Consider the following 116,582-nt stretch of genomic DNA (forward strand, 5'->3'; position numbering starts at 1 on the left):
TAAATTTTAAATGAGTTGACATGTCACAACTTAAATTGATTCAATAATGAATGAGTTGTGTTGTATCAAAACATAACTTGTTTGATCTGAAACGACATATTTTGATTTAAAACGACATAATTTATATATATTTTTCACTATACATGACCTAAATCGACTTAATTAGGTCTATTTTGAAATGATAAAATATGAATACAATATAATACTTATAAACGAGTTGTTTTTGGATTAAAAAGAATCAATCTAAATACTATGTGATTCACAAACGGATTGACCCAATCGCAATTTAAATTAAAATTTGTAAAAAATAAGTCAATTTAACCTTTTTTTTTTTTTTTTTAAGGTATGGTAATCTATCAAACTAAAAAATATTAGGCATATACATGAAGGGTAAATTAACTATTACTCAAATATAAAATGGGTAAAGGATAATATAAATGGAAAATATAAACAAGAAAGAGGCTTTTCATAATTTTCATGTCATACATAATATAATCGCTAAAATAATTTAATATTTGTCAAATTTGTAGTTGTTAGTTTGGTGTTATGAATATGTTAATTAGCATTAACAACACTTGAGGTACGAAATACCACTTTTATTTTAATTTATTTAAGTAACTTAATTTTATTTCTTTAATTAAAGAAGTCGAGTTTTCAAATTTTTTTATTAAAAATTAAAATTAAAATTATTTTATTAAAATATCAAAATTTTATTATTTTTTATTGAAAGTATCAAATAAATATAAATATAATTATTTGTTTTAAAAATAAAGTGATTAATTCGATATTTTCAATCGAGAATAGTAAAAGTTTAATCCCTTCTTGAATAACGAATCTAAAAGTTTGATATTTTGATTAAAAAGTATACAAGTTTCGTTTTTTAATTAAAAAATTTTAAAGTTTGGCAACTTTAATTAGGGTTAGACTTGAACTGAGTAAGTTTGGTCTTGAAAGTTAGTTCAGTTTGATAAAGTTTAACTTAAATCATATATGTTACATTTGAGTTGAGGTTTTTAGCTCAATTAGAAATAACACTAAACTTGAGTAAAAAAAAGTTCGATTTGGTCTAACTCATGAATAAACTATTCTACTCAACTTAATTCAAACGTGGTTGTAGCTTAATTCAAAATGAGCTAAACAATTGACAAAACGAAATTATTTTGATTAGTATAAAAATGATGTCATTTTAGTTAAATGTCAAGTTGTTATTCAAATTAAGAAAATGACATTGTTTTAAACTGATCAATGAATTTGAGTCTTGAACTTCAACCACAAACTCAAATCAAGCTGTGAGTTTTAACTTTCCCTTGAGTCGAACTCAAACTTTTCTTAAGATCAATTTGATGAACTCGAATCAAATTTAAATTATTTCTTTACTCATTTAAGTTGAACCTGTGTAACCCATGTTCAAGCTCAGTTTAACTCATATCTAGACCTACTTTTAATAAGAAAAATTACAAGTCCAGTCTCCTTAATGAAAAACAGATCTACTTTTAATAGAAAAAATTATAAGTTTAATCCCTTCAATGAAAAAGAACAAATTTGGGTATTTTCAATAGAGAAAAATTAATAGCTATTATCCCTTACTAATTCAATATGTCATGAAGTTACTTAGATCTTAATATGATATAACAAGATTAGGAGATATCAAACTTTTTTTTTTTTTAAATTAAGAGACTAAACATTGTTTTTTCAATTGAAGAGATTAATTTTTCAGAGTTTTTTAATTAAAGTGACCAAACTTATATTTTGTCACAAAAAAATTGGTCTAACCTCTAACGTTATTGCCTATCATATCGTGTAGAAAAAAAATTAATTTTTTATATAGTTTATCGTGTATCATATGATACGTTTTAAAAAAAAAAAAATTTTAGTTATCACATCTTCTCCTTAAAAAATATTACAAACGTCTTTTAAAAAATTAAAATTTTTATATACACCCATACTTTTTCATTATTCTCTTAAAAAATATATATTGATCTTTGTCGTATGATATGTATTTTATCATGTAATGTATCTACCATGCCACACGATACATTTAATGTATTTTGTTAATTTAATATATATTATAATATATATCATTTTTCATACATATTGATGGTAGGATATGTACATGTTATATTCTTGCTAATTAGGGGTATTTAGGGAAAAATTGGAAGGAAGTGGACTTTGAAAATAATTTAAGATGGCTTACAGCATCAAGCGTGTCCAAATCATCCGGCGGTACAAAGAAATAAACTGGGATTTACGTAAGATATCCTATTTAAAGGGTGCGTCGGTTGATCCTATGGCTAAAATTTATTTAAGAACTGGTTGTCATCAACTTGTTTTCATTATTTTAAGGCCAAGAAACTTGTTCCCGCCCATGGTTCAGTGAAATGTCAAAGTGCTACTTTAACTTTTAAAAGCTTAAATATCTATTTATGAATCAATTTTTATTAAAAATCTCAATTAAAGGTAGAAATAAAATTATCATTTATTAAAATAATTTTAAAAGTTAAAATTTTATCTTAATTTCCTCCGTAAGTTTAAAAATCTTATATTTTTTTCATTAAAAATTTAAAAAATGATAAATTTTTTTTATCAATTATTGACTATTCTTCTTCTCGTCTTGTCTCTTCCTTCTCTTTTTGATTGTCTTTGATCAAGACAAAGACAACAGTCTTGGTTTGAGAGGAAGACAAACAGTCTTCATGTGTGACGAAGACTCATTGTCATCATCTGAGAGACAATAACAATACGTCTTCATCTAAAAGATGACGATGATGCATTTTCATCTTAGACGATTATCGTTCGTTTTTGTCTTAGTCAAAGACGGTCAGAAAGAGAAATGAGGGAGATCAAGAGGGACAGATAAGGTGAGAGAGAGGATAGCTGATGGTCAGTGACGACAAATTATTGTTGGAGAGAAGAAGAAAAAACTCTAGAAAAAAAATTGTCATTTTTCAAATTTTGAATAGAGAGAAATTGTGAGATTTTTAAACATGAGAAGAAAAATATGATAGCACTTTAATTTTAATAAATAACAGTTTTACTCCTAACTTTAACTAAGGTTTTTAACAGAAATTGACTCTTGGTGGGTATTTAGATTTTTAAAAGTTGTAGGGTGGGATTTAAGCTTCCACTATACCTTGGGATGGAACAGTCTTTTGGCCTCATTTTAAATTGTTACTGTACATATCAGATTTTTGTAGATCAAACGGTTGATATTGGAAGTACAGCCCGTACAGCAAACACACGGGAGAGTAACCCAAGTTCTTCACTAACTAGTATAAATCTGTTGCAGTGAGCGTTTGATAACAAAGATCACACCACACAGATTAGCGATACCACCATATTCAGCAACAATGGAGATGTTCTATTTCCTTGTGTTCGGTGGATTGGGTGCAGTGGTTGCTGCAGTGGAGCTTAGCAAAACTAACAAAGATAGAATCAATACCACTACCGCTTTCAATTCTTTCAAGAACAATTACCTCGTCGTCTACTCTCTTATGATGGGTGCCTTTTCTTTTTCTCCTTAGATCTGATTATTTTCTTGTTAGATCTGACTTTTATTTCATACCCACGTTTTAGATTTCTGTTTTCCATTTGATTTACTTGTTTTGAAGCAGTTTTATGTTAATTAAGCTTAAATTTGTTTGCATTGCCATTTGTGTGAAGGGCTGAAGGACCTTGGCTAAGCATTTAGCCTTGATCCAAATGCTGGCAATCCCCCCAGTAACATTACTAGGGGATTAATATGGGATAAATGGAAAAAAAAAAAAAAAAAGAATGATATGGGATCTTGATTGCATCTGATTGCTTTTAGTGTAGGATGATTCACAGTCACATTTCTTTTGTTGGTGTAGATCATCTTAATGTTTTACTTTTTTATATGTAGACGTGATTGGTAACTAGAGATCTGAACTTCTAAAACAAATTGTCTAAACATTTGAATGCATATTTGAAGCTTCTTTCATGAATTTTTAGTTTAAGAAAAATGATAAATTAACTTATTTAAAGATTACCAATTTGTCCGAACTCACTATAAGCAAGTTCAGATTTCTTCAAAAAGCCAGCTGGTGCCATCAAAACTTACACAATTTTGTTGTTACTTTTGAAAGTCTACTCTAGTTTTAGCCGTGATGATGGTTTGTATTGTTGTTATTATGTGATAGAAATTGTTTGATGAGTTGAAGTTATTGCAGTGTTTTTCTGACTGATTGTTGTTTGTGGCGATAGCTGGGGACTGGTTGCAGGGTCCTTATGTCTACTTCCTTTATAGTCAATATGGATATGGCAAAGGGGAGATTGGACAACTTTTTATAGCTGGTTTTGGATCCTCCATGTTGTTTGGGACAATCGTTGGATCTCTAGCGGACAAACAGTGAGAATTTTCTTCATGTGATTTTGTGGTTCATGATTAATGAATTATGCTTACAGAAAGTAACAATGCATTTCTTGTTTTTAAATTTCAGAGGTCGAAGGAGAGCTTGTGTTACTTATTGCATAACATACATACTGAGTTGCATCACTAAGCATTCACCTCAATACAAAGTTCTGATGATAGGTCGTATTTTGGGAGGTATTGCTACTTCTCTCCTATTTTCAGCATTTGAGTCATGGCTTGTTGCTGAGCACAACAAGGTGAGAAATTGCTTCTCTTGTCTTTCCATGCCTGTTAACTGACAGTTTTCTGCTAAAAGCTCCCTTCAGTTGTTAGTTTTACTTTATTTTTAATGTTTTTGAAGTGATTGATTGTACCATCTTAGTCAAGTGTATTCTCATTTCACTATTTTGTTTTTACACAATATCTGTGCAGAGGGGCTTTGAGCAACAGTGGCTGTCAATAACATTCTCAAAGGCAATATTTCTTGGCAATGGTCTTGTTGCTATTGTCTCTGGATTGTTTGGCAATTTACTTGTTGATACATTTGCTCTTGGTCCTGTGGCCCCCTTTGATGCTGCTGCATGCTTTCTTGCAATTGGGATGGCCATTATTTTATCTTCATGGACTGAAAATTATGGAGATACTTCCGAGAACAAGGACTTGCTCACCCAATTCAGATCTGCTGCTGTGGCAATTGCTTCGGGTAAAGCTTTTTCCTCACTTGACATTGATAATGTTGATCATGGTGGTCAAGTTTTGTTCTCGGTGCCTCACTAGTCTGTCTGCCACCTTTGTTCATTTATCTGTTTCTTTGTGATTCCTTTAATTAGTTTGCTTTGTTCCCCTCCTTCGGTGTTAAGCATTATCTTCCCTTTGCTGCAGATGAAAAAATTGCTTTGCTGGGTGCTATCCAGTCCCTATTCGAAGGTTCAATGTATACCTTTGTCTTCCTCTGGACTCCTGCTCTAAGCCCAAACAATGAGGACATTCCCCATGGCTTTATTTTTGCAACTTTCATGTTAGCTTCAATGTTGGGCAGTTCCCTTGCATCTAGATTGCTGGCTCGCTCAACACTCAGGGTTGAGAGCTACATGCAGATTGTTTTTCTAGTGTCTTCTGTCTCCCTTATGCTTCCAATTATTACCAGTGTATGTTATCAGTTCCAGTTGACATCTTTTTCCCTGTATATATTAATTTATTCATTCTCTGCTGTATGTTTGCTAGATGTGGTTTTCTTATACTCTCTAGTTTCACAAATTTGGACAGCTTCTGGTTACACCCTCCAAGGTAAGAGGTGGAAGCATCTCATTTTCTGGCTGTATTCAGCTTCTTGGCTTCTGTACCTTTGAGGCTTGTGTAGGTCTATTTTGGCCATCCATTATGAAGATGAGGTCTCAGTACATTCCTGAGGAGGCGAGAAGCACCATCATGAACTTCTTTCGCATTCCTCTCAATCTCTTTGTGTGCGTCGTGCTGTATAATGTATGCTTCATGCCTTACTCTGAAACATTGGGATGTTTATTATTTTTTCAATATTGGATTTCTCATAAAGTTAGGGAAACATAACTTATGGCTATGTTATACAATTAAGTGCTCTCTATACATCCAAATCTGACTAGAGTTATCAATTTGAACTGTGGATTGGTCAATTTTGTTTGGCTGGTTTGTGCAGTAGGCAGTCTACTCAAGCCAACCTAGTTGCAGTTTCGTTTATGCATGTATACTTAGCAATCTTGTTTTTAGTATTTTATTCTCTCTTTGAATCCATCTCTCACTTCTGTTGCTTCTGTGTTTTTTTTTTTTTCAATTCTCAAGGTTGATGCATTTCCCATTACTGTTATGTTTGGTATGTGCTCGATTTTCCTCTTTGTGGCATCAGTCTTGCAGAGGCGACTGATGGTGATCGCAGACAAATCAAGTGAGTATATTATTCACTCTATATTTATGCTAAGGTTCAAATATATATGCTGTAGATTTTGTTTGTTACTGGCCTGTATCCTACACACCGTAAACAACTAAAATTTGCCACTCTCCAACATCAATTTTATGCACTTCATATATCCTGCATTTTGGATCCAGGCTGCCTTAAAACAGTCTTAGATGATAAAATATGTTGTTCAAACCTCTTTGTGCTTATAGTTGGCAACTTTGTGTTTGTTGCAGGGCCACAAGAATGGTCATTAAAGGAAAGGGACAATGAGGCAGAGCCATTGAACATTTGATTGATGTTGAGTTAATTCATGATAATTCGCCATCATTGCTGTTAGGTTGAAAACAACCAATTGATTCATTCCATACACTGTTGAAGCTTCTGTTTGATTGAGTTGTATTAAATTTACAGGTGAGGATTCAAATGTATAAGAAAATTAGTGGTGTGCTCAGCAGAGTGAAGGAAAATTAGTGGTCACAATTGGGCTTTTATAAGAAAATTAGTGCATCAGATAATCTTTTAACGATTATAGTAAGATATTAAGTGCCTACTTCTGTAATTCAGATGATATTCTTTTTCAAAACTGGGTTTATAATTTGTACTGAAATAGCTATACTTTCTTCTATATTTTCTCCAAAATCTTGAATTGATAATTTGCTTGAGCGGCCTCATTCTTTGGATTAGAAGAGTAAATTGCGTTCATAGCTCTGAATATTGTATAGAGACTTTTCACTATGACTTCGATTGTTATAAATGTTAGAAGGCTGGAGTTGCTTTAAGTTAAAGATATGACAGGAAAGTAGCTTGAAATTAATTTAAAAGATGGTAATATGAGACTGATAACTCACTAGAAAAAGGGGCTAAATTTTATGCATAAAATCCCACTGATCCAAAACTTCAAAGACTTTAATAATGGAGACAAAGACCCCCTCCTTCCACAATTGAAAAGGAGAATTGGAACAAAATTACAGATTTATTTAATGTGTTACCATCCCAACTTCTGGGTTCAGATGCAGGTAAAAGCTTGGCGAAGTTATGGCGCCAGCAAGTTGAAGAGCATCAAGTTAACATGTTTACAATACAATTTAAAACAATGATATGCATAATGGGAAAAAAATATACAAATGCATACTGATAATATTATCCAGTTTCACCAGTTTCCATCATACCAGTCGGCAGCGTTTAGTGTCTGTTAAAGCAATTTCCAAGTCCCCAACGAAGAAAAGGATTCGGTTCAGAATGCCTTCCCTGGATTCCTCTTCTACTGAACCGTTCATCGCAATTTCTCCTTCCGGATTGAATGTACAATCTTCGCCTTCTCTTTGACTTCTTGAACCCAAGTAGCGTTGGATTTCACCTTGGTGAACGAGATAGTAGTCACTGCCTTCTCTGATTATTTTCAGGCCCCTGAAAACATAACCACCAACCATCTCATCACATCAAATGTATCCAAGTGGTAAAATTTACTATGTTATTGTATCATATCTAGAATGGACTCGTATCATCATAACATATTATATAGAATGGACTTATTTTTGCTAAAGATATATACTTCATTATGTTGATTCAATAGTTTCAATTCAATTCCAGGAAATTATCCATGCACAACACAATATAACTCCATGAGGCAGTGATAATCATATTGGTTCAAGTTTAACTCACAATCCAACTCGATCACATCTATCTTGCACCTCATACACATCTTTCCAAGATCTTGAATCAGTAGGGGCGAAAAATGCAGCCCCATCTGCTCCCCATCTTTCCTTGAATAGGTTATGCCACAGATTGTTGTCTGAGGCTAAGACCTTCCACTTTCTGCAAACTTTGCAACACCAAATTTCCAAGCTCAAAAAAGTCCAGATAAAAAGAACAAAAGTACAATAAAAGCAAGAATTCCTTACAACAGTTAACAAATTCCGAGAATTGAACTAAACGGTCACTATATTTAGAGTCAGATTGCATATTATCCAATTGCATCAGCAACAAAGAAAACCAGGAAGATCCATCAAACACACAATTCTACTTAAGCTAACGTAATCTAGAATCACCATCCAATAAAACGTGCCCCTGTAATAATGATGGGCAAGAAGCCAAGAGACAGATACAAAATTTTCAAATTCCCAGTCCGGACTTTATCATGAACCGAAACTTGCCAACAAAAACACAAAATTAAATGAGCTTAAAACTAACCTTGATGAGCAGTGGCAAGGCTCTGATGATCCAAAAAACGGAAAATCTTAAGGCACAGATCTTCTGATAATCTATCCATATTTACTTATAAATTTTGTCTTGGATTCTTTCTTTTCAGATGAATTTATGAGCTTCAATTGTTGGAACCAATCTAACGGTGGACCATTTTTAGGGTAAAAAAAAAAAACCTGAAACTTGTAAAACCGGTTGAGTTAGAAGAAATATAATATTTATAAATGATTTGTGATCTAGACCTGTACTGCCCCACTTATATTGCAATTATTTTTAACACTCCCGTAATATATTTGCAGGGATATCAATTAAAATAAGTAGTCGCTTTTTTGTGTAAATATTTTTCGATAGTAATTTTTATTTTTTACTTTTTTAAACAAATTATATTTTTTATTCCAAAAATACCCCTCATTTAATTTCTCAATGTTTACTGTAGTATTTCGTCGATTAATTGCTTACATTTCACGATTACGCATTAAAAGTAAGTTATCTGTAATGAATAAAATCTATAGATTGAAAATCAGATTAATTTTTTATAAAATAATTGATTATTATATATTGAAAATAATGGATATATCAAAAACGGTACGTTTTTCTTAAAACGGTGCGTTTTCTTCTCAAACAGGTTGCGTGTGTAAGATTTTGGCAAGAAAATTAAAATTTTTAGATCATGTTCACATCATATGTAACAATGGTAATATAAAATTTACATATTATTTTAAAAAATAAAACATACAAATATGTAAACGATTTTGTATCTTGTAATTTAATTTGAAGTTATGAAGCTTGAATCACTAAAACAGGTGATCTCTTGACTTGCGCCCTTCAAGGAAGAGAAATGGAAGAAAAATGGAAGTTTTTCCCCGCAAAAGAGGAAGAACAAGAAAAATAATTTTTTCTCACATTTATTATATTAAAACTTGATATTTATCAAGTTAAATCATGTGTCTAATTCTCATTGGTTGATAATTAAGAGTAAGTTATAATTTGACACATGTTGAATAATTTGTATCTAAAATTATTCATGCAACTTTCTAAACAATTTAAAAGGTACAAAATGACAATTTTGCCCCTTTTCCGAATCTTATTCGAAAAACACAATTTTTATCCTCGAAAAAGTGCTAGCCAACCATAGATAAATATTTTCAGCTTCATAACACCATTTTCTTTCTTGAAATATGGGTGTGACCTTCAAGGTTCATAGTGACGTAGTTGTGGGCCCCATATCAGACAATACGTTTCATTATATCACTATATAACCTAAAACTGTCGTTAACCGATATACTTCATTTTTCGCTACAAAACGAAGCTTCCACTAATCATGTGGTGTCATCTAGCAATCTCCCATGACCCCTACATCACAATGAAGTACAAGCTTCACATAATGTCAAATGAACTTTTCTTACTCACACTTACCATGTAGTTCAATCCTTCGTCATTATATCCCGATTAAACTTGGATTCATGGAATGTCAAAATCCAATATTTAATGTTTTCGAATATCAAGTAATACATCATAACGTGTCACATCGAAACTCTTTTCATGTGGTCTTTTATCTATACTGGTTAGTGTCTTAGATTTTTATGTTTCTCGATATTCGTATGAAAACTCGAGAGTAGTCGAGCTGATGGATCCCTGTATGATCATCACTTGTTCTCTCGCTCAAGCAACATATGATCAAAACGACTTATGAACGAGACATGATTAGCCTCGTGGTATATACCGTATGAACCATATATTCTGGAACGAAACACAACTGTGATATCTCAAGTCAAAGGATCTATACACTAGTATGATTTACAATGTATTATTGACTACATATTAATGCCCATGTGATCATCGTTCAGCGGTCACGTTCGATAAACAATATAATATAATAACCTTTGATCAGTTTTCTAACCATCAAATGATTCTATTGTTTACCCATGTGTATATTCACTATGTCTAATATCATCCATGATATACTGTGGTGGTATAGCACACACCCACTATGCAATATTATTGCCCAAACAGATTGCCTATGCATGGAACGATTTGATGATGTTTATTAAAATCCATCAGGACATTTCACATGTCATATGCATGTAGCTAATATAGATGTAATATACAACTACAACATAGATATAAAAGTGATGCAGAAAACATGTGCAGTATGACAAAACTATTTTTTTATTAATAATGTATATGCAAGATATGCAACCCTTAAAACCAATCGCTTTGTTGGTTTTAAGGGGTGCAAAAATTTTAGGGCATATTCTAACAGCGTGAAGGGGTGTGGATGACGAATGAGTGTGTCAAGGGGTGCGAAAATTTGAAAAAAGGTGCGGGAATTTGGAAAGGGGTACGAGAAAGGGTGTCAGAATTCAGAAAGGGGTGCAAGAAGGGGTGAATAAAAATACAAACGGGTGTGTGAAAATGTAAAAGTGTGTATGAAAATATAAACAGGTGTATGAAAATACAAACGTGTGCGTAAAATATAAAAATGGTACGAGAATTATAAAAAGGGTGCGTGAAAATAATGAACACAAAATGGGTACGTAAAAATACAAACGAATATGTAAAATATAAAAAGGGTGCGAGAATTATAAAAATGGTGCGGGAGAAACAAAAGAGGTGTGAGGAACTCATAAAATCTCTCGCACCCCTTTATAATATATATTAATATATATAAAGGGATGCAGGAGAAACATATCTCCCGCACCCTAGGAGAAACATATCTCCCGCACCCCTTTTATAATTATAAAGGGGTGCGGGAGATCCCCCGCACCCGTTTTGTTTCTCCCTCACCCTTTTTATATTTTATGCACCCGTTTATATTTTCATGTATCCGTTTATATTTTCACGCATCTGTTTGTATTTTTATGCACCCGTTTTGTGTTTTCATGCACCTGTCTGTATTTTTACGCACCCTTTCACATTTTCATGCACCCGTTACGTACCCCTTCACATTTTCATGCTCCCGTTACGCACCCCTTTTATAATTCCCGTACCTTTTTTATATTTTACGCACTCGTTTGTATTTTCAAACACCCCTTTACATTTTCACGCACCAATTTGTATTTTCATGCACCCGTTTGTATTTTCATTTACCTATTCCTGTACCTGTTTATATTTTCTTATAAAAGTATATAAAAATCAATTATTTTATAAAAAAATTAATCTGTTTTTCATCTGTAGATTTTATTCATTACAGAAAACTTAATCTTAATGCGTATCGTTTGAAATGTAAGCAATTAATCAGTGAAAAACTACGATAAACATTGAGAAATTAAATGAGAGGTATTTTTGGAATAAAAAATATAATTTGTTTAAAAAGGTAAAAAGTAATAATTGCTGCCGAAAAAAGTTTAGGCGGCAAACTGGCTGCCTATTTTAATTAATTTCCCATATTTTTAGGAAAAGGCCAAAGGGTTATTTTTTACCTTTTTTTTATGGGTTTTTATGCGTTTTATTTATTAAATTTAAAAAACCTATAACCCTAATTATAGATTAATTAATATTAAAATTTTTTATTAAAGATAAAATAAAATTATTATTTTATTAATAATATTACAAAAATATAAAATATATTTATTTTTTTCTATAAATTTTAAAAATTAATAATTTTATCTGTATTTAACGTTTTCTAATTTTAAAAAGTCACATTTTATTTTTAAATGTAGAGTTTTTTTTTTTTCACATTTTCAATTATCATATCCGATGTTGACAACTTCCATTCTTCATCTTAAATTATTATCAACTCCGTCTCTTCATCTTTTTGGTCAGATCTATTGTTAGATTTTATCAAATTTGAATGCGTGGACAGTTCAAGACAATGCATCAAATCTAACTCCATTTCCGACAAACTAGTAAAAAAACCGAATATATCTAACTTTTGTGCATAACCATACATCATGTATGGTTAATCTAAAATAATGTATGTCACGGCCGTATCTTTGAAACAGCAATACATGATTGACTGTATTGACAATAGGTTACATGTTTATCTTAGTTTTCTATACATACAATCGTCCTAACATTCACCATGATGCATCCAAAGTTCAAAATTTTTGCGATCATGTCAACCCTATTATGGGTTTAGAAGTATCACATCACGAACAATAGTACATAGAATTAACAACCCTCTTATTGACCTTCCCAACTAGAAGATATGCTGCCGCTAAATCCGTACTTTGATCACCAGCACAACCCTATTGATGGCTGAAACTTTTATTGCACGCTCGTGCAAATCTCTATTTCTTTACCGGTTTTGAAATATTTTAATAACTGATAATATTAAAGGAGGATGACGCATCAAAAATCAGAAAAAAAAAAAAAAATCTTTAAATAGAATTCTATTAGTAATAGATGCCACAGACATTCATCGTGGTTGTGTGACGGATCTTTTCTTCACAACGTAACACCATTATTCTATCGTTTATGTGACAAGCCGATGTACGGACATGTATTTTCTATGCATAATCATGCATCAGACCAATTTTCACTTTTTCAACACTTAAACAACAATTCAATTTCATAAATTTATAACAGCAAAAATATTCTTAGTTTATATTTGAAAGAGTACAGCAAAAATATTTTTTTGGGTAGGTGATTTTATCATAATTTTTGGAAGAAAATAATCATTTTTCCTTTTATAAAAATAAAAAATAAAAAATAAATCAAATCATCCCGCAGAGCATAAATCCCAAGATCATCATTCTAAAATCTTTGAGCAACAAATAACAATAGTAACATTCTCAACCAGTAACCAAAATAACTTGTGAACAAAATATTTGAATTGCTCAGTAAACTCATGATTCAAATGGATCAACTAATAATTAAAACTACTAAAAAGAATGAAGAAAAAGATCTAAAAGCTTAAGCCATTGCTAATGTTGGCAAAAACATAGTCTCGGATTTTAAATTTCCACATAAAAACAATAAACTATCCAAGGTCAAATATCTATTCAAGTTGATAACTTTACGAGAATTAACGAGTTCTGATGAGCCCAATTAACCACTGCCAACACAAAGATCACCATGAACTCTCTTCTTGTGAGAAACTAAGAGCCTGCATTGAGGATTGTTGTACCTTAAAACTTATCATTTTATTTTTAAGCTATAGCAACATAAATGTTAAGTAGATGATGTGTAATGATATAATTGGATATATAACAGAATATTACTTTAAATTGGTACACATGATTTTAAATGAGATCAACCATATTCTCTACATAAAGGTGTGCATAATTTGATTTAAACTATAAAACCAGATCGATTCATTTAAGAATTACGATTTGATTTGTAAAATGGTTTGATTTAAGTTGAAAAATTTTTTTAAAACAATTTTCAATTTGGGTTGTGGTGCGATTTTCAAACCAAACCAAATCGACACTGAATTTTTTTATAAATAAATAAATAAATTTCATATTTATTTTTCATATTTATATTATATTCTATAAAACTATAATTCAATTAATTTAATCAAATAATATATATTTAGAAGTGAATGTTTTTAATTGTTTCAAACCGTAATCTAAATCACACCAAATTATATTTTTTCAGTTTGGTTTGAAATTTAAAATAATTTGATTTGGTTTGAAAATTTTTCGAACTGTTTTTTTTTTCATTTGATTTGAAAAGACTCTTATATCACACAAAATCAAATCTTGGACACCCCTACCTCTACACTTATTCCCTGAGGAATCATAATCTAATCGATAGATTTTGTACTGCAAAATTCTCATCCCCATAGCACTAGAGAAAGTTGATTGAACAGATTTTGCAGAAGATAACGTAGCTTCGAAAGACAAATCCGAGCAGTGGAGATGATAAAGATTCCTTGAGTAATGCGATAAGATTGGCCTAAACTGATCCACTTCAAGAAAAAAGTCACCAATGAAAACTCCTTTTTGCAGAGTAACCTGTGAGCATAACATTTTGCCCATAATTTAGGTGCTGAAACATCAATATAGAACATATTCTTATCATGGGATAAAGCCATGCATGCATTTATCTTTCACGTGAGTATATTCGGATTCATCATACAGAAGTGGCGAGTCTAGCCTCTTTTCTGAAAGAGATGTACGTAGATGGATAGCATAAGCATATGCAGCTGTAGATGTCAGTTCATGCGCTTACCATCAATGTTTTCAGACCGGACCTGGCATTGATTCACTGAAGTGATTAATCTAGGTCAACTGATGATGATTGAACTAATTGATTAGTAATCAGATTTTTAAGAGAGTTCTGTCAACTTTCCCATTTAATTTATATCCATATATATTTTTTTAAATAATTAGGAAAAAAAATTTTATAACAGAAAAATATTATATATATCAATTTGAGTATATAAATAAATATATATTTATGTATATCATCATATAATTGAGTGTTATTTTATTCTTATTTAAAATTATAAAATTACATAATGATATACATCAAATATGTATCAATTTTGTGTATTCAAAATAAATACATATAATTTTATTATTAGTAAAAAGTTATTATGTTATTTGGATTATTGTTTAGAAGATGACGCCTTGACACCAATGAGGAGAGTCGATACTTATGAGACAATACATTGATGTTTGGAAGGATGGACAATAGAAGCCTCCCAAAGTTGGAGGTCATATCAACATCGAGGTGGGGTGTAATTGAGTCAAGCTGAGCTAGATAGTGTTTAACTCATATTCAATTAGCTTACTTTAGGAAAAACTTAAGTTCAAGTTTTATGAATGTCAAATAATTTAGATCTTAGCTTGAGGTCAAACTTGAGATAAGTTTGATTAACTCGTGCTCAATTTGAAAATCCATTTTAACCTTATAATTGTTAAACTATTATTTAACTATTAAAATTTATATATATTTCAATTATCTTATTTATTTAAAGTAAAAGAAATAATATTTTAAGGGTATAAATATAAATTTTAAAACTTTTATTTAAATTAAGTTATGAGTTTGTGAGCTCACTGAGTCGACCATCCTCAGACTCATCTTGGCATAAAAACCAACCTCGAATGGCTTCAACTCAGCTTGAAAGTCGAGCTTAAATTGTTCAAATTCGGCTTGAGAGCCTCTAAGGAAACTTTTCTAAAAATTTTATTGCTCATAATTATAAAAACATTATACAGCAGGAGACGATCAATGAGATGAAAATTAAATCTTCTTCATATAGATTTTCTTTTTCTTGCTCAGGAATCGTCACAATTTCTTATAAATAATAACTTAGCACATTTTTTGCTAGCCTCTCTTTAAATAAATAAGCACTAAACTCCACTAAAAGAGGCCATTAGTTCTCTCTATTTGAATAGACTCGATTCTAATTAGCCCGTGACCGGCGGCCTTGGAAAAAAAAAAAGCAGGCAATTTTGGTGAATTAGGTTCACTTTGTCTAGGAATAAATTAAAATATATGGAGCAAGGACAATCAACCTGTTTATTAATACGAATCCTTTCTTCTTTAACCCATAATCGAATTCCACCATTGGTGACAAATCAAGCTAACCATTACTATTTTTGGAGTTATGTTTTTGAACCTGGATTAAGCCTTGACTTAGTAAATAAGTCAATTTGCTGTCAATTAATTCGATTAATTGGGCAGATCAATAACGTTAGTATAATATAATTAAAATTTTAAAACAGTGTTTTAGTCATGCTAACATCAAAATAATGGTTAGATCGATCTAATCTGATGATTGAATTGTAACTTGATATAATTCATCTTATTTAACCTCAAATTAATCTAATCCTATGATAAGTATAACTTGGACTAAATTTGTGCGGTAGATTACAATTAATATTTATTGGATCTACTCTAGTAAAAATCAAATCCAATATAAAAAATTTCATTTTCTGCTGCTAGTAGAAATCGAACTCAAGGTAACAACCCCTATTGCTAGGTTAATTTCTTACTTTATATTATATAGAAGCTCAATCACGTATCTGAAACATGCATCAAACATCCCATTTTGTTCTTGAGTATCCCGCTTGGTTTAATTCAAACTCTCTTTCCAATATGAAAGCTGAAATCCCTTCGATCCCTCGGTCTTGAAATCACTTCAAACACTAATTTCAAATTGTATCTTATAATTTGTTCGCTCAGGTTAATTTGCAAGAGGGTTGTAAGAAATAAAAGAAGACACGAAACAACATAACAAGGCCACAATGAAAAACGAGAAGTTATCCAACCAAGAAAAAACAATGGTAAAATACGATATATTTAGATTAAATTCAAATGAAAAAAGAAAGTTGATTTAAATTTCTAGTGCAAACACACAGGTTCATGACATCTGTTCATATCATTACAATGCACCTGCAAATGTAATACAAAATCAGAAAAAAGACAAACATATGTCAAGTCTAAAATAGGAAGAGTCAATATAAATTGTGATCGCAAGGTACCTACACAAAGTTCTTAGTTGCCGAAAGAATATTTACACAGAGAAAAATAAGTTAATAAATGCTGTGAGAAAAAGTTGGGTACTATTCTTTGTTTAAAAAAACTATATATTAAAAAAAAAAGTGAACATAATTTAATAATCTTCAAATATTACTAAATATTTTTAGCAATACTTACTAGTTTCACAAAAAAAAAAAAAAGACATTTCAAATAGAAACTCTTCATAAAAACTTACATATTCAGGCTAATGTATTCTAACATAATTTGATGATTTTAAATTATATATCAAACATAAATTATTAATAATTAATATATATATATATATATATATATATATATATATATATATATATATATATATATATATAAATAACATTACTTAATACATTATTAACCAATTTCATTTTTAGATCATTATTTTTTTCTTACAAAAAGAAAACATGAGTGCCAGTGTCGAAAATGTTAAACTTGTTTCTTGTTTCCAATATTAAACTTGTTTTCAAGAAGGTCAAAGGACTATTTCCCATCAAAAGTATGCTATTCTCTCAAGTTTTTCTTTATTAACTTTGAAAATTTTATTTACCTATTCATGTGCAGTTAAAATTAATTGAGTCTGTTAGTTATATCATTTCCCCTCCTTAAACCCTAAAAACTAACAATTTTTCGCTAACCTAAGTTTTCAAAAACAACATTTCCCCCCCTAAGGTTTCTAATTTTCAGATTCAATTTTTCGATGACGTTTCTTTCTCTCTAACGACCTCCAAATAATGTCTCTTCCTCTCTGGTGTGGCAATCTCCTTCTGGCAATTCTCCTGAGCATCGTCGTGGATAAAGACGAGGTTTTCATCGACGAGGAGTTTTGGTCGTCGACAAAGACCTCATCTTCATCTCTGGACGAAGATGATTTGTTTTCGTCAGAGATGAAGACAATGCCCAGGAGAACCGCTTGAAGGAGGCCGCATCAGAGAGGCAAAGACATTGTTTGGAGGTCACCGAAGAGAAAGAAACGTCACTACAAAATTGAAAACCCTAGGGGGGAAATATGCTATTTTTGAAAAATTAGGCTACGAAAAATTGTTAGTTTTTAAGGTTTAAGAAAAAAAATAAAATAAAATTTAATTTAATTTTTAATAATATAGATAAAATAATAATTTTACCCTTAAAACCGTTAATTTTAATTGTTCATAAGTAGTTAAATGAGATTTTCAAAATTAATAAGAAAAAACTTAACAAAACAGCATACTTTAGGTGGGAAATAGTCCTTTGGCCTTTCAAGAATAAAATTAAGGCCAAAAGACTTTAGTCCCACCTAAGGTTTAGTGCAATCCCAAACACCACCTTTGATAAGTTAATTTAATCAGTGGTCCTTAATTACATAAACACTGTTTTTGTTTTTTATTGCAAGTGGATCAGCTGCCCATCAAGGGGGGACCTTGAAGTTCCAAGGTAGAGAGAGAAGACTCTGTCACCTTATGAACTCAAATTTGAGTTTAAATTTGATTCAATTTATATGGAGCATCACTCAATCCAAATGTAACTGGATGCACGGTACCGAAGTAACAAAGGGAGTTTAAGCACATGCACTTGACAGAAACACTTCAATTTTTGGCTGTCAAATTGTTGATAAATTTGTAAGTATTTATATCCTTCTATCAGTGATTGGATTGCGGGAAAGTTGTTTTCATATTTTTTTAATAACAAGAATCAGTTGGAAAACTATTAACTAATTATATCCTTTAACTGTAAAGTAGTGGGGGCGGCGTCGACTTTTGTAAATTCATCCACCTTTGCCATTTAAATACAAACCATATTCTATTGACTATATGTTTTTAGTAATCATTGTTTATATCTAAATTAATTCTATATATTATATAGAGTAATTATAAATAATTTATCATGTATAAAGACACATCTCTTTCCATTTGAGATACACTACTTATTTATTCAAAAAATAGCAAGTCCCATCTTATTTGAGATATCTTGGATTATAAACCCTAAGAGTTATGAATTTGATGACAACTTTTATACTTTTTGGAAATAATCCCTTAAAATTTTACCAAGTTTCATCTTTAGCTTTACCTTATTACAAGACCATGCCTCCCATTTTAGCCAAAACATTCTAACAAATTCAAAGTTTTCATCTCACCATTCTATAACAAATGGCAACATAACAAAAAACAATATTATGCATGCATTTTTTGAGCATATATATATATGTGTGTGTTATTATATGATTAAGTATTACTTTATTCTTAATTTAGAATAACTTACTTATATAATAACATATTAAATATGTATTTATTTATATATTAAAAGTAGGTATATATAATTTTATTACATAACAAAATTAGCGTAAAAAAAAATCTATGATCCGGTTTTTAAACTTTGAGGTTCTATTTGATAAAAAGTGTGAAAGCTATTATTAGAATAATAAAATTTAAAGCTTTAAGGATATAATCTATGATATTCTTTGCTCTTGGATTTTAAAATTTGGTTTCACATAAAGTCAAAAATGGAATCTTAATCAACAAGGTAAAACCTACCTAGTGAAACTTATCCCTGTTGTTTCTTTCTCTAGCAAGAATATTTTATCATATCATATACGAATAAAACTTATCCACGATTCATCTCTCACCACGTCCCAATATTTTAACATATCATATGACAGTAAAATCCTGACATTTGCATTTCCACGACATGGATGATATGTCATTCTAGGTATGGCTATTAGTTTATAATAGTTTCACGTGCCATAATAACCAAAAAGCTTCTAAATTTAACGAACAGTAAAAGTGATTACTAATGTGATTAATTCTTAAATAATGTTGATTAAGATAATTGATAAAACTTCCCTTGTGCTTTAGTAATTATGTTGTCGTTTCTTTACCTAATCTTATCCTTTCTTGAGAGCCATCCACAGTACACAGACAAAAAACCCTTCTTCCTCTCCAATTCCTATAAATAGAGACAAGCTAGGCTCATTGAAGACGTGCTATGGAGAGAATAAAAGAGGAAGCCAGTTTTGGAGAAGTATACAAGGTGTGATATTGCTTCGGCTCATCTCTCTTCTATCATTTCTTCAAACGCTTTCATATAGACGAGCCGAATCAATATCACTCTTGTATGCTTTCTTTTATTTGTTTCTTTACGTTTTATGTAGATCGTCTTTCTCAAAGAATACATGTACTCATGATCAGAAGCTGGCTATATCAGCAAAATATTCACGGTAAGCTTCTATCTTTTCAGGGCTTTCGGTTCTTGATTTTGTGGTTTGAATTTAGCTGAAATTCGTTGGAGAAAGAGAACAAAAAATCACTTTTACCTCTTTTTGGTTTTATATGGTGGTTAGTTTTTGATACAAGTTTAAAATATTGGAGTCGGTTACTGAAAGATTTGTTTTTTTTTTCCTTGAAAATGTCTTCGTAAGGAAGATATATAAATTTTATTTGCTAGCTGTTCTTGTTTGGATTCATGCACGCTCATATTTGTCTGTTTCAGTAGTTATCATGAAATGGTTCACAAAATATTTTTTGGTTTTTCGGAAACTGGTTTTTACTTGCTCTATGATTTGATCATAATAGAACCTGCAAGTTGCTAAACAAATATTTGAGCTTTCAGGTTATGGATCAGAACCAGAAAGGTTGGAATTTAGTGTATGAGTGTACGGACTAGGATCTTAAGCTTTATGTTTTAAATTATTTTAGCGATCGTTACCTATAGAATAATGCAAGAAGATAATATTGATAAATTAGGAAGAAAAGATGCCAAGCCAGAGAGGCCATATAAGAAAACAGAAAAATGAGAACCTGGAAAATCTGAAGAAGAAGAACTTGAGTCTCTTTAGAAGGAGAATGTCACAAAGTAAATTTTAAAATCTTAGCCCACTATTTACCGCTTTCAGAATCAAATAGCAAGATAAAAGGCCAGAAAACAAATAACACAATATTTACTTAGTTTGGATTTCATAAATGAAATTCTATATTTAAGGCAGAGATATTCTTCTAATCAATCTACTAAATCAAAGTCTAAATACAGTTAATATGTCATTGTTCATCTAAAATTACAAGATTAATACGAAATTAACCTATTCAAATAACCAGCTTAACAAGTGAAATACGATTTATCAGACTTATAGGCAAAACCCTAACTGGATTTGTCTTGAATTTACCAGTTTCAACTCTAACCTTGAATCTGCCAGTTTCAACCTTAAGTATACCAAGTTTTCTTTTGGAAACCTATTTGCATCCTGTAACCTTTTAATAAGCAAAGCTCTTTATTATTTTTATAGAGAACTCATTTTAGTTTACATGGCTTTCAGCCATTCAGTTTTATGCTTGCTCATACAGGCTTACCTATAATTAAATGGCTCATTTAATTCATTAGAGTCTTTTATTTGAAATGCATAGGAAATCAAGATTGCTTATGCATACCAAGAAGACAATCTAGTAATTCTCCTAGACCTATCTCTTGCTAATTGATAATTAAAAACATTATTATCCCTATTATTGTCTAAAGATGATTGACCTTGTGATGATTGCTAGTTCAAACACTTATCTTCGTACTTTGGAGTACAAATTGGATTTGAGTCCAAACAAGGTTCACCACCAAATTGAGACTACTATTATCATTCAAACCAAAATTCTCTATTTTAATATGTACTTGTTTAGATTGTAAACTAATATTAAATAGGTCTTTATAAAAAACAGACTCATTAAAAATCATATCTCTACTTATTATACATTTAAAATCATCAATTAACCAAGTTTTATGATCTTTGTACCCATAAGATAGCCTAAGAAAACTGCCCTTAATGCCCTCGGATTTAATTTATCTTGATTTACATGCACATACACCAAACAACCAAAAGGTCTTAAACGATTCAATTTAGGTGACCTTTTAGACCACATTTCTATGGATGTTTTAAAGTTTAGGGCAGAAAAAAAGGATTTATTAATCAAATAATAAGTTGCAAAAAAAGCTTCTGCATAAAATCTTTTACTAAGTCCAAAATTAGCTAACATTCATCTTACTTTATTTAAAATTGTTCTATTCATTCTTTTAGCTAGACCATTTTATTATGTCAGCACATGTTCTATGCCTCAAAATACCAACTTGTTTACAAAATCAATAAACAGTTTATTATAAAGCTTAAGTCCATTATTAGTTCTTAAAACTTTAATTCTTTTGTTTGTTTGATTTTCAAGCATAAGTTCTCATTGTTTAAAATATTCAAATACTTGATCTTTTTGTTTCAAAATATAAATCTAAACTGTTCTAGAAAAATCATTAGCAAAAGTTATAAAATAATGAGCATTAGAAAAAAAATTAGATACCTAAAGGGAGCCCTATAAGTCTAAGTGTATATTATCCAAAATCTGTTTTGATTTATGTGTGGCAATAGCAAAATTTAATCTTTGTGACTTGCCTTACACACAATTCTCACAAAAATCTAATATGTCAATGTTGTTAGAATTTATTAGATTCTAATTACATAAGTGTTGTAATCTTATTAGACTTATGTGACCTAATCTGTTATACTATAAAAGTGTTTTATTAATTTTATTAGAATTTGTAACCATATTATCCTCCACTACAAACCTTTCTAGTATGGACAACCCATAGATTTCATTACAACTAATGCACCCTTCATTATTTTCAAGGTTCTACTTTTAGACTTGTACGTATACCCAATGATATCTAATGAACCTAGCAAAATTAAATTTCTCCTAAGTTTTAGCATCAATCTGACATCTCTTAGAATCTTAACAGTACTATTAGACATTTTGAAGTTTATTTACATCACATGACACATCATTACTTGTTAGGACTTTTCCCTTATTTATCTGTTTCAAGTTTAGAAACCAGTCTCTCCTATGTGTCATGTGAAAGGTACAACATGAGTCCATTACCCACTCGTCTCTAAACATTCCCTCAGTCAACACTAACATATATTCACACTATCATATTTATCAAAATTATTAGTGTTAGAATTTGATTTCTTTCTTTTGGGACAATATTTTTTCATGTGCCTTTCTTTATGACAATGCCAACAAACCCTTTTTGTTTTGGATTTAGACCTATAATTTCTTTTATCTTTGGATTTGACCTCTTTTCACTTCTATCTCTAGCTTGTAATCCCTTATGTATGGTTTTCTTTTTAAACTTGATTTCTAAATCCTTTGATCTTGGGCTCTTAAAACATCATGTAGGCTCAATGGGAAGGAAAGAGATTAATGTAAACACTATAAGAGAGACATTGTAAGAATAAGTAAGAGGAAAATCATACCCCCCTCATTTTCTTATATCATTACAAATATGCTTTAGTTTGAGAAATTCAAGTGGGGTAGCAGATAAAGTAAAAGAGGATAATGTCATTTTTCACTTTTGCTTTATCTATTAGTCCACTTGGAGATCTCAAGTCAAAACATCTTTGTAGTGATATATGAGAATAAGAGGTTTACCTTAACATTTACTTGTTCCTACAAAATCTTACAATGAATTATTTTCTCCCATTTGAGTGTATAAAAACAAATTCATCTCAATCATTTGACAATCTTTTTTTGTTTAAAAAATGATAATTTTTTCAAATTCGTATTGAACATCATCTCAAAATAATCAAAATAAATAAACTCATTTGATCTCGGATTCATTTTGATATAATTGAACCAAATATAATAATTGAGAAATTATTGAAAAGAACTGCAATGAAATTAATTTGGGAAATTGAAAATTGATTGAGAGAGTTGAAAACTTCATAATTGATATCAAAGATTGAGATTGAGAGACTTGAGAAAGGTGATAAGTGGATTGTAACATGACATTGTGAATTTAGGATGGGCATTGGATAGTGTATATAGAAAATGAAAAATAAATATAATGGTCAAAGGATTATTTCCCACCAAAAGTTTGCTAATTTCTCAAGTTTTTCTCCGTTAACTTTAAAAGTTTCATTTACCTCCCCACAAATTGTTAAAATTAACGATTTCAAAGGCAAAATCATCATTATATTTGTAATATTAAAAATAAACTTAAATTTGATTTTATTTTCCCCTATAAACCTTAAAAAATAATAATTTTTTCAAACTTTCCCCTATAAACCTAAGTTTTCAAAAACAACATTCCCAGATAGGGTTTCCAAACTTTCAATTGAATTTTTCAATGATGACCGACGATTTTCAAACAACGTCTTTTCCTCTCTGGTGTCTCTTCCTTCCGATCTTGCTCCTTCCTGTCCTCCTTAGTGTCATCATCAATGAAACCAAGGAGGACAAGAAAGAGCACGGTCTAAAGGAAGAGACCCCATCTAGAGATCATTGGTAGTTGTTAAAAAATTTAATTTGAAAGTTTGGAAACCCTAGGGGGAGAAATGCTATTTTTGAAAACTTGGGTTGGGAGAAAATTATTAGTTTTTACGGTTTAAGGAAGGAAAATGATATAACTAACGGATCTAATTAATTTTAACCGTCCATGGGTGGGTAAATAAAATTTTTAAAATTAATAAGAAAAAACTTGGGAAATCAACCTACTTTAGAGGGAATAAGTCCTTCGGCCTAAATATGATAACAAAATAAAAGAGGCCAATGGCCATTGGGCTGTTAGCCGAATGACTTCCAACCATTTTGCACCCAAAAATATATTTTGTTATTGTTATTATTATTATTTTGCATCTTACAGTATTGAGTCATGTTGGTTGATCTACAGGCTTGGTTTTCAAGCCCAAGTGCGATCTAACCAGCTTATATGCTCGTCATGATCTGCTATAGTGATAGATCGTGTTACCCGTGGTCTAGGCTAAAAGATGGGGCAAGAGCCTGGCCGCCTTGCCACCTCTAACATGAGCAGTAATTATTGTATCCCCTTTTAAACATTCTTATGACAAGAAATTTTAAGATATATTTTGATAAAAGTTGCAAAGAATAATTGTAAACTAACACTACTATTGTTGTAAAGAATTAATTAGGTTGATATCATTGCGGGGCTAGAATAATTTGTATTTAAAACAAGTTTGATAAAAAATTATAGAGAACTTCGACACCAAAATATATAATTGTATACTTTTTCATAAAGTTTATTCTATATTATAGTTGACGAATGAATTAATTTAAGCACCCACACAGCCGCCCAAAGCATTTTGATCTTTATTCACTATAGTTTATGCTTAATTTATTCAATTCTAGGATCTCAGTGAAATCTGCCTTTGTGATTAAAATGCATTTTAAGTCAGTGAAAATGATGCTACCATTAATTTATGAGTTCCGAAATATCAAACCCCCTTTTAAATGTGTGAAACCAATGTTTAGCTTTTTCCGATTGAATAATTGAATATTATTTCAAATGAAGTCCACCAATGGACAAATTTCACTAATAAGCCATGTTACTATCACCAACTGGATCAAGGCATTTTATAAAATAGCTAGAACTTCTCTCGATGTGTAATTAACCTTAATAATTTATTTAAATAATAGATATAAAGTACTATTGTTTACGAGATTGCTTTAAATTATATAGAGACTCTTATATTGCAAAATAAATATTCTTTTCGAAGTTTCTCAAATCTCTCAGATCGAATTTAGTTGTCAATATTAATAGAGCTCTTATTGTTGTATGTCTTATCATAAAAGAGAAAATTTTTTTGTATTCAATCTCTTTTTTATTTATAAGAACTTTTGGATAATTAATTGTGTTTTTATAAATATGACATTCTTTTCTTGATACTCTCTGCTTGCAACCTTTATTTTATAAGTTTAACCAAATCATAAGACTGATTTTTGTTTAGAGATTTGATCTTCTCAATTATAGCAGCTATACATTTCTCTTTTCCTGAACTTGAAATAGTTTCCTAAAAGGGAATTGGTTCTCCACTAGTGGTTATTAAAACCAAAGAAGCATGCTCATCATCTAAGCGATACTTGGCTGGTGATCTAATTGTGCATCTAGGCCTATTGATGGCAATGTTGAGTTCCAACTTATGGAAATAGGAATGCATCATACAAAAGGCCAGTTTTAGAGAATGTTGTGAGAGCTCTTTGCCGTTTCACTGTCTCAACAAATCTGGAATGGCAGAGAAGAGCAGCTGAAGTAGGCATTATACCTGTGCCTGTACATTACCGCTGGTGAGGACGCTAGGAGAGAGCAATCTTGGTGTCAGTGAAGCTTCTTTAGATGCACTATTGACATTGATCAATGGTGGAAGACTGCATGGCAGTAGTAAGGGATTATATTTACTTAGTTCAATAGTTGTAAGATTCGATACGAGATTTGACCTCGATGTAATTAATAGTTAGTTTGGCTCTAAAAGGACTGTCTAACTCAAATGAGTTTCTTCATATAAAAAAGGAAAAAAAAGCAGCAAGGCGCTGGATGAAGCAAATGCCATTGCTCCAATTATCAAATTATTAAGTTCGCCGTCAGCACGTTTGCAGGGGAAGATTTTGAACGCTGTAGAAAGACTGTTTCAACTGGTTGAGTTGAAGGAAAAATATGGAAAAGCTGCCCAGGTACCATTAGTCGATATAACTCAGAGGGGAAACAGCGGTATGAAATCCCTGGCTGCTAAAGTACTTGTTCGGTAGAATTTGCTCGGAGAACAGTCGTCATTTTTTGGATAAGACAGAATCGTGATCAATCTAATTCATTTCTCTTATAAAGTGAAAAAATTTTAAGTTATTTCAATCTAATTAAAAAAAATTGGACTCTTTACTCAGTAATCATAAAGCTCAGCTCAGTTTCTTGTTCCTAATGAAAAAAGAAGGCCCAGAAGATCTCTTCATTACAAAAATTGAACTTCATTGTTAAGATAAGCTTATACACCCTACAAATTTGGTTATTTTAAGCTCGAAAGTCAGCTCAATTTAACATTCAAATACAGGGAGTATTTTAAAACCAAGCTAAACTCGAGTTAAAAAAAAGTTCTACATAGATGGATAGTTGGAATTGGTTTAAATTTAGCTTATAATTTAATTTGAGTTATATCAAATAACTATTCAAATATAATTGTTTTGTTTATTATTTAATAAAGCGATATCGTTTTATTAATAAATCAAGAGCTTAACTATAAATCTAAACTATAAACTAAACCGAGTTTTGTATTCAAACTTACCGGTCAAACTGAATATTAGTTACTTTTATTTTTGACTGACAAAATCAGACCTGATTTGAACCATCCCTTTTTTTAATTCCAAGCAGATATTTGTGCTCAGTCGAAAATTTATACGGCAGTCAGAAAAGCTAGCTCAAATAATTAAAATGCTTCTTAATATAAATTTGAACAGGAAACAACCTATTCTGAATTATCAAAGTAATCCCATAAAAAAGCAAACAACTTACAAAGGGACTGATAACACTGGAAATTAAGTCAATTTACAACTGGGCAGCCATCAACCACAACCCCTCTTGCAGTTGGACAAGAGGCTAAGGGACAACCCTCTCCTTTATTTCCCCACCATTCAACACTAATATTCTTGGACCCCAAGGCAAGAAACAGCAGCACCGTCATAAACGCCGTCCCAGCATCAAGGCCACCGGAGAGAATGTAATTGTATCTTTTCCACAATTCTGGTTTAAACCTGAAAACTATGAAACCAGAGACAAATCCGATGAAGATCCAACTGGTGAAGTTTACTGCAGAAGCTGGAGGCATCATTGCTGTGGAACCTAAAAGGACTGGCATGTGGATGTACTTAATCCATTTTTGCCTGGGGAATAATTTGTGAGCAAGCCACACTACCAGAGGTGCTATGGCTCCACCAAGAAAGAACCAATTCACCTTCCCATACTCTCCAAGGTCTCCGAAAATTCTTCGAGGGCCAACGAGCCCCCATATGACTGAGGCATCGAAGAATACCCGATCCATTGGGCATGTCCAAGGGCTGTTGCTGGGAAGCAAATTGGTGTCACAAAGATTTGGAATATCCCCCATTAACCACCAGGCAGTCGCAGTGTATACGAATACTGCTAAAACTGTGCCTGCAACCTGTAATGCCATCTTGTTTAGATTTTGATTATATATGGAAGTTAGATACTATGCTATTGAATTGAAAGAGAATAAAACTAACCTGAGCCAAGAACATGGCTTTCGGAGGAATTTTCATGTAATGGCCAAGCTTGAAATCAGCAAGAAAGGTTAGAGCTTGTGACATGCTAATATATCCATAGACCTTGAAGCACATGTTAGCAACAGGGCGCTCTGGGTACATATAACCGATCACATATTCTGTAATTATGTTCAAACCTGGTTGCTGTTCACCAGCGAGAGAGAATAAGATTCACATACATAAATCACAGAAAAGAATTGTATTGATATCCATTGCACCTCTTTTTTACCTGGTTTGTGGTGGCGGAGATGATGCCAATTGGAAGAGTGAAGGTAACAGCAATACCGCAAGCTAGCAACACACCCCACCAAGGCAACTGAAGTGACTCATTGTAGTACTGGCAAGCGAAGATTATTGCAGCAATGTTCACCACTAGGATAACCCAAAACCACCACATCGGCACTACATCATATACCTTCATGAGTTTTGTGTGTATGTCGATTTTCTTATCATTGGTAAACGCCCTTCTGGTTTGCTTCCATAGGTCACTGCATAAAGTATCTTCAAATCAGAAAAGAAAATGAAACCTAAAAGACTTAACTATGAATAAAATTTTGTACTTTCCTACCTTCCATTAAAAAGGATCACATGGACAAGAGTTGCAGATAGTGTGGCAAAGCCAATACCATAAGTTATAGCAAATAGGAAGCAAAGATGTATAGAACCATTCTTTGCATAAGCATTTCTATCAAGATGAAAGTGAGAGTCAACAATGCTCAAGATGTCATAATTTTCGCCGTTTTCCATGAAAAGTTCTCGTGAATATATGGGGAAGTTCTTGGCTTTGTAGAAATTGAACCAGTAACCAATTGGGACCAAAAAATACATAAAGAGGCAGTAACCAACAGCAACATTGGCAGTGGCAAACCAAGGACTAGCAAGAGGGCTCCCTAGATATGAAGAAATTGTAGACCAGTCAAGTCCAACGGAACCAATTCCAAGTCCTTTCATCCCCGAACCCAATTGTTGGACTAGAACAGATTTGGGATTCAACCAGCACACCCATGATATTGATGTCAATATGGTAAACAAATAGCCAGGCAAGGCATAGTAAGCAAAACCGCTCGCCAAGACAAGAACAAAGAATTGATTGCGAGATAATCCCCCTTTTGGTCTTTTTTCTTTCTCATGTAAAGCCCTGCAACATTTCTGTTAATGTTATAGAGGATGCATGAACTTAAAAAACACCTTTTGTGCTGAATATGAATGAAATTCATGATAACAATAATACCTGAACAGAGAGACTTGAACTAAATTAGATGGCCACCACATTTCCCCTGGCTCAACCAGATATTTCCTGAAAAGACCGGCCCAACCAAAGCCTAACACCTAATTTCAAACATTTTAACAAAGGAAATTTAGAGCAATACAAAAGCAAATTTTGCTAACCATTTCAACGACCAGTTAACATTCTTAACAAGTATCAAAAACAAAAATGCCCAAATCATTCTAAGTTATAATAATCAATCCAGTCCAGATTACACTGAAATTTCATTTCCCTTTTTCTGAAAACATTTAGGTTACTGACAATTCATTTTGATTGAACCACATAGTTTCGACTTTACAATTTTTGTATGATATAAACCATAACCATTTTCGCATTGAGTCCATAATTGCCTGTATTTTCTAGTTACCCAAAAATCATTAGACATTTTTCTTCTACCTCTAGTTAAGTGACTTGCATTCGGGCTAGTTTCCCTATTGAAAAATTAAAACTCAAAGTTCGACCAAACAATTATCTTGTACAAGAACACAAGATTGAAAAAGTACCTGAGTGGTGAGCATAACAAGAAAAGCTGGAAAAATGGTGAGTTTTCGCTTATACAGGAGCTTAACCGCAGTCAAAATATGAGTGGCATAAACAGTTCCAGCACCAGAGTTTGCAAAAATAGTAATAAGAACATGTTCCTTGACATTAAACGGCCCCGGATTCATACTAAACTCAAACAAAGAACCCTTAAAAAACACACGATGAGGAAGAGTTTTAGCCATCAAATGACCAAGAGGAACAACAGCAATCTGAGCAGAAATTGCAGTGATGGTCAATGGCTGAGTTCTGTACCAGAAGAACTGGTTCACAAAGGCGAGAATACCACAAGATAAAACTCCAAGAACCCACATTCTGAAAGTGACACAAGGCATGGATGGATCATCAGTTTTGGGAACTGTTAACTCTACTTGCTTTACACTACACACTTCATTGTTGTGGTTGCCCTCAACCTCCATGGCATGATTCTCCGATATTTCAGAAGCCATGAAAATTAACGCTTAGTATTTACGTGGAGAAGATGTGAAAGATAAAAAGAAGTGAAGTTTTGAGAGGTTTTGGATAGGATTTAGATCTGGAATATGATCAGTTAAAAGTGTTTAAGATAGAGTAGGATTCTTGACTTGAGAGACTTCTACAGTGTACTGTCTTGAGTTTCTGGAAAGAGTTTTCATCCTACCATACCTGTTACATAGCCCCGCTTGTCCTTTCACGTGGAATCTCTTTTGTTTGTTTACTGAAAATGTGGGATCGTAATTCAATTAACAGTTAAATTATAGGCATCATAATATATACAAATTTTATATATAAATAATAATATATTATAATATGATTAAATAATTTTAAATAAAAAATAAAATAATATTTAATTACTTGATAATATATCATTATTTATATATAAAATTAAATACATAATATTATTTTTTAATTAATATAAATTTTATTTTTATTATTATTAGTTAGAAGGAGAAGAAATAATTTTAGTTAACTTCTATAAATATGTTTAAATTCTAAACTCAAGCTTTCAACATTTATCAACTTATCTGTCATTAATTATCATCCAAACGGTCTTTAGTTTATATAAATTAAATATTATCAGACTAATTTTGATTTATTATAATTACATAATTATTTATTAATTTTTTAAAATAAAAATATTTTTATTTTTAATTAAAATAATTGCATAAAATAAATAATATTTTAAAATAAGTATATTTAATAATTTATAAGATATTTAAGTAATATTATTTTTTATATATCAAATAATTTTTATAAATAATATATATTTGTATTAATTTTTATTTTTCACAATAAAATATTATCCAAATAAGTCCAGATGATAAATTTTTTAATAGAATTGCAAATTCATACTCACTATGCGATTCTCCTCTTTGTCAAATATTTGATCATTCATGTTTGAATTTTAGCATTTAGTACTTCTTTATTGGTTTATCTGTGAGTTTAACTTCTGATTAATAATAATTATAACTACAATATTTTATATATAACTTTTTTATATAAATAATGATATATTATTATATAATTAAATATTATTTTATATTTAATTTTTAATTATTTAATCATACGATAATATATTATTATTTATACATAAAATTATATAAATAATATAACTCTAATTATAATGGGTTTATTAAGACGAAGTTTAGAGTTTAAAAAATTCAAACAGATTGCATTTAGCATTCCTTATTTGACAAAGAAAATTATTTTTAATATTAACTGTTAATAAAATTAATAAAATAATAAAATTTTACGGGAAAATGTGTGAATTTGATGCTTGGAATCTTGATTTAAACTAAATTAAACGTTCTAGACTTACTTGTCTGAACTCTAGAAAATTAAAATAAATGCCTAAAAATTCCAAAGACAAATTCAGGCTCACTGGTACTGCTTTCCTGCCTTAATTAGATTGGAATTTTTGCTTCCATTTTGTCTTCTTATTAGAATTTTTTTTTTTCCTGCCTTAATAGATTGAATTTTTTGCTTTCATTTTGTCCTATTATTAGAATTTTTTTCTATTGAAATGGCGCTCGAAAGGATTGGTTGGTGGTGGGACTGGGATGTCTGGTCAATGTCAAACTAAATTATCGATGGAATCTTTGACAGAAAGACGCTCAAGTTGGACCCAATGGATCCACCAATTTCTTTGAAGATAACAATACAATAATATTATATTATGAATATAATTTTTATATATAATTTTATTTATGATATATTATTATATAATTAAATATTATTTTATTTTTAATTATTAATTATTTAATTATTATTTTACATCAAAATTATATATATAATATTACTTAAAATAATGTTATTATCTATCAATGCCTCCGTAAAAATATATTAACTAGAGAGTGGTTAACATCTTTTTTTTTTGCCAGAACAGTTATTCTCATTTAAAGCATAGTAAAAACTTAAAGTGACATTCTCTAATTTTTAAAAACTCAAATACTCATTTATTTGTTAGTTTCGGTTGTTACAATCAGAGATAAAATCGTTATTTAAAATTTTTTATTTAAACAAACAAAAATTAATTTCTTTTCCCTTCTTTGGTTTTAAAAATTAACAATTTTCCCTTTTAACTTAATTTTAAAAAATTAATTTTTCACCCCTGCTTTATACGGTATTTAGAGTTTTATAATTTAGAATAATAGCTGCTCTCTCAAACTTTGAAATATTATATTTACACCTTAAAAACTTCATTACGTCTTCTCGGCGACCGTTCTTCTCGACATCTTCCTTCCCCTTCCTCCTTGGTGGTTTTTCGATATAGAAATCGCTGAAAATCTAGTTAAAATGGTCTGATTTTCGTATGCAGATCTGTGTAAAAATCACATAGATCTATACAACAATCTGTGCATTGGCAAACGTATAGATTACTGGGACGTCATCACCTATGTCTGTGCAATAATCAAAGCTTATAACTGATATTATTCAATATCATTCTATTTAGATGCGGTCGAAACTTAATTAATCAAATAAATTTTTACAGTTTAATTATTTTTTACAAAGAAATATATGATTTCATAAATGTTTTCTAAGACCCACCCTTTCTCTGTTAAGTTGCTTTAAATATTACTTCATGTTATTGTATGGATGGAGAAGAAATGCTCTTCCATCAGTGTAGTTATTCAGAAGCAATTCATGATATAGCCTTTAAGCATTTGCACTAGTCTACAGTAAAAGCAAACAAAAGGAAACAACAAAAGCTCTCTGACTCTGAAATATTGCAAATAGGAGTATTGCATAACCAATTACTGAAGAAGAGTGGAAACTTACCTTACCTGAAAATTCAGTACTTCCTTTCAGCAGTTGAAAAACAATCCCTTGTGCACATCAAAGCTTCTATGATATCAGGATCTATTCCAGTTAAGACTCTATCAATCTTCATAACATCATCATTAAATGAAGGATTTGACTGAGCAGCTGACAGAGGTATCACTAAATAATCATGGGTCATCTTCACAAATGTTGGATTCTTTTAATTTGGATTTCTGAATAAAGATATAAAATATGTTTTAAATTTCAGCCTGTGGCTCAAAACTAAGGTCATCTGCTTATGAGAGATTGAATGAAGTTGTTAGATGTTGTAATATCTCAGATCATTGCAGAGCTGCTCCCCACCATCATGAGTCGGTTAGATCAGACTTTGCAGCTTCATATCATGTCATCAGATGATAGAGAAAAACGAGATCTACAAGCATCTCTCTGCGGTGTTCTTAAAGTTATTATCCAGAAATTCAGCAGTACTGATGGCACCAAATCAATTATACTCAAGGCTGCAGACCAAATTATGGTTTTGTTCCTTAGGAAGTTTGCTTGCTGCCGTAGTTCTACAGTCCATGAGGAAGCAATGCTTGCAATTGGTGCCCTGGCTTATGCCACTGGTCCAGAATTTGCAGAATAGATGCCTGTCTTTTACCAGTATTTGCAAATGGGATTGCAGAGCTCTGAGGAATATCAGGTTTGTTCTATTACAGTTGGGTAGTTGGTGACATTCGTCCTGCCTTGGATGATAAGATCTTCCCGTACTGTGATGGAATCATGTCCCTTCTATTGCTTGCACCGGTCTGGGATGATAAAAAATAATCCTAATATAGCATTAAAAAAATAAATTATTTTTCAATTTGATGCGAGATAAATGTTGAATGATTCCTGATTTTGTCTAAGAAAATAAAATATATTGATATCATTTAATAAAACACGAAGATAAATAAGAATTCAATATTATAAGCACAAGGATATCTTAAAGAAAACCCTAAATTGAATTTCCTTCATCATGAATTGAATTACAGTTAACAAAAAAATCAAGCCCCCTTTATGGTGGCTTTTTAATTCTACTAAATAAAATATAAAACTAATTTCACGTGAAGATTTCTATTAAAGAAAACTAACTGCACTGCAAATTGAAAATTCTAATTTGACTGTGACTACAACTCCATCAACTTATTTTTCAGGAAAATAACTTTACGGCTAAAAGGCTGTTCACACATAAGTTATAGTTACCCCTAGTTTTTTTAAACTTAAATATTTATTTATAAGTAATTTTTTTATTAAAAATCTTAATTAAATTTTTGAATAAAATTATTATTTAATAAAAAATAAATATTTATCACAATTCTCTCCTCAATTTGAAAATGTCATATCCATCTGCCCCAAAAAAAAAATTTCTTTAAAATTTAAAAAGTGACTATTTTCCTCTAGGTTTTTTTTTTTCTCTAACAACAATTTTTTCCCTTTTTCCTCTCCCTTGTTGATCGTCTCCTTCTATCCTTCATCAAAGATGAAGACTGTTGTCTCTATCTTAGACAAAGATAAAAGTTTTCATCTAAAATAGAGACGATGATCTTCATCTTTAATGAAGATAAAATGAGAGCAAAAAGAGTTGACGGGAAAGAGTGAGTCATTAAAAGAGAAAAAATCGAAAAGAAAATTATAAGATTTCAAATTTTAAAAAATATTAAAAAGAAAATTAAAAAATTAAAAAATTAAAGGGAAAAATGTTATAAAAATTTAATTTTTTTTAAATTTTTTTATTAAATAATATTTTATATTAATTTTAATAAAAATTATTGATAAAAAATTACTTATAAACAGGTGTTTTGGTTTTGAATGTTTGGCCTAACTTTAATTAAATCTTGTATTTTATTAAAATATAAAACTAATTTCACGTAAAGATTTCTATTAGAAAAAAGTGAGTGTACTACAAATAGAAAATTCTAATTTGACTATGACTAAAACTCTATTTATTGCACAACTTCCTAAACTCAGTAGAACTGATAAACATCTTTTTGCCTTGACTTTTCTCCATGATTTGAAGGTTTTGGTCCCTGCCACTGCTAACTTTTTAAAAAGTTATCATTTCACCCGCTTTCCTTCCTCTCCCATCGCAGTCACCTCAACTACTCTTCTCACCCGCCAATCTACTCCTATCCTGCAACTACTCTGTTGCTCTTCCTCACCACCTCTAATTGCTCCCAACCTCAGTTTCCTTCCTCCTCTATCATCAAACCTTTTCTCATTATTTTTTCTTGGTCACATAGGGTGTCAATTGGGTTGCGATATGGCCAGATCATGGTTTAGGTGATGCTGTTTGGGTTGTTCGTCTGGCTAGATCATGGCTTAGGCTACGTCACCTTTCTTCTCTCTAGCAGCCACCTTTTCTCATCACTCCCTCTTCCTCCTCTCCTTTTTGACTACAATTCGACTCGCAATTCCAACCAATTTTTGTTTTCTTTTTTTTTTTTTCCGAATTTTACGAAAGTAAAATGACGGTTTCGCCCATTTACTGTAGATTTCCATTAATTAGATTTTTATTTTTTTATGAAAAAAGTGTCATTAGGTCAGACCTTGGGTTGAAAATCTTAATAGAACATGTAGTTTGTTTTAATTTAATTATGTTAACAATTTTTGTGCCTATTTAATAAAATTATTTAATCCAGAATATTAGGTCACTGGATTAAATAATTATTTATAAACATGTTATGATAACTTACGTGAATAATTTAATTTTAAATTATAATGACATTTTTAAATAATCTAATAATTTATAACATTTTTATAAACTAATGTCAATTACTAATATGGTTTTTTTTCATTAGCTTTATTTTTTTATTTACCCTAAGGATATGGCTAGACTTTCCAACGATAGCAAGGTTGCCTCCTATGTCAAAATTTCTAATTCTTAATTTGCTGTTTTATTAAATTTCAGATGGAAAATAATCATTTTTCTATGTAAAAAATTCATTAAATTCAAATAAAATCCATATACAGAAAATGTTGAACCCTCTTAATTAGAACATGTAATTTGTTTTAGTTTAGTAAAGGCGAAATGACTATTTCTCACCCAAAGTATAATATAATTCAAAATTGATACTCGTTAACTTTTAAAAACTTAAAATCTCCTCTATAAGTCTTTAACGGATATCAATTATGGATTATATTATACCTCGGTGGGAATAAGTCATTTAACCTTTAATAAAATGATTATTAATCCGACGTATTGGATCATTAGAGGAAATAATTATTTATAACATATTAGCATTACTCATGTGAAAAATCTTTGGCGGTGGAGGTCGGAATGGAAAGAAGAAAATGGGGTTTAATGAGACTGTTGGTGGCAAAAGCAGAACAATTGTGGGTCAATCTCGAGAACAAAGCTCGACTTTATTTGTAAAAGTCCCCATTACAAAGCAGCCAATCTTTAAATGACGCAGGTCATTTTGTTTTGTTTGAAAAATGTTATAAGTGTCCAGTAACTTTATCTATGCTTTCACGTGTTCTACATGAATTGATTAAATTTTTAAATATTTTTAATTGTCTGTCTACCTATTGGTCTTTATTTGCGGCAGACAATGAATGAATACATCAACCTTTTAAATTTGAATAAATGAATTTTTTATATTTGAAAAATGAAAAATTATTACTTAATTAAAATTCGAATGAAAAATAATCATCTCCACTTTTATACATTTTTAATCCAATAGTTAAAATATTAGGCATATTAAAAATTTTAAAATAAATAATTAACTTTTTAAATTATTTATCATACAATCAAAATTATATTATAATTATTCATAATTTAATAATTATAAGCTGCACTAAACATACAATATAATCAATTATTTTATAATCATAATCCGAAATTATAATTCAATAATCATAAATATTGTCCAACGTGGCAAATTTTGTTAAGGGTAACATTTACAGTAAGGTGAATTTTATTATATATTTAATATATTAATTTCCACAATAAATTTCCGAACACAATCCTAAAACCCAGTATAATATTAAAAAAAAAAAACAATTTCTCCATTTTCTTGACTTTTGGAAAGCATATTTTGAATATTATCAAACAATTTCAAAATTAAAAATAGCAAAATATTGCAGTTTCTGAAAATTATTATACAGGTGAAAATCCAACGGATCCAAAACAAAATCCACACCCACCAAATCCAACACCTGCCATACTTAATCACATAACCATCATTTTTTCTCCTTTCCCAAATTCTCATCACTCACAGCATTCTTTATAATACCAATCATTATCTAAACAATCTTCTTCCCCAATAGCAGCCTCTAAATACGAACACAAATCCTATAACGGAGATAACATCTCAGGTCGGTTAGAACTAAAGCCAGCCAAGTCTCACCAACCCGAATTCGAATTCAGTCAACTATTGAAATTAGAAGGATGAACTGTGAGCATCACCTAAGCGACTAGTTTTTTCAAACTCATGTAAACTGCCAATCTGTGACATACGAGGGATGGAACTAAAACCAGTAACAAAGTTACTGTAATCATGGAACAACTATTGCTGAGGTAATATAGACTAGTTAAGAATCAACAAAAAGAACGGAAAATTGATGGTTCAACTACAAAGCTCAGAGACATGGTAGCAGATGGACCAACCCTTACTAAACAGATGTAGTCCTCACAATCAGAACCAAATTGTACTTTCGAGACCTTAGAGAACTCAGGACAGTTGTTGATTAAAGCTACATGCATCCAGGAAACTTCGAGGGAATTAACTTTCATTCTCTAAGCTAAAAAGATTAAAAAGTATCTCATTCATGACAATTTACAGAATGAGTCATATGAAGCTGAAGGTACAGACACTGATATAACTTATTCAACAGCATAACCAAGACTATCAGAAGCGCAACGTAGCAATACTCCAATGTTTCAAAATAAAAATTGATTAACCTTGTTAACCAACATAACAAGCATGCTTTATTTCAAAATAAAAATTGATTATCCTTGTTAACCAACATAACAAGTTCCCAACCTATGTTCATATGTGTAAACTACTATTTAGAAAATTCAACCAGCACAGGACCTCAAAGACTTGATTGCAAAATGTAAAACCCATAAAAGCAAATTCAATGTCTATGATAAAAACAAACAAAGCATGCTTTATTTCAGACAATCTAATTAGCAAGCAGGAAGCAGGAAGCCCGGAACCTCTTCCCTCTTTTTTGTTTCCGAATGAAACTGCATAATCAAAAAATTAATTTAAATCTATGCAACCTACCACACTTACATTGCGAATTTTATATCACAAAATGACTCCTAACGACAAAATAAAGACAAACAAAGTTGGTTTCCACCATGCTCAACCAGAAACAAGTTTAGCAGCGTCTAAGTAAACCCAGGCCACGATAGTTTTGAAGATTAAAATCAAATTTGCAGTTATCTTATAACAAAGCTACTCTCCCAACTTAAGCAATCGCCTCGCAATTATCAAAAACTACATATTTAAAGTTCATCCTATCGAAACCACACTTTCAGAGATTGGTATAATGCTCGAAAATGCAATGCTGTCGTACGGTCTCTCATTATCGTAATCCCCCCAGTTTGCGCAAATGCCCCTACATAGATGTGTTGTTTCAAGATTTAGATGGGTGTAGCGCTTTGTAATGATATCTTAGACGACATCTAATGGCGATTAGTAATAAAAGGTCGAGCGGATAAAAGAGTAAGCATCACCTGAAAAATCGCATAATTCAACGCTTTCCACGATGCCCGCCACCTGACCTTGCACCAGGATAGCGAGCAAATTGCAACCTTAATTTAACCGAGTCACGGTCATGCTCATCAAATTTATAACCTGCAAAATCGAGCTTAACTATTTTACGCGGCACAATTGACAACACGTGGCTAATAAGGCCATCAACAGAGAGGTGTTATAACGTGCAATGAATACCAACTGCAACCTAAGTACATACACTCAAACTTTGCCTCATAGAGATTAACGCCACACTTGCATCACATACTCAATATATAGGTTGACCATAAGGCATCCCAAGGGAGAATGGGAAAATAATGTGATCCCTTCCAAATGAAAAGATCATTCACTTGGCTGTTTTCTCTCTAACGTACACATACAGAAGCAAGGTAAAATCACTTTTCCCAGAACCATTCATTGCTTCAGCTAGCACAAGGCTACACGACACCCTGATGCAGAAACAAGAAAATAACCTGATGTCTACCAAGATATGTGCAGTTTACCAGACTGTGTTCTCTAAATCATGCATAAATAAAGCTAGGTAAACACCTTGCCCCAAACCACGCATTGCCAAAGCTAGTCAGTGGCTTCAAAAGGGCAGCAGAAAATAGATATATAAGCAAGGTCAACACGACATGGTGATATTTACGGCCTTCTTGACAAGATGAGGTACTTAACCCTTTTAACACAGTTACTAAAACAGTCAACTTGACAATCCTCAATCAGTCAAATCAGCCAGTCAATTATAGTTGATTACGCTAAAGAAGTGTAAAGACCCGATAAAGGATAAAAATTAAAAGAGCTCAAAATTTTGACTCGCCAAATAGACTGCGAAAATGAGTCATTCCACAAACTGGAAAGTTTTACAGCACTAAATGATAGTTGAAAGTAGATATATAGACTAAAGTAAAGGAACCGTATATTATAAACATGGGTTAATCATCATTCAGCCCTTTGTTATTGATGAACATCTGTACCACACCATGCCTCATTTGAACATACTTCTCTGATAAACTAGAGCTCTTTGTTGTACATATTTATATTACAGAGAAGATAGTAAGCTGTTGCCTGTTATTTCTAGGTGTTCCATTGGGTGAATATTTTTATTGATTAATGCTTATTGCATTATATATTTCGCACAAGCTATGGAAACTCATATCAAGGCAACAAATTTCTAATAGTTACAAGTTCCAAAAACAGTCACTTTAGGAGATTTTCTTGACCTTCAATATAAATGAGAAAAATATGCTATATCCATCAACATTCAGTTGGGTACATACAACTAGATTACACAAAAACTAATGTCAATTAATATGGAAACATGAATTAAAGTGTATCATCAGGCATAGACATGTTGAAATTGGCAACCCATCATTCTTGGTCTATTCATGCATATAAATATTTCAAAAACAAAAGTTCTTCAGATATATTTTTTAATGCCACATGGCCAAAAGTAGAAACAATGTTAATAGGTAGAGATACATAAACTAAAATGCCTAACACTTGAAGTAAATTGCAAGATAAATAAAAATCACCTTGTAAAGCATCCATGGCAGTGGCTGCATGGGCAGGACTTACAAAATCAACAAAACAAAGAATAAGTGGATCTCCTCCAGGCTGCGAGGATAAAATTCATCAACTTCGGAGTATTGACTTTAAATCAGGAAAAAGTAATATAAATAAACAATTACAAACTTACATGTCTTGATTCCTTGCTTACAAGTCTTACTTCTTTGTAGCCAACAAAAGGACGAAAAATATCTGTCAAACCATGTGAAGGAACAAATGCAGTAGAGAAAGATGGGAACTTAGACAACCAATTAATATGGTAACCATTGAAAGGATACGAGAAACTTCCCGTCGTGTACAATCAGAAGGCAATCCCTCCACATATAATGTACTGGAAGCATCAGGAGGAAGAGGAATCTCAGCCCTTCCACCTCCTAATCCCAGGGTTCTGTCTTTTGCACTTACCCCAGGTTCCAAGCCCCCAATACCCCCGATGCGCGGATCATCAACAGAGCGACCAGGCATTCCTCCACTTGTGGGTCTTGCAGACTGCCCCCCACCATAAGATTGAATTTGCTGGTACATGTTATTAATTAATTATGCCTAAACACATATTTACAGAGAGTAGTTGGCAAAAAAGTCTGAACAATTTAAAAGTAAAAGAAATACCGCACTACGCAGATATCGATCATAAGATGCTCCAATTGAGTCAGTATCTCTCGTTACACGGATAGCTCCTCTATCTTCATCATGGGGATAATAACCAGGCAATTCATGGCCACCAGAGATATCTGCAATATTATAAAATAACTCATCAAATAAAACCATTAACAAAAGATAAAACAAATTTACAAGTGATTCTAAATTCAGAAGATGCAAACAAGCTTGATATGCATAAATATCAGGGATAATTGTTGCAATCTTTCATAAAGTTCATCAAAGGCCAGTGCAGTAAGAGTTTTAGCATACAATAATAATCCAGATTTGTAATATACAGAGTGCTTAACCACACAAGGACAATAATTTGCCACAGCTTCCCAGACATCGCCAGCAGAACTACAGTAGAACTCTTGGTTCACACAATTACAGTGCAGGAAGACAGACCCACAATGAAAAGACAGTAACTCTGACTTTTTACTAAGATCACAATCACCATGACATTGAAGAATTCTATTTTTGTTATAACTCTGTTATTCAATATTTCAAAAGTCATTCAACAAGAAGCCAAACCAAATTTCTGAAGACCAGTTAACATATTCATAAACTTTTTACAATTGTTATGAATGAGATCTCATAGCAGAGATTGAAATTAGTTCATGGCCTCTTTAGCATTGAAGAATTTGGTTACAACATTATCAATATCAGATCATCAACCAATATTAGTTCATAGCCTCTTTACACTGACACAAAAATACAGGTCATTAATCTACTATTTCAATTATAGACTAATTAAACTGATATCTACGCTGAATTCTAATATTTCAACAAACCAAACTAAACAATTCCATAACCTTGTCAAAACTGAAATAACTCAATAGAAAAACAAAAGAACCTCATGTTCTAATAAAACAGTCAAACTTGACAATCCAACCAAAGTCATTAATAACACAGGACATGATAAAGGAACAGAATAAGAGTGCAGAATGCAATTTACCCAAAAAAAATAAAATAAAATCAATGTGAGCTTTTACCAAAATATTTTTTCAAATATTTCTGGAAGCTCAAGGCAAGATTTCATGGGTTTGAGCTTATTAACAAGTCATAAGGAAGGACCAGTGACATCTATATTGCCATTGCCTGACAAAGAAGTCATATAGAGAAACACAATCTCTTGGCAATATGTATGCCTACAATTACAAAATAGCTCCCTACATTCTCTGGCCTTACATGCATTTTACAGAATAAGTGACCCTGGATATGGTTGAACAGAGGAACAGTATTCATGTCGCTGACCTCAATTAATGAGACTTAATTGAAGAACAAATAACAATGACTATCACAAGGCCCACTACATCTGCCAGCCCGAATAACACAGTTTATTACCATGAGAACACCTAAGCTTAGCATTTTGAAGCACAAATGCAGCATTACTAGAAACCATCAGCTTGTTGTATCAGAAGAAAGCTGAAAAATCATGAGTTTCAATTACTGACTACTTGTAGATGATGTCACTTGTGGTAACCAAGTTTTCAAAAAAGTATGCAAGATTTATAACTTTCAAGCACAGCTGCAGAAGATGATTGAGGAAGCTCAACTTAATGTAAGCATGGCATCTTGTCCATATATTCTTTGTGTCTTATTTTCTCAAAAAACATTTATTTTGTTCTACAACAGTCAAGTTATGTTAGAAATTCAAGCTTGCTTCCAACGGGATAATGGCTTCCTTTTAACAAACTGCCCTTTTCTTCAAACACTTAGCACAATCTCTATAAGAACAGGGATTGCACCCATGATTTACTCACTCTCTTCTTTCACACCCCCTTGATTCTTTTCTATTTCCTCTCACTTATTATTTACCATTGTAAAACCCATTTAGAACAAGAGAAACTAGTTAAAATCATATAACATTTTGGAACATGACCATTTAGGGGATGAATGCATTCAAGCAAAAGAAAATCCATGACAAAATTATCAAACTGCGTACTTGATGTAGAAAACCACATTTATATTTATTGAAGGAATATATAAAATTAAAAAAAAAAAAAGTCCTTGGATTAAACCCTTCATCGATTTTGGTCATTAAGATCATCACTCAGCTACAATTATGTCCTACATCTGACATCATTACTGTCTGAACAAACTGACAGAAAATCAATTAATTAGAAAAGCTGACAAAGAACAAATAAAAACAGCAGGTCCTCGGTGTTTGGTGAAAAATATGATGAAAAAGTCAATACCAGCCAATATGCAAACTGATACAACAGACAAACTCCTTCAACATGTCGCCTAAACTTAATAGAAAATACAGAAACAATGATTGAATCTTCAATATTCAAGGGGATTCACCCCTCCTCATCATGTACATACTCAAGATAAACTCCACTACATGTTATGCTTAAAAACATTGTCATTGATCCATGACTGTAGTTGATAGTTCCAAAACGAGCTTAGTACAATGAGCTCAAAATGAAACATCATGCTACTATCATGAAACTGAAACAAACAAAAATCGCTTTACATTCTAACTCCAGTCCCACAGTTCAGATTCTTCAGAATAAATAACAATTTTAAAACTAATCGATCAAACAATTATTGCAGGAATTGCAAACCCATAAATTTTACAGAAGGAAATTGTTACACTGAATTAAATTAAGGATACAGCACAAAAAAAAAAAAAAACATAATTTAATTACCATAAAATCATGTCCGGTTGCTGAAAATATTTCCATTTCGAAAAGGAAAAAAAACAGACAGCAAATTCACCCAAATTAGAGCATCAAAGTCTTAGAAAGTCCACCAAACAAGAAGATATAACATGACCAGAAATGAAACATAAATGATTAATTCTAGCAGATATGAACATAACAATAAAGACTAAGATAATAAGCGTTAATATTTTTTTTAAAAAAAAGAGAGAGAAAGAAAAAGGAGTGACTGAGAATAGAAACCGTAGTCGGAACGAGGTCGTTTGGAGACAAGAGTAGGAACGGTCGAAGGCGGGGGCTGCCGAGAGTCGGTGTAGCGCCAATAAGCGTCTGCCATTTGTGATATTTGCTTGATTCAAGAGTTGAAAGTTGAAACAGAGAGGATGATATATTAAGTTAAAGTTAAGGTCGACAAAAAGATGAAACAAATTTTAGATTGGATTGGCACGGTTGGAAGATAAAAGAAATAACTCTGTCCGCGATCGGTAGATCAGCCTTCGTTTTTCTTTTTTTTGTTTTCAATTCGATTATTTATAAAAAAGGGGTTATCTATTTAAATAAGTATAGAAATAACCCTCAAACCCAAGTTACCTTTATAACCTTAAAACTGATTTTTTTTAAAACTCATTTTGATCTGTGTCAAATTTTCCATACTTCGGTGAATTTTTCCCACTAAATGGGAAGAAGTTTATATACGTTTGCATTCATAACAAAGATCTCATCAAATATGGGTTTAAAGGTTTCTGATTTTAAGGTTTTTTTTTATAATAATCAAGGATTTGCCTATATTTGTTAAACGAATAAATCAGAGATACAGTGAGTAGATCTATAACTACTGTATCAGATAAATAATGTTTCATAAACAGGATACTCATAATTATTACACTAGATAGATCAGAATTTTATAAGCATGATAAAGACTCGAATTCAAACTATTAAAGTCTTTTGATGTTAAGTTTTTTTAAAGTTTAGATTGAATTGGTTATTTTGTTATCAAGTTATGTTAATGATATTACAATCGAAAATAAATTTGAATCGATCCATAGACAAATTGGTTAGAAATCTTGCTTCTTCAAGCTTTTAACATGCACAAATTATAGCTATGCACGATGTTTCAACAAGTCAGTTATTATATTTAGCAAATTATTTTGTAATACATTTCAATTAGTGATGCATACACGACTTCATTATTATTTTTGGGTTCTAAGTCATTCTTAAGACTCTATACAGTTTTGAAGCTAAGAAAGATGAAGTTCTAGCAATTATTAAGCCAAAAGAAACATGCATTTTCAATTTTGGCCCAATTTCACTTTTGGGCATAGTCTCTTTAGTTGGACTCAAGAACCTCTTGTATAATTTGCTCTTTCAGCCTAAAATAAGCTTCACATGGTGTATTTCAAACTCAATCTGCCCAAACCTCTTTTGAAATCCATTTTTAACTCAAACTTGTATATTTAGTTCGCTTAGAACTAAATGAAAGTTTGGTTGCAAAGTTAGGAGGTATTGTTTCTAAATTTAAGGGAAAAAAATTGTTCTATTTTGTCTTATATTCATTAATTAAAGAATTGAGTGTGATATGTAAGGGTGATTAAGCTTAATTTAAGGGGTTTTGGTAAAATTTAATTGATTTTTGCCTTGTATGACTATTTTGCCGCCAACCCTTTCATTATATAAAGGGTGGCCTCACACCATGTGTGAATTTACTCATTATTAGAAATTTTACAAACTTTGTTGAGTAGCTTTGAAGCTTTCTCTTATCTTTCCTTTATCTAATCATTTTTTATGGAAGATTGATGGTGAAATTTTTTTTATGTCTTGGTTACATTTTATATTTATTTAGAGATCCAAATTAAAGTGTGTATGTGTGTTAATTCCGCTTATTATTGAGAGTTGTACTAAAATTATATTTTTTACCACTGATTTTGAACAATATTTCAATTATTTTATCTATTAAATCTTGAGGTTCATCATAGCTTGAAAGAAAGTTTTTTGTGTTGTATTTATATTGATATGACTTTGGTTTGATTTAGAGATTATTTTGGCTACCCATTTGATTGAACAAGAAAACTGCACATATCATGAACAGTAAAAACTGTTTTCTTGATTTTTTTTAGCATTCCAACTTTTCATAACTCTTCCAAATCTTGCTAATTTAGGGTGTTTTTCGTCAATACAAATTTGCACACCAATACTTTTAATTTAATTGTTTATGTTGTTGATAATTATGGTAATTCATACAGTTGATTTGTGTGGATTGGTTAAAAGTTAGTTACAAATCTTTTCGTTTTATGCAGGGGTAGACCGAACCAGAGTCAAAGATGACCCTCCTTAATTTGAAAAAAATTGTTCATAAGTTTTGACAAAATTATAATTACACCCCCATCCATTTGTATTAAACTTGGCCATTTTATACCAAAACTGCAATTTCAGTTTCATTTTCTTTGAACCTATGGACATTTCTCCCATAGGGCAGCTGTGTTTCTCACCAATTTACCATTTTTTCCACAGCTTCATCAATCTTCCTCCATGTCTATTTCACATTTCTGTTCAACTATTCGTTTAGGTCTTAATTTCATTCTCTGTTTGTTATTATGACTATTTGATTGAGTTGAGTTAGGACTTGAGTTGTATCAAGTTGTCAAGTTTTGTTTGAATTTAATTTTCGAACTGTTTATGAAGGTTCTTTATCATTTGGTTTGTTTTGGGAGTGATTTTTCGGAACTAGATTGGTTAGTTTTGGATTATTTTCTGGTTGTTCGAAGAAACGTTTGTGTGAATTAAGTTTGTTTTGTGCTTAACGATTAAGTCATATATATTAAGGTATTTGTTCTTAATACAAAGTAAAGTGAATGTTTTTTTATTTATTTATTAGCATTTTACATATGTAAAGTGAATGTACATTAGCTGCTCGATGGGTGTAGATGTTTCTCCAGAGTTCAATTGGTCATGAACTAAGATATTAGGAGTCTATGATTTTGGTTAGTCCAATGACTTGATTAATTAATTTAATTTCTAACTGGAGGAGAAATCAAGTTTCTCCCGAGTTGGATAATTATAAATATATTAGTTAATAAATATTTTATTAATATAAATATTTGTTTTTATTTTAAATTTTAAATTTATTAGTGTCATTTTAACTTTGACATCCTATAAATTTCACTAACGGATCCGCCACTGGTTTCATGGATACATTAGTTGAAGTTTGATGGGTGGCATGGCTGAGTTTTGCATAGATGGTTTTAGTTTTATAGTGTTTCAATTGGGTGCAGAGAAAATGATCCTCCCATGGTAGATTGTGTTGGTTATATGTGTACAAGAATATAAAATAGGTTGGTTTTCTGAAAATTTGATGAAGATGATTTGCCGTTTTGCTCGTTTTGAGGCCAGTAAACTAAATTCAATACAGTTGTTGGCTTCGGGGATCAACTTGGTAGTTAAATAATTCTAGTATATTGAGAGTTTAATTGTCAGTGAGGTTTATACCCAGGGAGGACGAGGTTTTTGGATATTTTGGTGGCTTTGCGTCACTCTTGTAAGAGTCAATAAATACATTTACTATACATAGGATTGCGTTTAAATCGAATTTGTTTAAACTCAAATTTAGTTTGAATAAGTCTGAAACAAACTAGTGTTAAACAAGTTTGAGTTTGAGCTTGTGAGTTAAAAATTTTAATACAAAATGATATCGTTTTGATCAATATGTATTAAAACGATATCATTTTAATAACAAACTAGTTAAAAGTTTAAATTCAAAACAAGTCGAATTTGAGTTTAGCTGTAACAAACTCGACGAGCCCGAATTCGAGCGCTATTATATACAAATCAAATTGAATTTAAGTTTAATTTGATTTAAATCTAAGTCGACTATACAATATATATCACATAATATGATATATAATATAATATATATCAAAAATAATAAATATATTAAAATATATTAAATTAATATAATATGATAAATATATTATAAGATATAATAAATATTATATATTACGATATATATTATTGACACAGATAAATATACTTTTTTAAAGAAATAAAGATATAATATATATGTATTTGAAAATTTATAAATTTTTAAAAAATATTTATGAAATTTTTTAACATAATAATATAATAATTATAATTTTTTATTTAAAAAATATATACTATAATATAATAAGTAACCTACCATACAAAAAATAAAATTTTCGATATGCGAGATAATGCATAATTAAATCGACCATGATGACTCTCATGGCAATACTTTTGATCGGACTTCTGAAATTTTTTTAAATTTATATTTTGTTTTTACTTATATTTAACATTGATCAAATTCAAGGTTGAGGTGTCCTTTTTACCCTTAGGTGTTAAAGAAGGTTCCGGAAGAAATACTAACGTCCGTCGTCTGACCGTTGACACTACAAAAGCAATTAGATTTGTCTCTCTGGTCTAAACCCTATGCCAGGCCCAAAGTCTCAGTCTCAAAATGGCAGGCACCAGCGTAGAGAGCTCTTCAAATCCTCCAAAACCCACAAGCGACAGGCCTGTAATTGTTAGGGTTAAACGCAAAGCTACGCAATCTCGGGTGGACGCTTTCTGTAACTTACTCCCTCTTTATGCTTCTTGTTTTTGGGTTGCTTTTTAGTTGTATTTCAAAATGGAGGTGTTAATTAGATTGTAATTGATTGTTTTCTAAGGGCTTGAAATCAATGAACGCCCGTTGAAGCGGCCGTTGTTGGACTTTGAGAAGTTATCGATCTCTCAATCATCTGGGAAAGGTTAGTTTCGCCTATCTTATTTTATTTTTAATTGCAATCAATAGGTGACTGGTTCATGTGTTTTGAATTATGTAAATGTAAGAATGATATCTTCAAGTCGTAAAATTTTGGGAAGTTTGTGTAGAAACTTTGCTGAAGATAAAAAATGATTATAATTTTGGTCTGGGTTTTAGATTTTCAGCAATCTAGTTGATCCTAAATATGAAATTTATATGTAATTAGCTGCAAACTGGAAAAATTGATTTCATGGTCATTTTCGTCAAATTTTTGTTATCATTTTATTTTATTTTTATTTTAATTAAACAATCAAGTGACTTGTCGGTGCATGTTAAATTGTTTGTTATAATGTGATTTATAATAGTAAGAAACTTGTGTTCAACTGTGTGCAGAGCTGATATCATTAAGAGGCAAAAAATTTGGACAGTTTGTGCGGAAAATTGGCTAAACATAACAACAATCAGTAATTTTCTTGTATTAGTTTTTCTGTAATCTGAATCTTCTATTCATATGATTTTTTAACAATTTTTTTAGCAAACTGACAATTTTCATTTCATGGTTTAAATGTGATTCAGTTTTTTGTGTACCTGGCTAATGCGTTGTTGCTGATTTGAAGCAGAGGAGTTGAAGGCTAAGAAGGTTTTTGTACAGCATGTGGAGACAGTTACCACTTCTGAGGCCACTGTTGAGATTGTGCAATCATTTGTGGTCAGTATCATGGTCTATATTATTGTTCTTTTGACTTATTACATTTTGTAGATAGGGTTTCAATTTTATGTTCTTCTGCCTCTCTAAGAAATTTTGCCACATATTGCTCAGTTCTCATTTTCATCTTACATTATGATGATATACTTAAAGGTTTTTTGATTTGTGACTCTTCCTTTTAGCTTTCTAATTCTGCTGATGCACATCATGGTGAAACAAAGAGTGAGGAACGCAGACGTTCTTTTAATAAAGAGAATGTAAGTTCCTTTTTTGTCTAATAACCAATTAGTGGGTACTTCTTTGATTTACATTTCAATTGATTTTCTCAGAATAATATGGTCATTTAATTACTCACTGTATTTAACATGTTAGTGTTCAAATTTAATGTCTGCAGAGGCAGGATCAGACCTTGATTAAAGCCAGGCATCAGCAGGAGGCATGTGACATGGCAGAGCTTTTAATATTTTGATTAATCTGATGACTATAGAATTAGTATTTCATTAACATACAAGGAGGACTGAATTTAAGCCGAGTTGGCTTGAGCTTGATTGCAGTTGGGTTCGATTGAGCTGAAAATGAGTTGCCATTACTCAAGTTTGAGCTCAAAAAATGTTTTTTTATTACAATAAATATATTAAAATTTAGGTTTTCTAATAAAAGAAAACATGGAAGTTGAAATGTGATGGAAAATGAAAATATTAGGCCTATTTATAACAGGTGGATGAGTGGTTGATATTCCTCTCTCTCAATGTTGGACATTAGGAATTAAGTTGCATGCTTATTTATAGTGGATGAAATGGGTTGTTGAAAATGCATATTTCCAATGTGGGAGGAATATCAACCAGTCACCCCAGCAATGCTAAAGTCCCAGATTGGAAAGATGCATTTTCTACAACCTACTCTATTCATTGTAAATAAGCACTCAACCCAATTCCTAGTATTTTACATTGGGTGAGAGAAATATCAACTATAATCTTTTCATTTCTTATCACAATTCAACTGCCTTTCATATTTTCTTTTATTAGAAAACATAAATTAAAAATAATAATAAATTTAATATTACTACAGGAATGAGTTGAGCTCGAGTTTGGCTCTTTATATCAAGTTTGAGCTTGAGCTTGGCTTTGTGAAAACTCGTCAACTCGAGCTTAACTCTTTTAAACTGCACCAAACTTGAGTAAGCCTAAACTCGAGCTCGACTTGAATTCACCCCTGCATACAAGGATTCTTTACTGGAAAGATTTGAACTTCTTTTTCCCATTATGCTATGAATCATATCAGTGGGAGTTTTATTCAAATTTCCATTTCCATATATTTTTGTGGTTGTCTGCCCATCAGATAGATATATATTCTTCCGTATAAAATCCTTGTAGGGAAATCTTCTGTAGTTGCATTTATGTTTTTCATTAAACTATGCCAAATGCTAAATCATGCAATTGTGAATAGTATGAATTCACCTTATTTCCGTAATCCTGGTTTTTGTTAGGTTCTTCTACTTAATTCTTTGAGTGGTAATATATACTAAATATTTGAAGGGACCTATACATTATATACTAAAATTTGTGAACTCAAAGAAAAGAAGATATTCAAGCTTGAAGAAGGTAGCCACATATAATCACAATAATGTTTATTGGAAATAGAAACACCAATGATTTGAATGAAATAATATAGTATGGTTGAAGAATTCTGGATTTAATAATTAATTAGATGGGTGTTAGATTATCAGTTTAGCATCCATGAGAAAGCTTAATGTGTTCCCTTCCTTCTTGAGCTTTTCGGTGTTGTGTTTCCTTGATTTGGTATTATAGATGTTCTTGCTTTTGTTTTTAGAACTTGCTAGGACCAAATCATCTTGTGTTTTAAAAGCCTCAATGTATGCAACCATAATATGTATATTGTACAACTTAACCTAATTTTGAGGAAATTGTTATCTTTTTTCAGCCATTAGCTTTATTATAGAATCTTCTTTCAAAGTTGTTTGATTTTTGTAACATGATTTTGGGTTGAACAGAAAATACCATTAGCAAAAGTGGAAAACTGCATTATAGTATCTACTATAGGATTTACTTCTTGAAAATGCATTCTATCTTATTCATTTTCTGTTGAAATTTCTTTTTATTTCTTATATGTTCCACTAGGTATTGGCAAAAACTGCACGCTTTGAACAAATATGGAGGAGCAGAACTAGAAACAAAGAGGAAATGAGTAATAAATCGTTACATGAAATGTGTCAGTTTTATGATATTGTTCGTGTTGATGTTGAGCAAAAAGCCAATGAGGTGCAAAAGCAGAAGTAAGTTTGGTCATCATGGACTTTATCTCTTGTATGATATTTTACATGAAGTTGAAAATGATATACTCTCTTCTTATAGCAGAGATATATCATTGGAGGATAGCAGATTGTTGTCTAGTTATCTGCCTTTGCTGAGAGACTTTATACCCAGTGCTGCTGAAGAGATTGAAGCTGACATGCGCTCTTATATGTCCGCACAAGGTTATGCTTCTACTCTGTGTTCCTAGAAGACTATAACTTTACTAAATACATTCCCATTGTCCTTAGGCAATTAGTTATCTGGTTTTAAGTGGTTTCAATCTTTTGTAAAGAAATTAACATCGACAGCTGGGTGCTACCTGATTTAAGAAATATTTTAGGCCAGAGTGAGAGGGAAAAGCTCATTTCTAGTTTGAGGGAGCCAGAAAAGCTCATTACAATGAAGTGAGCGCGGAAAAACCAGGGGTTACTCTCTTAGCCATTTTATTAAAATCAGAGGCAGTAACTGTTTAATTCTTGATTACTGCTTGATGGTTTATACTTCCATGTTTGTTCTCATTTTCAGATGATTATGTCTATGACTATTATACTGTGAATGATGACATGAATGTTGACGAAGAAGATGCTTCACACTCATTTCCTCTGTAAGTGTTGCATACAATGTTATTTCTTTTAATGTGCCTCTTTTTTTTTCTTTGACATTGCTTATTTTTCTGGGTTTAGGGTCCAAGTTGATGAAGATGATTTCTATGATGGACCTGATGTATCAGAGTATGATAGTGAGGATTCGAATGGTATCCAAATTTTTTGTCCTTGCTCATGGTTTTATTTGAATGATTAAATGATCCGAAATGACTTATATGTTCTTCTCTTGATGTTTCTCAGCTGAAGATAATCCCCGGAATGAATATCCAGATGAGATTTCAGAAGAGGAAGAGGAAGAAGGGGAAGAAGAGGAAGAAGAGGATGAATCAGAAGATGAGAGTGAGAGAGAGAGTAGCAGTGCTGCCAGTGATGTAGGCCGATTCAGTGAATATTATGACTATCTTAGTGATGACAGTCTTCATCTTGATTATTATGGTAATGAAGAGGATGATGGTGATGATGCCAACAATTGTTATTCTTATCGCTAATTGATGTCTATATAAGATTTTTCACCATACTGTATTGGAAATTGTTGATTCTTGTTTGCGGTATCCTTTATGTCTGTAGTCTTTTTTACTAAATCTAAACCGAACATGATACCAACTCCAGAGGTAAACTGAATTCTTGAGTTTGCAGAATATTTGTATATAAATGTAATACTCTGTCCCTGTCAATCTTGGTCATTTTTTACATGCCTATTTAAGGGTGCAGCTCATTTACCAGAGAGGGAGAATTTTATTTCATTTTTCTTGTGTGTTTCGCTTACTAATGTAAATGGACATGTATGTCGAGTTTTAAAAACAAATCCTTTACTTTGAGATGCTAGCATTTGAATCCTTTAAGTTAATTTTTATTGCCTGAATAGCTGGGTGAAATTTAGCAAAACATGATTTATTTGGTATAATGATCGTGGTTTTATTCATTCGTGCGATAGGTTTTCCAGTTAAAAAAGATAAAAAATACTAACATTAAACTATTTGTTCTCATCTATTCACATATTTCAATTCTTTGCATTATTCTTGTCAACCAAGCAAAACAAAGCCATCAATTTTCCATTGAAAGCTATGTGGTGGTAATCCAAGTCAACGTAGTGGTTCATGACCAGGCTGTCAATTGGGCAGCCACCGAAAAACTAGTTTTATTGCATTATTTAGGCCAAAGGACCTATTCCCACCCAAAGTATTCTCTCTTTACAAATTCTTACCTTCTAATCTAGAAAATCTTATTTATTCATTAATGAACAGTTAATTTTATTAGTTTTAAGAATAAAATCATTATTTTATATGTAATATTAAAAATAAACTTAAATTTCATTTTCTTTTCTCCCTTGAACCTTAAAAATTAATTATTTCTTCTTATAGGCCAAATTTTAAAAAATGATATTTCACCCTTAAGGTTTAGTTTTCAAACTCTAGTGTTATCTTTAGCGTCATTGCTGGCGGTCTCTCCCTCCCAAAGCTTTCTCTCCCCCCGATGATCTCTCTTCTCTCACCTGAAAGCTTGATCAATGTCGAAGAAAGTTAGAAAGATGAAGACAATGAAACTTTTTGTCTTCTCAAACGAAGACAAGATCTTCGTTTTCGTCTCACTAGCTTCATTTGACTCTAATTAGGAGTCTATATAAAAGGAGAGAGATTGTCAGAGAGAGGGAAGCATCGAGAGGAAGAGGCCGCCAACAATAATGTCTAAGATGGAACCAAAGTTTGAAAACTAAACTCTATGAGAGAAATGCTATTTTTTAAAACTTGGCCTATAGATAGAAAATTGTTAGTTTTTAGGGTTTAGGAGGAAAAAAAGAAATAAAATTTTAAAGGGTTAAGGTTGCGTTAACTTTACTTTTCTATGAGTATGTAAATGAGATTTTTAAAATTAAGAAGTGATAATTTAAGACAGGAGGATACTTTGGGTGGGAAATAGTTCTTTGGCCCACTATTTATCCCATTTTAGAGGTTACTGACTTTTCAAACATTGGCAGTTGAATTTTATTTTCCACTTTCTTTCAACGGGTTGGATGAATAATCCCTTAGATTGGGGTAATTATATAAGTTCATTTCAAGAAATGCCCCAAAAAAATGTTGATTTTTAATTATTGCCTAATAATTAATATTCCTTTTCAGTTAAGACTAATCTAGCTTGTTTCTTCCTTCCTTATCCCTTTCATTATTATTATTTGTTGCTTCTCCTATTAAAACACCCATTTGGGTAGAATTATATTTGCATAGTCATTGTCACAATTTAGCCTTTAAATATCTTAGACTTCTCACCAATTATTCCTGTCTGTAACTTCAAATGGCAGAGTCTGGTGGTCGTCCCTTCTACAGTTGCAAAAATTGCCTTAATCCTCTCGCCCTTCACTCTGATCTCATCTCCAAAAATTATATAGTGAGTATAATAAACAGTCTATAGATCTTGTTTTCTTAGATTCTGAATTTTAATCTTTTTTTCTGAAAATTATTCACTAATTGAATTTTAATTAATATATATATAGACGAAATCGGGGAAGGGTTATTTGTTTGCTCAGGCGATGAACGTTGTCCTGGGAAGAAGAGAAGATAAGAAGATGTTAACAGGGGTTTACACAATTGCTCATGTTTATTGTAGCAAGTGTGGTGAAGAGTTGGGTTGGCAGTATTTACATGCTCATGATTTTACACAGAAATTCAAAGAAGGCAGCTTCATACTTGAGAAATTGAAGATGATTAAGGAATACTAGAAGACTATGACAATAATCCTTTGATTGCTCTATGCTTCAACGCAGTTTCTTACATTTATATGCTGAAATAATTTGAAGGATGCTTCTATATATATTATATTTTGTTTTAATTTGTCGGACAAATACTCGTGTGTGTGTGTTTATATATATTAATAACCATTGTTGCGCAAGTAAAACTTATCCCTCAATAATTTTAGACAATACTTAGTTGCAACGACTTGACACATTATAGTGAGCATATCGTGCAAGTAGAAAACTCACGCTTGCTAGGAACCAATAATTTGAAAGCACAAGGGTTGAGCCAACAATGTCCCGAAGTTCGTGGATGCGAGCTCTAGTTTGTGTGCAATGAATAAGGTATTCCCACCTTGAAGAAAGAGAAGTTTTGGCTATTTGGATGTGTCTATGCATCCTCTATTAAGTAAGATGCATGAGTTACAACTAATTCACTAATGGGAAAATTGTCACCATAACGATCTTGTGATTGTACATGGACACTTAATCAACTTCTTCTGTGGCCATTACCCCTTTGGTCAGATATTATCTCCTAGAATTTAAGTTTCTATGTGGGGGTTTGTTTTAACTTAATTTTACCATTTCTATTGTTATAAACTAATCACTGCTATCACCTACTCCTTTTTAATATTTAGTAACTTTTTAATATTTTATAGGGCAAAGGCTATTTTCACACAGGGATTAGTGAAAAGATAAAAATACACCTATAAAAGTTTAAAAATTTAAACACTCAATTATATTTAAATTTTCATTAAAATTGTTTTCAAATATAAAAGATAAAATTATTATTTAATAATAAGATTAAAAAAATATAAATTAATCTCATTTCCCCCTAAGGTTTTGAAAATTGATATTTAACCTCATGCTTTAACTTTGAAAAGTGATTTTCACCCCCCTCCCCCAAAAAAATCCCTAAGTTTTTTTTCTCTTTGATCATGACAACAACCACCATCTCCGTCCTCCCTTCTCTCTTTGCCACTATTGACGACTCTGATGATATATAAAGAAGCTCCAGTCGATCATGAATCAAAGACCATCGTGTTTTTGTCGAATCAACTGTAGCTTGTTACGTTTTTGTCACTTTTTGGTCTTCTCCAAGCCCATATTTCAAACGTGGTCATCAATTCTAGCCAACAAAGTTGAATTAATGGTCTCATTGATTCATCTTCATCCAAACAAAGATTTATTTTATTTGACAAAGACATGACCAAAAGAAGGAAGAAAGATGGTTGGACAATGCTGATTGTTGAAGAGAAAGAGGTTTCGTTAGAAAATCAAAACATTTAAAAATAAAGTAAATTTTTTAAAACTTAATCATAAGAGAAATTATTAGTTTAAAAAATATATATATATATATATTTTATTTATTTTAATATTACTAACCTTAATAAAAGATTTTTAAACGCATAATAATAGAATAAATCTGGAATAAATATTAAAATTTTTGACCATCCATAACATGTTTTTGTCTTTTTACCGAACTTTCGGTGAAAGTAAACCGATGGCCTATTTTATAAGACATTGGATTCTTTAAAATCTTGTGGGTTCCGTATAGTATGATTCCCTGCGCGTGATAATGCAATTATGGAATCAATTCAATCATAGCAGACAGACAGTAATCGCTTGACGTTACGCATATTCCCTTCACAAATCACCATGAAATTCCCAGCATTCATCATGTAACCGATTTCACGCGCTTTGTAGCCCGCGCGATCGTTAAAAAAATTATTATATATGTTTTTTACATTAAAAAGAATAATTATATATATTTTTTTACATTAAAAAAATTATTTTGAAATTAAAACTTGTATTGAAATTGGAGTATATATTTCCTCTTATTTAGAAGTTTAAAATATGACCCAACTGGTAAAAAGCTCAAGTGGATTAAATTTAAGTGTCCTCTCTCCTTCTTCAACAACCCATTTGACCCTACGAAATTGCAGAAACCAAACCATGAACCTGATTGGTTAACCCAAGTTATCCTTAATTAACCTCAATTAATTAAACCCTCCAATCATTGACTATCTACACTGCCAAACATCCTCAGTCATCCCACTCTGCTTTAAATGGGCTATATTTTATTTTTATTCTTTTCTACATTGCTTGTTGTTACTGCTGCTGATAATGTCTACATCACATCACACCCATTTGTTTATTCAACACTGTGAATGTTTTAGGCCCAATCTTTACTCAAGCTTGAAATATTCTTTGTTTTAATCTTACACGCCAACACTTGTTTTGTTTCTTTTCTTCATCTTTTCAATCACAAGTTTGCTTCTACTTCTCTTCTTTTTCATCAACTTGGGGCTGAACATCTTCTGGGTACTCAGTTTTTACTCTCTTTTCCCTTTCTTTTCTCTTGTTTTGTTGCCAATAGTTACCCTGGTTGAAACTTTTTTGTTTTTTTGGTTCTTTTTCTTTGGTGGGCACTTAGGTTTTTGATCAATGGCTGAATTGGTTGGGCCAAGATTGTACAGCTGCTGCAATTGTCGAAACCATGTTTCGCTACATGACGATATAATTTCCAAAGCTTTTCAGGTGCGCCGCGTTAATCTCTATCTCAAAGTTCGTTTTCTTGGTATCGATTTTCATGATCGTTGATACTATCTTTGATTTGTGTAAAATTTAGTGTTATAATATTACTAGATTAAACCATCAGAGAACCATGTATGAAAATTTTGCAGCTTTAAATTCTTTACTAGTTATTGGACAATGGACATCTCTTTTGTAATGTGAACTCACCAAGAATTGGATACAGATATCCAGTCTTTTTTTGCAAGAATGATTTGTGGCTTTGATATCTATGTGTTTGTACAGAATTTCCCTTTTGTGTGTGAGAGGGAGTTAATCAGTTAAAGGAGTTGAGGAAAAATCTTTTAGTCCAACATTGTTTTGCATAATTTTGTTTAGGGAAGACATGGTAGAGCCTTTCTCTTCTCCCACGCGATGAATGTTGATGTAGGCCCAAGAGAAGACAGGCATCTCTTGACTGGTTTGCACACTGTGGCTGATATTTACTGTGGTGATTGCCATGAGGTGTTGGGGTGGAAGTATGAGCGTGCTTATGAAGTGTCACAGAAGTACAAAGAAGGCAAATTCATACTTGAGAAGTTAAAGATTGTTAAAGAAAATTGGTAGCCCTTGTATGGGGTCCTAATTTGTTCATTCTTGTGTGCTTATGCAAATGGATTGATGCTTCATTATGTTCATCTTGTACAGAAACTCTCACCCATTTGTTGATGTTTAATGGTGACCCCAGAAAATTGGTAGGCCTTGTCTGGGGTCACCCGTAATTCTTGCCACACCGTGTTCTGATGATGTTTAATGTTGGATCAGCTATTCCTTTGTAATCAAATTTGTGATACAATTTCAGAATCTTGCAATGTCTCTGGTTGAAATGGTTTGTTATCAGCATTGAAGTGTTCTTTCACGTATAAAAAATTCAAGAGTTGCATTATTTTTCCTTTCTATAGATGAACTTTGTTAGGTAAAATTTCTGTTTTGATAAGCTAATTGCATATATTTATGAAATATTCAGCTAGCTTGACATAGACTTGCAATTATATGATGGTTCACTAAGTGCTTGCTTTAGAGATTTTACTCATTTGTGATTAAGTGTATCTCTAGCATTTACAATCAAATTAGATGCTTTTCTTTTTGCAACCGGTTAATTTACTTCATGTACAAATAGTTGAATACTACCTAGTACAAACTAACTAACATGTGAATAGAGTTGAAGTAAACAATGAGATTATTCAATAACATGATGACATGTTAGTTTTTTTGTATTTAATCTACCGTTTGTACATATAGTTTCACTGATTTCAATTTTTCTTCAAATGATGTGAAGGAGGCATTGTACATGTTGTTGAATGATAAATATGGCACACCCTTGTTGACTTAATGTTGTGAAAACAATTTCTTTCTGGCTTTTGGATATGGAGGAGTTTGGACCATCTTTATATCCGTTTTGCTTTTCTGCTTTCTAAGCTAAGAAAAGAGCGTTCAACACGGTAGGATATTGTGTTACAGTCTTCTATGTTAACTGTGCTGTGACAGAACTTGAGGAAAACCAAGTTCTCCCTGCTTTAAGGAAATTTTCTTTTGACAGTAGAATTTGATTGCATCACTAGTAGCCGCTGCCTTCTTATGTTAACTGAATATGAGCCTCAGTGGTTTGCTTGCTGAATGATAGATAAGCTAGACCAGCTCTTTGGGACTGAACCGGCTAGCTTAAACAAGTAAAATTCAAATTAAAAGTACAGTCTTCATATATCGTGAAAAAGGATTTGAACCCTTGTTCTCATTCTGAGAATCCTACTGGCACTGGTTTCATAGCTCCTTTTGCCATTCTGTCATGTAGGTGCGTTTGACTCTTCAACGGTAGAGGTACCTTCCCTCGCAGCGGAAGTTTTTCCCTGCATCGGGCTAGATCGATCGGATTGACTCATTGCCTTCGATTCAATGTAGACTGCCATTCTACTGGATTTATTCATTTGTTTAACTGAGAATGATTGAAATTCAACCAAACTTATTAATATATCAATACTAACCATTTAAATAGATTAATTAGGTTGTTTAATATTAAAATAAATAAAATAATATTAATAATAAAAGATAAATTACTATAATAATCTTTTTATTATCTAAGCAAACATTCCCTTCATATTAAGTTTAAAAGGATTAGGGTAAGTAAAGGGCAATTAACTCAAGGGTGTAATTCAAATAATGGTTAATCAAAGGCTGGAGGTCATTGCTAGTACAACAAATATCAGGGTTTCGTGATTTTGCCTGAAAAAGAGGATCGCCAAGAACAATAGCGGAAACTACGAGTTGTTGACGGTAAGCGGGAACGCGAGCGAGTGCACAGTGAGGTGAAAAATGTACCTGAAGAAGCCACTATGGAGCGAAACGACGTCGAAGCAGTCCTCCTCGTCAACTGAATCCGAACAGACTGCCGTTTCCGAGCTCATCAACTCCCTAACTAAACAACGTCTCTACCGCGAAATCACTCTCGCCCTCCGTAACGGCCTCCGTGATGCACGTGCCGATTTCTCCTTCCTCCGCCTCCGTGGCCTCCGTTCCCTCCTCAAAATCCTCCGCTCCGTCGCACAATCTGACTCCACCATTAACCTCTTTTGCCACTCTCAAACCCTTCCCGATCTTCAAGGTTCCCAATTTTGATTAATTAATTCATTAATGAAACCTAATTTAATTCAATTTAGTGGTTTAATTTTTTAATTCTGTGGTTTTTAGTTGTGCCTGTTTTGTTTCAACATTCGTTTAAAGAGGATTCGGTGGAGGATGGAGTGACAAGTTTGGATCATATATTCAGTGTAGATCCAATGAAGATAACGAGTCCTTCAACCGACTCTGAAGTGGCTCTTGCGCTTCGAGTTTTGGAAGGATGTTGTTTGCTTCACAGAGAGAGCACTAATTTAGCCCATCAGCACAAAGCAATTCAGGTCTATTTTTATTTTTATTTTTTTTCATTTTAGAATTGATTTTAGAATGCACAAGAAACTCATTAATCATAATGACTTAAGATTGAATACTCAGCTTGGAATGTATTTTGCTAAGGTGATGATGCTTTGGTTAATGCAGGTTTTGATGAATATTATATCAACGCGAGGAGCACAGGGACAAGGAGCTTGCTTGGATGCTTTAATTTCAATAATGCTGGATTCTTCTGCCAATCAAATGGTAGTTCATCACTTCTTTTTATTTAATTTCCTTGCATAATTTTGTTGGCCACAATGTTATACTTTCTTGGATTCTGTTGCATGTGAATACTTTACCCCTACGCAGCAAAGAAAAACTTCTTAAGGCAGTTCCTTCCTTGGTTGGTACTTAGTCATATACATTGGGAGTTATGGTTTGCTTAGCATCAATAAAATATATTAGACTAGTATTTTGGATGTGTCATTGGAGACTAAAAGATTGAAATTAAAAAAATTGTCCTTGCATACTTAGCTGTACTCAATTTTTTTAATCTAAGAAATATCATTGTGTTCAAGCTTGACCAAGTTCTCCCACCATTATTATTGTAGAAGTTTCGGTGCCTTTTATGAAATTTGTACTAGAATCTAGCTCCAACTGGATTATGATTGTGCTCATTGCAATTGTACAAGGAAGCTTAGCAGGGGCATGCAAGGTATAAAAAAATTGGATTTGATCAAACCCAGAAGGTTCATTTGCCTAATTATATAAAGACATCCTCCTTTCTCTGAAGATTGGCACGTCTTCCTAGATTTTTCAGCCATAGAAAGTTTTTGTCATTTTTTGTTGATCTTGGAGTGATTAATCATTGTAATATACACATCTATGGCTGCTTAATTACAGGATTTTGAGTTATACAATGGTATAGAGGAAGTTGCAGAGCTCATAAGAGACAAGCAAGTGGATGAAAATCTCAGGTTTTTCTGCTTTTTCATGTGACTTGCTCATTTCCTTTTCTCCTACACAATTTTCCTTTCAATGCTCATCTTTCATACTGGATCAAAGTTTGAAAAATGCAATCTATTGCTTGATTTAGTTTTCCTGCTTATTTACATTTGATTGCAGGCATTTTTTATGTTGTTTGAGTGGGGTACTTGTCTTGGTTCTGTAAAGTTTCAAGCTTTGTGTTCACTAAAATCAATAAATAAAAAGTTACCTTATGGGTGAATGATTTTGCCGATGTAAGCTTAGAAGTTTTGAATAATAGGTTTCAATTAGCTTTCACAATGGCAGTCACACGGTTTTAGCCTCTTCTCTTTTTTATTTCTGTATTTAAAACCAAAAACATTACGCATTTATAAAAAGATGACAGTAAATATAGTCAAAGAATTTGTTCCTCTCCTAATTTAAAAAATATCTCCAGAATTAAAAATAAACTAGTGACTATCAGGATATTTGGCAGGTATTTGCCAAGCGAATTGTGTTAGATATGATATCGGCATGTTTTACCCATTCTACTTGCATCATTTCTCATATAAGTGATGTACTTTGACCAGGTTAAAATGTGGAGAATTCCTGCTATTACTCATTGGGCATCTAAATGGGCGGGAAAGGTCTCCCATGGCCACCATACATGAAGACATAAGGCGACTTCTTGGTGAAAAATCTGCATCATTGATATGGGCAGCAAGTCAATTTGGCTCTACCCTTAATCCAGATGACAGACTGACAGCTTTACACATTCAAGCTGGCAGGATTTTAGAATCTCTAGATTTGTACTAATTCTAATGCTGGAATTCGCAATATTTCATGGTAAAGTTCCATTGGTGACCAGAGGACAGAAAGATGCTTGTATGTATCATAGTATCAGTGCACCATGGTTGAGAATGGTCTCATTGCATAAAATAACTTGCCAGTGTTGTGTTTACAGAGCAATTTCAAATTGTGTTTTTATATTTAGGGTTAGAGAATTCAAGGTGTTGTAAATCTCACCTGTTCTCTCGTGAGATCTATCACTAGCAAGAAAAGCATGTATCTCATCTTTGTCCTCAATCCAACTGTAGCCTGGGCTCTTCTGCATTCCTTCTTTCTTCATTTTTTGTCTTGTTCTTACTAGATCAGACCATCTAGCAGCATAAGCATATAAATTTGCTAGCAGAACATAGTTTCCAGTATTGTTTGGTTCCAGTTCTATGAGCATCTCTGCAGCAATTTGCCCTAACTCGACATTGCCATGAATGACGCAACCTCCAAGCAAAGCACTCCACATCACTGAATCAGGTGTCACCGGAGTTTTCTTAATGATATCATAAGCTTCATGAAGCTGTCCAGCACGACTTAAGAGATCAACCATACATGTGTAGTGTTTTACCGAAGGTTTCACGTTATAAAACTCCATTAGATCAAAGAATCTGCAACCCATCTCAATGGAACCAGCATGGACACAGGATGAAAGAACTGACAAGAAACTCACATCGTCTGGTCTAAAGCCTTTGGCTAGCATTGTTTGAAAATGAGCAATTCCGTCCTCTCCACGTCCGTGCATGGCATATGCCGTAAGCATTGCATTCTGGGAAACCAAATCAGGCTTCAATATCCTCTTATAAGCCAATTGGGCATGCATCAAACTACCACATTTTGCATACATGTCCACAAGGGCTGCTCCGATATAAGCATCTAAGTCGAACCCCCGTCTAATTGAATGAGCATGAACCTGCTTCCCGCACTCCATTGTGGCCAAACTTGAGCACGCAGATAAGACTATTGCAACCGTGTAAATATCAGGAGTCAGATTTGAAGCCTGCATTTCGAAGAACAGCTGCATAGCTGCAACATGGTGGCCATTTTCCACGTGACCCGCAATGATACCATTCCAAGTATAAGAATTTGCCTCAAAGCCATCTTCTTTCATCTTTTGCAGAAGATTTTGAATGCTTTGAATTTGATTGCAGCGGGCATAACCAGAGATCAAAGCATTCCATGTTGCTGTTTCTCTTTCAATTACGTCATCAAAAGCTATCTGAGCAGCCGCTAGGTCATGACATTTACAGTACATTTCTACCAAAGCTCCACCAACAAAGGTATTAGATTGCAGACCCAAACTAATGGCATGGGCATGTATCTCTTTCCCTAGTCGCAAAGAAGCCATATCAGCACAAGCAGTAAGAGCACTCCCAAAGGTAAAAGAGTCGGGTTCAATACCGTCTTCCATCAGCAACTCTCGGAACATGCTCAATGCTTCGTAAAACAAGAAGTTGTCTACATATCCAGAAATCATCGAGTTCCATGAAATTGTATCTTTCTTGATACCCATTTGCTCTATCTGGTCAAATAGCTCCCTAGCTTTCGAAATGTTACCATTCTCACTGTACCCAACAATCATTGTGTTACAAGACACATTACTTTTCTCAGAGAACTTTGAAAATAACTTGAAAGCACTTCCCATATCAGCACACCTCCTATACACATCAATTAATCCATTCACAACAAAAGGATTAGACATAAATCCATGCCGTGTGATAAAACCATGAAAATTTTTGCCAAGGTTTAGCTTTTGTAATCTAGCACAAGCAGGAAGAACGCTTGCTAGAGTCTGTGCATTCGGTTGCAGCCCTTCTGCTTGCATCCTAAAAAACATCCCTATGGCCTCCTGATCAAACCCATTTTGTGCAAAACCTCCAACAACTGCACTCCAAGATACAAGATTCGGCATTATATCATCCGAAGAAGACATTCTCTCAAGAAACTCCAATGCCTCAAAAACCATTCCATTGGCAGCACAGGCTGTGACAATAGAATTCCATGACACACAATCCCTTTCTGTCATCATACTCAAAAACTTCTTTGCATCATCTAAGCTTCCGCATTTGCCATACATATCAATAAGAGCATTACCTACATAAATATTCGAAACAAACTGATATTTTATCACCATCCCATGTAATTGTCTCCCTAGTTCTACCATAGAAAGACCACTGCAAATCTTCAAGATTATCGGAAACAAGAAAAATTCCAACTGAATGTCTTCAAAAAGCAATTCTTGAAAAAGTGAAACAGCTTCCATAAAATATCCAACATCTTCATACAAGTTAAGAATGGCGGTATAAGAATATAAGTTTTTAAGCGGCATTTTATCAAACAATAAGTTTGCATCCCCTAAACGACCACACCGACCATACATTTGCAGCAATTTGGATTCCACAAACTCGTGGCCGCGAAACCCAGTTTTGATGGCATGTGCGTGCACTTGTTTTCCTAAATTCGGGCATTTACAAGACTCGAGAACTGACGCATATGTAGTTGAATTTACAGGTTTGTCAAGGAAGGATAGATGGGCGTAGGTCAGGGGTGAGTGAAGGTGAATGGATTGGTGGGTTGGGTTGCGAGCAGAAACGGAATATTGGTGAATTGGCTGAATTACTGGCTCCAATATTTGAGTTTGAGCAGACATTATTTCGGCTTAGGCTCCTGTACAATGACCAGAAAGTCTCATATCAGACTTCTGAAAAATCATTCATTTTTGGTAATGTAAGCGCTCAAGTGTTAGTCTTTACTCATTTGAATTTCTGTGCACAAATTTTATGATCCAGCTAATTTACCATATGAAAATGAAAAACCCTCTTAAAAAAAAAAAAAAAGAAAAGAAAGTCTACTATTTGTCAAAGGTGAAAAACACCTTGATAGAAAATTTCCGTTTTATTAGCATATTATATGTGTTTATTATATTTTATCATTTTAAACACGTTTAATCGTATTTTTAAATTTAAAATATATAAAACATATATTTTATATGTTTGTTATATTAATTTGTACTGAACATTTGTATTATATATTATTGTATTTTTTAATTTTTCTATAATAAAAGATAAAACAATATTATTTTAAACAACGTCATTTTATATGACGTTGTTTTACATAAAATATGTAAAACTCAACCCAAACAATAATAAATTATGTTTATTTATTTTTTAAATCAGTTACAATTTTTGTTTTCTTCTTAATTTTTATTTGTTATGATCAACTTATCATTTCATTCTTTAGTTTGTTAATATTTGAAAACTTGTCACTTTGTCAAATTTATACTATAATAATATATTTTAGTCTTTATTATTTTAATTCTAAAAAAAAATTTGAGCTTGATTTATAATAATTTTATATATATTTGTTATCTCAATCATGTGACATAAGAACTTAGTATTGATCTATATATGAAAAAATACATATATGATTAAGCAAAATTCTTGTAAAATCCTTTAATTAATTACTTAACAAAAAATAAAAATTTTAGAGATATAATATAATTTCACAAAATTTTTAATTTAGGGTTTAAGGTTTTGTAATTAATATTTATTTCTAATTTTTTTTTTCATTCTTGATAATGGTATCTCACTCACCCAAGTTGTAAACTCTCTTACAACAATAGCTTAGAATCCCACTCACTTTTTGAAACTCACATTGACCTTTCAACCTAAAATCCCTTCAACTCCTAACCCTGAAATCTTTTCAAGCACCAAACACATATTTGCATTCCACGATCTAAACAAATAAGCTAACCTGAATGAGAAAGGGTTGAAACAAACAGAAAAAGAAAAAGTATTGAGTTGTTTTGAAACAACAAAACGTAAGAAAAGTGACACCAAAAATTTGGTCCGAAAAAAAGTAAAAAAACTCGTATGTTTGAAGAATAAAACAAATTTATATACTTAGCAAAGGTAAAGAAAAAGATAATCCCCATAAAAAAATCACAATAGAACACTTAAACAATAAATAACTAATTCGAATACAGACAAAATAAACTATCGATCGCACTCCATTAAACAACCTCGTTCAAATTTTCACACAAATTGCAACCGTGTACCCACGAAAACAAAATGTGAACACAATTGTTCTTAGTTTTCCCAAAAACAAAACTTCCAATCCCCTCTTTGGCAAACTTTTAACAAAAAACTTATCCAATAAATGTAGACTTGTAATCACATATACAACATCAGATAAAATAATCAAGTCCGTATATTCAAATATATTTTAACAGCAAAAATTTATCACAATATATCTGATTTAATTAATCGAATATGGTATTAACAACCCAAATTGGTATTTATTAGAGTACTCGACAACAATTTAAATACTTTAAAAAAAAAATGATGGTGGCCGAATTTTTTAAAATTTGAAAATACGAAGTCAAATTTCTTATTTTTATTCTTGACTTTTATTTTTGAAAATAAAAATGTCAAAAATGTTGAAGAGTGCCACCGAACACTCTTTCTAGAGTCAAATATTATGAATCTAAAATGTGAAATCTACTTCCTATAGTCAACATTCATTTGGTTGATGCACCTTTATCTACGAGGACATCGTTTTAGAGATGACTCTTCGGATAAACAATTAAATCACACTTCTAATTACATGATTATGACAATAAATGAGATTAATGTGTTTAACCTATTTTTGACTTCACTGATTTTGGATAAGGTTATATGCTTTATAGTCCCCTACACATTTTAAATTGTGAGGGCTGTCGTCTATGTTGACAAAGTGTATAGCATTGGTTGTATTGTCCATTTTTTTCTTTGACGTTTTGCCAAGGTTGAAAAAAAGAAAAACAATACTATACGTATTTATTTATGTGTCATTATGTGATTAAGTGTTATTTTATTTTTAATTTAAAATAATTAAATCACAAAATAACATACATCAAATATATATTTATTTATATATTTAAAATAGATACATATAATTTTATTAAAAAACTATTATTAAGATTTTCATGTCTCAATAAGTATTAAATTTGATAACGACTATTTTTAAAATAATAATTTATTTAAAGGATGATGGCTTATAATTAATTAAATGTTTTTTTTTTCTGTGTGCAAATTGGACAATTAGATCTTTCATCGTTTTAAAATCTTACATAACATAGATTACGATAGTGACATTAAGTATTAGATTATAAAAACTAATATTTATTATAGTGTCCAATTAAATTAAAAAACAATGAAGAAGACATAAAAATTTTTTAAAATGACCCCATCTTTTGATTTAAAATTTTACGTCTATGGTATATTAATAATTGATGTTACTATAAAAGATATCACGAGAAGATTTAAAGTACTATACATGTTAGTTTTCTTTCTATTCTCTCTCACTCTATTTCTTTTTTTGTTGTTCTTTCTCTGCTAGTTCCTCGTTTTAATAGGTCAGAAAGGAGAAATTACATTATGCAAATAATAAAATCTCATAATTCTAGTTTAAGTATGATTATAAGGATTTGTTTTTAATTCCATTTGAACAAAAATATAATATTAACTTTTAACAATATGATCTTGGTTGGAAAGGAAAAGATAAGTTTCTTTTGTAGGCACGAAAGGAAAAAACAGGAAATCATTTTGTTAATACTGAGGAGATTTACTACTTTACAAAATTCTTTCAATTACCTCAAAGCAAAAAATTCATATGTGCTTTTGAACGACCGGCAAATATGAGATGTGCTAAGTCTTTATTAGTGTTGTTTATCATTGATCATTATTGTTTGGATTGATTCAAATAAAGATAAGCTTCTTGAGCATAAGTTATCAGGTTGGAATTTTTCATATAACATCTAAAATAATTAACCAAAAACATTATGTACCTGAACCCCCAAAAAATAAAGCAAAAATTAAGAAGAATATACAAATATTTGGTTTAATCCAACCCAAAGTGACTTTCTCTAAGGCCTAATTGAATAATAAATTAATATTTAAATCATGTGACATTTATAAAAGAAATCCACAAAAACTCCTTAACATCACTCAAACCCAAAAAACCCACAAACTAAAAAAACTCAATTACACTATTTTAATAGTCACTAGCTATTCCATGGGTGCCTCTCTATTTTTGGATAACCCAATCTAAAATAAAATAATCTATTTATAAGGGAAAATAGTCTTACAAAACTAGTAAACAAGTGAGATAGAACAAATATATTTATAAGAGAAAACCCTAACAAATTTATTAAACAAATATTATGGGACAAAGATTCAAAACAATATTATTAATTATAAGTATTAATTTGGATATCAATAATATTATATTAATATACAATTAAATAATATTAAATTAAATATAAAATAATATTATAACATTATTATTACACAAATTACTATTTGTTATAGGTACATATAATCTTACTTGATCGAAGAACATTTTTTCAACTTGAATATGTTGGCGTTGGGTCACCAACCTCAAATTGGTTTTTCAAGCAAATGGTCCCAACACGGTTTGAGTAAAGAAGTAAAAACCGAGTGGAATAAATGAATACATGCAATCTATCAAAACTAAAAGCATGAAAATAATGAATGCACCATAAAAATCTAAAAGCGAGCATTTAATTAAATGTGTAACATATTATTATAGTTAATTTGATCTTCCATACGTAAAATCTCATCCACGTTTTCTCATAAAAAATATATTTAAAAAGAGAAAAACCGGGAAGACTTATAAATAATTATCACCGACACTACAGGATCAGAAATGGATATGGAATATATGTAGAAGAAAATCAACCCTATGTTAATAGCAAAAGAAATAAGAAGGAAAGTAATATGAACAGAATTGATACCTAAGTTTGGCCAGAATGAAAAGGACGTCCAATATGGGGTGGTGCTCCTTCGTTCACGGCTTTAAAATTAGGGTTAGTGGTGGACACCCTAGACTAAATAATATTATGTAGGCCAAAAGATTTATTCCCATCTAAGGTTTGGTCTAAACCCAAACTTTAATCTATAAAGTTTCAAAAATTTAAATACATATCATTCTGTTAAAATTCTCTGTCAAGTTTTAAAAATTAATAATTTTTGAAACTTTAAAAAATAACAATTTCTTCTCAAAATTTTTTTCTCTTTCTCTGATGACCATCTCTATTCAGGTCGTCGATCAGTCTTCTTACATCTCTTCTTCTCCTTTCAAACCCAAAGATTCATCTCGTTTTTGTTTGATTTAAGATTTTTGAAGATGTTGATTTTGACTAAACTACGACGATTTGTCTTTGTGGGATAAAGATAATTCATCTTATCTTCGGCCGACAATAATGACTACTGATCTTTGAGCTTTGATGGGACAAGAAGAGATTTGAAAAGGTTGGCTCATGAACGAAACATAAATAGTAGCCAGAGAAAAAAAAAGTCATTTTTTAAACTTTTAAGTAAAAAAATTGTTAACTTTTAAATCTAAAAAATATAATAAAATTTTATTATTTTAATATTTTTAATTAAATAATATTTTTATTTTTAATTCTAATAAAAAAATTTAATATAACAATAAATATTTAAATTTTTTAAATTTTATATACGAGAGTTTAAAAATAAATCAAACCTGAGGTGAGATTAAGTCTTTTTGGCCTATTATGTATTATAAATTATCATGAATTGAGAGTTCATGTTTCAGATGTACTGGCTAGTTTCTACTTCTAATAATAATAAGGTAATAATAATGAATTAAAATCAAAGTTTGAATCGCAAAGGATTTTATTTTGACAAGTGGTAGAGATTATTATGGATGTTAATTCTTATGCACGAATATCAAGAGGAATGTCTGTAGGTCCCATGAAGAACCAAAGATGGGAAGTGCCTGTCAAGCTAGACGTTCTTCAATCTTTAAATAATATATTATATACATATAATAATAATAAAAAAGGGTGGCGATGGGTGTCTGTCAAGTATTGATAAGATCATACATCCGAGTAGACTGCAATTTTGTATTACCGGCTGAATGGCTACAAAAAAGAGACTGTTCTATTTAAGAATTAAGAGTACATGTGGTTAGAAAATTAGTAGAAATCAATTTCATCACATATTTTTTTGTTTTTATATTTTATTAAAACGGACAGCATATGAAGTTATGGTTGATGGGTTCGTATATTCCTTAATATAACTCATCAGGGTATTCTTAAATATAAGACATCTTATTTTATTTATCTTATTTGTGATTTTTTTGTCACATTATATAGATAGTAGTGATATAATTTCCCATTTATGATTTGTTCGATAATCATAAATTCAAGTTTGCCTTGTATAGTTAATATTATTTTAACAACAATGAATGTATTTGTTAATAAATTTATATATTATTTATATTAAAATTTTTATTCCTACGATAAATTTTAATATTCTTAAGAGAAACTCTACAAAGATTTTAATTTTTAAGAGAAATCTTAGAGTACCTCTTATATGTCAATATAATCTTTTATGAATGAAGTAGTTGCCAAATTTAACAGTGACACCCATACTGTATTGATGCAATTAAAAATCATAAAATCATGGAACAGAAGGTCAAGAAGTTAGTGATTTTAGTCTAATTTTGTATCTGGTTCTCTCTTTATGTAGTGTATAACGAGGACAATCCATTCCTTTCTGGGTCACCAAATCATCACACAGCAACCAGCACAGAAGCAAACTAGCAAATTGAAACAGAAGAAACTAAGAAGGCCAATAAGATGGATGTAAACCTATGTGTTAGTTTATACTTTATGATCATCAACACTTACGTAGTCACTCATAATGTGAAATGAGAAAGAAAAATACAAAATATAAATCAAATTAAAACACCTACTTCATGTTCATTCACTTCTTTACTGTTCATTTCACCATGAGCCTCCACCCAACATTTCAGTCCAGTACCCAGCGGACTGATGATCCCCTTGCCGTCTATTCAGCTCAACCTGCTGCTTTATGCCCTCCACAGGAAACAAAAGTCTTGCACCAGTTGCTTCAAAATTTCCATAACCACTACTTTCAAACCCTTCAAGTGAAAAATTGAGGCTTGGTTTAAATTCTTGCAATGGAAACCCAGTTGGGAATATTGCATTAGACTCTGAATTAGCTGGAATATTAGGCATGAAGGTAGTGAACCCCTTTGCATTAGACTCTGAGTTATTAATAGTGTTTTTACAATCCTGATGATGACTTGGAGGATAAGCAAGGTTGAGATCCTGACCCTGATGGATCTTAGGGTTTTGAGAAGCAGACTGAGGGAAATTTGGTGGGGTCAAATCAGCAAGTTTCTTTGATATAGCTGGTGATGTTGATAAAGATGAAGATCTTTTGTTCTTTCTTGATCCTCCGCCAACAGGAACATTTCTTAGAGATCCACCTTCAGTCCAGTACCTTCTACAAGTCTTGCAGAAATATCTTGGCTGAGAAAGACTGTAGTTATTGTAGTAACAAAATTTGGTGTTGGTTGAATTGCACCTTGGACAGTTCAAAGCTTGATCTTTCTGTGGTCTTGCTCTTTTCTCCATTAAAGACCTTGAACTTTCCATAGGATCATTAACTAGCTCTATTCCCTGATATTCACAAAAAGAGAAAAGAGTAAAGCAAAAGAAGGAAAAAAGACACAGAAAAAAGCCATAAGTGCTGTTGATGATCAAACAAAAATTATCACTAGAGAAAGAGATAAAGTAAAAGGACGCAAACAAGGGAAGTTGCTTTACAGTATGTAGTTTACAACATCAATAAAACAAAAATTATACTAACTTTTCTAAGTCCTTTATTAGATAGTTGGAAAAAGAGGGGGAAAAAAAAAAAGGACATCAAATAAAAGTGGAGTACTACTTTCAAGAACAACATATGAAAGATCTTGAAAGCAGCAGAAAATTAAAATCTTAGTGGGGACTGAACATTATCTTCATGGAAAAAGGAAAACTTTAGAGAGATAGATCGACTAATCAACAAGAGAATTATTTTTAAAAAGGCTAAAAAATCATTCTAATTGGTCTGGAAAAACCCAACTTAAAAAGAAAAGAAATATATCATGATTTCAAGTTGAGAAAAGAAATTAAAAAAGGTGACTTCTACCTGTGGCCAATTAGCAGTATCCATGGATTAAGAAGGCAGAAGCTGAATGGAAAGATGAAGAAGTCTTGAAGGAGAGGAAAATCAAATCACCCACTTTTCTAGAGCAACTGGTCTAAAGGCAAGATGAAAAACACTTGAGATGAAATTAGTGGTGGTTCCATGTGTTGGCCAACTATATGGGAAAGAAATGGCATTTTTGTCTTTTAACTACTGTTTTTTCATTGTCATAATACTATTTGCCCTACTCTATCTAATTTTATATCTATATATTCTGCATGATCACTTTCCATTTAGTAATTTGTATTATTCTCTGTGGTTGGCTTTTTTTTTTTTTGCCTAATAAATTTCAGTGTTGGCATTTGCTACCACTACGTCTAAAAAACATGATACAAATGGTTTGATTCATGGGCAATTTAGACTTAACCCATGATAAACTACTATCTTGGAATCCCTCTAAAGAATAAAAATCCTACTCAGCTTTTTATTAAGAATAAGAATCCTAATATATATCTAAGGGATAAGATTATTATTAGCATATAAACATATTATTCTTTTATATAAATAATAGAATAATTTACTAATAAATACATTCATTGTGACGAGAGAAATGAGTAAATATTTGAATAATATTAATTTTATTTATTTTTTATTTTAGATGAATTAGGGTAAATCACATATTTTTTCTCTTACTAATCACATTAATTTGAGAGTCTATGTTTACTTTACTCATTCTCATTAATTCAGTGGGGTCTTTTCAAAACAAAGAATGAATGATTAGGAAAAGCAATGAAATGAAGATGATTCTGCTTTACAATTGCTATGCAATTTCTTTAATTCTTTCCTTTATACAAGAGGGAAGAGTTCTCCTCTAGAAACCCATATAAAACCAAATTAGGCACTTGCAAGGATTGCAAGCACATGAAATGTTTTGCAATACATTCGTGCATTAAAAAAATTATCTATTTTAATAATTATGGGAAAATTTTGAGATTCTTGAATCTATTCCTTTTCTAGAGTATTGTCGGGATTGGTTGGGTTTCATGTCCACGCCAACCTCTTTTTAAGAATACTCAAATCAGTTTAATCATCGAAAATAAATAAAATTATATATATTTATAAGTATTAATTTGGGTATTTATGATGATGTGTCATTGTATGATTTGATAATTTTAAATTAAAGATAAATAAATACTTAATTTTATAATAACACATCATCATTAGTATTCATTATAAATATGTATAACATTACTCTTCTTAAAAGTGATGAGAGTTTGATTACATCTAAATATGGTATTTTTAAAATGTATTAATTATGGAAGTTGTATTGAATTTCAACCATCAAAAGCGGTTTGATCTAATGGGTAATGGCTTATAAATTATGTATAAAAACAGTTTAGTGGGGTTAAGATTGGCAATGGGTTGTATTGACCCACCAACTACTTGAGGCATTGTCTAAATCACGATAGGTGATGCCTACGTGGGTTTTTTGGTAGGTTGACACAAAAAAATATATATTATTTTTTTATTTTTTATAGGTTATATTGGACCAACCTATGAGCGTCTTGTGAGTAGAGCTAGATTTGAATCGAGCTCGTTTAAGCTCAAGCTTAAGTTTGACTCGAACAAATCCAAAACGAGTTAATCTCCAACAAGCTCGAACCTATAACTTCAACATTTTCGAGCTTGAGATTGAGCTTTGGAGTGTTTAGTTTGTCAAGTTTGCGCGTCAGAAGTTTTAATACAAAACAATTTCGTTTTGATCAATATATATTAAAACGATATTGTTTTACTAACAAGCTAGTTAAAAGCTCGAATTCGAATCCAACCTTGCTCGTGACACTCTAATACAACCCTTTTATATTTGTAGATTGTGTTAAGACTGGGTTATTCCCAAGAAAAGTGGCTTATTACCAACTATAGTTAGGGTGCATCCATTTCAACTTTTAAAGCACTTAGAAAACCAAAAGAAAATTTGCAAGTTATATGATCAATATTTTTATATAAATTGTGTGCATTATATAATTTTCCAAAACATGAACTTTGAATAAAAGTAAAAGAAATGAAGAAGATGAAGAAAGAAACTAATGAAAAGTGTTGTACGATCAAATTGATTACTACAAAGTTAACTCTTAAAGAATAACCAGATGCAGCAACCAACAAATAATGATTAAGTAATTTTCTAACCTAAAACCCACAATAAACCCAAGGCTTAAAAACCTTGATAAGTGACTAGCGAAATTTCTGCAAAAAATAAAAAGTCTAGCAAAAAGACAATTTTAACTCTAAAAATCGCAAAGAAGGCTCTCTAGTAATTCTCATCTAAATTTTGTAACATAACATTTTCATAGTAATCATCCAGTAACAAGTTAACGTTCCCATCAACAAGATATCATTAATATACACATAACTCCTTCTCATTTGATTTCAAATCATAGATTAAGGTTGTAAATTAGGAGAGTTTCGAATGTATTTTTCTTCTAAAAACTTGTAAATAAAGAGAAATGGGAAAAAGGAAGAAGAGAAACAAGATATCACAAATAATATCTTGTATTATTTTTATACTACACTCAAATTAGTGAACACACCAAGAGGGTAGATATTTTGATCATCAGACTAAACCATGTAAAATATCATGTGCCTAATTTATCTTTTTTATTTATCTCAATTCATTATCTCACAAACCTTTAGTAGATTTTCCAGAGACTTCTCATATTCCAACTATTGCTATTGTAGTCTATATTGTGCAAAACTCTAAGTTTCATGCATTAGTTGATGATAAGAAATTACATCAACAATTTGACACTAAAAGGAAAACACATGCATTTCTCACACTCTTATAATTCTAATAACGACTTCAAAAAATAACATCGAAAAGCACTAGACAATCGATTTTCATGCAATTTAGATAGCAGTTTGTAACTTCACTCTCAAAGTTAGTTTATCTTTAAGGTAGATAAGCTATAGCTATTGCACTTAATTTTTAAGTTCATTTTCATGGTCTAGGTTTTATTAATTAATGCATTTTAGGTAGAATATTTATGTTTAAGGATTAGTTTTAATATTGTTTTTGTATTTTATTTATTTTAATATTGATTTTTATTTTGCAGGGAATAAACGTGGAAATTAAGAGAGAAGCACTGAACTAAAGAGAAAATTAGTGGAACCTTAATTGCATTAGAAAAGACTACAAATTCGCACATAAAGCAAACAAATCCTAATCTAAAAAGGGACATAAGCGAAAAAGGAAAGAAAGCAAATCCAGCACTGAAAAATCCAAGCAAAATTAGGAGTCCTACTTTTGGGCAGAGGAATATTATAAAGGAGTTACTAAGTTACACAAGAGTTTTTTCCTCAAGTTTTTTCTTGATAGTTCTTAGCTAGTTTTACTAGTCTTCAACTTCCACAACAGACAACTAATGCTTCTATTTTCTAGATTTTCATGAGCTATAAGGAAACGAATGTCTATAGAACGCAGTAACAATGACCTTGACGATAACATATCAACAATTCGAGCACATATACGAGCGATAACCAAGATCTTTTTACTTTATCTTGGATTCTTACTTATTTGTTCTTATATTTGTTGTTGTTGAATTGTAATCAATATGAGTAGGTAGTTTCATTATTCTAGGAATTAAGAGGATCTTTCGATTCTCATAGACTCGTAGTACTTTACTATTTTTATATTTCAATAAAATTGTTGATGTTTTGATTTAATGAATAGGTTCATAATGCCTTGTGTTGAGTTAAGGGTCCAACTTTACACATGTCAATAGGTTTACATAGACTATCAAAAGGTAGGTACGAAATTAGTGCATGAATTCATTAAACATGGATCCTTGATACTAGAGATAGGCAAGCCTTTGTGAAGTCATTCAAATCACAAAGGTTAATGGGTTCATATTAACCAAATACCACAAGAGTAGATACATGTTTAATGTTTACATGTTTAGTCAACCTCGAAAAGGGAACTAAAGTAATTTAGGATATCCAACCATTAACGCATTTTGATTACAAAAAGAACTTTCATCATTAACTACAAATTTATATGGGATTGTCGGTAAAATCTTACTTTCTAAATACAATTGATATACGAATCTAGTTAATAGTAGTAGAGTTGCATTAGTGTTAGTAGAATTAGTTTCAATTGCATTAAGTAATCATTATCTTAACATAATTCGAACTCCTTAGGTAATCTAGATCACGAAACAAATTAATAAGTTGAATTTTCAATCCTTGTGGGATCAATATCTTTTGTACTACTTATCAACTTATGCACTTACAAGCAAGACGTAATAATAGCCCGAACGAGGTACCACTCTATGAAATCAATTTGATCTCCTTGATGCTGCTCCACTAACACATTATCTTGTTCATTTGTAATACACTATGACAAATTAAAAGGCATAGTTCCAAGAGGTAAATGGTTGTAGACACATCCACATCATAGATGAAGACTTCTTACTTTTGAAAATTAATGCAGAGTCACAACTTAAAAGGTTTAGAAAGACACAACTTTATCTTTTCCTTCTTATTCTTTGAATCTCAAGGCCTTCCAAAGGCGCAAACTCATCGATTACCTAATATGGAGTCCCAAATTGTTTGTGAAATTGTCATCATGCATCATCTTCAACACCACCCTAATATTCTAAAGATCGATAGGTCATGGCTACTGGTACCTAAGAGATATTTGTTGGAAGGTTGCCTCCCACTCTAATCGATGATGGATCTTACCAATATTTTGAAATCACGAACAAGTATAAGAATGTTCCTGAATATCTATGTAGTCTTAGTGCTTCATAGATGAACATTTTCATAACAAAAGATAACTTTTTATGTTGTCAATTTGAAAGTGTTACTAAGATAAGAAGTTCTTCTACCCAAAGCTATAGGAATAATAGGAGTATGTGAAGTCTCTCTTGCAAGAATGATAAGGGTCGTTCAAATTACAAAACGAGTGTAAGGATGTTTCGCATATGGGCAAAAGGATATAAAAGACTCAAAATTACATCTCTTGATTTGTCATTTTTGCTTAGAGATGCTCAAATTTGCCATATAGTAATGTTGATTGTACTTGCAATGATTAAGCTTATGGTTGCTTAGTTTATGTGGCTGGGTTGCGACAAATTTGTTGTTGTGAAAATATGTGTGATGCACAAGAACCTTTGGATGTTCGTGTTATAATACCTCTCTCCAAAGAAATACCCTTAAAAGACTATATGCATCTGAAAAAATGTGTTAGATAGCTTACTTTACTCAAAACATGCTATCTCAAACCAATGCAACGGGAAAATATTTATATAATATTAAATGAGCATGAAATTAATACTTTATTAAGTGTGTGCAAAAGAACTCTAAATTTAAAACAAGTCAGAAATAAATTCATAGTCCAATGCAAAGTAAATATGCATAAATACAAATCTCAAAATACAAAATGTCATAATATAAGATATAAGAAATCTCTTTATCTCTCCTCATGCAATCTAGCTCTACTAACACTCCTCCCGCAGCCATACTACTTATCTTTTACCTATAAAAACAATAAAAAAAAAATACGAGTATTAAACACTCAATATATAGGTGACCTATCAAGTACATTCACATGCACACAATTTATCTCATAATGTTATCGTTCATTTCTTTTCTATCTAGTGCATACACACAACCTAAGTCATTAGAGCTCTTTACTCATCATCCCGTCTCTCAATGACGTTACACTTTATCTCATCTCTTCAATGCATTAATGCAAATAGTCAAGACTCCAAACTTACTGTTTATTTTTTTATTATTAAAATTAACAGTCAATTTGAACGTATAAGTGCAAAATTAGTTTTTTTCAAACTTACCAAATGATGTACTGCTATCATTACTCAACTTACAACTTTGACAAAATCACCTTGTATCTTCTGCTAGAAAATAGAACATGTCGTATTTGATCGAAAATCAAAGTTGATTGATAATGAGACCCATGAAATTAAATGCTCAACCTCTTCTGGCTCTGATTATTTCGAGTGAAAACTAATGAAAGGCAAATCAGAACCAGGCAAACATTTGGGAAATCATACCCGCAGAAAACAAGAAAATAATCTCATAGAATTTTCTTAAAACTAAAATTTAAAACCCTGTCATAATAATAAAAATATAATAATAACGAACCACATCCGCAAAAAGAAGATCAGCAATATTATAAGATTTGATTGATAACTTAATACAATCATCTAGAAATCAAATTCACGGTTTCAATTACATTTGAACAACTTAACATAAAAGTTACCACAGAAGATTTACAATGAGATATTAATCAAACTAAACAAGCAATATGGGACTTGAACAACAAGCAAATTGTGAAAGTGCAATATAAGGATAGCAACTTTTGATGTTCATATTTAAGGATCCTTAGACTTATTATAGAAACAAAGAAAACAAACAGAAGAACAATACATCTGATCACTAAACCAAGTCACTATAAAATGGTTACAATAGAATATAACAAAATCTTGTGGTTCAAACCATTCTGATGATGACTATTTCTAAACCGACCCCCACCTAGACTAGTCCCGGTTAAGCAGAAATTTGGGGTCGGTGGGATCAGTTAGCTAAGTTTCAAGAAGTATGAATCCCTAAGGACTAATCTGTGTGTCACAAAAATTTCATCCAAGGTGACATTGGAGCACAAGCTTAAGAAAGACAGAATCTCATTTTGAGCATTATCTATTGGAAGAAAAACACAAAAAGTAACAATAAAGACATGCTTCTGATTAAATTGATTTGAAAAAAAAAAAAAAACCAAAAATAATTTAGGCTTCAATTCTTGCTACTCCATCATCCACTTCCTCTTCCAGCTCTTTGACTGCTCTTATAAGAGCTCGTGTGATACCATTGAGATGCAAACCTTTCGCTTTCATCTCCTCTAACAGCTTCTCTGCTCTTTTCCAATCTACGGCCTTTAGACAAAGAGACTGGATTAACTTATTGTACTCATCAACATTAGGTTGGACACCAGCATCCTTCATCTCATTCAGCAACTTCAAAGCATTGTCAAACTCTTCTAGTTTGCAGTAACCGCGTATAAGTGTGTGGTAAGTCACTGGGCTCAGCCTAGAATGCTTCATTTTTGCTTCAGACAAGATTTCACAAGCCTCCTTCATCTGACCACCATTTGCATAACCACTCATAATAACTGTATAAGTAAACACATCTGGTTTTAATCCCCTGCTTTCCATCATCTTCATCATCTCCATTGCCTGTTTCATATCTCCAGCTTTAGAATAGCCGTTGATAATTGAATTGAACACCACATTTCCAGGAGGTGGACCATCAGAAATCATCTTAGAAAGCAATATTTTAGCCCCATCAACATCTTTCATCCTACATAAACTGCGAATAACAGATGAAAATGGCTTGATCCCATACTTCCGAGCCTCACCTGAGAAATCATCCAGTATCCTCAAAGCTAAATTCACTGTTTCGTCTTTCTTACAAAGGGAACTGATCAAGGAATAGACAGAAGAAGAAGACTGAGGTGGGCATTTGTTTTTCTCCTTAGCCAACATATAAACCAAATGTGCCTCCTTTGCCTTACTTCCTTTACAAAGCCAAGAAATTATCTTTCCAACTTTCTCAGTATCAGGCAACCTTCCTGTATCTATCATTTTCTCACAAACAGACCAAGCCCAATCAAAAAATGAGCGCTTACAGAGAGCTTCCATAGTTAAATAATATGTCTCTTCATTTGCATCACATCCAAAATCCCCAAACTTGTTAAACACTTCAAAAGCTGCTTTTCCTTTTCCCAACTTGGATAACAAAGCTATCAATTCATTGAGACTCTCCACATTCAGCAAACCATTCTTCTTCTGGCCAATCTCCTTAACCAAATCCCACAAAGCATATGCAATTTCTTTCCTCACACTGCCACAGACAGCTCTTACAAGCGCATCAACAACACCCGTTGTAACCTTAAAATCCGGCTGCTTCATAACCCACTTAAAAAACCCAATTAAATTCTCACACAAAACTTCTGGGGTTTCAAGTACTTTAACCACAAACTCTTCATGTAAATTCAAATCAAAACTCTCAAGAATGGACTCCACCGAATCATCAACATTACTCTTTAATAGTGACAATACCTTCTCTAATTTTTCCATGTCAGTCTCATATACCTCCGGCTCCCCTTCGCCTTCCTCGGCCGAAAAATTATCCAACTGGGCACTATCATTTTCACTAAAAAGCATCGAATTATCAATCTGGGTATCATCATTTTCCACTATATCACTATTTTCAACAGGAGGATCCATTTGAGAGTATTCGTTTTGAGTAAAACTAGGTGAGGAAAGGTCAGTCTCATCACTAGGGTCAGTTACAGGTAATTGTGAAAAAGCCCTAGGGATTTGATAAAGAGAAAGTTTTGAAGAAGAACGAGGAAAAAATATAGTAGATTGCACCTTGTTGGCAGCATGGAAGTTTCGTGCTACCCGGGTTGCTCTTGCTGCTATTGATCTCCACATCTCTAAATCTTCCTAAACCCTACAAGGACAGGGGCTGTGCAATGAAAATAAGAAAAAAGAAGACAATAAGAAAGAGGAAACTTAATATCTGTAGCAGGTAAATAAGAACCCAGTTTAGGCTCGGTAAACACCCTGATAGAGGGTCCATTTGGGCCCAAACAATCAATGGTTAATCAAAGTTAGGGTGATTTTATTCGGCCCAAGTTGATCAACTAAATAAACTATATTTTAAATATTCATTATTATTAAGAAAATTATATATACTTATTTTAAGTATATAAATAAGTATATATTTATATATATCATCATATAATTAAATATTTTAAATTAAAAATAAAATAATACTTAATCACATGATGACATATATAAATATATACTCAAAATTAATATGCATAATATTGCTCCATTATTATATAGAACAAATGTTACCAAAAAATTTAATCCACCCTTACATACTAGTATACTACTGAATTAAAAACCTCTTTGCTAGTTAAAGTTTTCGGAAGCATATTTATCAATATGTTATGATAATATCTAAGAAATTTCAAAATTTTAAGAGATGTTTAAAATATTTTCTAAAATGATGATATGATATTTAGAATGTTTTATTGATTATTTCTTTTGAAAAGTTATATTATATGATACGATGTAATATAATATGTAATATATGATACAAAAAATTATATTTTTTATACACAATAAGATATACAATTCGACTATCATGAAAGATAGTAAAACACTCATAATACATGCCTAGGAGGGATTTCTTATATTTGGAATTACCTAATAATAAAAAAAGGTTATGAAAAATATCAATATTCTTATGTAAATATTAAAAAAACCAATGATAAGAAGGTATTTAATAATTTTCAAAAATCTCAATTCATTTTTATTAATATTATTTTATTTATGAAAATTTTATAATGCATTTTGTTTTTATACCCTGTAAACTGTACTTGATCAAAATATTCATAAAAATTTTAATTTAATTTCTAAAATTGATTGCTATAATTTGATAACACTATATCCATATAACAGAAAGAACATTAGCATGAGAATGCACAACGGAAGAGCACAGGAAAGATTGCGCTTTTAACCTCTCGGTTTTGAGTTCTTTACAGACTTAACCATATGAAATTGCAATTTACTCCTACATACTCTAATAATCTTCAATTTGAACACAACAAATCAACGGATTTTAGCACCAATGGAATGTATATTTAACATGCAAAACATTAACAAGAATGTATATAAAAGTATTTGCTGTGCATGAAAAACTTTCTCTCCATAAATTTGTAAACACTTCCTTTCACTGATATTTTACATGTGCAACTGCAATTACCAGGAGCTGGAATCTGAAGTACAACATAAATGGTAAAAAAAATTTTGCCCTTAATGACACCAAGCCCTGTGTATTAACCCTCAGCTTTACTGGTAAAAAAATTATAACCCAAAAAACTGCAAACTGTGTACAGGGTCTTAATGCATAACCAGGCTTGAGTTGCACTCAAGGAACCTCTTAAAAGATGAGTGCAAATCATCCATAACGAAAAATCAATGAATTAATAATGTAATCATAGGCTTGGGTTTTCCGTAACAAATCAGTCAACTGAAGACATTATTTCATACTTAGATAGCCTTAATGCAACCTAAATTGGTTAATTCAAAACTCGAGTGCCACTTGGTGAACAATGCTTATTACCTTCAAGTCATTCACTCAACTTGCAGACGTTGATGAACTTCTGAACTGCATTGTGATACTGGGTTCCCTGTAATAATACGAAGGATTACATGCTGACCATTTGAGATAATGGCAATAAAATGTTTTTTCTAACATTGCACAGGTTAAACAATATAAGCTCTAACCAATTTGAAATGAGTTGAGATAAAATTGCCTAATGAGAGAATGTACTGCAATTCATCCAAAGAGTACAAATTTGGCATAATATAGACATCAGATGAAGACTCAACAATCCAATATGCAATAAGATATCTAAATGGTTTTCTGCCTGAAAAAGGTAAAAATGATAACAGAAAGAGATTCTTAGTGAAAGTGGGTCATAGCGATGGCACAAAGAGTGATAGCTGAGGTTGAATCCTTTTGCAATACTAAGATGCAGCCATTAAAATCTACAAAATGACAAAGACAAGGGAATTTTCTCGTTTACTCAACATATCATAATGCTGTCATCTTAGGAAAAATAAAAGCACAATTGATGGTTTTCTCCTCCTAAAGCCACCTACTTCAGATATTATGTGTCACAAGTTTCTAAATAACAAGGTTGTAAGGTCCCTCCCCAGTCTGGTTTGGACCTCAGTGACCACATCAGAGAAGTCATCAGAATTTTTAATATAAAAAAGAAACACTACATTGATATGCCAGCCTGTAAAAAATAAATAAATAATGGTTCTCCACTGTGCATTCATACAAACATTAAATTTGGAAGACCTATATCTTATAAGATGAAAAACAGCAGCCGGGAATTTACCTCGCCCACCAAACACACCACCCAATTTTGTATAGACACACAATGATCAATGAAGTAACTATTTTGAGCTATTAGGTCTTTTTTTTTTTAATGGGACCATTATTTCTTCCCACATAGCACTTGTCAGCATGTTGTCACCTAGCTCTATCTGATAAAAGAAAATCTTACAAAAAATTGAACACTCAAATCAGTTTCTTTTATGCTACTATCTGGTGTTTGACTGTTTTAAGTTTGACATAAAGGGGAGACAAAATCATCTGCCAAGAAATATAAAAGAGACCCTGACATCTATGCAAAGTTAGAAGGTACCTCCCAGTAAAGTTGGTGGCAATCTATGCATTGCCAGAACTCTAAATTCTTGTCAAACAAGCAGTCAGGTATTCTCTGAAAACCCTTTGCAGCCTCAACAGCCTCTTCCATTGATAACGGTTTTTGAATAAACCTTCCATTGCATTTAGTACACCTTGACATCAGCTGATCCTCACTAATTTTCAACTGGAATGTTTCAATAACCTGCAAAAGTTGTTCAATTTTAGCCTTCATTTTTTTAACTTGACAGTGCAGGAGGCATTTATATTGCAAAACAATAGAACAATGACTTCCAAGCAATTTGATTTACTAAAAAAGAAAGTTTGTGCAAGGAATAGAACCATAGATGCAAAATATTGGACAAAATCTCTGCTTGATGACCCAGTCAGTTAAAAAAAAAAAATTTCTGAGAAAAGAATGAACAATGGGGCATCCATATCCCTTCACAATTATTGAAAACTGACAAATAACTAAATAGAGACCATTTTCAAATTAAACAAAGGATATACTTTTCTCTCAGCCACCTCCCAGGACAAACACACACATATGCTGATATATGAATATGTAAATCAACGATGTGAGTGATATTTGATCCAAGACCTATTGTACTCTTGAAAGTGATTTTAATAATCTCAACTATAGCTAGTACCCGGAATTACATTAAACTAAATATCAAAAAGATCTACAAAATGACAGTTCAAAGTTGGACTCTACATACAGAACAAGTGCAAAATATTTTCCATCAACTGCCTGTTCTCTTCGTAAACTGATTCAATATTTATTATCCTATTTAAGTTCATCTTCGAAAAAAGAAAAGTTTTGAGTCTATGATAACATAATCTGTTACTGTGGAAATTTTCTTTGATTTTGAATAAGGTACTGGAATTACTCTTCTCATCACCCTTTCCTTTTTAGATGAGCTAGAATATGAAAGCAGTATTTGAGCTCAAGTATGGAATATTCCTAGACTTCATCAAGACTAATTATAAAAATTGAAAAAAAAAGAAAAGAAAAGAAATGATATGATCCAGTCCCATGACGAAGAAGACTGCTTGATATGTCAATCCAAACGGCTAGAAAATCTTAGGAATATATAAACAATGAAATATCAAATCATATAATTAAATATTCCAAGATATTAGAATTTTTTTACAATCTCCTAACACAAAATAATATCAGGAATACCTGACCAATAAAACTTCTATATGGTGCACTCTCCAAAGCTGGAGTTGCTAACTGCTAAGTTTCTAAAGACCAGGTAACAACAGATGCAAAGCATCATCATCACCATTCCAAATATTTAAATGTAACAAATACTCATACAGGGAAAGCATATAAATGAAGTATTAGTTCACAACATCTTATTTGAGCAACAATGAGACTGATTTTTGTTTTAGGTATATGCCTCAGGTTTCTAATCAACATGAACAACTTCTTTAGTTTATAGCCGGCATATAATATATTTTCAACTCAAAATCCAGCTCAGGATTCAAGCCCACTATAATATTTCCAGAATTGCTTCTTTCAGAAAATAACGGTTGGTTAACCGTGTTCTAATGAAAAATTTTGTTTTAACAGAGATATACGAAATGAATTCTCTTTCTTATTAAAATATGACACCTCAAGTAGCTGTTCATTTTTCAAAAGGCTCTTCACCCGATATATTTGATTCTTTATCAGATATTGATGCTTCAACAGCTTGGCATCTCGCGTCAAAAGTACTCTCTTTTCTTTGTATGCTTGATCTATCAACTCCCTAAACAACAAATTGGTCAAGAATCACAATAAATGATTTTCACAGCAACACATAATTGAACATAATCATATAAACAGTGTGCAGTGCACAGGCCCAAATATCCATTGAAGTGAAGATAGAGCAATACCTAGATTCTGGCTTTTTAGAATTTGGTATTGCAGCATCTATCCCCACGCAGCGTAAATGTTTAGCCAATCCTTCAACCTGATTAATGTTCTATTAGCCTCACACTTGAAGTTTGAAACAAAATACATAAATTTACATATCCCTTCAGTACAAACTCTCGATGGTTATTCCAGAATAATCTGGGCTGAAAGAGAATAATTATAAAGGAACATTACAAGTACGAGTGTTGGACAAGAAATTTTCTTTCCTTACTATTTTCTACACTTCTTTTCTGGGTTTCCATGGTGATGGTGGAGGTGGGTGGGGGGTTCTAAGGATTTAGAAAGGTGTAAAACATAATTAAATGTATGAGATAATACAAACAAGGGACAATGTATTTACCATCACATCACATAGAAATTTAGGGCACCCATTTCCTCCCAAAGACAAATCCCATGGTGGGGGACCTTGCCAATCACCAATATTGTCCAACTGTTTTCCTTTCAATATCACACCCGCAGACGACTGTCTTTTGCCTTTCTTTTTGGACATTTTTGGTGCTCTATCTGATTCTCTCAACAGAAGTTTTTCACCATACTTCCTTACCATCTTCGAGAAGGATTCATCCAAAGGCATCCTAGTTCTATGTGAAATTCTGCAATTCACACCGTCAGCTGCATGCTGAGAATATTGAAAAGAAGCAGTGGCTCGAACCATGTCCAGAGCATCACAAACTCTTGTTGTGATGATTTTATTCCCAACTTCAGGATTCTCAAGGATTTCTTTCAACCCGCGATCCAAATCAAAAGAATGTAGTTCAGCAATGTTGCTAAAAGAATTCCCTGTTAATAAAACCTTACAACATGTTTAAACCCACCTAATATGTAATTTTAGGTTCAAAGGCATCAAATATTCAAGAAAATCAATGGATTTAGAACAGCATGCACTCCAGTGGGGGAGACACAGACTGACATATTATGTGCTTCATAAACATAAAAAATTTGACTCTGAAAAAGCACATAAATCTGGAAGCCATTATGTATCTAAAATAGGAATTTGGCTCATAGGATGAAAAGATGGTCATCATATTATAAGGACATTAACATGATATGAAGATGCAAAAATAATTATTCAGTAGCTGGTATAATCAGAAATCAGATGCACCACCCAAAAATTAGCACCTAAACCACATTTAAAATCAGCCAAATTCTCATCATCAAAAGAAGGATGCTGACTGGGGTGAATGCCAATCAAAATTCCAAAGTATACAGTTACCATAATTTAAACACATTTCTCAGAACTTATCCTGAAATCCTGCAACAGGTCTGATATTTTTTTGTAATAACAGATGTTTTAAAATGCTTCTCACCTATGATAAGCCAAATTGAACTACTTCAGATTACAGAAAAGTTTTACTCTACATAAGTTATGTGGAGATGATGCATCTGTCAAAAGTGAAAAACTTAGAATCATTTTCCAGCAACAAAATTATAAGAACCACCAGCAGGAGCTCTCTAACTTGTCAAATAACTGTGCAAAACAGGAAGTACTCCTCCAAATAAATGATATAAAGCAAACAACAAATTTGACAAGCACATTTCAGAGAACAACCAATTATTACACCAACTTACAGAGGCAATAAATTTGTCAAAATACAGTCTGTATGAAAGATTGGAAATAAATTCCAATAATTTTAACATATCAGATAGCATCAAGCAAACTAACCTTCCTGAGAAACTTTATCCTGGAAGCTATTAAATATTTCAAGCAAGCAGTGAGCATCTGTAGCAGCATAAGCTTTCTGCTCTTCTGTAAGAGGACGACGTGACCAATCACTACATTGAAGTTCCTAAAGAATTATAAATAACATTATTTAACATGTTGAACAACAAACACAAAACCAATCCTCCAAACCACACCGACTAGACCCCTATTAATACTTGCAAATAGGCACACAAATAAAAAAAGTCAGCCAGTAAAATAATCGATTAATAACTTCCAAGGGAAAAAATTAAAAAAAAATCTTTGTGTGACATGGTGTTGCACCAGATCTATGCTTCAATGGAAGTCCGGCTATAGATACCCTATGCTATCAAAATTAATAAGGGATATTATTTTAACAAATCTGAGTTTGTTTCAAACTAAACTTTGGAAGACTCCAAAATCTAAACTAATAAAGATAAAGATTCTACACTTGATGCATGTAAGTACAGTTTTAAAATAACAATAAAACTATGTACACACACTTTTGAGTACACAATTGGGCACTGAGATGATGTGTCTTCATGTGATTAGGTGATTTTGTAAATAACATCAAACAAATGATGACACATCATCTATGTACCCAATCGTCTACTCAAAAGTATGCACATAACATTGCTCCCAAAATAAAGAGCTCAAAGCATCATGCAGGTAGTCCCGAAGATTTCAAGATAAATAATAGTTTGACATCTAAAACTGCTTCTGCTCTTGGAGCATTCATATTTTGCTTGATAAAATCAAAGGCATTTATATCCTTTTAAATTTAACAACCTTCAAATACTCTAGAATTGTATATTGGTAGCAAGTTTTACCATTTACAATCAAAGGGCATATACTAAGTATGGCCATTTCACAAATCTCATATGGTACCCATAAATGCTTCAGTCACAGCAGTAGAATTGTATATCGGCAGCAAGTTTTACCATTTACAATCTATGGACAAATACCAAGTATGGCCATTTCACAAACCTCATATGGTACCCATAAATGCTTCAGTCCAGCAGTAAAGTGATTACAATAGCTACACTGAAATTCTTTATAGTATTCATGAATCAAGAATATCCATTCTTTTCATACTATAAGCCTAGATCTTTTTCTTTTTCCATTATAAGTTAATCTTGAGAAACCTACACTAAACCCATCCTTACATGTATATGAAAATAAATAAGGTATTCATAAAACAAAAGATCTTGTCAATTTCAATTGTTTACATTAAAATAGCATCCGACAGCATAAACCGAAAATCAGATGGTATGCTGAATAGCTTCCGAACCATACCTTTGAAAGAGAAATGCCTAATACTTCCTTGCAAATAGTTGCCAAACTCTTGGTTTCCTTTGGTAACTTCCTCCCATGTTGCTTATGTTGCAGATAGTTATATATACTCGCGATGTCTAAATAGGGCTCCACCTAAACAGAATAGCTTGGCAAACATAAGCACTTTTGTATTAGAAAATTCAGTCACCATGACCTAATATAGCGATTGCAAAAATTGTTAATTATAAGTCAAATTCATATTCCAATAAAGAACACCATTCAACTATGACCAACTTACTGGAGTCCTGCAGAAAAAATTAAAAAGCAGCCAGCTACAAAATTTCCCATTGCCATCTAAGTTTATGTCGCAGGACATTAATCACGATCAAATTATTCCAAACATATGCAACTGAAATTTCTTAATTCCTATATATCTACCAAGTAATTATAAAGAAACAAAAAACCAACCAACACAATTTAAATTTGAACTGTATTCACAAATATATCCGCAGAAATGTTCACATTACAGCCTCATCAAATGCAAGTCACACATTTTGGCAAGCACCTCTATGGATAGCTGATGAACAGGGTTGGATCACATGGCTTCCATTTAACAACTTGGATTTTTTTTTTTTTACTTTTAGTTTCTCAAACCAAGTAGTGTCAAAGAATCTCTAAATATGAACTGAAACCTTAAAATATTTATCAACTTCTTAACGAAAATAATGACAAAAGCTGCCAACATATGTTTTTCTTACTACTGAGTTACCAATTGCCTCAACTTCCACAGGAAATGCTCCCTTCAGTCTTGGATGAAGCCTATTACTCATTCAACCATACACAACCTCTCATTAATATCTAGTCAAGATATCCTGAATTACGACAATGCATGTATATCACTGAATGTGAGTTATAAAATACAATTTCAGCCCACTCGATGAATCCACCTACATATTTGCGTGGTCATAATAAAATTAATATGAAGAGTCTAACTAGAGAATAATTGTTTATATAATAACTCAAAATTTAAAAAACCCTAACAACATTACATGTTCTTCTGATAAGTCTCATAACATTACTAAAACGTGTGCCTCATCTTCAACTTTCCACAATACACGTGCAAATATGATCATCAATTTTAAGAAAAAAGAAAAATTCTTCCACTTTAATTTAAAAATATCAATGACTCATTTCAAATAATTCATCAACAATCATTTCCCACCCAAAAAAAATAAATAAATAAGAGAAAAAGAGACTGTGATCAATAATTCAAAACTTACCCTATCAAACCCTGGTTCACATCCTTGTAAACAGAAAGTAGACGACAAGTAAATCAGATCTTGCTTAAATTTAAACCCTAATTTCAACACATCTGGGGAAACAAACACCTCCTTTAACAATTTCCATATTGACGATAGAGGAATTGAGGACAGGTCGAGTAAAAAAGCTGCTGACTCGTTCAACTCGTCCGAGTCCGAGCAAAGTCTGCGATCGAATTGACAAGCGAGTTGAAGGAGTGAGACGATGGGAAAATTGTGCTGGTGTGAACGAATGGGCTTCCACTCTGCATCGAATGCTATGAGATTGGACCGAGTTAGCGCCCGAGACAAGTGACTGAACTCGGGTGAGTCGGGTGATGAGACCAGGTAGATTCTGAGGGGCTTCTGGTAATTGGAATCCATTAAGGAATGCCTGCAGAGATGTGACTTTGCTTTATTTTATTTTTTGGGGCTTTTTTGGGCGCAGCCCATTCTACATCGGCCGGCGAAGAATCGTTACGCAAGTCCACGTGGTCAGCTAAGCTTTCTTTTGAAGGATAATCTCCATGTTACTTTGGTGGCCAGAGGACTTAATTCTTTTGAAGGATAATCTCCATGTTACGTTGGTGGCCAAAGGACTTATTCCCACCCAGAGGATGGTGTTTTCCAAGTTCTCACTTTTAACTTTTAAAAATTTCAAACATTCATCTATAAATAGGTAAAAGTTACTCCTTAAAATTTTATCTCTTTTCACCATTTTAAACCCTGAAAAAAAATAATTTTCCCTTTAGATTAAATTTTAAACAGTAATAGTTTTCTTCCAAAGGTTTTTTTTATTATTCATCGATATCTCATTTTTCTTCCTCTGATAGTTACTCTCTCACCATTTTTCTCTTCAGTTGACAGTCCAAAACTTAGCAAGAAGACAAAATATCATATTTCCTGATAAAGTTGTGGTCTTTTTCTGCATTAATCGACATTATCCAAACATCCAAATGAGAGAAGTTTGGTCATCAGAGCAAGATGAGGCATCAAGAGCTCTTCATCGCTAGTGATGACACCAAATTTGGTGTTGGAGATTTGTAAACTAAATCTTACCAAAGAAATGTCATTTTTTAAAACTTAATTTAAAAGATAACTTTTAGTTTTTAAGGTTTAAGAGGAAAAAATAAATAAATTTTAGTTCATTTTTAATATTATATGTAAAATGATAATTTTGCCTTTAAACCATTAACTTTAACCACTAATAGGTAGATATTTAGGATTTTCAAAGATAAAAGATGAAAACTTGAAAAAATAGCATATTTTGGATGGGAATAATTTATTTGGCCTACTTTGAATTTTAAGGGTTAGACCCGATATCAGCAAACTAAATTATTTTAGTTTGAATTCAGCTCAATTTATAAAATTAAGGCTCAAATTCTGCTTATTTTTGAAAATTGAGTCAAATTTGTATTTTGGGCATAAACTCGACTTATTTAATTCAAATTGTAGACCGAGCTCAAACTTTAACTTATTTTATCAAAACTGTGAATTAAACTTGAATCGACTTGATAGCATGTAACCTTACTCCTAGTCACCCATAGTGACAACTCAAGGTAACCTTAAAAAAGCCATAAGGCTAATTCTCATTTTCCATCTTGGTTTAACTTTGACTATCAGGAGGTGGCCTTTTGGCAACTTTATGGTCACTTGTCGTAAACTTCTTTAGCACTACCTTAGGCAATAAATGGGTGGTGAGGAAACACACCTGGATCACTTGTGGTAAGCCTGTTTTGAGAAGTCAAAAAATACATCATATGAGTATACTTTTGCTAGGTTTTTTTCTAGATAAGATTGTCAATTAGGTTAGGTAGGCCCAAAACTCAGTTATTCATCCTAACATAAAATGATTTAGATTGAATAAATTTTGGATTCAAACCAAGTTTTGATAGAAATTCTGCCCATAAAGTTTTTTGAGCTCGAACATGAACATAAATTGTTCAAGCTCAAAGCTTGAATGAGTTCAAAATGTAAATAAATAAAATGACAAAACTTGTACAATACATGACTTTAAACCATGATATAATTGTCTTTCTCTAACACCCAAACAAGTCCTTTGTATATAAACCCAAATCCAGTTCAATTAAAATCTACTAACCCTAAATTCATCAACATCCTTACTCTCCCAGCCCCATCAACCAACCACTCCCAGCTACTCTTCATCATCTTCTCAATCACATCATCACCCAATTCATCTATGAGTTTACTTTACAAGACGAGATTTTTAAAGGAATGTTTGCATTTTATTATATTCTCTATGGTGTAAATTTGAGGTTGACTTATGATGACTTTAGATGCTTAATTGGTGTAAATGTGAGGTCAATTCTCAGATTTATGTTATTTATTAAGGTTTAAGCATATTTCTTTGTGTTGCTTACTTATTAAATTGTGCTTAATTATTAAATTGTGCTTACACATTGTCTTCATAATCAATCTATTAATTGTATTTAAATTTTTAATATTAAAAAAATACAAAAACAATTTAATACACGGGAAAAAAAAAAAAACCACACATCCAACCGGGCTTCCAAACTTGCCCACAAATGATTCCCAGGCCACTGAACTTAATTTAATGGACTTTGTCTAAGGCAATGCCGGCCCAATATGTTGAAGAGGAGAATGATGAAATCAAATATAATATTTAAAAAATTTTTAATTAATATAGGGGATTGGAAAGTGATTGAACAGAGTTTGAAAAACATTGCTCTCAATTACCAAATAAAGAAGAAATTATCAAAATTATTGAAGTATTAAAATTTTTAATAATTTGTAATATTTAGGCAAAAAAAAAAGGTTAATTGTTTATATAAAACCCTAGCTTTTCACAAAAAATTAAAATCATAATATAATTTTGATGAATGCTAATACATCAATTTAAATCTAAAACATATTCCAAATCTTATGTATTTATACGAAAACTTTGATATATTTTACTTACCCATTTATAATTTGTTACAAAATTATATTATTTCGATATCAATACAACTATCTACCTGTAGTTTTACGTATATAATTTTATATATATGTATAATGTGTTATTATATAATTGAGTAAATTTAAATTAAGAATAAAATATGTCAAAAGACTTCTTCCCGTCTAATGTATAGTAAAATTTTAAATTCACACCTTCCAATCTTTAAAAATCTAAACACTCACCTATAAATAAATTTCTGTTAAAAATCTCAGTTATGAGTAAAGATAAAACTGTTATTTAATGAAAATTTTAAATTTTATTAAATTTTCCTCCCTAAGTTTAAAAACTCATAATTTTTTTCTAACCCAAAGTTTGAAAAGTGACAAATACCCCCTTAGGGTTTATTCTTCTCCTCTCTGGTGTCAATTGATGATTTTCTGACTATAGGTCATCCTCTCTCCCGTCTTATCTCTCCCTCTAGTCTTTATCTTTTGCCTCTTTGACTATATTTGTTTTTTTAATTAAATAACGATTTTACTTTTAATTCTAACTGAAATTTTTAACAAAAATTTATTTATGAATATATGTTTAAGTTTTTAAAATATAAAGAGTTAGAGTTTGAAATTTTACTATACTTTAGATGAGAATAAGTCTTTTGACTAATAAAAAAATATTTAATTATATAATAATATATTATTTATATATTTAATTATATATTTAAAATTATTTATAGATAATATTTTTCTTTCAATATATGAAGTCACGTGACACGATGCATTAAATTAGTAGCACAGGCAATTGAAATTATAACGACAAATTATTTTGCAAAAGGTCAAAGTGAAATCTCACACGTCAAAATCACGTTACTGATTTTGAGTGAATGAGTAGTAGACAAGAGCAGCGACAGCGAATCAAGAAACAACTCATATGATAAAAACCAAAACCAATGATTTTGAGATCAAAAATTTAGGACCACCCTATAAATTGCATGTACGGCAGGGTGGTCCAAAATTGAAGGGCAATTAATAGCACTGTAGCTGGCGAGGCAAAAGCTTCCTAAGAGTGGGCTGGCCATCACATAGGCTTGCGTAGGCCCACGAAATGTGGTCCTACAATCACTGACTGCCATGAGATTTGGATCAGATTTACACCAGGAAAAAAATGTGGTCCAATCCACACAATTAACTGGAAATTTAGGTACTTCCTTTGGGTATTTCTAAGTCCACCCCAATAGTTTTGTATTTGTCACTAGAGATTTTCTCTGAGAACTCACATCCCGAGGGCTTTTTTATGCTCATGTGGTCCTTCAAAGACATCATAACAAAAGTGAGTTTTTAGATATGGGTTAGAGTTTAAATATTTTTTAGTGGTATTTTTAGATTAAATTAAATGATTAACTCAAATTTCATAAATTATTAGGTGTTGAAAACTTAAGTATCTCCCTGGGACTTACCCATTAGTTCTACTAAATTTGTTTAGAGTGCGTTTAATTAAAATAATTTATCATTACTAAAAATGAAAAATTGCTAAAAAAACAATTATATTGAATATTTCTAGATATAAAGTAATACTATTTTTTTATAAAAATTGATAAACATAAATAATTATTATATTCAATTTAATGTAATAAAAGAATACTAAGAAATTATTTTACTTAAAAATTCTAAAATATAATTATTTAAAAATATTTTTTATATTACTTATTATATTAATTAAAAATAAAAATATTTTTCCCTAATATTAGTAAAGATAGAAATATATTTAAATCAAAATAATGTTAACAATCTTTTAATATATAATATGGAAATGATTATCTCTTATATTACATATTACAATACTAATGAAAATGAAAAATTATTAAATATTTTAATTACTTTTAAATTTTATAAAATAATATAAATATATTAATAGAATAATCATTCCTTCAACTAAACTTGCCCTATTGGTATTTGGGCCCTCTGAACATTTTTCGGACTATCCAAGTTTAGACAGTTATGGGAAAATATAGGGTTTTGAACTCTTTTTTTTTTTTTTTCTCTTAACTTAGCAAATGAAGCATATAACATAGTTTGCTTTGAATATTGTCAACTTGCCTATTCACCGACTTTGGAACTAGATTTTCCCAAGAAAAAAAATTGTGTTCTCTGCATTGGATTTATACAATAGAGTTGCCTGCAGATCTTGGAAAACTGTTAACAAATTTTTTGTTGTCATGATCAATAAAGAGATTTTAGAGAAAAAGAGAAAAGTGGTAAGGCTAGGCCCTGGTTGAAGACAAACTGGGTAGTGGGTACCCATACTAATTAACACTATGCAGAGAAATGCACCCATCAAAAAGACCCACCCACCCACCAGCTTGTTTGGTGAAATTTGTCCACAACACCCGTGGTACTGTTCATCTTTTTTTTTTTTTGGAACTCTTGTTCATCTTTCTGCATTCCATACTGGTAAGAATCCATTTACTAGTGTCAGTAAAAGAAGGCTGTGCTTTAAAAAGATTCCAACATTTGTGAAAAAAGACAGACTATTCATACATGACAAGAGGCTCTTGATTGGAACTACAATATGCTATCATCTGTATTTACATGTCCTCTGTCAAAACCTCCAGAGAGTAGTTTAAGTGGTACATGAATGAATTCCAAACATAAAAACTAGGGTTCAAATCTAATAATAAATCATAAACATATATCAACAAAGTGATTTTGGTATTTTCTTTCTTAATTGAAAGTGGCATGTTGGTTATCCCGTAAGCATATGTCAACTTCATCAAATAGTGGTAAAAATTTGCAAAGAGAGTAAATCAATCAATGTCAAGCTGGGTTCAACTCATTTTACTCTAGCTTTTCATGCAGGAAATTTGCCAAAAGTTTTACTTTTACCATACCCAACATATTAAAGTTTACTTTAAACTTTAATTCCATTTGAATTTGTAACTCCGATTTAACCAACCTCTTTCAATGTATAGGAATGATCAAATTTAATATATTAGAAGGAAAGATGATAATTAATCTAAAATCATTGATACCATGTACAAGTTTAATTAAATTACAAATGAATCTTAATTTTTATTTTAATTATAAGCTTCTAAATTTTAATTAAACACACATAAATCTGGTTTATCATAGTATTGCTTCATGCTAAAAAGTGCGACTATTTTTTGTCTTGGTGGCATGAATTTGAGAAGAATAGTTGTATGGTCCATGGGTTTGAAAATGAGATTGGATCAATTAGTCTGACTAATTAAATCAGGATTCGCTAAACAAATAGTTTTTGTTCACTTGAAAACCATTATTAGAATTAAACTGTTTTGAATTGAATTAAACCATTCGAATCATCTAATTAAATTGGATAAAAAACCGGGTTTAACCTATTCAACATAAAAAATAATTTTTAATAAAAAATTTATTATTAATTAAACTTAGAATCTCATATATCTATTTTGAACAAATATAATATCAAACTAAGTTTTTTTTAGTATAGAAATATTTCAGATTATATATTTAATTTTAAATATTATTTTTAAATAATTAATCAATTTAATCATTAATCAATCAATTGGACTATCAGTTAAACAGACTACTTCTCCTACCGAAATAATATCCAATCCAATTCTAAAATCATTAGCACAGTCTAAGGCTCCACGTTTCTAGCTGTTGAATGAATGAAATAGAAGTCACATCTCGTTTTTGGCAAAAAGGAGAGAAATATTAACTATTTATTACATATCATATTATTATCAAGGTAAATCATATAATTAGCAAATTAATTAATACCCCTCATGCATAAAATCTAGATTAAGTTGAGACCTTGAATTTCACCATGTATACTTTTTATTAAACCATATTCCAATATAAACAATAGTTTAAAACTTGTAAATAAATCATTTCTAATCATACAATGAACCTAATCAAGACAATTAATTTATAGTATCATCATGTTAATTAAATAATTGTTCTTGATTCGTCGGCCAGAGCATATCCATGCAGAAACTTCAATAGAAATAATTCAAAATCTACACAAATTATTAAAATCTAACACTATGCTTACCCACTTTTTTAAAAACTATTGGTATACATTAATTAAACTCATTTTATGTATACAAATAAATACATATTTTATGTGTGTCATTATGTAATTCAGTAATTTTGAATTTAAAATAAACTAATACTCAATCACATGATAATATATATAAATATATACGTATTTACGTATTCAAAATGGCTTCGTATAGGATTGTTCATAGTTTATTCTATTTAATCATGTCGGCTGCCATATTACTGCGTAGATCAAGCAGCCGTTCATGCGGTCCATTTGAGTTCAATTTATTGTGAAAATTAATAGTCTCCATACCGATAATGCAGAAGCTAAAGTTGGCTGTATTCATACAAATAGATCCATCATCCATCCTAATTAAATATTGGCTTTGTTTTTGTTCATGCACCAAAATTTTTAACATATAAATTGAAAGATAACAAATATTAGTTGTTAGTTTAGTAAAATGTAAAATCAAAACTAGTTTCTTATCATCAAATCTTGATCGGTATGTTAAAATTATTTATGAGTGTTTGTATGAGAGAGGTCTTTTTTTATAACCAGAAATCCCTCATTTGATATTATTCTAATTTAAAAACCCTAGATTATACCTTCTTTTTTTATAACAGTTATTATATACCACAGTATTTAAGACTGCAATGCAAAACCATGTACTGCAATGGATTTTGCCTTTTTTACGTGGAAGATAGCTCAAAGGTGAAGGTGATGAACAAATAATGGTGAAGTTATTAAAAAAATAGTTGACTAAACTGTGGGGGACCTAAAATGATAGAACATAAAAAAAGTAATTAAAGAAGTCAACTGTTAAGAGAATCGAGAGGGCTTTTGGGAAGAAGAAGAAGAAGAAGAAACTGCAATGGAAAACCATGAACTGAGTTGACAAGATTAAGGCTAGAATTAAGCTGTGGTCGTGTGTGTTTACTTCAAGAATGATTTGTTTCTTAACTAACAGGCAAAATCCCTATCATGAATTTTTATATTATATTTATAATATTCGTTCATTCATCGGCTATATATTAGTTATTTCTTGAGATTTACAATTCGTGTTCATTATTTATTTTACATATTAAAGTAACCAGTTTGGATTTGTTATTACATATATATTACGTAAAAACTTTAACCAAAGTTTAAGTTAATATATGGATAAGGTACCACCCATGTAGGTAAGAATTTTGTGGGTATGACTACCTACACATATGCATAATAAAAAATTAATAAAATTAATAAAGTGTTAAAATTTTTAGAAAGAAAATTTGGATTCGAACGTTTGTTATACTTATGAAACTTTGATTTCAATTACTTAAAAGAAAATTATGAGAGTTTCAAATAAGATGTTCAATGGGAGTCATTCTTGTATAAAGGTCATTTTAACAGTATACAATGATGTGTCAATATCAATATTTCATTAATTATAAATAATATGATAAAATTTTTATTTTTTTATATTTAATTTAACATTGACAAATCAATAATTATATTAACCTAGATCAAAAGTTGAGATCTAACTTTTGATATGTAGAATTATCGAACTGATTAAATGCAAATAGATTACAAATTCAGTAAAGTCATATGTGCAGAGTTCGGATAATCTAGCATCTGATTTCACATCTTCTTAATAGGCATATCTCTGGTACCATGGTTGTTCTTGTACAATCGTTTCATGAAATTTTTGTATTTAATAATTATCAATTGGCCAATTGACTAATATGTGCTCAAAATACAGTCATCCAGTTGATGAAACGACATTAATTTGCACATTTGTCATGTTTATATCAATAAAACTGGCATTGTTTCATTGTTGTTTTATATTGTGGAATTATATCATTGTACTTTAGATAGTGGAACTGTGATGAGAAGATCAACAAATATTACTAATTGTGAATATTATGTCTTTATATATAGTGTTTGATCATTCTTGAAACATACTTAGTTTCGGTATTATTCTAACCTAAAATACAAATAATATGGTTATAATTATTATAGTATTAAACGATTTTGTCAAAATGTTATGACATATCTCATATGTCAAGATTGTTTATGAACAACCTAGTGTATTACTTAGGTGTGTGTTGGGAGACATATTTACCAGATTAATCCATTAAGAGAATTTCATATAAATAATTTTTTTGTGTCTATAAAATACATACTCTCATAAATTGTAGCGTATCGTTCACGTTTGTATACTAACCTATGGGTATAAACATCTTTTCACTTATGTGAATAGTCACACACTATTTTGCACAGTTGTTCATTGTGACTAAATCAATATGTGATAGATAGTCGTATGTGTCCTTCGTATGGTTATTTATCTGTTGTCAATATTTCTACGCTAATTAATGAATGATTGTGTATGTCTTTATGCACGATCATATAACCCATTCAAAAACTAATTTTCACATGTTTCATGGGCGTACACATCCTTGGGACGACCATTCATTCAAGTTTGGATGGCTATTTCGTGCCTGCTTTGCCTAATTTCCTATCAAAAGAACATTAATCAATATCCTATAATCTCTAAGGCATTTAGGCTACGAAACACATATTAGAACATGATATAAAGATCATGCTCTTGTTTCCTATCATTCAAAAACACTCCAAAATATTATCCCATTGACAGATTTTATTATGTATATCAATCATACATACATAATCCACTATATGTTCACAAACTCTCAAAGACAGAACAACATAAAGTTCCAGAATTGCACTTTTGTTCGCACATTTCTATTTAGGCCATTTTGCATTTTTATCTTATTACATGAGAATATATATATAAATTAATCTTCAGAATCACTTCAGCATCATCAGATCATGCTAAACTTATAATGTTCATGCTCCCGAATTCTTGCAACTCAAAATACAATTAGGCTCCAACTTACTTCTTCACTGCTAGAAAAACACTTCCCGATGTCAGAATCACACCTTCTGCTGACTGGGAAAATACTCTCTCAAAAGCTGGATACAGATTTAGACGAACAAAAATGGAATAAGGGTTGAAATTGTGTCGTAACTCAAATTGAAATTGCATGCATAGGCATGTGCTTGTAATGCACGATCGTACATCTCCTCAAAATTTCATATATGACATGTTATCCACTTATTTTGTATAACATCATATGAGTGGATGTACAACTTTTAGATACAATTGTTTATAAGTTTGAAATTATACTTTTAACACTTAGTTATATTCTTTTGAAATTATAATAATTTGTTTTTGTATGAATAACAAAAATGATTTTTAATTATTAAAATTAATATTTGACTTTGATAGAGAGATGAGAAATGAATTTTTTAAACTTTAAAGATAAAAAATAATGGTTTCATCAGAGTTGGGATGAAATTTATCATTTGGCCTTGTTAGTGGCGTTAAAAAAAAATTAAATCAGATGTATATTAAAAAAAATTCCAGCTATACCAAAACATAAGCTAACGTAGAAGGCCATTTCTATTGTGCATATTGCATTTTCTTAAAAATATGTACTGTCGATTTTAGGCCAAAAGACTTATCCCACTTCAGGTTTACTGTATTCTTAAATTTTTATTCATAAAATTTCAAAATTTCAAACACCAATCTTTCTGTCAAAATTTTTTATTATAATAAAAGATAAAATCATTATTTAATAATAAATAAAAAAATTAAATTTTATTTTATTTTTTATTTTAATTTAAAAAATTAATAATTTATTTTCATTCAAAGTTTGAAAACTTAGTATTTTTTCCTTATAAGTTTTTTTTTTCCTCTTATCACCTCCTCTATTCCAATCGATGGCCAACCCTTCCCTCTTATCTTCTCGTTTTGATCACTCAGGAGACAACATTGGTGGCTGAAGAGAAGGACGAAGATGGATATTCCTCCAATGAGAAAATGAAGACAAATCTTAAATAGATAAAAATGATTCGTCTATGTCTATCTAAACGAATGTGTTCAAGCATTTGAAAGACAAGAATTTACTTTCAAATAGAAATTTGATTTTAAACTATATTAATAGTTTTGAATTAATAAGAAAGTGTAAACGAGGATGGGTTTAATTGTCATTTGATTAGAGTTAACCAAGATATCTGGGTGTATTATATTAGCTCGCCAACTAATGCTGAGCTTGTCGTGTAAATCAAAGCCATAAGTTACAAATAGCACAGCTATGCCACGCCCATGCCTCTCTCTCATATACACGTTTACAAATAATTGTGCCAATTTGACTTGAGGCAAGTTAATTACGAGGACGAAGGAAGAACACGTACGTGCTATAATTATTTATTAATTAATACGTATACTCAACTTTATATCGGCCATTTAATTTTAATTCCAATTAAAAATGTTTTAGATGTCGGCAGCCATAAAATAATGCAATTCAACTACTAAAGATAATCACACATTAGGTTCATTTTACAGTATTTACAAATTACAAGTTGTTTAATCTTAACTATACTTATGAAAAAAAAAAACATTTTTAATTATTGAAAACCCCTTTGACATAGAGGGATTTTTGTATAATTTAATAATTATTAGGATGCATTTAATTTGGATAATATTTTATTATAAAAATAAAATATTATGTTTAATAATGATTATCTTAATATTATTGGATATAAAATATTATAAGAGTAAATAATTATCATGTTTAGTTGAATGTAATAAAAAACTAAAAATAAATAATTATTTTAAAATATTTTTCATATTATTTGTTATATTAATTGAAAATTGAGATATTTTAACCTTAAAAAATTATTAAAGATATAATATAACAAAATTAAGATTAACTTAGTAATTTTTTAATAGAGATAATCAGATTACTCATTATATTACTTGTAACATCATCCTTGGTGATGAAAAATTAGCAAAATATTTTATTACTTTCAAATCAAACAAAATTAATATAAATAATAAACGATAGATTACTAAAATAATCTTTATATCCCTTCAACCAAACCCTTTTTTAGGGTTTTTTTTATGTTTTTCGATAAAGCTTGAATAAACAACACTTCAAAAAGGAAAACCCTAAACCCTTTAAATAAATAACTCCTTACTACTCAAAAGTGAATTTAATATTTATGCTAAAGTAGCTTTAATCCCACTCATGCAAGGTAATCACTATCACACGCACCAAACTAACTTTGAAAATTAAAGTAAAAAGGAAGACAAGCATTAGGTGCAAAATTTTACTTATAGTGTCGTTTTGTCTCAAGAATAGGGAGATTAATTGAACAATGAAGTGCTTACAATAATAATGTCTTTTAAAACTTTTTTATGGTGGCTGACAATTTACTATAATGAATGTTTGAACTTTAGCCAAAACATCTTTTTACATCAAGACAATTAATTTCCAACTTCAACTTATCATTACTGATTGCCTTATTTTAAAATAGTTGAAAGGATTATCATCAAACAGACTTGGGTAAATTGTTAGAGCATCTGGAAACAATCCAAACTTTTCTTTTTGACATTTTTGCATTTTGTTTGTGGCTCCTATGGAGACATCATTGCATTAGTTTGATGACAATATTGGTCGACCCTAAGTTTAAATATTAAAATATAGGAAATCATATGCTTTTACTTTAGGTTTTTTTTTTTTGTGATAACCCATCTTTTTAGACATTGTCAACTCTCAAATGCTTCAACATTTTTCAAAAACTATTGTACCTACTTATTTGGTATTTTCTTTCTTTTGTTTTGAAGAGTTTACAGGGATTTTAGATATTTTCAAGAGATATTTTCATAATTTTATTAGAATAACTAATATTTTCCTCTTGTGACTTAGTAATTTACAAAAATTATAGTTGTCAATATTCTATAATACGATATGATACAAGTGAGAAATGATAAATATCATAAAATATATTGAATTAATAAGATACAATAAATATATCATACGATATGTATCTTCTGACATAATATATATTATCGATACGTTTTTCTAATTTAGAAATGGACACAATGCATTATGAAAATAAAATTAAATGAAAAAACATTTTAAGCTTATATAAAAATTTAAATCATAGTGCAAAACACCATAATGATATGATATCTCTTTATAGGATTAATTATAAAATCTAGCTTTTTCAAAAAAAAAAAAAAAGAAAGAAAGAAAAGAAATAGAGGCAATTGATTAACAACCGCCCTACACCCCCCGTCCTAAAATTATTAATAACCTTTATAAAATATCAAAAATCTTCTAAATAAATAATATACAATACTTTATGAAAAGAATAGAAACATAAAATTATAGGACAAGTTTATTTGAAGGGTTTATGAAAATAATAAAAATATGTGTAGTATATAAATAAATATATATTTAATATATATATTATATGATTGAGTGACATATATAAATATGTATTTATTTATATATTCAAAATAAATACGTATAATATTGTTCTAATAAAAATAATAAAAAATAGAGTTTATAGCATATTATAAAATTTCATGTTTCCGTGTGAATTACCCAATTAGTATGAAATACCTAAATAAAATATATTGCAAGTACACTAAGACTCTGAAGTTTTGGCCTTTTGGGTCCTATAATTAAAGAGAGTTACAAATCTTATGAGATGGAAAAATATTGTTGATGCTAATCAGGAAACAACCTCTATAATTTCAATGGAGACTGACTCCATTATTGTCACAAATATGCCATCTAACAACAAACTATTATCACTCAATTATCAATTTGATAATAATGTTTTACTTGCCCAAATCAACTTCTTTGGATTTTATACCTTATAAATTCAAACAATTATTAGTAACATGTCTTTATATAATTTTAAAATGGGCTCCCATTGCCATTGAAAACCTCCTTTGAAAAGATTGAAAAATACCCTTTGAATTGTTGATGGGTCATTTCGAAAGTTTCAGGAATATGTGGGGCTAATTTTGTGTAAAATTCCCCATGTATCTTGAGCTACAAAGGAGTGACAAATTGACAATTTATGTGACATTTAGATTAATTATTAATTGTTATTCTCCTTGCCACAAAATTAAAAGAGAAACGACACAATTTAAGAGTCTTAAAAGAGCAATGAGCCAATGACTTGTTTGCTGTTGATCACCGTCGTCGCTTTCCATTTATCTTTATTTTATTATTTTGTAGGGTCATAATAATAATAATAATAATAATAATGATACAATGATGCTACATAATATTTTTTTGTGGCTAAATTTCATATGTACAGTATATATGAGTTGAAATATCAAATGCAAATTCATAAAATATCAACAGATTCTTTAGTTTTGGTCTCTCTCTCTCTCTCTCTATGTATATATCCATAATAAGAAATTTCATCTGAATCAAACATTCTAGATTATCCATTTATGGGTCAAATCATTCACATTGAACAAAATAAACTTTGGATCGAGTAACCAACTTTATAACTATTGAATCAGATAAATAAATAATTTAATTTTGATATATCACAGTAAAAAAATTGAACTTATAATCTCTTATATATAAAATCTTCTCTTTTATTGTTCAAACTAATCATCGGAGAATTTGATATAATTTGTTTTACAAAATAAAACTCAAATGAAAATGAAAATTTTATTTTGTATTTTTGTGATTTTAAAAAGTGGGTCTATTAATATTTTATGAAAAATATTATTTTGAAATTCAGAAAAAAAAATTGACAATATAATTAAATTCTCCAAACAACACAAAGTACTTTCAAGATTTAAGAAATATTTCTTTTCATAATTAAATTGCTAAACATTGTTAGTTTTCATAATAATTTTAGTGATTAATGTCAAATCTATACTAATATGAGTTGTAATATAAGATGCCAAATTCATAAAATATCATGAGATTCTTTGGTGTTGGTTTTGATATATTTGTTTTCAAAAAAAAAAACAATTTTTTATATTTTTCAGATTTGAAAAAGTAAATAGATAAATGTGGAAATTAAAAAATGATTGCATGAAATTTTATTATAAGATGAATAATTTTTCCAATTATTAAGGACAGGCATGATGATCAATTATTATTATTTTAAATTTTGCATGGTGCCCACAAATCACAATCTCCTCTCCTATCAATTGCCATAATAGTTTTTTTTTTCTTTTTCATGATCTTATTTATTGATTATCAATTTATGAGCAGTTAAAAATGGCTCCACCACCACCCAATATTTTTCGACAATTTCCCAAATCATCAATCTTTTCACTAATTGGCTTTCACCATCCATAATTATATTGATTTTGACCACTAAGGCAAAATACCTATTCCCACTCAAAGTTCGATTGAAAGATATATTTTTATTCTTTAAATTTAAAAAAAAAAATCTTTTTTTTCCTATTGATATGTTAAAATTGGTCGTTAACTTAATATTTAAAGGGTATTCATTTTAGGTTGTGTAAATATTATGATAGGGATTTAATTTATTGTCATTTCATCCTAAGTTTAAAAGTTAGTTCTTTATAAATATAATTGTTATTTTTAAAATTATTAAAGACTATATTGAAATTTTAAAGAATGTAATAACATCCCAAATTCTTTTTGAATTAACAAAAACCCCTTAAAATTTCATTAATATCTCTAACATTATCAAAATTAACCCCGAACAAATGATTATACATTATTATTACTTTTATTTATATTTATATTAATTCCTATAAATTACAGTACAAAAATTACTTAATAAAATTTAGGAATAAAATATCATTGAGTTTGAGAGTTTTTTATATTTTTAACAATTTTATAAAAAATTTAATATATTTATTTAAACAAATTAAACATACATGTAAGAAAATGGTTTTTTTAAATTTAAAATACGAGCATATGTTATCTCATCAAACCTTGGGTGGGTAATGGTCATTCTTTCTGTTTTACTAAATTATTTCAAAATATCTATTATTTATTCATATAAAATTATCATATTATTATATTATATTACGATTATTAAATATAAAAAATGATTGTAAAGGAGACTGAACATATATGCACTCCGGTAAGATTAAAAATCCCAATTATATAATCTAGTATTTTATCAAAACAATAAAATAAAATTATTTCATATAAACCTTAAATATATAAATAAATATATATTTATATGTATTTATATAATTAGATATATTTGAATTAAAAGCGAAATAACATTCATTTATGTAATAATACATATAAATATACATCGATTTGTACACTTAAAATAAATTTGTATAATATTAATTAAATATTTAATCATTTAATGACACACATCAAGTAAGTAATTCGTATTTATTATATTGAAATTTGAAATATGGTCAAAAGAAAACCTCTATTTAATAGGGTTCCTCCCTATACCTATGAATTTCACTGGACGACCTAGAAATGATTCATTGGAAGAATATTTTAGGTCCTCTAATATCAATAGGTTAATTGTTTCGCTTTTGTATCTTCCAAAAAGAAAAAATAAATATGAGATTTTTTCTTGGATCCGAAAGAGAATATTTGGGTTCTCCTAATAAATAAAAAGCATATCATATCTGAATCTAACTGAGGTTTACGGTGGTGGAGGAATTAGCTCAAAAAAAGAGTATATTCATTTGTATATTTAAAATAGATATACATAATTTTCTTGAATAATAATTAAGTCATTAACAGTAATATTGGATCAATTTAAAAAGTAATTCTCAACATCTAACATGACCTTTTTTAGTTAAACAATTTGCTTGTAAAAGTTAATCTCATAAATTATTCACTCAAAGAAATTGATATGATATATGCTAAGATACATTAAGAATGTTTAATTTCAAACTAAACCCTTTTTGACCATGTCACAAACATGCCAAATTAAATAAAGATTATAAAAATAAACTATCAATAAGATAAACGACATTTCTTAAAGTTTACACCAAGATGCCCAATTAGAAATTCCAAGTCAAGATTCATGCATTTACTCCCATTATAAAGTTGATTAACCAGTAACCATCAACCTAACCTCAAATAGCAAATTGGAATAAACAAACAAATAAATTTTTAGGTCAAAATTTTACTAAGAAACTTGAAAGTTACATAGTATTATATCTATTATATTTACATAAATAGATAATGGTACATGTCACAATCCAGTTTTCTATAATATTGGAAAATAAATCCTAGTGTTAATACATAATTTATCATATTTGTGGCAATTAATAATGTAAGTCTAGGGATTAAATATTTAAACAATAGTATTTATAAATAATTAATTTCATTGCAATCTTGCACCATACTTTGAAAAATTGAGTTAATTTCGTTTTTGAAATTTTGTAAGATAAAATCAATATAAATTTGCTCCATCAAAATCAAATATTTTCTTTTTTTTGTCTCTTTTTTTTTTCTTAAGTAATTCAATATAAAAACCCAGACTTTCTCCCTGAAAGTTTTAATATTCCACCAGTTTTGTTAATCAATAAAAAAATAGTCTTTTATCCAAACACAATGGAAAAAGTAATTTTTAACAATTTCGATCATTTTCACAATCTCTTCAACATGCCACTTCAGTTTTCCATTATTACATAATTATATTCTATTTTTATCTTTTGTTATTATGAAATAATTAAATTATCTGTTATATCAATGAGATAATGTGATCAATAACTTCCACTTCGATATTTGTATAAGTATCTCCTGTAATTAGGTAATTATCATAATCTCTTGTCCAAAAGATATAAGACAATACAAAGACATATGAACAACATTTTGTTACATCTCATTATGCTATTTTGTTGAATTACCCCAAAAAATAGTAGATGTAAACTTACCATTAGCATATTAAACCGTTTTAAAAATCTTGTGGGGCTTTTAGTCGAGAGTATTAAAAATTATTCTGATAATCTATTTTTTATTACTTATATTATTTGTTTGGTTTATAAGTAATAAAAGATTTAAATAATATTTTATTACCAATTATGATATGATAGGTAATATAAAAGGTAATTCGATAACTACCTTTATCTTAGATACTAAAAAATTAATAAGATAGTAATATTGATTTTATTAGAACTATATCTTTATTTAATAATTTTTTTAGGGTAAAAATAATCTTATTTTCAATTAATGTAATAAATAACATAAAAAAATATCTTAGAATAATTATACCAAAGATATTTGAATAAAATAATATACTAATATTATTTTATTATCTCTAACTAAAAACAATAATTATTTATATCTATGTATTTTTACTAAATTTTATTGAATATAGTAATAATTTTTACCCAATAATCATCAATATAATTTATTTTTAAGGTAATATTTCAATTTTAATAATAAAACATTTCCTAAATCAAATGCACCGTTAGTGTTTCACTGTTTTCTCTATAGTTTTGATTGTATCCCTAACCATATAAACCCGGGGATGATGGAATTTTTGCATTCAACACTTTAAAACAACAATTTGCAATGGAGACACTATTTTATCCCTTTTAAAGGAGACTTACTAAGTTACCATGTCAAGTGACACCTCTCGCATTCCCCTCACAAGGCATTTGGTCAATAGCCATGTACACAGTACACAATACACAGGTTTCTGTTTAAGCTATCCCTTTGCTTAATATATTGATTAAAAAAAAAAAAGTTTATTAGATAACAACATGATACTAGAATCATAGGTTATGAATTTGAACTAATAGATTTAGATATGCTAACTTAAATTTTTAGATAAAAGAATGTTATGATTGGTGTTAATTCTTACTCACCCATCTTTTTTTACTTGCTTCAAATCGAGATGACCAATATTAGGATAAAAAGTTCTTCTATATTTATTTACTGTAGTTAACTCTGATATAAAGAAAATAAATCCACTTTTAATATAAAATTAGAAATTGTTTTTTTCTAGTTAAGTATAACTACCTAATTAGTTTTATTACCTTAAAGAGAGAATAAATCAATAAATCAATAAATGGCAAGGTAAAACTCATATAACAAGAGAAAAAAGAGAAAAAAAACAATAAGAACAAACATTGATGAGTCTTAAAGAAGAATAATTATTAAAAGTATAAACAAAATTTTAGTTCTGCCTATAACTTTATATATTTTATTAATTTTATAAAAATCTTATAACTTTATAAAAAGTTATTAGATTTTATTAACAAAATTAATAAGCCAAAATAAAAATAAAATTTTTATACTCATGGAAGGTGGGAAAACCATTTCATCTAAGTTCCCGAGGGAGAGAGCTAGCCGGCCTATTATAATTTATCCGGGCAAACGGGTAAAAAATGGCATAATTATAAATGTAGAGAAGGAAACATTACCCAACAAACAAAAGAAGAAAGTTTTGGCAATAAGAGAGCGCACAAAGACATCCAACTCTCCCTATCTCGTTTCTCGGGCCACCAGTTCACGAATATCAAGGCCAATATATGTTTTCTTTTCCGGTTTTACCCTTCTCTCTATTTTAGTTATTTATTTCATGAATTACTATTAATTACATTTATTTTTATGCATTGTTTTATTAGTTTCCGAACATAGCGAAAGACAGAAGAGAGAGACTCCAAGAAGTTAAAAAAATTTTTAATGGATGCTTCGATCTAATGCCCCTTCAGTTGCAAAGAAACCTCGCAGAACCAAACCCATGTAAGCAAATTTTTTAATCTCCCCGAAATTGTTTTCATTTTTTTCTTTTATATAATGACGACATTAACAACAATAACATGTTATATTGATATTATTTTCTTCTCATTCATTTCTTCAAATGCAGTCAAATGATCTTTGATTACCGTTAATGGGTTTCCTTTCCATTTCTGCGTACTGTAGACTGTTTTGAATCCTTTTTTTGTTGCATAATTCTGGGTTCGTTTTTGTATTTTTAATTTAGTTTTGTTTAAGAGTTTTTGTTTTATAGGAAGACCAGGTTCAGTGGGTTTGGATTGGGATCCATGTTGGATCTCTTGGTTTTTGTTATATTGTTAAATATTATTGAGACCCTCATTGCTGTTTTGTGTTAATATTATAAGTGCTGGTCCTGCTTAGTCTGATCTTCGATTTTGTGTTTTGTGCTTCTTTTTGTTTTTGTTTTTTTTTTTTTATATAGTTAATTGGGGTTGCTTTTGTGGAGGGAATTTAGCATTCGGATCATTTAAAAGGATGTCTCTTTGAGGTGAGTTTCATGGGTTGAACTCAAAAAACAATCATGGGTAGCTTAATTGACGACGAAGAATGTCAATTTTTTGATGCCTCTGAGGACATTGCGTCAATCTCTGATGCAAGTCCTGAGAGCAATGATATTTACTCCTGCTATAGTGGTGGCAATATGCTTGGGAGTAGTTTTCAATATGATGTTTGGCTTAGGAGCCCAAAGAGTGTCCAGGAAAGGCGGACTAAATTCTTGGACTGGATGACGAAAAGCGTTGATCGAGCATCAAGTTATAGTTTTGTAGATGTGAGTAAGTTACAAGGAGAGTTTGATAGAATTAATGAGAGTAGTGAGGCTGTGTTGAGAACATATGGGTTTGAAGAGGAGTTTCGATCAAGCAGGTCTTCAATGTCATGCTGGTCTAATGATAATTTGGATTTGCTCGAGGAGAAATTTGTTTGTAGAGATGGAAATTTGGGTGGGGGGATGGTGGGTGATGGGGATGAAATTGGGCAGGATGGGCAGACCAGTGATGGCCAAGAAATGAACACAGAGAACAATTGTGGGTCACTGTGCTCATTTCATCAGCTTGTGGAGGATGACGCAGAGAAGACAGATAATTCTGTGGGAATGGTGAAGACAGTTAAAAAAGGGTGGTTAAATAGATTGCTTTCCTTCTCTTGTGCTATGGATAACCAAGGAGAGGCAGAGAAATTAAGCCCCAACAAAGATGATGCAATTTTATGGTCCAGGGTTCAGAGAGTAAAGGTGCGACAATGTAAGAAGAGTTCCAAAGAACTTTCGGCTCTTTATAAGGGGCAAGAAATCCGGGCCCATGAGGGTTCAATATTGACAATGAAATTCAGTCCTGATGGGCAGTATCTTGCAAGTGCTGGGGAAGATGGGGTTGTGCGGTTGTGGCAGGTGGTAGTGGAGGAAAGATTGAATGAACAGGACATTCCAGAAATTGATCCCTCTTGTGTATACTTCACGGTGAACCATCTCTCTAAATTGAAGCCTCTATTCACAGATAAAGAGAAAATGAATATATCAAGGGCCCTGAGAAGAACATCAGATTCAGCTTGTGTAATATTTCCTCCAAAAGTCTTTCGGATATTGGAGAAGCCATTACATGAATTTCATGGGCACAGCAGTGAGATATTGGATCTCTCATGGTCGAAGAATAATGTATGTTACTTTTTTGAAGAACATCTCATCTGAATTCCTAAAGAGAGAAACGTGTTTGATAATTCTGGCAGGAATTTAATTATAATTTTTGTTATTTTTTTTATGTTGCAGTACTTGCTCTCATCTTCAGCTGATAAAACTGTACGCTTGTGGCGAATAGGGAGTGACCATTGCCTCAGAGTCTTTCCACATAGTAACTATGGTGAGTTCTGTGTTTTGCTTATTAATATAATTTTAGCTTGAATGTAATCTGAGTAGTTTATTGTCATCTGTGTCTCTTCTCTTTAATTTTACCTCATTTATTTTCTTTATGTTATTGTATGATGCAGTAACCTGTGTTCAGTTCAATCCTATTGATGATAATTACTTCATGAGTGGCTCAATAGATGGAAAAATTCGCATTTGGGCAGTTTCTGATTGCCATGTTGTTGATTGGGCTGACGTCAGAGATATAGTTACTGCTGTTTGTTATCGTCCTGATGGCCAGGTTTGTTGATTTTCTGATTGCCATATTGCTATTAGGAATTTTTTTAGTGAATTTCTCTAAACAATTTCCTTTATCACTCAGGGAGCAATTGTTGGATGTATGACGGGCAATTGTCGCTTTTACAGTATGTCAGGTATGCTCTTTACTAGGGTTAAGTTATCTCACAGAAGCATTTTATCCTTCTTTCTGTTTGCTTCTCTATGAACTCTTACTTTAGAGAAGCAACTTTCAGGGCTACATTTGTTTCTTCTGGCTTGGTTATTTTGTTTACATGGTTAGAGGAATTTATAACTAGGCGGAATGATGTCTTGCACTGATAGCACACTGGTGTTATGCGGTTTCATTAGTTACATGCTTAATAGTTTGTTGGACTTTTGCATCCAATTACAGAGTTTGGTGGCATTTTTGGGTTCAGTGGATCATCTAGATTGTCTATAGGTTTGAAGAGACATTAAAATTATGTTAGTGTAGCATTGTGGTTTCTTCAGAAATTTATAAACCTTGTGTTAGAATGGGTTTTGGATATGGAAGGACTGGCAGTCATGCATATTGGTTGCTCTTTGAGAGAAAGAGGTTGAGTAGCACCCCAATATTTGATTGTTAGAAGAGTTGTCATGAGCTGTGATGTTCAACTTGATGTTTGTAGTTATTAACTTTTTTTTGTTTTTTGATTGATTCACACAGACAATCACTTGCAACTGGATAATGAGATATTCTTGCATGGTAAAAAGAAGTCTCCCTGCAAAAGGATAACTGGCTTTCAAGTATGTGCTTCTGCTTATCCTCTGCTCATTTTTATTTTCTTTGTCGGTTGTACATGTGTATTCCCTTTGATAATAATTTAAGAAATTTTACTCATAGGATGTCATTTGCTGCAGTTTTTGCCACAAGACTCAAGCAAAGTAATGGTTACTTGTGCTGATTCACAAGTCAGAATCCTTCAAGGCCTTAATGTGATTGGAAAATACAAAGGTATATAACTGTTTCTTTCTCTAAGTTTTTCTTTTTAAATAATATTATTAATGTTTTGGTTCCATTTTTGTGGATCCTTTAGACTTGGCTTATTTAAGCAAGGCTGTAATGATGACTTACGCTGTAACAGGTTTAAGAACTTCTGTTTTCACAGAATTCATGTTGAGAAACATCTTTTCTGTTACTAATATCTTATCTAATAAATTTATTCTCAGTGTTTTTTAGTTCTTGTTAATTCAATTAAGTTTTTAGTTCTAAAATTTTCTCTTCACTTTCCTTAGGTGTTGCAGGAAACCAGCTATCTGCATGTTTCACCTCAGATGGAAAGCATATGGTCTCCACATGTGAGGATTCCAATGTGTATATATGGAATTCTATTGATCATGAAGAGCCTGCTACTGAATCAAAAAGTATTAGGTCTTGGGAGCGTTTTACAACCGATGCATCTGTCGCAATTCCTTGGTGTGGCTTGAAATGTGGGAACCCAGAGAATGATTGGCAATTTAATGTCTCTAATGATAATCCTGCAGAAACCCTGTCATTGTTTTCTCCTGCTCATTTCAATCTGAGCCAAGAATATTTCTTGGAGTCTTTTCCCAAGGGATCTGCGACTTGGCCTGAAGAAAATCTACCTGCATTAAACCCGTTGTCCTCAGCATCTCCAATGCATAAATCCCAATACAAGTTCTTAAAAAGTTCATGCCAGAGCACATCTAGTTCTCATGCATGGGGTCTAGTTATAGTGACTGCTGGGTGGGATGGACGAATTAGATCGTTCCACAATTATGGATTACCAGTACCTGTTTGAATTTCTTGCAGAATGGCAGTGCTTTCAGAAAGTCGAATCTGCTCCACTGTTAAGCACTTTACTCATTTAGTGCCCACCATTGTTCAGTGCCTGCTGCAAATAATTGACATGGAATTTTGGCAGTGTCAGTTCGGACAAGAATTTAGGGTTCGAAAACTTCATGAGCATGTGCACTTGGATTGACGTTTGAGAATTCAGGGGGTCCTCAGATATCATAGGCCTACTGTAATTTTAGGTCATGACAGCTGTCAATGTTTCCAAGGCTGCAACGTAATCTGGCTTGGTTTCAGCAAGTGGTTGAGGTTAGCTTATCTGTGTATTAGTTTAATTTTATGATTTATTTCTTGAAAGAAATTCTTGTCTGCCGGCCCAGAAAAAGATACGCAAGTCATGTGTTAGGAGAGGCCAGTTTAGATATTATCTTCATAATGGAGGTGCCTGTGGGGTCTTATGTATTCTCTTCCTTTAGCTCTTTAGTAAGCAAGTGGAAGATTTTAAAGCTGGTGGTCTGAGTTAATTTGGGGAAATCAAATGGTGGGAACTTGGCTATTATGACTTGTTGGGTGGTCTGAATCATTGAATTTTTTGTCTGCCATTTCTGGTTTGTTTCATCTCCATGGTAGGGTCAGTTTCACCTGGGCTAGGTGATGACGATTTACGACAAGTTTCTCAACCATTAAATATTACAAGGTTCAACAGACTCTCCAGTTTAAAAGGTTGAGAGATTTTCAGAGACTTGGATGAACATTTCAATTGGCAAACCAACTTTTGCCAATGGATGATGATGAGCAGGCACTTGACTAACTATTGAGTATTTAACTTGCAGAGTTTGTGAATTTATTGAGAGGAAATTAGCCTGAGATGACCTTGATTTAGTTTTGATTATCAGGGCTCTTGTGTTTGGTTTAGCATAGAGGAAATATCATTTTTTCCATATTGTAGCATATATGTAAGTCAAGTTACTAATGTAAATAAAATTTTCCAGGTAGCTCATTCTACATATAATATGTGCATGGCATAAAGTTTTAGACATTCTTGATACAATAACTTATTTTACAGTAATATTTTATATACAAATTTATTCATACAGTTTAATGTAATAATCATATCATCTATTCATAAGATGTCAACTCCGTTTGTATGCATAATTTTATTCTTTATTTTGTTGGGTTAAGGCGGGCAATATTGAACATTTTTTCTTATTAAAATGGATTGCATATTATATTATTAGGTTGTTGATAGAATTGGTATAAAAATAGGGAACCAATTCATGGCGACGACTATTAGCATAATCAAGGCGATGATGCTGTTAGGCATCTGGGAATTATAATTAGGTTAAGAATATAAAGTAATCAGCCTAATTTTTAATTAGGTGACACTAATGATTCTCGAAATCAGCTTTAGTTTTTGGGAATAAAAACAAACAAGGTAGGGAATATAGGTGGAGAGCAAATTATTTCACTGACCTAACATCAGAAATTGGTTTAAGTAGTGAGAAGAAAGGTTTTTCTTTTTTCATATGTAAAAGATTAGAGTATAAATAGTTTGATTTAATTTATCTGATATAATAATTATTAGTTTAATTATTACATTTTAGAGTTTATCTATGCGCGAAAGTTGGGCTGGTTCCACAAATTAGAGCAAAAATATTACTTCACTGAATATAAAATAAAATAAATTTCTTGTGGATTTCTTTGAAATTCCGGAAAATCATCATGGGCCTTTCTTGTTATTCAAGATAGTTAATTACCCAGATGGGTAACGCAACAAATCCCTTGAATAAAATAGAAACCAGAGAATCCACCCTGCATGATTACAAGGCAAGAATTTGGTATGAAAAAGAGACAACAAATTGATAATTTTAATGGAGATTACTCATAGGATACCTTATGTTTATCATTAATTTTGTACCACAATTAGGAGACATCAAGACACAATCCCAATTGTCTCTGCCTTTTAGCTGTAATCATGTTTCTTAAGTACAATTAATCACAATTGTTTATTAAATGATCTCATTTCTTTTAAAAATTTGTCGCCACATCTAATCACATTTTCCTTATTTATAATTATCAATAATTAAGATCAATTATTAGTTTATTTTTTTATTCTTTTTGTTGGTTTTGTACCTTCAACATTATATAGTTTATTTATATTATTATTTTATTTTTATTTCTATGTGTTTTTTTTTTCTTTTTTTGAGTTTTATTAAATTAACCATATTAAAAAGGTCTATATGATTTTAGCCAATATTTCATGGATTATATAAATGTAACAAAATATCTCATATAATGATGAGACTATCCTTGTCCTTAACATTTCAACACTTAAAAAAACCCTAATACTTTTCATCATCTCATTTTTAACTCTTGTTATTAGAATTTAATTAAAAATGACAAAATTAATAAAAATATTTAACTGAATCATAATATAAGTTGTTAGTTTGGTTATTTTGTTGTTGTTATTAACAATACATAAGATCTTAAGGAGAATGGTTGAAATAAAAACCAATCAGTTTTTTTGGATAGGGCATGATCTCCTTCAATAGGCGCATTTACATCTATTGATTTAAAACATAATTTTTCTTTGTTTTATGAAATTATTTTACATCTCAAGGGGTTATACGATATTTTATGGATAAAGTGTTATATGATATTTCATGGGTAATTGTTTTTTTAAAACCAATCAGTTTTTTTGGGTAGGGCATGATCTCCTTCAATAGGCGCATTTACATCTATTGATTTAAAACATAATTTTTCTTTGTTTTTTGAAATTGTTTTACATCTCAAGGGGTTATACGATATTTTATGGATAAAGTGTTATACGATATTTCATGGGTAATTGTTTTTTAATATTTTACATTATAGGGGATAAAAAAATTATCCACTTAGGATTTTCTATATTTTTAATGTATCTTCCTAAGTAATTATGTTTATTATTTATTTTAATTTACCATTGTTAGATTAAGTAAAATATATGATGGAGTTGTATTGGTAGGATACGAAGTGTGGAAGCCATGTTTGACACCGTAAACCAAATTTAGTGATAATGCAAATTAAAAAAAAAAAAAAAAAAAAACTTTAGAGTGAAATCTACATCAACATGTTCAATTCAAGGCAACTTCTTTTAGATTTTGTATTCCATACAACATTTGATATGCAAAATTTGTATGGACAAAAAAGAATGCCCACTTGAGAAAAGTGAATATGTGTCTTGCTTTGTCATCATATGGACATTGATTCTGGTTTGTATAAATTTTGTGTATCAATTGTTGTATAGAATATGAAGGTGAGAGACGTTGTGAGATGACTCACATAATTTAATTTAGAATATGACTTCCGAGTTTTTGCAAACTTGCAATGTAATTGAATTTGATTTCGTGTTGTTGGTAACGTCAGTGATAGATGTAATAGCTAATTTTAGTTAACAATAATGCGTGTTAATTGTTAAGTATTAGCCAACAACAACGGAATTACTAATATGTGAATTGTAATCTTGTACATATGCTCTAATATATACATCAATGTTGTATACAAAATATGTATATTATATTAAAAAAAAAAGAATAAATCAATATAATATACAAATATATGTATAAAACATATTATGTATAAGTTAAGTATACAAAATGAATGTATGT

General features: G+C 31.0%; 12 protein-coding genes and 1 long non-coding RNA gene across 23 annotated transcripts; 6 read left to right on the forward strand and 7 right to left on the reverse strand.

Moving 5' to 3' along the window:
* The first annotated feature begins 3,289 nt into the window (after positions 1 to 3,289).
* LOC123220611 (molybdate-anion transporter) lies at positions 3,290 to 6,924 on the forward strand. 2 transcript variants are annotated; one of them, XM_044643075.1, is made up of 9 exons: positions 3,290 to 3,498; positions 4,222 to 4,366; positions 4,458 to 4,626; positions 4,802 to 5,072; positions 5,252 to 5,517; positions 5,636 to 5,851; positions 6,185 to 6,287; positions 6,533 to 6,636; positions 6,711 to 6,924. In XM_044643075.1, the coding sequence occupies exons 1-8, from the start codon at positions 3,348 to 3,350 to the stop codon at positions 6,589 to 6,591; spliced, it is 1,380 nt and encodes a 459-aa protein (XP_044499010.1). In that variant the 5' UTR covers positions 3,290 to 3,347; the 3' UTR covers positions 6,592 to 6,636; positions 6,711 to 6,924. The 2 variants fall into 2 exon arrangements, with proteins under 2 accessions (XP_044499010.1, XP_044499002.1); XM_044643067.1 differs by having other exon boundaries at positions 6,533 to 6,924.
* Positions 6,925 to 7,143: 219 nt separating this feature from the next.
* Positions 7,144 to 8,647, reverse strand: LOC123220616. The gene is made up of 3 exons (XM_044643090.1): positions 8,490 to 8,647; positions 7,962 to 8,121; positions 7,144 to 7,706 (listed from the first exon to the last, which is right to left on the reverse strand). The coding sequence occupies exons 1-3, from the start codon at positions 8,566 to 8,568 to the stop codon at positions 7,463 to 7,465; spliced, it is 483 nt and encodes a 160-aa protein (XP_044499025.1). The 5' UTR covers positions 8,569 to 8,647; the 3' UTR covers positions 7,144 to 7,462.
* An 18,470-nt stretch (positions 8,648 to 27,117) lies between these two features.
* Positions 27,118 to 30,405, reverse strand: LOC123209598 (oligopeptide transporter 6). The gene is made up of 6 exons (XM_044627706.1): positions 29,744 to 30,405; positions 29,205 to 29,302; positions 28,542 to 29,111; positions 28,203 to 28,461; positions 27,935 to 28,117; positions 27,118 to 27,852 (listed from the first exon to the last, which is right to left on the reverse strand). Exons 1-6 carry the CDS (start codon positions 30,227 to 30,229, stop codon positions 27,235 to 27,237), a joined length of 2,214 nt encoding a protein of 737 aa, XP_044483641.1. The 5' UTR covers positions 30,230 to 30,405; the 3' UTR covers positions 27,118 to 27,234.
* Positions 30,406 to 38,149: 7,744 nt separating this feature from the next.
* On the reverse strand, positions 38,150 to 44,168 carry LOC123229855 (RNA-binding protein 2-like). Of its 4 annotated transcripts, none has more exons than XM_044655861.1 (7): positions 43,885 to 44,168; positions 40,946 to 41,067; positions 40,615 to 40,825; positions 40,467 to 40,528; positions 40,303 to 40,384; positions 38,749 to 38,869; positions 38,150 to 38,630 (listed from the first exon to the last, which is right to left on the reverse strand). In XM_044655861.1, exons 1-6 carry the CDS (start codon positions 43,976 to 43,978, stop codon positions 38,766 to 38,768), a joined length of 675 nt encoding a protein of 224 aa, XP_044511796.1. In that variant the 5' UTR covers positions 43,979 to 44,168; the 3' UTR covers positions 38,150 to 38,630; positions 38,749 to 38,765. The 4 variants fall into 4 exon arrangements, with proteins under 4 accessions (XP_044511796.1, XP_044511789.1, XP_044511782.1 ...); XM_044655854.1 differs by having other exon boundaries at positions 38,150 to 38,253; positions 40,615 to 40,852; XM_044655847.1 differs by having other exon boundaries at positions 40,615 to 40,852; positions 43,885 to 44,167.
* Positions 44,169 to 48,051: 3,883 nt separating this feature from the next.
* On the forward strand, positions 48,052 to 52,763 carry LOC123228579 (RNA-directed DNA methylation 4). 5 transcript variants are annotated; one of them, XM_044653990.1, is made up of 10 exons: positions 48,053 to 48,221; positions 48,321 to 48,401; positions 49,015 to 49,106; positions 49,286 to 49,360; positions 49,498 to 49,539; positions 51,242 to 51,396; positions 51,476 to 51,597; positions 51,941 to 52,019; positions 52,099 to 52,169; positions 52,261 to 52,763. In XM_044653990.1, exons 1-10 carry the CDS (start codon positions 48,110 to 48,112, stop codon positions 52,506 to 52,508), a joined length of 1,077 nt encoding a protein of 358 aa, XP_044509925.1. In that variant the 5' UTR covers positions 48,053 to 48,109; the 3' UTR covers positions 52,509 to 52,763. The 5 variants fall into 5 exon arrangements, with proteins under 5 accessions (XP_044509951.1, XP_044509925.1, XP_044509942.1 ...); XM_044654007.1 differs by having other exon boundaries at positions 48,054 to 48,221; positions 51,479 to 51,597; XM_044653997.1 differs by having other exon boundaries at positions 48,054 to 48,221; positions 49,018 to 49,106.
* Positions 52,764 to 54,056: 1,293 nt separating this feature from the next.
* On the forward strand, positions 54,057 to 54,843 carry LOC123228868. Its single transcript, XR_006504759.1, has 2 exons — positions 54,057 to 54,402; positions 54,509 to 54,843. It is a non-coding gene; the product is annotated as an uncharacterized LOC123228868 (long non-coding RNA).
* Positions 54,844 to 56,868: 2,025 nt separating this feature from the next.
* LOC123215531 (protein yippee-like At4g27745) lies at positions 56,869 to 58,123 on the forward strand. Its single transcript, XM_044635681.1, has 3 exons — positions 56,869 to 57,070; positions 57,183 to 57,286; positions 57,659 to 58,123. The coding sequence occupies exons 2-3, from the start codon at positions 57,194 to 57,196 to the stop codon at positions 57,884 to 57,886; spliced, it is 321 nt and encodes a 106-aa protein (XP_044491616.1). The 5' UTR covers positions 56,869 to 57,070; positions 57,183 to 57,193; the 3' UTR covers positions 57,887 to 58,123.
* Positions 58,124 to 59,419: 1,296 nt separating this feature from the next.
* LOC123215524 lies at positions 59,420 to 62,266 on the forward strand. Its single transcript, XM_044635669.1, has 5 exons — positions 59,420 to 59,918; positions 60,005 to 60,213; positions 60,353 to 60,451; positions 61,091 to 61,164; positions 61,744 to 62,266. Exons 1-5 carry the CDS (start codon positions 59,630 to 59,632, stop codon positions 61,967 to 61,969), a joined length of 897 nt encoding a protein of 298 aa, XP_044491604.1. The 5' UTR covers positions 59,420 to 59,629; the 3' UTR covers positions 61,970 to 62,266.
* Positions 62,068 to 64,786, reverse strand: LOC123215521 (pentatricopeptide repeat-containing protein At2g13600-like). The gene has a single exon (XM_044635656.1). It carries the CDS (start codon positions 64,635 to 64,637, stop codon positions 62,112 to 62,114), a length of 2,526 nt encoding a protein of 841 aa, XP_044491591.1. The 5' UTR covers positions 64,638 to 64,786; the 3' UTR covers positions 62,068 to 62,111.
* A 5,870-nt stretch (positions 64,787 to 70,656) lies between these two features.
* Positions 70,657 to 72,217, reverse strand: LOC123213497 (dof zinc finger protein DOF4.6-like). 2 transcript variants are annotated; one of them, XM_044632949.1, is made up of 2 exons: positions 72,016 to 72,217; positions 70,657 to 71,504 (listed from the first exon to the last, which is right to left on the reverse strand). In XM_044632949.1, exons 1-2 carry the CDS (start codon positions 72,037 to 72,039, stop codon positions 70,803 to 70,805), a joined length of 726 nt encoding a protein of 241 aa, XP_044488884.1. In that variant the 5' UTR covers positions 72,040 to 72,217; the 3' UTR covers positions 70,657 to 70,802. The 2 variants fall into 2 exon arrangements, with proteins under 2 accessions (XP_044488884.1, XP_044488876.1); XM_044632941.1 differs by lacking the exon at positions 72,016 to 72,217 and adding an exon at positions 71,695 to 71,994.
* Positions 72,218 to 78,357: 6,140 nt separating this feature from the next.
* LOC123193117 (pentatricopeptide repeat-containing protein At3g02650, mitochondrial) lies at positions 78,358 to 80,586 on the reverse strand. Its single transcript, XM_044605906.1, has one exon. The coding sequence runs from the start codon at positions 80,520 to 80,522 to the stop codon at positions 78,813 to 78,815; it is 1,710 nt and encodes a 569-aa protein (XP_044461841.1). The 5' UTR covers positions 80,523 to 80,586; the 3' UTR covers positions 78,358 to 78,812.
* Positions 80,587 to 81,786: 1,200 nt separating this feature from the next.
* On the reverse strand, positions 81,787 to 90,061 carry LOC123223858. 2 transcript variants are annotated; one of them, XM_044647297.1, is made up of 8 exons: positions 89,480 to 90,061; positions 88,221 to 88,352; positions 86,907 to 87,030; positions 85,584 to 86,023; positions 85,204 to 85,280; positions 84,977 to 85,076; positions 83,321 to 83,524; positions 81,787 to 82,291 (listed from the first exon to the last, which is right to left on the reverse strand). In XM_044647297.1, the coding sequence occupies exons 1-8, from the start codon at positions 89,879 to 89,881 to the stop codon at positions 82,232 to 82,234; spliced, it is 1,539 nt and encodes a 512-aa protein (XP_044503232.1). In that variant the 5' UTR covers positions 89,882 to 90,061; the 3' UTR covers positions 81,787 to 82,231. The 2 variants fall into 2 exon arrangements, with proteins under 2 accessions (XP_044503232.1, XP_044503222.1); XM_044647287.1 differs by having other exon boundaries at positions 84,941 to 85,076; positions 89,480 to 90,059.
* Positions 90,062 to 108,650: 18,589 nt separating this feature from the next.
* Positions 108,651 to 113,945, forward strand: LOC123206938. The gene is made up of 8 exons (XM_044624265.1): positions 108,651 to 108,991; positions 109,449 to 110,678; positions 110,790 to 110,880; positions 111,008 to 111,165; positions 111,247 to 111,298; positions 111,850 to 111,929; positions 112,044 to 112,137; positions 112,419 to 113,945. Exons 2-8 carry the CDS (start codon positions 109,548 to 109,550, stop codon positions 112,943 to 112,945), a joined length of 2,133 nt encoding a protein of 710 aa, XP_044480200.1. The 5' UTR covers positions 108,651 to 108,991; positions 109,449 to 109,547; the 3' UTR covers positions 112,946 to 113,945.
* The last annotated feature ends 2,637 nt before the right edge of the window (positions 113,946 to 116,582 follow it).

The sequence above is a fragment of the Mangifera indica genome, chromosome 1 (genome assembly GCF_011075055.1).
Source record: "Mangifera indica cultivar Alphonso chromosome 1, CATAS_Mindica_2.1, whole genome shotgun sequence".
NCBI classification, from domain to species: Eukaryota; Viridiplantae; Streptophyta; class Magnoliopsida; order Sapindales; family Anacardiaceae; genus Mangifera; species Mangifera indica.

Coding starts and splice junctions, on each gene's coding strand:
- LOC123220611 (XM_044643067.1), top strand. CDS start 3,348: ATGGAGATGTTCTATTTCCTTGTGTTCGGTGGATTGGGTGCAGTGGTT. Junction 3,499..4,221: donor CGTCTACTCTCTTATGATGG/GTGCCTTTTCTT, acceptor TTGTGGCGATAG/CTGGGGACTGGTTGCAGGGT. Junction 5,073..5,251: donor TGCTGTGGCAATTGCTTCGG/GTAAAGCTTTTT, acceptor CCTTTGCTGCAG/ATGAAAAAATTGCTTTGCTG.
- LOC123220616 (XM_044643090.1), bottom strand. CDS start 8,568: ATGGATAGATTATCAGAAGATCTGTGCCTTAAGATTTTCCGTTTTTTG. Junction 8,122..8,489: donor CCTTGCCACTGCTCATCAAG/GTTAGTTTTAAG, acceptor GGTGTTGCAAAG/TTTGCAGAAAGTGGAAGGTC. Junction 7,707..7,961: donor AGATGTGATCGAGTTGGATT/GTGAGTTAAACT, acceptor TTATGTTTTCAG/GGGCCTGAAAATAATCAGAG.
- LOC123209598 (XM_044627706.1), bottom strand. CDS start 30,229: ATGGCTTCTGAAATATCGGAGAATCATGCCATGGAGGTTGAGGGCAAC. Junction 28,462..28,541: donor GTGATCCTTTTTAATGGAAG/GTAGGAAAGTAC, acceptor TACTTTATGCAG/TGACCTATGGAAGCAAACCA. Junction 28,118..28,202: donor TCTCCGCCACCACAAACCAG/GTAAAAAAGAGG, acceptor GCTGGTGAACAG/CAACCAGGTTTGAACATAAT.
- LOC123229855 (XM_044655854.1), bottom strand. CDS start 43,978: ATGGCAGACGCTTATTGGCGCTACACCGACTCTCGGCAGCCCCCGCCT. Junction 41,068..43,884: donor ACGACCTCGTTCCGACTACG/GTTTCTATTCTC, acceptor ATAATATTGCAG/ATATCTCTGGTGGCCATGAA. Junction 38,870..40,302: donor TGCCATGGATGCTTTACAAG/GTGATTTTTATT, acceptor TCGATTTTGCAG/GTTATAAATTTGATGAGCAT.
- LOC123228579 (XM_044653990.1), top strand. CDS start 48,110: ATGGCAGGCACCAGCGTAGAGAGCTCTTCAAATCCTCCAAAACCCACA. Junction 49,361..49,497: donor GTTCTTTTAATAAAGAGAAT/GTAAGTTCCTTT, acceptor TAATGTCTGCAG/AGGCAGGATCAGACCTTGAT. Junction 52,170..52,260: donor TGATAGTGAGGATTCGAATG/GTATCCAAATTT, acceptor GATGTTTCTCAG/CTGAAGATAATCCCCGGAAT.
- LOC123215531 (XM_044635681.1), top strand. CDS start 57,194: ATGGCTGAATTGGTTGGGCCAAGATTGTACAGCTGCTGCAATTGTCGA. Junction 57,287..57,658: donor TAATTTCCAAAGCTTTTCAG/GTGCGCCGCGTT, acceptor AATTTTGTTTAG/GGAAGACATGGTAGAGCCTT.
- LOC123215524 (XM_044635669.1), top strand. CDS start 59,630: ATGTACCTGAAGAAGCCACTATGGAGCGAAACGACGTCGAAGCAGTCC. Junction 59,919..60,004: donor AACCCTTCCCGATCTTCAAG/GTTCCCAATTTT, acceptor TGTGGTTTTTAG/TTGTGCCTGTTTTGTTTCAA. Junction 61,165..61,743: donor CAAGTGGATGAAAATCTCAG/GTTTTTCTGCTT, acceptor TACTTTGACCAG/GTTAAAATGTGGAGAATTCC.
- LOC123215521 (XM_044635656.1), bottom strand. CDS start 64,637: ATGTCTGCTCAAACTCAAATATTGGAGCCAGTAATTCAGCCAATTCAC.
- LOC123213497 (XM_044632941.1), bottom strand. CDS start 71,787: ATGTTGTTCTTGAAAGTAGTACTCCACTTTTATTTGATGTCCTTTTTT. Junction 71,505..71,694: donor CTAATAAAGGACTTAGAAAA/GTTAGTATAATT, acceptor TGTGAATATCAG/GGAATAGAGCTAGTTAATGA.
- LOC123193117 (XM_044605906.1), bottom strand. CDS start 80,522: ATGTGGAGATCAATAGCAGCAAGAGCAACCCGGGTAGCACGAAACTTC.
- LOC123223858 (XM_044647287.1), bottom strand. CDS start 89,881: ATGGATTCCAATTACCAGAAGCCCCTCAGAATCTACCTGGTCTCATCA. Junction 87,031..88,220: donor TAGGCATTTCTCTTTCAAAG/GTATGGTTCGGA, acceptor ATAATTCTTTAG/GAACTTCAATGTAGTGATTG. Junction 82,292..83,320: donor GCCACCAACTTTACTGGGAG/GTACCTTCTAAC, acceptor GTATTATTACAG/GGAACCCAGTATCACAATGC.
- LOC123206938 (XM_044624265.1), top strand. CDS start 109,548: ATGGGTAGCTTAATTGACGACGAAGAATGTCAATTTTTTGATGCCTCT. Junction 111,166..111,246: donor GTTATCGTCCTGATGGCCAG/GTTTGTTGATTT, acceptor TTTATCACTCAG/GGAGCAATTGTTGGATGTAT. Junction 112,138..112,418: donor TGTGATTGGAAAATACAAAG/GTATATAACTGT, acceptor CACTTTCCTTAG/GTGTTGCAGGAAACCAGCTA.